This window comes from Bufo gargarizans, chromosome 2 (assembly GCF_014858855.1).
Source record: "Bufo gargarizans isolate SCDJY-AF-19 chromosome 2, ASM1485885v1, whole genome shotgun sequence".
NCBI classification, from domain to species: Eukaryota; Metazoa; Chordata; class Amphibia; order Anura; family Bufonidae; genus Bufo; species Bufo gargarizans.
The window spans coordinates 693,911,902-694,042,788 of record NC_058081.1 but is presented as its reverse complement, the minus strand read 5'-3'; the positions used below and the strand labels follow the sequence as shown (position 1 = coordinate 694,042,788).

The 130,887-nt window shown below is 45.5% G+C and overlaps 3 protein-coding genes across 6 annotated transcripts; 1 reads left to right on the top strand and 2 right to left on the bottom strand.

The window, feature by feature from the left end:
* Nucleotides 1-20,307: 20,307 nt before the first annotated feature.
* Nucleotides 20,308-40,521, bottom strand: TMEM25 (transmembrane protein 25). Of its 2 annotated transcripts, none has more exons than XM_044278545.1 (9): nucleotides 40,400-40,521; nucleotides 33,693-33,776; nucleotides 31,918-32,151; nucleotides 30,530-30,775; nucleotides 30,322-30,450; nucleotides 29,242-29,269; nucleotides 25,587-25,687; nucleotides 25,382-25,450; nucleotides 20,308-20,980 (listed from the first exon to the last, which is right to left on the bottom strand). In XM_044278545.1, the coding sequence occupies exons 2-9, from the start codon at nucleotides 33,739-33,741 to the stop codon at nucleotides 20,907-20,909; spliced, it is 930 nt and encodes a 309-aa protein (XP_044134480.1). In that variant the 5' UTR covers nucleotides 33,742-33,776; nucleotides 40,400-40,521; the 3' UTR covers nucleotides 20,308-20,906. The 2 variants fall into 2 exon arrangements, with proteins under 2 accessions (XP_044134480.1, XP_044134481.1); XM_044278546.1 differs by lacking the exon at nucleotides 40,400-40,521 and adding an exon at nucleotides 39,289-39,412.
* A 6,205-nt stretch (nucleotides 40,522-46,726) lies between these two features.
* On the bottom strand, nucleotides 46,727-104,037 carry LOC122927007 (tetratricopeptide repeat protein 36-like). 2 transcript variants are annotated; one of them, XM_044278543.1, is made up of 7 exons: nucleotides 103,917-104,037; nucleotides 88,422-88,511; nucleotides 84,786-84,985; nucleotides 84,412-84,623; nucleotides 75,793-76,025; nucleotides 48,345-48,533; nucleotides 46,727-47,507 (listed from the first exon to the last, which is right to left on the bottom strand). In XM_044278543.1, the coding sequence occupies exons 1-7, from the start codon at nucleotides 104,035-104,037 to the stop codon at nucleotides 47,242-47,244; spliced, it is 1,311 nt and encodes a 436-aa protein (XP_044134478.1). In that variant the 3' UTR covers nucleotides 46,727-47,241. The 2 variants fall into 2 exon arrangements, with proteins under 2 accessions (XP_044134478.1, XP_044134479.1); XM_044278544.1 differs by lacking the exons at nucleotides 75,793-76,025; nucleotides 84,412-84,623; nucleotides 84,786-84,985; nucleotides 88,422-88,511; nucleotides 103,917-104,037 and adding an exon at nucleotides 52,956-53,120.
* Nucleotides 104,038-105,242: 1,205 nt separating this feature from the next.
* HMBS (hydroxymethylbilane synthase) lies at nucleotides 105,243-126,358 on the top strand. Of its 2 annotated transcripts, none has more exons than XM_044278542.1 (14): nucleotides 105,243-105,389; nucleotides 110,468-110,509; nucleotides 112,102-112,174; nucleotides 113,968-114,017; nucleotides 114,838-114,893; nucleotides 115,492-115,569; nucleotides 117,935-118,012; nucleotides 120,164-120,239; nucleotides 120,855-120,968; nucleotides 121,104-121,142; nucleotides 121,253-121,372; nucleotides 123,926-123,979; nucleotides 124,055-124,141; nucleotides 125,646-126,358. In XM_044278542.1, the coding sequence occupies exons 1-14, from the start codon at nucleotides 105,387-105,389 to the stop codon at nucleotides 125,817-125,819; spliced, it is 1,044 nt and encodes a 347-aa protein (XP_044134477.1). In that variant the 5' UTR covers nucleotides 105,243-105,386; the 3' UTR covers nucleotides 125,820-126,358. The 2 variants fall into 2 exon arrangements, with proteins under 2 accessions (XP_044134477.1, XP_044134476.1); XM_044278541.1 differs by lacking the exon at nucleotides 105,243-105,389 and adding an exon at nucleotides 109,450-109,571.
* The last annotated feature ends 4,529 nt before the right edge of the window (nucleotides 126,359-130,887 follow it).

Below are 130,887 nucleotides of genomic sequence, written 5' to 3'. Positions count from 1 at the left end.
CCCAGGTGGACGACAACAACTGTCCACAAAGGTCCAACAGGGATCCGGAGGGTAGCGTTCTGGATCAACTACCAGAGAACGCAGCAACACAGCTCCAGTGGGTCAGAATAGATGTCCAGGCAGGAAGCTCTATATCTGGCAACCAGAGAAGTGTGAGAGGGGAATATAAGGAGGATTGGGAGTGCTGGACAAGGAACAGCTGAGAGAAGGAGCTACGGATCCCTGAGTGAGCCAAAAGGGTTCGCAAAGCAAACCCAGAAAGCTACAATAAGGAAACATCCCTATCTTACATAGAGCGTGCAGCCAACCGCTGCGACCTCCTGACCCCGGGTACAACGGAGTCAGGCGTGGCTCTTGACACCCTCGTGACAGTACCCCCCTCTCTACGAGGGGTCTCCGGACACTCAGGACCAGGTCTCTCAGGATGAGAGGCATGAAAAATCTGAACCAGCCTGTCGGCGTTTACCTCAGACGCAGGAACCCACATTCTTTCCTCGGGACCGTAACCTCTCCAGTGCACCAGATATTGGAGAGAGCGGCGGACCCGACGAGAATTAATAATTTTGGATATCTGAAATTCTAAATTGCCATCCACGACAACAGGAGGGGGTGGCAGCGGTGATGGTTCTAGAGGTGGAACATATTTTTTGAGTAACAACTTATGAAAGACATTATGGATTTTAAAAGTCTGAGGCAACTCCAGGCGAAAAGCCACGGGGTTGATGATGGCTACAATCTTGTACGGACCAATAAACCTAGGACCCAGTTTCCAAGAGGGAACCTTCAATTTGATATTCCTAGTAGATAACCACACATAGTCATTCACTCCTAGGTCCGGACCTGGCGACCGTCTCTTATCGGCCATGCATTTGTATTTACCTCCCATATTTTTCAAGTTAGCTTGCACCTTCTGCCATACCGATGAAAGAGATGACGAAAACCGTTCCTCTTCGGGAACCCCAGAAGACCCCCCCTCTTTGAAAGTACAAAATTGGGGATGAAAACCATATGCACCAAGAAATGGTGACTTGCCAGTGGATTCCTGACGGCGATTATTTATGGCAAACTCAGCTAAGGGTAAATATGACGACCACAACTCTTGGTTTTCAGACACAAAACATCTTAGATATGTCTCCAGGTTTTGGTTGGTACGCTCAGTCTGTCCATTCGACTGAGGATGGAAAGCTGAGGAAAAGGACAAGTGAACCCCCAAACGGGAACAAAAAGCTTTCCAAAATTTAGAAATAAACTGGGTACCCCGATCCGAAACAACATCGGAGGGGACCCCGTGAAGCTTCACGATTTCACTGACGAATACCTGAGCAAGAGTCTTAGCATTAGGTAGTGCGGGTAACGCAATGAAGTGTACCATTTTGCTAAACCTGTCCACTACTACCAAAATAACTGTTTTACCTGCAGACAAAGGTAAGTCAGTGATAAAATCCATTGACAGATGTGTCCACGGTCTATTGGGAATGACGAGTGGTAATAGAGACCCTGCAGGACGTGTATGTGAAACTTTTGCGCGCGCACAGGTAGAACAAGAAGACACAAAATCCAATACATCCTGACGCAACCTTGGCCACCAAAAACGACGAGACAATAGCTCCAAGGTTGCTTTACCACCCGGGTGCCCAGCAAGTGCCGAATTATGATGTTCCTTTAATAATTCGAGACGTAGGTTCAACGGTACAAACAATTTCTCTGAGGGGCAAGAGACCGGGGCGTCCCCCTGGGCCTCTAACACCTTCCCCTCCAAAGCAGAGTGTACCGCAGAGACAACCAATCCTCTTTGAAGAATGGGCACCGGATCACTCACATTACCCCCTCCAGGGAAACAACGAGATAGTGCATCAGCCTTGGTATTCTTTGCCCCAGGACGATAGGTAATCACAAAGTTAAACCTGGTAAAAAATAGAGACCACCTAGCCTGTCTAGGGGTGAGACGCTTAGCTGATTCGAGGTACAGCAGATTTTTGTGGTCCGTAAACACAGTGACGGGGTGGACTGCCCCCTCTAAGAAGTGACGCCACTCCTCAAACGCAAGTTTAATAGCTAACAGTTGCCTATTGCCAATATCGTAGTTCTGTTCTGCTGCAGATAGTTTTTTAGAAAAGAAAGCACAAGGACGCCATTTGCCAGGAGACGGACCCTGAGACAGCACAGCCCCCACTCCCACCTCTGATGCATCGACTTCAACAATAAAAGGCTGAGAGACATCAGGTTGTACTAGTACAGGTGCTGAGGTAAACCTCTCTTTTAGAGAGGAAAAAGCAACTTTAGCGGCGTCAGACCATTTAGAAAAATCAGTCCCCTTCCTAGTCATGTCAGTAAGGGGTTTTACGATCACCGAATAATTTTTAATGAATTTCCTATAGAAATTTGCGAAGCCCAAGAACCGTTGTAATGCTTTGAGGTTCTCAGGAAGATCCCAATCTAAAATTGCCTGGACCTTCCTAGGATCCATACGGAAACCTGACGCAGATAAATAATAACCTAGGAATTGTATCTCCTGAACGGCAAAAACACATTTTTCAATTTTAGCATATAATTCATTCGTCCGTAGGACCTGCAGTACTTGTCTGACATGCTCCTCATGTGTTTTCAGATCAGACGAATAAATTAAGATATCATCTAGGTATATTACCACAAACCTGCCGATTAGATGACTAAAAATGTCATTAACAAAATGTTGGAAGACGGCAGGAGCATTGGTCAGGCCGAAAGGCATAACTAGATTTTCATAATGCCCCTCAGGGGTGTTAAAAGCTGTTTTCCACTCATCCCCCTCCTTAATATGAATCAGATTGTAGGCCCCCCTAAGATCGAGTTTGGAGAACCACCTAGCACCCGCAATCTGGTTAAACAGGTCAGGAATGAGAGGAAGAGGGTATGGGTCTCGGATGGTTATCCGATTTAATTCACGAAAATCTAGGCAAGGACGCAGGCCCCCATCTTTCTTTTTAGCGAAGAAAAACCCTGCAGCCACGGGTGAAGAAGAGGGTCTGATGTGTCCCTTAGCCAAGCTCTCGGAGATATAATCTTTCATGGCTTGTCTCTCTGGACCTGAAAGATTATATAACCTGGTCTTGGGTAATTTTGCGCCAGGAATAAAGTTAACCGGGCAATCATAAGGACGATGAGGTGGTAACTTCTGACAACCCTTTTCAGAAAAAACGTCCTCAAAGTCCGAAACAAAAGTAGGTAGGGAAGCTATGGAGGCGACTAAGCAATTGCTATTTAAGCAATTTTCTCTGCACGGCTCACTCCACTCCGATATCTCCCTGGCCTGCCAATCCACCACTGGATTGTGCGCTACCAACCAGGGAAGGCCCAGCACTACCGGAGTGGGAAGCCCCTCCAGAACATAACCTGAAAGCATCTCGTTATGGTGGTCCCCTACCCGAAGGTGTAAGTAATGAACAATGTGGGTGAGGTTTCTCTGAGACAGAGGAGCAGAATCTATAGCAAATATGGGAATAGGTCTCTGTAGTGTACAGAGAGACAAACCCATAGTGCAGGCAAAATGGGCATCTATCAAATTTACCCCTGCTCCACTGTCTAGAAAGAAAGAAATACCGTATTTTTCGCCGTATAAGACGCACTTTTTCTTCCCCCAAAATGGGGGGAAAATGCCCCTGCGTCTTATACGGCGAATGCAGTCAGTTTTACATCGCTGGCAGCGATGTAAAGCGAGCGGGGACTCTGGGAGGGACTGGGAGGAGGAGCTGGGGCCGGCAAGAGCGGCGGGGCGGTGCAGTCACTGTACTAAAGGCCCGCCCCGCCGCTCCGGTGTACTAATAAAATATGTCATATTCAATTAATGGTTATTAAATATGCCCCTTTATGCCTAATAGTACCTTAAATCCTAAGTGCATCCGTACAATGCAGGCCGGGCGGGCGGCAGCGTAACTCCCTGATGTCACGTGCCTGCGCCGCCTACTTTATGAATGAAGCAGGCGGCGCAGGCAAGTGACGTCAGTGAGTGACGCGCCGCGCCGGCTGCCCGGCCTGCCGGCATTGTACTGAAGCGCTTAGGATTTAAGGTACTATTAGGAATAAAGATGCATATTTAATAACCATTAATTAAATCAGACATATTATATTAGTATACTGGAGCGGCGGGGGATCTGTGGATGGCACAGTTATGGGCTGGGAGGGTCTGTGGATGACACATGTATAACAGTGCCATCCACAGATCCCCCCCTGTAACAGTGCCAGCCACAGATCCCCCCATAACAGTGTCTGTCATCCACAGTTCCCCCATAACAGTGTCCGTCATCCACAGTTGCCCCCATAACAGTGTCCGTCATCCACAGATCCCCCCATAACAGTGTCCGTCATCCACAGATCCTCCCATAACAGTGTCCGTCATCCACAGATCCCCCCATAACAGTGTTCGTCATCCACAGATCCCCCCCATAACAGTGTCCGTCATCCACAGATCCCCCCATAACAGTGTCCGTCATCCACAGATCCCCCCATAACAGTGTCAGTCATCCACAGATCCCCCCATAACAGTGTCCGTCATCCACAGATCCCCCCATAACAGTGTCCGTCATCCACAGATCCCCAGTAATAGTGCCATCCACAGACCACCTAGTTCCAAACCCACAGCACACCTTTTGGTTAAAAATATTTTTTTTCTTATTTTCCTCCCCAAAAACCTAGGTGCGTCTTATACGCCGGTGCGTCTTATACGGCGAAAAATACGGTAGTCTCTGTCTTATCACCAAAAACAATAACCGCTGGCAACACAAATTGTGATGTACTGGAGCGGCGGGGGATCTGTGGATGGCACAGTTATGGGCTGGGAGGGTCTGTGGATGACACATGTATAACAGTGCCATCCACAGATCCCCCCCTGTAACAGTGCCAGCCACAGATCCCCCCATAACAGTGTCTGTCATCCACAGATCCCCCCATAACAGTGTCCGTCATCCACAGATCCCCCCATAACAGTGTCCGTCATCCACAGATCCTCCCATAACAGTGTCCGTCATCCACAGATCCCCCCATAACAGTGTTCGTCATCCACAGATCCCCCCCATAACAGTGTCCGTCATCCACAGATCCCCCCATAACAGTGTCCGTCATCCACAGATCCCCCCATAACAGTGTCAGTCATCCACAGATCCCCCCATAACAGTGTCCGTCATCCACAGATCCCCCCATAACAGTGTCCGTCATCCACAGATCCCCAGTAATAGTGCCATCCACAGACCACCTAGTTCCAAACCCACAGCACACCTTTTGGTTAAAAATATTTTTTTTCTTATTTTCCTCCCCAAAAACCTAGGTGCGTCTTATACGCCGGTGCGTCTTATACGGCGAAAAATACGGTAGTCTCTGTCTTATCACCAAAAACAATAACCGCTGGCAACACAAATTGTGATGTACGTATGGAGGAAACGTATACCCCCCGGCTGACATCCTCCACACAGCCTGGGGTTAGTAGTTTTCCGAAGTTTTTTTTGTTTCTGAGGAAAGAAGGACAGACATTAATGTAATGACCGGCAACACGCACAGGGAGGAAAAAGGGAAAGCCCTGCCCAAGGGAGAGGGAAAGGTGGTGACCCCTAACTCTCCTTGCGGCTGGCACCTGACTGCCCTGACGTCCCTAGACGGGTTCCTCACCCGTGCGGCGATCACGTGCCTAAACCCTGGCTTTCCCTGAAATGAACCCTAGATAATGAACGGGCCGGTGGGATCGCTAGTCCTCACCACTGACACTAAGAGGGAAACACCAGGGAGAGGACAGACAAACACAGACAAACACAAACACCCAGGTGGACGACAACAACTGTCCACAAAGGTCCAACAAGGATCCGGAGGGTAGCGTTCTGGATCAACTACCAGAGAACGCAGCAACACAGCTCCAGTGGGTCAGAATAGATGTCCAGGCAGGAAGCTCTATATCTGGCAACCAGAGAAGTGTGAGAGGGGAATATAAGGAGGATTGGGAGTGCTGGACAAGGAACAGCTGAGAGAAGGAGCTACGGATCCCTGAGTGAGCCAAAAGGGTTCGCAAAGCAAACCCAGAAAGCTACAATAAGGAAACATCCCTATCTTACATAGAGCGCGCAGCCAACCGCTGCGACCTCCTGACCCCGGGTACAACGGAGTCAGGCGTGGCTCTTGACACCCTCGTGACAGTAAGCAACCGCAAGACTCTTCCTTGCAGCAGAAGCTTATCATTTTTTCCCCCAGGAATTTAAATATTGGGGACCTATCCTCAGGATTGGTGGGGGCCTCACTTCCAGCACCCCCTGTCCATCAACTGTGTGAAGACCAGCACCCGGATGAGCACTGTGGGCTCTTCATCGTATACCAAGCACAGCGCCGTACATTGTATAGCGGCTGTGCTTTTTATTGCCGCTCCATTCTATTCACCTGAATGGGACTGAGCTGCCCAACGGCCATGTGCCCGATGGATGTGGTGTGAGAGGCCGAGGAAGAGGCTGCATTGCTTGCCTGAGCACCGTGGCCCCTTCTAACAGATGTTCGCAGAGGGTTTTGAGAGTCGGACACAGCAATCAGATATTGAAGGTCTATCCTGAGAATATATCGACAAGATTTAAACTGCCTCTGTCAGCAAGATCAACCCTATTAAATCAGAGGGTCCCAGCACCCCCACCGATCAAAACGTTTGATATGTCTCTGTGACTCGCAGATTATCTACATCTGATCGTGGGGGTCAGTGCTCACCGAGCGCCTCTTCATGGTATACCAAACACAGTGCTGTACATTGCATAGCGCCCGTGCTGTACATTGCAGCTTAGTCTTGTCCACAGGCCATGTGACCGATGGACATTACGTCACAGGCCAAGGAAGGGGCCACATCGCTCAACCACCTACTCTCTCAACCTCCACCTTTCCCTCCCAAGCACCTCCATCGGTTTAAAACGTCTAGCAAGGCAGTGTGGCCAGCAACATTATCGGAGGCACCGTTCAATCACACTTGCCGACTTGTGGTGCACAAACAGCACCTTCAAGACTTTCTGGGACTGGACATACCCCTGTTTCAAGACTTTCCCAGGTTGGCCCTGTGCCTTTTGTGATGCATCAGGTTCCTGTAATGACACAGCCTCCCAGCGCCACATGGTGATCATGGAGGACTGAATGGGAGATGAGCTCTTCTGGGAGGCCTGACATATACCCTAGGAACAACTCTCAGCATATACACCAAATGTATCCATATGTATCCACATTTCCCTGGCAGAGGCACTGTATACCATTTTTTTTTTTTTTTGCAGTATATCATAATGTAGTATTCTACACAGTTTCTTAAAAAGATGTACAATAAAAAAACACATCAGGCGGATTATTTTGTTTACAATCCGTAAACCAATGTATACCGATGCAGTGCGATAGGTCACAGCGTTCTATTGGAGGCTCTAAATATAAGACGCTGATGTCAGGAGTGTACGGTGACGTGTACTACATATGGGAGAGGTTCTTATAAGGATGCATATAGGGAAGAACAGTTCTAACAGGAGTCTATGACCCCTACAGTACACGTTATTCTCACTAGATTGCCATATATTCCGTTTTTGCATTGAATTCTACATTTCACAAGGTCTTGCGTCTTTCATGCAGCCCCCTGAGCTCTTGCACATCAGCACCACAAGCTTGTACTGTCATTAGAAGCTTTTCATTGACCCCTTAGCTTTCTCCCTAATGTTTTACTATTGTACTTCTTTTTATATAATTGTATTTTTTATTGAAATACAATTACATTACAAGTCTATTTCAACTGTATGCACAATTGTACAAATCAAAGTGAACAGGCCGAGAATACAAAGTATTCGGTAAAAGAACATGTAATATAACATCAGAGGATATGTGCAATGCAAATCAGATGAAAGTCAGTAAAGGCTATGTGAAAATCCAACTGTCGTACTCAGTTATTTGAAAAGAAAATAAATTAAAAGGAAGAAACAGTTAGACGGTATCCTACCATTAAAAGGACATTCCTGATGAAGTAGCTATATAAATCTATTATAAGGGCGGATATGATCCACACTGAATCCTATCTGAGCGTCACTACAGGGGAAAAAAATGACATAGACAATACAAAGACACATCAGGAGGGGGTTACATAACATCTCAGTGTTACCTATTAGTTGTTCCAAACATCCCAAATGGCATGACTACTTTATTCTGAAACATAGCCATCGTATATTCCAGGGTCTGGACCTCTGACACCTTAGAATATAGGTTGGAGATTTTAGGGGGGGGGGTCAGATCGCTTACCGAAGCACGCAATAAGGCAACAGGCTGCAGTCAGTACTTGTATTAACAGTTTAAGTGAGTGTTTCCTTATCTGTGTTGGGGTTGTATTAAGTAGGAAGGATATAGGTTCAGGAGGTATGCTGCAACCAAAAATATCACTCAAAAGAGCGCTGACTCTGGACCAAAAGGTGCGTATCAAGGGGCAGTCCCAGAAAATGTGGTGCAGCGTTCCTCTAGTTGTCCCACATCTCCAACAAACCTCCGTGACTGCAGGATTCAATCTATGGAGAAGATCAGGAGTATGATACCAGTACATTAAGATCTTATACTGGTTCTCTTGACGGAGAACTGACAGTGAAGACTTTGCTGCTCTTCTCCATATAAGTCGCCACAGCGCGTCTGGTAAAGATCTCCCCAAGTATTCCTCCCATCGGGCCATATAAAAGTGTCTTTGAATTTGTTCCGGGGAGGGGGTAATCAGAATGGAGTAGATCTCAGATATTAACCCCTGCATATGTACCCCTCTTCTACAAAGACTTTCAAATGTCGTTGGGAGAGAGACATTGGACCCTGAGAAGATAGGTTGGGCAAAGTGTCTGATCTGAACAGAGAAATAATTGGTCGAAGAGGGAAGGCTATATTTGCTCTGATCAGATGAGAATGGTAGTAGGTCCCTAGTGAATGGGTCTACGATGTCTGCATAGTGAAAAACACCACGTTGAAACTATAGTCTCGTTGCTGAAGAGGTGAGACTCGCTGGGAGTAGTGGATGATATAGAAAAGAAGTCATGGAAGAGTGGTGGTAGATCAGAGGGAATCTATTACTACAGGTCCTCCATATGGATTTAGTGCAGGCCATGGGTCCCAAAAGTTCCCTTGATGATGACGCACTGTAGGGGCTAGACCATCGCAAAGAATTAGGGTGTATGGGAGCCAGTCAGAGTCTCTCTATCTGCCTCCAGATGGAATAAGGTTGCAGAGATGCCCAAGCTGTAATGCAACGTAACTGGGCTGCCCAGTAATACTTGATCAGGTCGGGTACTCCCAGACCACTACTATTGTACTTTTAATAGCAAGCAATTTTTCCAAGGCCGCCCCTCGCCCTTATCATTAAATTTGTTATATAGACTCACTAAGCTTGGGTCTACTGGAGGGGTACCGTTATCCAGGGGCAGCACAGACACAGGAGTACCACATCTCTAAAATGGACTGCTAGCTTGGGGGACCAAGTACACTATCTACAGTGCATTTGGAAAGTCTTTAGACCCTTTCACATTTTGTTAGGTTGTGTAAAAATATTTGCTAATTTATTTAAAAAGGTATAATTAAGATTTTACATGGACATAAGTATTCAGACCCGTTGCTATGACACTTGAAATTCAGCTCCCGTTTCTCTTGATCATCTTTAAGATGTTGATGCAGGGACAAAAAAAATTCTGCTACACTGAAAGTTCCCAAGACCACATTGGCCTCCATAATTCTTGTATGAAAGACGTTTGGAAGAACCAGGACTCGTTCTAGAGCTGGCCGCCCCACCAAACTAAGTAAAGGAGAAGGGCCTTGGTAGGAGAGGTGACCAAGAACCCAATGGTCACCTGTGTGCAGATGGGAGAAACTTCAGGAAGGTCAACCATAACTGCAGCATTCAACCAATCTGGGCTTTATGGCAGAGTGGACAGAAAGAAGCCTCTCCTCAGTAAAAGACCCGGAAAGCCACCGGAGTTTGCAAAAAAGCACCTACAGGACTCCCAGACTGTGAGAAACAAGATTCTCTGGTCTGATTAAATCAAGATTGAACTTTTTGGCCTCAATTCTTAGTATCATGTCTGGAGGCAACCAGGCACTGCTCATCATCTGCCCAATACCATCCCTACAGTGAAGCATGGTGGTGGCAGCATCATGCTGTTGGGGTGTTTTTCACCACAGGAGACTGATCAGGGTTGAGGGGAAGCTGAATGGTGCAAAGTACAGAGATATTCCTAATAGAAATCTGATCCAGAGTGCTCTGGACCTCAGACTGGGCCAAAGCTTCGCCTTCCAACAAGACCCTAAGCACACCGCCAAGACAACACAGAAGCGGCTTAGGGACAATTCTGTGAATGTCCTTGAGTGTCCCAGCCAGAGCCCTGACTTGAACCTGAAAATAGCTGTCCACCAACGGTCTCCATCCAACCTGACAGAGTCTGAGGATCTGCAGAGAAGAATTCGGCAGAAAATCCCCAAATCCAGGTAAGCAAACCTTGTGTCCTCATACCCAAGAAGACTGGAGGCTGTAATCACCCCCAAAGTGATTTTAAGTCATGAGTATAAACGGTGTGAATACTTATGTAATGCAAGATTTTAGTTTTTCCTTTTCAATATATTAACAAAGATTTTCTACACTCTGTTCTCACTTTCTCATTATGGTATATTGAGTGCTGAATGATGGGGAAAAACATGGAATTCTTTTGTTTTATTTTAGCGCAAGTCCACAACATACCAAAATGTGAAGAAATTGAAAGGGTCTGAAACTTTCCAAATGCACTATATATACACGCACCTAAAGAATTATTAGGGACACCTGTTCTATTTCTCAATAATGCGATTATCTAGTCAACCAATCACATGGCAGTTGCTTCAATGCATGTAGGGTTGTGGTCCTGGTCAAGACAATCTCCTGAACTCCAAACCGAATGTCAGAATGGGAAAGAAAGGTAATTTAGGCAATTTTGAGCGTGGCATGGTTGTTGGTGCCAGACGGGCCGGTCTGAGTATTTCACAATCTGCTCAGTTACTGGGATTTTCACGCACAACCATTTCTAGGGTTTACAAAGAATGGTGTGAAAAGGGAAAAACATCCAGTATGCGGCAGTCCTGTGGGCGAAAATGCCTTGTTGATGCTAGAGGTCAGAGGAGAATGGGCCGACTGATTCAAGCTGATAGAAGAGCAACGTTGACTGAAATAACCACTCGTTACAACCGAGGTATGCAGCAAAGCATTTGTGAAGCCACAACACGCACAACCTTGAGGCGGATGGGCTACAACAGCAGAAGACCCCACCGGGTACCACTCATCTCCACTACAAATAGGAAAAAGAGGCTACAATTTGCACAAGCTCACCAAAATTGGACTGTTGAAGACTGGAAAAATGTTGCCTCGATTTCTGTTGAGACATTCAAATGGTAGAGTCCGAATTTGGCGTAAACAGAATGAGAACATGTATCCATCATGCCTTGTTACCACTGTGCAGGCTGGTGGTGGTGTAATGGTGTGGGGGATGTTTCCTGGGCACACTTTAGGCCCCTTAGTGCCAATTGGCCATCGTTTAAATGCCACGAGCTACCTGAGCATTGTTTCTGACCATGTCCATCCCTTCATGACCACCATGTACCCATCCTCTGATGGCTACTTCCAGCAGGATAATGCACCATGTCACAAAGCTCGAATCATTTCAAATTGGTTTCTTGAACATGACAATGAGTTCACTGTACTAAAATGGCCCCCACAGTCACCAGATCTCAACCCAATAGAGCATCTTTGGGATGTGGTGGAACAGGAGCTTTGTGCCCTGGATGTGCATCCCTCAAATCTCCATCAACTGCAAGATGCTATCCTATCAATATGGGCCAACATTTCTAAAGAATGCTATCAGCACCTTGTTGAATCAATGCCACGTAGAATTAAGGCAGTTCTGAAGGCAAAAGGGGGTCCAACACCGTATTAGTATGGTGTTCCTAATAATTCTTTAGGTGAGTGTATATATACACACCAATCAGCCATTACATTTAACCACTGATAGGTGAAGTGAATAACATTGATTATCTTGACGATGGCACCTGTCGGTGTGAGATATATCAGGCAGCACGTGATCGGTTAGTTCTTCAAGCTGATGTATTAGAAACAAGAAAAATGGGCAAGCTTGAGGGGGCATTCACATATTGTTGTTTTTCTTGTTTTGTTTTTAAATGCTTTTTAAAATATGCTTAAAGGGCATCTGTCAGCAGTTTTGTACCTATGACAGCGGCTGACCTGTTACATGTGCGCTTGGCAGCTGAAGGCATCTGTGTTGGTCCCATGTTCATATGTGCCCGAGGAACATTGCTGAGGAACATGATGTTTTAATATGTGCAAATGAGCCTCTAGGAGCAATGGGGGCGTTACCATTACACCTAGAGGCTCTGCTCTCTCTGCAACTGCTGCGCCCTGTGCACTTTGACAGGGTCGTGCGTTATGATGTTCTCACTGCATGGCCCCATCGATCGAAGTGCAGGGGGCACAGCAGTTGCAGAGAGAGCAGAGCCTCTAGGTGTAACGGTAACGCCCCTGTTGCTCCTAGAGGCTCAGTTGCATTTAACAAAACATCATATTTCTCAGCGATGCGGGCACATATGAACCTGGGACCAACACAGATGCCTTCAGCTGCCAAGTGCACATGTAACAGGTCAGCCGGTGTCATCGGTACAAAACTGCTGACAGATGTCATTTATCCATCATTTAAAAACACAAAAATAAAAGAAAACTGGAGAAAAAACTCAAAATCGTATGAACGAACCTTTATGCTTGCCCATTTTTCTTTCTTCCTTGCTTTCTTGCTGATAGATGTCTTTTTAAAAATGCCTTAAATTTGCCTTCTATTGATTTTAATGGGAGTCAGTGCTGTTTGTTTTCATTTTTTTTTTAACCCCTTAAGGACATAGGACGTACCGGTACGCCCTATTTCCCGAGTCCTTAAGGACCGAGGACGTACCGGTACGTCCTGACTTAAAATCGGAATTCCGGCGCCGCGGGGGTTAATCGGAACGGGACGCCGGCTGAAATCATTCAGCCGGCATCCCGTAACAACGCAGGGGGGGTCATTTGACCCCCCCCGTATCGGCAATCGCAGAAAACCGCAGGTCAATTCAGACCTGCGGTTTTCTGCGTTTCCGGTCCATTCGGGTGTCCTGTGACCCGATGAACCGGAAAAAGACTGCGATCGGTGGCGTAATTATACACCACCAATCGCAGTCCGAGGATTTGGAGAGGCGGTGCTGGCCCTGGTGCTGAACGCTGCTGTCCAGGGTGCTGATTGGTGCAGGGGAGAGAGGCACGAGATTCAAACTTCCTGCGCTCCTCTCTCCCCTCCTCTTCCTGTCCAGCACCCTGACCGTGCAGCATCGTCCAGCACCAGCTCCTGTGTCCCCCTAATCTGCATCCATCACCCTCCTGCACCCATCGCCACCCAGGTAGGTTAGGGTCAGTGAGGGAGAGGCACCGTTAGGCAGGGAAAGAAGGGAAAAGTACGTTAGGAAAAAAAAAAAAAAGTACTTTTATTCCAAACTTCCATCTAACCCTAACCCAGACCCCCCCCCCCCCCTGCCGCTGCCCTGCCCCCTGTTTTTTTTGTTCAGTAACCCACTGGTGAATTTGATGGTGGAGCAGATGAATCTGTACGCCCAACAGTTCGTCGCTCAAAACCCAGGCTCAGTTTTGGCTAGACCCGGTGGCTGGACGCCGGTCAGTGCAGCCGAAATGAGGACATTTTGGGGCCTCGTGCTGCATATGGGTCTAGTCCAAAAACCCAGTGTCAGGCAATACTGGAGTAGGGACGTCCTGTACCAGACCCCACTGTACAGTATGGTCATGACACGTCCCCGGTTTCAGGCCACCCGGAAATGTCTGCATTATTCCGATAATGCAGCATGTCCACCCGAGGTGATCCTGCCTATGACCGGCTGTATAAGATACGGCCGGTCATCGATCACTTTGGGGCCACATTTCAGCAGGCCTACGTACCTGGAAGGGAGGTCGCGGTTGATGAGTCTCTCGTTGCGTTCAAGGGGAGACTCAGTTTCCGCCAATATATTCTCACAAAGCGGGCGAGGTATGGCGTGAAGCTATACAAAATTTGTGAGAGTACCTCAGGGTACACTTACAAATTTTGTGTGTACGAGGGGCGAGATTCCCGTATTCAACCCCCAGAATGTCCCCCCACTCTGGGTGTTAGCGGCAAACTCGTGTGGGACCTTATGTACCCACTGCTGGATAACGGTTACCACTTGTACGTGGATAACTTTTATACCAGCATTCCCTTGTTCAGGTCCCTTGCCGCCAGATCCACGTTCGCTTGTGGGACCGTGCGGAAAAATCAACGCGGCCTCCCTGCCCACCCCCTCCAGGTACCTATCCCCAGGGGTTAGACCCGTGCCCTTACCACTGGAAACCTGTTGCTGGTCAGGTATAAGGACAAGAGGGATGTCCTTATGCTGTCCACAATTCATGGTAACGGCATCACCCCTGTCCCTGTGCGAGGTACCGCGGCAACGGTCCTCAAGCCCGATTGTATCGTCGACTACAATCGGTATATGGGAGGAGTTTATCTCTCTGATCAAGTCCTCACGCCATATAACGCCATGCGCAAAACCCGGGCATGGTACAAAAAAGTTGCGGTCTACTTGGTACAGGTTGCCATGTACAACTCTTTTGTACTATCCCGAAGCGCTGGCAGCACAGGGACATTCCTCCAGTTCTATGAGGCAGTCCTCAAGGCCCTGATCTTTTCGAACCGGGAAAGAGCAGGCCGGAGTACCTCGGGAACTGGAGGCGCCCGGATCGTCCCTGGCCAACACTTTCCAGGTGTGGTCCCCCATACTGGAAAGAAGGGACGAACCCAAAAAAAGTGCAGAGTGTGTCACAAGAGGGGGATACGGAAGGAGACCACCACTCAATGTGACACGTGCCCCGATCATCCGGGCCTCTGCATTATCGATTGCTTCAGGGAGTATCACACTTCCATGGAGTACTAAATTTTTATAATCCCCAACAGTCCCCTAGAGAACATAAAACACTATGGCTCTCAGCCTTTGGACACTCGAAAACAATTTTTCTTTCCCCCAAAAATATTAGTTTTAGTGCAGGCATCCTCAAACTGCGGCCCTCCAGATGTTGTAAAACTATAACTCCCAGCATGCCCAGACAACCTACAGCCATCAGCAGGACATGGTGGGAATTGTAGTTTTACAACATCTGGAGGGCCGCAGTTTTAGGATGCCTGCTTAGTGTCTCCAAAGTCTGAGAGCCATACATATTGGGCATCGTCGCGTGCGTAAAAGTCGTCGCTATAAAAATTACTTTTGACCAAACGCCTCGGATGAACGGTGTTAAAAATATAAAATAAAAACTGTGCCAAAACACCCATTTTTGGGCAAAATTTCAATTTGAATCCATTTTGCCGGTAATAAAGCAAGGGTGAACAGCCAAACAAAACTAAATATTTATTGCCCCGATTCTGTAGTTTGCAGAAACACCCCATATGTGCTCGTAAATGGCTATATAGCCGCACGGCAGGGCATAGAACGAAGGGAACTTCATACGGTTTCTGGAAGGCAGATTTTGATGGACAGTTTTTTTTTGACACCATGTCCCATTAGAAGCCCCCCTGATGTAGCCTAGACTAGAAACTCCAAAAAAGTGACCCGATCTAAGAAACTACACCCCTCAAGGTATTCAAAAGTTACTTTACAAACTATGTTAACCCTTTAGGTGTTCCACAAAACTAAATAGCGAATGTAGAAACAATTTTAGAATTTAATTTTTTTGTTACATTGCCTCAAAAAAGAGTAATATAGAGCAACCAAAAATCAAATTTACCCCAAAAATAGTCCCAAAACAACAACCACCTTATCCCGTAGTTTCCTAGATGGGGTCACTTTTATGGAGTTTCTACTCTAGGGGTGCATCAGGGGGGCTTGAAAGGGTACATGGTGTAAATAAACCAGTCCAGCAAAATCTGCCTTCCAAAAACCATATGACGTTCCCCTTCTTCTATGTCCTGCCGTTTAGCCAAATAGTAGTTTACGACCACATATGGGGTGTTTCTGCAAACTGAATCAGGGCAACCCATTTTGAGTTTTGTTTGGCTGTTAACCCATTTTTTCCAGTAATAAAGTAAGGGTTAAAATTGAAAATTTTCCAAAAAATAGAAATTTCAAAATTGTTTCGCCATCTGCCATTAACTCTTGTGGAACACCTAAAGGGTTAACAAACTTTATAAACCCAGTTTTGAATACCTTGCGGGGTGTACTTTCTTAGATGGAGTCACTTTTTTGAAATTTCTATTCTAGGGGTGCAACAGGGGGCTTCAAATGGGACATGGTATAAACAAAACCAGTCCTGCAAAATCTGCCTTCCAAAACCCATATGGTGTTCCCCTCCTTCTATGTGCTACAGTTCGGCCAAACAGTAGTTTACGACCACATATGGGGTGTTTTTGCAAACTACAGAATCAGGGCAACCCATTTTGAGTGTTGTTTGGCAGTTAACCCTTGTTTTACTCCTGGAAAAAATTGATTATATTGGAAAATTTTCAAAAAAATAGAAATTTCAAATTGTTTCTCCATCTGCCATTAACTCTTGTGGAAGACCTAAAGGGTTAATAAAGTTTGAAAAAACTGTTTTGAATACCTTGAGGGGTGTAGTTTCTAGAATGGGGTCATTTTGGGAGGTTTCTATTATCTAAGCCTCACAATATGACTTCAAACCTGAACTGGTCCATAAAAAGTGGGATTTTGAAGATTTCTGAAAAATTTTAAAATTTGCTTCTAAACTTCTAAGCCTTGTAACATCCCCAAAAAATAAAATATCATTCCCAAAATGCTACAAACATGAAGTAGACATATGGGGAATGTAAAGTCATCACAATTTTTGGGGGTATTACTATGTATTACAGAAGTAGAGAAACTGAAAATTTGAAATTTGCTAATTTTTCAAAATTTTGGGTAAAATTTTTTTGACCCAATTTTAGCAGTGTCATGAAGTACAATATGTGACGAAAAAACAATCTCAGAACGGCCTGGGTAAGTCAAAGCGTTTTAAAGTTATGAGCACTTAAAGTGACACTGGTCAGATTTGCAAAAAATGGCCTGGTCCTTAAGGTGAAAATGAGCCTGTTCCTTAAGGGGTTAAAGAGCCCTGACTTTTTTCCATTGAGATGAAAAAAATGGCGTCATGCTGTATCTTCAGGTAGAGTCAGCACAGAAAAATCCTATTCGATCAACAGGATACAGAACAGTTGTCAGAATCAAAATCGGCTCCGAAAAACACTTGTAATATAAAAATCGGCCTCCAAAATCAGCAGATTCCGCTTCAGCTCCAGGCAGCCCCACTGATCAGCCGCCAGTACTAGAAACCATACAGTGAGCAGGAGACTCCATCTACGGTGTAGTTTCCGCTGCCGACGTACTGCAGCTCAACTGCAGTCCCCCTACCCGGCCACTATAGGTGGCAGGAGATCGGTGAGACTGGAAACACGTGGTTTTATCTGACATGTTTTTTGTTTGGATCAAATGACGTCTGTGTTGTTTCTGGTGCTTGCCTCGCCTTCTTTCCCCAGGTGTGGCTGTTAGGGTCATTTAACCTTCTCTATTTATTGTTTCTCCCACCATGCTATACGGTTTATAGCCTCAGTTTGAGTTGTGGATAGCTGGTGTGTGGATCTCAGCTGAGTTTCTGGTGCTGCCATAGCCACTTGAAGTTAAGTGTTTTCTTTCCCTTTTGTATTTTGTTTGGGTTATTTTGTGTGTTGCATTTCCCTGTCATTTGTATTAAGGCCTGAGGGAGACTCCTGTTCGTCCTTCCTTTTGGTGGAACAGGTTGTCTCAGTCCTGACATTAGTACCAGGGTTCTATAGGGTGAGTTAGAACATTAGGTATTCCTGTGTGTGAACTCACCTTCCTTTGGGGTCTGTTCATACTGGTAGTTAGTCAGGACTTTGATTAGGGTTTTACTAGAAGGTGTCCATCTCCTTTCCCTAATTTCCAGGTCTTATTCCCTCAACTCTTTCCCTCCTATGTTCACTGTGGTGTTTCCCTCCCACACCCGAACGTGACACTGGTGCTTCTAGCTCTGTGCACTGTATAGTTTCCAGCCGTGGCAGCTGATCGGTGAGGGTGTCAGTTGTTGGACACTCATCTACAGTGAGGAACAGGAGTATTTGAACACCCTGCGATTTTGAAAGTTCTCCCACTTAGAAATCATGGAGGGGTCTGAAATTCACATTGTAGGTGCATTCCCACTCTGAGAGACAGAATAAAAAAATTATAATTTGGAAATCACATTGTATGAGTTTTAAAGAATTTATTTGTTTTGCACTGCTGAACATAAGTATTTGAACACCTGAGAAAATCAGTGTTAATATTTGGTACAGAAGACTTTGTTTGCAATTACAGAGGTCAAACGTTTCCTGTAGTTCTTGACCAGGTTTGCACACACTGCAGCAGGGATTTTGGCCCACTCCTCCACACAGATCTCCTCTAGATCTGTCAGGTTTCGGGCTGTCGCTGTGCAACATGGAGTTTCAGCTCCCTCCAAAGATGTTCTATTGGATTTAGGTCTGGAGACTGGCTAGGCCACTCCAGAACCTTGATATGCTTCTTACGGAGCCACTCCCTGGTTATCCTGGCTGTGTGCTTCGGGTCGTTGTCATGTTGGAAGACCCAGCCACGACCCATCTTCAATGCTCTGACTGAGGGAAGGAGGTTGTTGCTCAAAATCTCACAATAAATGGCCCCTTTCATCCTCTCCTTAATACAGTGCAGTCGTCCTTCGCAGAAAAGCACCCCCAAAGCATGATGTTACCACCCCCATGCTTCACAGTAGGGATGGTGTTTTTGGGATGCAACTCATCCTTCTTTTTCCTCCAAACACGACAAGTGAAGTTTAGACCAAAAAGTTCTACTTCAGTCTCATCTGACCACATGACTTTCTTCCATGCCTCCTCTGGATCATCCAGATGGTCATTGGCAAACTTCAGACTGGCCTGGACATGTGATGACTTGAGCAGGGGAACCTTCCGTGGAATGCATGATTTGAAACCATGACTGCGTAGTGTTCTACAGTGACCTTTGAAACTGTGGTCCCAGCTCTCTTCATGTCATTGACCAAGTCCCCCTTGTAGTTCTGGGCTGATTCCTGACCTTTCTTATCATCAGTGATACCCCACGAGGTGAGATCTTGCATGGAGCCCCAGAACGAGGGAGCCTGACAGTCGTCTTTGGCCTTTTCCATTTTCTAACAATTGCTCCAACAGTTGATCTATTTTTACCAAGCTGCTGGGCAATTGCCCCGTAGCCCTTTCCAGCCTTGTTGAGGTCCACAATTTTGTCTCTGGTGTCTTTTGACAGCTCTTTGGTCTTGCCCATTGTAGTAGTTGGCGTCTGACTGACTGTGGGGTGGACAGGTGTCTTTAAAGAGATCGGACAGGTGCTACCAAGTTAGATTAATGAGTGGAGTAGAGGTGGACTTTTTAAAGGCACAGTAACTGTTCTTTGAGAGGCAGAATTCTTGCTGTTTCTCAGGTGTTCAGATACTTATGTTCAGCAGTGCAAGACAAATACATTATTTAGAAAATCATACAATGTGATTTCCTGAATTTTTTTATTTTTTATTCTGTCTCTTAGAGTGAGAATGCACCTACAATGTAAATTTCAGACCCTCCATGATTTCTTAGTGGGAAAACTTGCAAAATCGCAGGGTGTTCAAATACTTCTGTTCCTCACTGTATCTGATGTGATCACCTATCCTGAGAATAGGCCATCAATATCCAATAACTGGAAACCCCTGTAATGCATGTGGAGACTGAAGGCTAGCCTATCTGGTCCAATCCCACAGAAGAGGTACTGTAGTGCAAATTACTGAGAACGTTACTACTATGATGGATAGGTGTCAGATCACACAGGACATCACAGCTTGCTGTAGCAACGGGCAAGTCAGAGTGCTGACCCCTGTCCATCACTAATAGTGCCTACAATGGGCACGCGAGCACCAGAACTGAACTACCGAACAGTAGAAGAAGGCGGCCTGGTCTGAGGAATCATGTTTTCCCTCATGTAGATGGGCGGGTACACATATGTCACTTACCTGGGCAAGAGATGCACTATGGGAAGAAGACAATCTGGGAAATGTTCTTCTGCTGGAACATCTTGGGTCCTGACCTTCATGTAGATGTGACATGTAGCACCTACCTAAACTTTGTACAGACAAGTGCCCCCTTCATGGCAATTAGAGGTTCTGCTGCTTACATCTTACTACCAAAAACTGCAGGACACTATCACAGGTTTTGTGGACTCCATACCTAGACAGGTCAGAGCTTTTTTAACAGAAAAGAAGAACCTACACAATATTGAGCCTTCATGTTATGGCTGATCAGTGTATGTGTGATGCACTGCCAACTGTGTACTTCAAATGGATCTATCAAAAAACCTATGAAGGTACATGCGATCGGCAAATCTGCTTTCTTTTCTTTTTTTTGTAAAGGGAAGAGAACATTTTTGTCTTCTTGTTCTTCAGATGACTGGTGTCCTTTTCCGAACTTCTGTAGCCCATGTTTTACAATGCAGTCAAAAAGGGCTATCCAGATATAAACCTGCCAAGGTATGACAAATGGCATATGTCTGCGCCAAAGAAATCTACGGATTCTATACAGTATACTGTACGTCCCAATGTGTTGAGCCCAAGCCACTTGAACCAGTAATACAGCCATCATCTGATATATAGTAAGCCTTTCATACATTGCTATGGGCAAGGTTGACTGGAGCACACCGGGCACTGGTATAGGAAGTGCATATTTAGCGTGGATTTAGGCTGAATGGTTGATGCGATGTATCATCCACTGATCGGCCAAATTTCTCATGTAGGAAAGTCATGTTATATCAGATCACAGCCAGATCTCCTCACTGCTTACACTTGATGCTTTATAGATATAGCCCACTAGTGGAAATCGATCAAACCCTGCAGAATGGAGAGAGAGCAGTGTGTTAGAGAAAATTCAGCTTATTATAATGGCTTAAAGAGCACCTGTCAGCAGGATTGACCCAAATAAGCCAGGCATACTACCTGATAGGGATGATCCTGTTGATTAAAATGATTCCTCTCTTGTGTAAATCAGTTGTTGCGTTCTCAACAAAAAAAAAATACTTTTATACTGTACATATTTAGGGCATCAGTGCACAGAGGGGTGGGGCCTGGCCTCTCAATGATCCTCAGCATTCCCGTGCTGACCACGCCCCTCAGTGCACTGGAGCCCTCAATTACTTATAGAATAAAAGTCTTTTTCTCAAGAATGCTGCAACCAATTTTCACAAGATAGGTATTATTTTAATCAGCAGGGTGACCCCTACTAGGCAGTGTGCCTTGTTTAATGGAGTTGATTCTGCTGGTAGCTGCCCTTTAAGAGTTTTTTTTTCTGGATTTGAATGAAGATTTAATGGGCTTGGACCCTTGTCCACATACTCCATAACCCACTTAAGATTGGACAATCTCTTTAATCACCGTATTATACAAATGTATCAAACTTTCTAATATACAGTACTTTATGTTTGATATCAATGAATGGAAACATTCCTGTTTACATCCAGAGGCTGAGAACTAATTGCTGCAATTGTGTCCACTATACTCAATTCAAATTTCATTTAGCCTGGTGCTTGGAGAACACAGCAGTAAAGTCCTCAAATGGCCTGGTAGCAGTAACGAATGGTATTGAAAATGTAGTAGTGGGAACAGTAGCTCCTGGGCCCCAATGCAAAATCAGGCACCCACCTTCCATGTGCCAACTATAATACAGTTTTATTCTCCCTTTCTTTTCTTAGGGACCATAATAATACTAGTGTCCTCTAGTGTGACAGAGGGGACTGTTTTGCCCTTTCACCAGGGCGTTAGCATGATTACAACCTTTGCATTCCCTAAAGTAGGGGTCAGAAACCTCTGGCACTCAATCTGTTGCGAAACTGCAACCCCAGCATGCTTCATTAATTTGTATGTTTTGAGAATAGCCAAGCAAGTGTGCATGCTAGGAGCTGTAGTTTCGCAACAACTGGAGTGCCGGAGACCTCCTACACAGGTCTCAGGTGCCGCAGTCACATGATCGCAACGGCGCCACCCATAAGCAGAGTAGGCCACCGCGTAGAGCGCACTCTGCCTGGGGGCGTCGGCAGGAGTATGAATCCCAAGCAGTAGCTCTCTGCTGCCGCCTGCGCCCCACCCCGCCCCCTTACTTGTTGATCCATCTGACATCATCTCCTTCACTTCACTCCTTCTGTTCCTGTACTTGCTGGCCAGATGCGCTGCGACACACAGCTACGAGACCCTGGTGTATTTAAATCTCATTTAGACTGCCTTTCAGAAAAGTTTGTCCTGGGATTCGAACTCACGACCTCTACACATCAGAGGCAAGGCACATGAAAGCTGTCTAGCTAGTTACTTAAAAAAAAAAATATATATAAGACTTCTACTGATACCTAGTGTACAGATACCTAGTGTACAACCATACACATGACAGCTGCCCCAACACACCCAGCTCTGCTACATCCATACACAGTGGGCAAAGTTACCTACAGTAGAAGTCTTATTTATTTATTTTTTAAGTAACTAACTAGACAGCTTTCATAGCTGTGAGGGTAAATGCCTTGCCTTTGATGTTTTGAGGTTATGAGTTTGAATCCCAAAACAAACTTTTCTAAAAGTGTTTTTTTTTTTTTTTTTTTAAATACCGGACTGTTACTTTACTGCCACGGGGGAGGGGGGCTATTGGCACCATGATACTGGCACATGGAGGGGAGAGGAGAGAGGCACTTGATACTGGCACATTAGGGGACAGGGGGAGAGGATGGCACTATGATATTAGCACATGGAGGGGCAAGAAATGGACATGAATCATGAGGGGCAGAAATGTGAAATGATGGGGGGGGGGGCAAGAAATGGACATGAATCATGAGGGGCAGAAAATGGACATGAATCATGAGGGGCAGAAATGTGAAATGATGGGGGGGAGGGGGGCAAAATGTAAATTCGCTTGTGTTGACAAAAATCCTTGACTTCGGGCGCACAATCCCGCGAGACCAGTTACCTCCAGAGGTGGGTCTCGCGGGATCAGGCGCCGAAGAGACATGATCTTGGCAAGAGCCAAGGCAATGTGGACCTGCCACAGCAAGGAGCAGAACCTGGTGAGCACCCCTGGCAACTGCACTCTGACAACCTGCACTAGGGTATCAGAGGCTGCAGGACAGTGACTGGCAGCAGGGTGGCACACACTTGTGTACAGGGGTCAGGGCACACCTGCTGCTTGACTAGGGGCCATAGATTCTGACTGGCACAGGGTGCCCAGCAGTGGCACATGGAGCCTAATAGGTGGCACAGACTGTCTAAAGGGCTATGAATGGTACAGGGTGCAGGACAGTGCCAGACTGGCAGAGGGCACAAGGCATACTGTTTTATGTTGCCCTGGTGGCACAGGATTTCAGACAGTGGCTGAATGGCGCCTGGCAGTGAATAGGTGGCACTGCTCATGTTTGGTGTGCCAAACCTGCTGAACAGCGCAGAGTGATTGGCATCACTGGGATGGTACTAGGTGGCAGACAATGGCTGGATATTATATATACATGACCATAGTCAGACTGGCACAGGGTACGCGACCATAGTCAGACTGGCACAGGGTACGCGACCATAGTCAGACTGGCACAGGGTACACAACCATAGTTAAATGTTACATGCAATAGGTGGCTGAAAAAGGGGCGGGTAAAGGGGTGGAGTCAAGGGGGCGGCAAAATTAGCTTTTGCCTAGGGTGGCAAAAATCCTTGCACCAGCCCTGCCTGGGCACTTTTAGTGGTGGACAAGCGTCAGAATGGGCTCTCTGACCGTTCTGAAGCTACACAGCAAGCTACAATGTCCTTTCTATCACAACCAGTACATTTTTCAGTAATTTGCTCTACACTAAATCTTCTGTGGGATCAGACCAGATGGACTAGCTATCACCCACCACCACAAATCAAATCCTTGGGCACCTATCACTCAGTCACCAGTTGTCATTTCTTGGACCACTTTTGGTGGGTAGTAACACCACATACTGTGAAAACCCCACAAGACCTGCAGTTTTGTAGACTCTCTTCCCCAAGTCATCTAGTCATCATTAGTGATGAGCGGGAGGAGCCATATTCGATTTTGCGATATTTCGCGAATATTCAAATGAATATTCGTGTTATATTCGTCGAAATCGAATATTCGTAATTATTCCAATTATCGCAAATAATATGCGATTCAATTAATCGCGTATTGCGATTTTTTCTTTTGATAGTATAAGGCAACGTTCCTATGCTAATTGACTATGGCTAGGCTAATATGTGTATTTCACGAAATTTTGTGATATTGCTCTAACTTCGTCTTTTAGAATATTACGAATATTCTAAAAGACGCAGTTAGAGCAATATTAAGAATATACGTAAAAAGTTGAAATCGCAATGCGATTAATATAACTCGAAGTAATCGCATGGCGATTTCAACTTAGCACTGCTATATTCCATATTAGGCTAGAATTAACGAATATGGAATATAGCAGTGCTAAGCTGAAATCGCAATCCGATTAATTCAAGTTATAATAATCAAATTGCGATTTCAACTTTTTACGTATATTCTTAATATTGCTCTAACTTCGTCTTTTAGAATATTCGTAATATTCTAAAAGACGAAGTTAGAGCAATATTACGAAATTTCGTAAAATACCCATATAGATTGTAATTTAGCTAATATGGAATATAGCAGTGTTAAGTTGAAATCGCAATTCGATTATTATAACTTGAATTAATCAAATTGCGATTTCAACGTAATTCTCAAATCCGACAGTACATTCTAGTATATGGAGACGTTCCCATGGTGATGGGGACGCTCCATGAGCACGGAAGTCGGCAGAAGCGGCAACGGGCACTGACTGGAGCAGCTAGGAAGCCAGGAATCCAAAGGACAGGTAAGAACAACTTTAGGGAAGTGGGAAAGAAAAAAATATAACAATAAAAAAATAAAAAATAAATGAATATTCGATTTCGCGAATATATAGAACGATATTCTAAATATTCGCAAAATCTCGAAATTGCGATATTCAAGAAAAAAATTCGCAATTCGAATATTCGCGCTCAACACTAGTCATCATGATGTAGCCGTTGTCTAAGTTGCTCAGATCCTTACACTTGCCCATATTTCCTTCTTCCAACACATCACCTTCAAGAACTGACTGTTCACCCGCTGCCTAATATATCGCACCCCTTGAGGAGCCATTGTCACTAGATGTTAATGTTATGGCTGATCAATGTATTGAAGTTGAAGTTTGTAGATATTACGTATATACGGTAATCATTATTACTTACATGACTCAGTCGTTGTCCCACTGGGCGCGGACACGTCCTCCTGTGTGGCACATGTAGAATTTTCTGACCCTGTGGCACACGGTATATTATATATAGGAGAACAGACAAAAAAACAAAACACTTTCAGCGGTTTAAAGAAACAACTTTGATGGAATATGTACAACGAATCTGTATCATTTAAACAACCCCAGAAAGGGGTACTTACCTTTTCTCTGAGGTCGGAGATCATTGAGTTGCAGGTTGGATGGCAAGGACATGTGCTCCCGGGGCAGACAGCTGTTATTGAGCTTCATGTTATTGGAAACGCTGTAATACAGGTAAAGACGCATGAAAATCCAAAACTATAGTAATAAAAACTAGAATTTGTCTACACTTTCTAAGAATAAATCCATCAGCATTTGTATCAGTTTCCAATGGATTACTAGGAAAAGGTGGCGGCCATAGAAATCACAGTGGTGCATTTTATTATATTTTTTTCTGTCTGTAGGTAAAAACTAAATTAAAGGGGTTATCCCACGAAAAGTATTATTAGGACATTTCATATGAAGAATTATGACAATAGACATACAGTACAATAATAACATTATTCTTTCTTTTTTAAATGTACATTACATTTTCCTCTCTGGTAGCGCCCCCTACTGTTCATACTGTTCATACTGGTCCACCTTCTCCTGTATTCAGTGGTGGACTAGACATGCTCAGTAGCTTCCCTGCTCCCTCCCCTCGGTGCCAGCGTAGTGATCTCATAGTGAAGCGGGGCAAGCCGCCCAGACACCTTACATTATACTATATACCAGGGATGCTCAACCTGCGGCCCACCAGCTGTTGTAAAATTACAACTTCCACCATGCCCTGCTATAGGCTGATAGCTGTAGGCTGTCCGGGCATCCTGGGAGTTGTAGTTTTGCAACAGCTGGAGGGCCACAGGTTGGGCATCTCTACTACATACTATAGCTATATCTCACTCTAGACAGTGGAGAAGGAAATTGTGGGGGTGTTACATGCTATATGTGTCTCTGGGGCTGTATGTGAGGGGCTATTTTCTATGTAAGGACCGATTGCAATGCACTTCTAGGAGATGCAGGTATTTGATGGTCACATGGGACAAGCTGCTGCGCACCCACAGAAAGGGAAGAGACTAGAGCCCCAGAGAGGTGAGTAAAGAGACTAAACAGAGTGAAAATTACACTGGAGAACAGCAGTTTTTTTTATTGCTATACTGTCACGGAAGGTGTACAGAAACTAGAAGACACAAAATGAAGATCCGACTGACTGGATCCAAAACTAAGGAACCAGAGGGTAAGCCCTGTAACAGACCTGGCTCTCTCCCTTACTGCTCAGCCTATGCAAAAATCTCTATGGTAGATGATCGCATATCCTCGTTCCAAGACTGTATGACACCTGAACACCCTATAATAGTGAGGGGACACGACCACCGGCTCCCTACACTTAATATGGAGGGAGTCAGGGTCGCCTAGGATCCAGCAAACAGGAAAACACAAATGAATGAACAAACTTATCTGTAGAAGAATCAGTAGTAGCATCCAGCATGCACACACTCCAGGAAGTTGTATAAACCACAAAGTGATGCAGTATGGGAAGGGACTTAAAGGGATGCAATCAGTGCAACTACATGACAGCTGAGAGAGGCTAACGAGATGAGAAAACGAAAGCAAAACAAAAGGAACCTCAAGCAGGAGGTTCTGAAGAACGCCTGTCAGAGCTTCTCAGATGTCTGGTGGTGACATATACTTAATAATGGGGCACATTACTCTATTAATTTGTGGGATAACCCCTGATTCCTCTGCAAGTTATGATATACATTGGTATCCATTTTTTTTTTTTATCGATGCCAATAAATATATTAACAGGCAGGTGACTATACAAGCTATTGCTGCTATTACTGCAGTTGAATTCCAGTTTTCATTTTTCCCCCCGAATATGAAAATGGTTGATATGAGCAGCAACAATGTTATGCACAAGTCTCATTATGTAAGGTGCTTTGCAAGACTTGGGTGCATGTCTAATACATATACTTACTCTTTACACCTTGATGTTAATAAATGGGGTATCTGTATTGACCTTGGCTAAATTGGCAAATGTGTTTGGATTGATTGGGGAAGTGACTCCGAGAGGTACAGCGGTGGAGTGGATCCTAATAGATAGCCTTGGGAAAACTGTGCATGTAATATAAAGAGACTGAGCTTATTCTGAAAATGCCTGACTGTGTCGTCTGCCTAAATTACCTCAGTAAAGTACAGTGGACTTATTATCCCTAAATCTGACCTTATCATTACCGTGCACCGTCATCCTGCTCAGTTGCAGAGTCTCTCCTCCCCAGTATCCCGAGGAAGCCCTGCCTTGTGCTCCAAAAACCCACCAACACCAAGGGCACCCCACCTACCACCAGGCAGGAGACCCCAAACCCAGGTGTGTCACCAGGGGAAGAAAAGGTGCAACCCTCCCATCACTGCATGGCTGAGGAAGCGCCAGAGTGAGGTCCGCCATCGTGACTACTACTCCTATCCTATCCTCTCCACCACTCCTATCTTTCATCCTCCTGGGCTTGCTGCATATCAACCTTGGGCGCTTCAGCCCACATGTCCAATAAATAAACTACTTGGCCATCTTTGGATAAGTCCTAGGATAGTTCTGCTACAAAATATTCCCTCTACGTGAGCTTATCTGTGGTCTCAGAGGTTGAATTGGATTCCTGTAAAGAACCTATTTTGTTAGTAGGTGCATTCAGACACCTCCATCTCCAGGTCATGCAACAGTCCAAATCTACTATGGGATGGATTGGAAATCTCAGAAGTCTGGTTGGTTCATGACATCTTGAGGCCATAGTGTCTGCTACATGTTTCCATGCTAGGCCTGGACCACTCGGCATCTTGCCCCAGGTGGCACCTTTGACACATGTATCTACAGCATTCACACTGCTGTTGGTCACTTGGCGTTGGTGAGAGGTGAGAAAATTTAAGGAAGGCAGCGAGCAGCAGAAGACTGTGCAAATAAGCAAGGGACCTAGCAGCCCCGTTAGCAGCAGGCAGGTCTGTGGTACCAATATTGTGAAGGTGGAACAATACCATGGTGGTACACTAAGGAGTTACTATTACTATGTGGGTCATAGAAGGCGGGGGGCACTATTACTGTGACCCAGTCTACCGGATCAGTGCTTTGTTTATTTGCACAGTAGCCCACCTACTGTAAAAACTGACTAGGACTTATCTGACTACAGCTGTTTGTTGACCATGCCAACTTATGATGACCCCACCTGCTGCCAATCGGGATCCACCTATAACATGAAGCCATTTTTTAAACATTTTTTTCAAGGGCCACTTTAAATTCCCAATCCACCCATAAAGGTTAGGTAATAAGCTACTTTCACACTGGTGTTTGGATCTGCAAAAACGCTTCCGTTACATTAATACAACCGCATGCATCCGTCATGAACGTATCCGATTGTATTATGTCTTCTATAGCAATGACAAATCCGTCATGAACACCATTGAAAGTCAATGGGGGACGGATACGCTTTCTATTGTGTCAGAGAAAACGGATCCGTCCCCATTGACTTACATTGTGTGCCAGGACGGATCAGTCTTGCTCCGCGGACAGAAAAACACTGCAAGCAGCCTCCAGAGCGGAATGGAGACTGATCGGAGACAAACTGATGCATTCTGAGCGGATCCTTTTCCATTCAGAATGCATTAGGGTAAAACTGATCCGTTTTGGACCGCTTGTGAGAGCCCTGAATGGATCTCACAAACGGAAACCAAAATGCCAGTGTGAAAGTAGCCATAGACGCTCACAGAACCAGCAAAGAGAGTATAGCTAGACAATATAAGCTAGTTTCTCACCTTAGTGTTAGTTGGTTTCCCACATCATCTAAAAAAGAAAGATCATTTGTAAGTTTTTTAAGTTGCGCGTTCTGATTCCCACCACATTTTATTTACCTAAAGCGGTTATCCCATGGTAAATGTAAATAATTAAAAACAGACATCATGTAGAGCATGACAACCTATTTCTAACAAAGCTAGAACCAGCCCTGTACCTCACATGGATCCAGAGATCTCCACATTAATTGCTGCAATTGATTTATCGCTTTAATTGGTGGCTTAGGGGGTATGTCTTTTCTGCTACATCTCTCCCCCATCAAAGTTCAGGGGGCATGTCTTTTCTGCTGCAGCTCTCTATCACAGCTCAGGGGGCGTGTCATTTCTGCTGCAGCTCTCTATCACAGCTCAGGGGGCGTGTCTTTTCTGCTGCAGCTCTCTATCACAGCTCAGGGGGCGTGTCTTTTCTGCTGCAGCTCTCTATCACAGCTCAGGGGGCGTGTCATTTCTGCTGCAGCTCTCTATCACAGCTCAGGGGGCGCGTTCTTCCCTATAACTGTCACAGCTTCTAACAGTAGATACAGCTGGTGGCAGCTGAAGATGAAACTGAGCATGTGCGACCACCTCAGTGAGGCGGACAGAGAAAGAAGGAAATGAACAAATAGCAAGTGGCACTATACAGATACATTTTGGATGCAATTAAAAAAGTATTCTGGTTTGAAAAATGTTGAATATTTTTCATAGGACAATTCCTTTAAGGCCCCCAAACATATTAGGCGACTGTTGGCCATTTTTGGTGGGACCGGATGACAATCTAATGTGTATGGGGAGCTCCCGACTCAACAGATGCAACAGGATCTGGTGCATTGAATTTCGACACCTGATCCTTTCGTTCTCCAGAGAGATTTGCCACCATTAGCAGCAACTTTCCCTTTTTTTCCCCTATACATGCTCTGCAAACCAAGAGTGCATGTGTGTGTGTGTGTGTGTGTGTGTGTGTGTATGGGGGGGGGGGGGAGGATAGCTGTCACCTGAACGACAGCTAATCAAGGTCTATGGCCACCTCTAGACCTTTCCCATAGGGTGATCTCTTATCCTACTCACATTTGCTTCTCTTCTTTTTCAGCACAAGGCAACAGACGAGGACATTAACCAGAAGAATCCCAGCAATCAGTGCAGAACCGGTCACAATCAGGAGCAGCAGCGGGATCTCTACCCTGATAGACAGGAGATCTATGATGAAGAAAGAATGGAATAATTGGTCGAAGGAAAGACCACAGTAATAAGTATCTCTAGATGTGTGACTACAAACCCCATGTAGATCCTGCAACAGATGTCTGACTGATTCCACTTTCCTTGGTGCTGACTTTTACCCTCAGGCTACCATTGACATCTATACTGCGGGTGTCCAACAGGAGAAAACGAGAAGAATTGCTGAAGAATCGTCCATCTTGATCTCGAAGGGCAAAGCCGGAGGGAGGCTGACTTTGGATCACCAGCAGAAGTATGAGGGATAATCCAGAGAGATGGTGTCTACTAACTGGAGAGTCGGGTGGGACTGGCGGGTAAGAAATGTTAACTTGTTTATCATTTGTACCATATAGATAGATATTACTTGTCCCATCATGCACTGCATGAACTTACATGTTCTTCTTTAAGTGTGTTTCCAGGACTTAGCTATTGAAGACCCCTTCCTTTAAGCAGTCTGCAGTCCTGAGGACCCCTCCATTTAAGCAGTCCTGAGGACCCCTTCCTTTAAGCAGTCCACAGTCCTGAGGACCCTTTCCGTTAAGCAGTCCGCAGTCCTGAGGCACCCCCCTTCTTTTAAGCAGTCTGCAGTCCTGAGGACCCCTTCTGTTAGGCAGTCTGCAGTCCTGAGGCACCCCCTCCCTTTAAGCAGTCCACAGTCCTAAGGACCCCTTCCTTTAAGCAGTCCACAGTCCTGAGGACCCTTTCCGTTAAGCAGTCCGCACTCCTGAGGCACCCCCCTTCCTTTAAGCAGTCTGCAGTCCTGAGGACCCTTTCCGTTAAGCAGTCCGCACTCCTGAGGCACCCCCCTTCCTTTAAGCAGTCTGCAGTCCTGAGGACCCTTTCCGTTAAGCAGTCCGCACTCCTGAGGCACCCCCCTTCCTTTAAGCAGTCTGCAGTCCTGAGGACCCCTTCTGTTAAGCAGTCTACAGTCCTGAGGCACGCCCTCCCTTTAAGCAGTCCACAGTCCTGAGGACCCTTTCCATTAAGCAGTTCACAGTCCTGAGGACCCCTTCCGTTAAGCAGTCCACAGTCCTGAGGACCCCTTCCCTTAAAAATCTATGGTACCTGCAAAGGCTACTTTAGGACTTCTTTAAGGACTTAGATACTGAGGACCTATCCTCAGGATTACTCATCAATATCAGATTGATGGGGGTCCTACACCCGGCACCCCCACCTCATCAGCTGTTTGAGGTTACCACTTGTGATGGTCTTCTTGAGTAGTGTGCATGCCGGGGTACTGTAGCTCAACTCCCATTTACTGCTATAGTACACCGGCTCCAAGAGCTGCACAGTGGATGGTACCTTCAGTCCACTGTATAGTTTTCAGTGCCGGTGGCAGCCTGAAACAGCTGACCGGAGGGGATGTCAGACCTGCACCGATCTGATATTGATGGGCCATCAATATCTAAGTCTCGGAAAATCCCTTTAAAAATACACCCTGGTACTCACAATGGATGCTTAGCAGCTCTTCATCTTTGCCTCTGGTATCATTACAGTGTTCTCCAACCACCTCCGCAAGGGACAGACTGCTGCTACTCCCGGGGGCTACCGGTAGCATAAATGGGGGCTCTCTGCCAAGCCCTGCCTCCTGCTTTACACCATTCAAGTACCACATGAGGGAAGAGCCACTGGCATCACAGGAGACGCCATGAACTTCATCCTTTAAAATTGGCTTCCCAAGAACTGAAATAAGGACATAGGTGGGAAATATTACTGGAAGACACGGAATATACAGGAAGATGGAGAAGATGTGCATTACACAATGACCACAGTGGCACAGCTTCGAAAAAAATAAAACTATTAAAATGTCAGTATCAGCTTCAAAAAGTAAGCGCAGTGTTTTATTATGTGGCTCATACAGCAATGACCTAATAAAATAATATTCTCATATCCACTGCCGATAATAAACTGCCAAGATGTCGGCAGAACACAGGCGACCAGTGAAGCGACCGTATTTTTGGTCTACATTTTTTGCGGATCAGATGCAGACCCATTCATTTCATTGGGGCCGCAAAAAATGCAGACAGCATAACAAGTAGTGTCCGCATATATATGTAAAAAAAAAGATATAACGTCCTATTCGTGTCCGTTTTGCAAACAAGAATAGGCATTGTTACAATGGGGCCCTTGAACAGAGAGGGATGCACATGAACCGCACCCTTATTTTCAGGATCCTTGATTTCCGGACCTCAAAATGGATACGGTCGTGTTAATGCCCCCTTAAAGGGGAACCTAAAAAATGTCATTTAATTGTATAAACCTCATCTAGTCTAGTGTACCTGTCTTCACTTCAGTCGCCATATTCCCTGTCATGCCCCACTCTGACGATGTGCGGAGGTCGGCCAGGATAGCAGCACGAGTTTAGTGTTTGTTTTGGTGCCGTGCTGGATCCGCCTCTCATCAGGTGCACTGGGTGGAGTCATTAGTTTAAATGGCCTCCAGCTAAGTGCTCCGAGCGGATTATACTAATCATTGTGGTCTGGGAAGCTTGGAGGGAAGGTTGGCTGTCTGTTCCTGCTCTCGAAGATAAGTGTCATTTCTAGTTTGGTTGTTTGTGTCATCTATCCCATCCAGGTTCTGTGCGAGCAGGCTGCTCCTATCTCCCCACTTCACCATCTCAGGGAATTCAGGGTTTTGTCAGCCCAGGCTGGAGGACACATCACACCTACCTTCAAGGTCTGCATGTGGGCTGAGCAGTGCAGGGAAAGAGGTCAGGGATTAGCTAGGAGGTGACCCTTCCCCTGTCTCTCGTCCAGAGCCTGGTTGGTGCGTTATCTGTTATACTGAGTGCACGGCCGCCGTGACATTCCCGCTGCGCTCCATTGTTTACAACCAGAACTTCCAGGTTGTGGGCGTAGATGAGCTGCAGCCATAACACTCCCCATAGTGCAGTGCACTGTAAGATCAGCCAGAAATGTACACGCCCACTACACCCTTCCCTGAGCCATAGACTCCGCCCACTGCACCCTTCCCTGAGCCATAGACTCCGCCCACTACACCCTCCATCTTTCCCTTGCTGATTCCTCCCACACAACTTCCGATCTCCGGTGTGAGACAGAAAAAGTAGCGACAGCGCATTAGTAAGTTCCAGGGCCTGGACAGGGCAGAAGAAGCACAGGGAAAGGGAAAAATGCATACCTGGATAACCTCTTTAAGGGACAGTCCCTAGAAATTCAGGAATGCAACATGCACCTTCAAACCTCACATCGCCCATGATCACTTACCCCTGTGAGAGAATTGCTGGGTCAGCAGCAGAGAAAGGCTTAGCAACATTTTGCAAGGAAAAACGAATCAAGGATCCTTCATTCCTGTAGAGAAAAAGATATTAAGTATAAGTGATCTTAAAAGATGCAAACAAGAAGAGTGCCAGGGCTAGAACATAGCACCTGTATGCAGAATGGGGGTCCCCCAACCCCTATGCTGCCTGGCGAGGTAGTGACTGCTGCTTCCAGGAGTGGAATTGGGGGGGGGGGCCTGCACATATTTCCTGCCTTCTCACTGTATTAAAGTGTAACTGTTATATATTTTTTTATTTGCTAGTTTATTAGAGCTAGGCATGCATACCTGAGTTAGTCTGTCAATATTTGTCAAAAGATCTGTAATTACCTTATAATAACAGCTTTCATTAATGTCCCTTTCCACTGGTCCCTTAAAAGACCGTTGCTATGGCTCATCTGTCTTCCTTTTAGTATAAACAGAAGACGGAGGGGCGGTCCTCCACACTGCATGCCTTCAGAGTGAGGAGGCGTGTCTCTCAGTAATCCAATCTGATTGGCTGCCAGGAAGCTGCTAGCTACAGCAAGTGTGTATGGGAAGTGAGGGAAAGCAGTTTTGGCCTCAGAGAACTAGCAGAGAAGCCATCTTGAGAAGATCCTCATATTGTAGAGGTTAAAACAGACGTAACTAAGGGAAAAACTCAATGAAAACAGTGGTATGTGAAGAAACAAAAGATTGCTTTATGCATAATGCTGCAGCAGCAGTAAAATATGCTAAAAAAAAAATTGATGAAAACATGACAACTACATAATAGACTCATGTAGGCCTTCTTAGTTTTTAGCTGTCTGCTTTAAAGTGTATTCCATGCCTCCCAACCATCTTGGACAGTCTCTATTTCGGCTGCTGTCCTGCAGCTAATGCATTGGAGTCTATGAGAGAAGCAGTCTCCTGATTGCTTGTTATAGTTCCCTATGGAAACTATAAAAAAGTGAAATAAAAAAATAAATGTTTTTAAAAATATTTAAAAAAAAATGTAAATTCAAATCACCCCCCCCTTTCCCCAAAATAAAAATGCATAAACAATAAAAAAAAATTACATCACTGCATGAGAAAATACCATTACTATTAAACTATAGAAATATTTGTTCCGTAGGGCAAACGGCAAAAAAGAAAAAACGGCAAAAAGGAAAAAGGAAAAAAAGGGAAAAACAAAAGTCCATATGGCCAACTTAACTTGATGTTTTTTTGTCACTTTACCCCCCACCAAAAATTTTATAAAAAGTGATTCAAAGTTCATACTTATCCCAAAATAGTATCAATTAAAACTACAGATTGTCCTGCAAACAAATGAGCCCTCACACAGCTCCATAAACATAACTACAAAAAAGTTTTGAGTGTTTTTTTTTCAGTATTAATACACAAGAAAAACTAAAAATGTTGGTATCCTTGTAATCGTACTGACCCGGAGAATAAAAGTAACAAGTCAGTTTTTACTGCACAGGAAACGGTATAAAAACAAACCCCGTAAAACTGTGGCAGAGCAGTGAATGGAGGGACACAACACCTTTTCCCCTCAGAGAGCACCCTGATCTTTGGGGTCTCCTGCCTGGTGGTGGCTGGGGGGGGGGGGGGGGGTCCTTGATGTTGGGTGAATGGGTGGCAGGGTGCAAGGCCGGAAAACAGTGGGGCTCAGAACGTGGAGACCAATGACTAGGCCGTCTTGATGACAAGAAGGAAAATCTCTCTTTACTAAATAGATAATGGTGGTTGTAGTACAAATACAAGCAATAGAACCAGTTCTCAGGTATTTCACAGAGTAGGCTTTTCCCACAGGTTGTATATAAAAGGTGGCTGTTATAATGGTCCTCCCTGAGTCTCTCTCTTTATAGATACAAGCAACTTTCCCAAACGACCAAAGGAGTGAAATCACTCTCAGTATGTCTCTACAATGCCCATCTTCAGGGTACAGTCATAGATTTGGTGGCCAGTCCGTGTCATTAGTGTAGGAGAAGCAATTATCCCTGACCACAGGCAGTGAAGTCTAAAGCCATGTGCATGCGTTACCAGTACTGTCTTTGTCCTATTATGGCCTTTATGGTCCTCAACCTTTGGCAATAATTCAATGCTTCCTTCTCACAGAGGTTTATGTTTAGCAAAGTTGCTTTTCTGGCAGTTTTCACTTTCAGGAATGGTGTTTTCCTGGATAAAGGCTTCTGTTTTGGCCTTTATCCAGCACACTGGTCCTATGTCTTGTGTGTTCAGGAAAAGACACTCTACTAACTAAACAGGAGAAAAAGGGACCAGGGGAAAATGGGACCAGCCCACTACCCGGCAACTAAAATTAAAGACTGACTGCTAACTATTTCCTACCCATACATAGCCTTTTGGAATACGTAGTATTCATTTTAATAGTAAAATGTAGTAGTAAACATTTTAACAGCTTTTAAAATGAGCCACACTATTTAACCCTTTAGCAGTGAACCAGTGGGTCACTGCACAGTCATAGCAGTCCATCATAAAGAAGATCAGTTTATACAGTAATTGCCAATTTTTATGATACTGGGATAGGGATCATATGGGCAGAACTAGAGGTCGGCCATACAACTTCTAAAGCTGTTGGCCTTAGCCAGTAATTGACTGTGACAGGACCAGAAAGCAGAGACCAGTGGGGAACTGGTAAACATAAGAATTGAGGTGTCAGGGGATCTGTGAGGTGAGTATCCCTTCTTTTATTTTTTTGACCCACTCTGCACCCTTTGCCAATTTTTCCCCTCTGGACAACTCCTTTAATTCAAAAGTAATAAGTGTGTGGACTTTTGAAATTGCAAGCTTCAACTTTGCTTCTCTCCACTCTGATTGCATCATTCTGGAGCAACCTAAGGCTGAATCAAGGGCTCTTTGTGAGGTCCATCATCGAAACATTGACCCCACCAAACCTATGCAAGTAGACAAACTAGGGACAAAACTATGTCTAAGGTCAGGAATTCTCCTTCATCTGACTTTGAAGGGCCCCAGTATATTTTTTTCCGGACCTTCCTATTAGAGCTCCTGTTAGCGATATAGGAGTGAGGTGTCCCATTCCTGTGGAGCTCCCCATTTACGCCAATTGTTTGCCATCGATGGATTAAACCTTTTTGTGCCGCTGTCTAGATTCCATTACCCCACTGAGCAGAAGATGGAGAACCTAATTACATGACCGCCTGATGCAGCTCCTGCTGAAGGTCTCTCTGTGCGTTCACAGCACTGAAGGTCTTCTTAATAGGACTGTTTTTAGAAAATCCATTCTCAAGTAAGCTATCTATCTACCAATTATCTATTTATCTACCCATCATCCATCTATCTGAATTTGTGATGAGCGCCCTGGCCTCCTCACAACTTACCAACCACAGCGCCATCCACTATTAGTGGCTGTACTTGGTATTGCAGTCCAGGCCCTTTCACTTGAATAGGACTGAGCTGTGCCTAGGCAACGAGACCGATAAACAGTGTCACTGGCCTAGGATGAGGTCCAAGCGCTCACAGAGCATTGCTGTCTCATCAATAAGCTGATTGGCAGGGGTGGCAGGAGTCAGACGCCCACTGATCTGATATTGATGACCTATCCTGAGGATAGGCCATCAATATGGAAATCCCGAAAAACCCCTTCAATGGGTGTGGGGCGGATACCACATGGATGGAAATGACTGATGTGAGAGTCAGGCTTAGACACATTTCTGCAACACATCAATAGCTGTCATAGTCATAGTCATTTTTGTGGTTAAGAATAAGTAAGTTTTAATGGGGTTTTTAAGGATGACTATGGTTTCTAACAGATCTGCTGATGTCGTTGTTTACCTCATGAACATCTTCTAAATTTGGACAATTTTCACAATATAAACCAGTCCCTCTGGTTTGTTTCCATCCTGTATGTAGCACTTCCTGTTCCTGCATCCAACCAAACCCATGATGCACTTCTCCCTTCTCTGCCACAGCTCCAGCACAAACAAAACAATAGCTGATCTTAGGGAGACCAGCTACAGAAAACACTGTGGAGCCTCATTTAAGAGTCTCAACACAGCAATCCAAAGTGCAAAGCTCCCTTGGAAACAGTAATATGCAAAATAACTGTGGAGCCCCAGTTATGGGTCTTCAACACAGTGAAAGCCAGATATCCCTCAAAGGAAGGAAAACCGAGCAAAGGGGTGTCTCCATTTTGCTCGGTTTTCCTTCCTTTGAGGGATATCTGGCTTTCACTGTGTTGAAGACCCATAACTGGGGCTCTACAGCTCCAGCACGGCCTCTAACAACACCCAGCTAGTTTATAGCTCCTCCCACTCAGCTAGTTACATAGACACTCCCCTATCACCGCCCCTAACACCCAGCTAGTTTATAGCTCCTCTCACCCAGCTAGTTACATAGACACTCCCCTATCACCGCCCCTAACACCCAGCTAGTTTATAGCTCCTCCCACCCAGTTACATAGACACTCCCCCTATCACCGCCCCTAACACCCAGCTAGTTTATAGCTCCTCCCACCAGCTAGTTACATAGACACTCCCCTATCACTGCTCCTAACAACTCTCAGCTAGTTTATAGCTCCTCCCACACAGCTAGTTACATAGACACTCCCCTATCACTGCCCCTAACACCCAGCTAGTTTATAGCTCCTCCCACACAGCTAGTTACATAGACACTCCCCTATCACTGCCCCTAACAACACCCAGATAGTTTATAACTCCTCCCACCCAGCTAGTTACATAGACACTCCCCTATCACGGCTCCTAACACCCAGCTAGTTTAAAGCTCCTCCCACCAGCTAGTTACATAGACACTCCCCTATCATTGCCCCTCACAACGCCCAGCTAGTTTATAGCTCCTCCCACCCAGCTAGTTACATAGACACTTCCTTATCACCGCCCCTAACCCCCAGCTAGTTTATAGCTCCTCCCACCCAGCTAGATACATAGACTCTCCCCTATCACTGCCCCTAACAATACCCAGCTAGTTTATAGCTCCTCCCACCCAGTTACATAGACACTCTCCTATCACTGCACCTAACAATACCCAGCTAGTTTATAGCTCCTCCCACCTAGTTACATAGACACTCCCCTATCACTGCCCCTAACAACACCCAGCTAGTTTATAGCTCCTCCCACCCAGTTACATAGACACTCCCCTATCACTGCCCCTAACAACACCCAGCTAGTTTATAGCTCCTCCCACTAGCTAGTTACATAGACACTCCCCTATCACTGCCCCTAACAACACCCAGCTAGTTTATAGCTCCTCCCACCCAGCTAGTTACATAGACACTCCTCTATCACTGCCCCGCCCATGGACATAACATCACGGGAAATAGGAAAGAGCTGCATGGACATGGTCATGTGTCATGGGTAAGGAAGGTAGAGAGGAAGGGCACCCCCTTGACTGCCACCCTCAACCCTGTCCCTGCCTACTTGCACCACCCGCCTTAGGTGACAGGGCGCAACTGGGCGACGGTCCCTGACCTACGTAAGTGCAAAGTAGAGAGAATAGAGACAGAGAGGAACCGGACAGCCAAGGCAGAGAGCGGTACACGAGATGTAGGCAAACGGATAGACAGGGAGGTAGACAAGACAAAGGTACCCAGTAATGGGAGAGGCAATGGCGGGTCAACTAGCCGAGGTTGGTCCGGGAGGTCACACGGGAAGAGGCAGGAGACAAATCCGAGAATGAGCCGAGGTCAAATCCGAGAGATAGCGTCAGTACTAAGGGAGCAGGCAGAAGGGAGGTCAGGAAACGATCGAGCTCAAATACCAGAGGTAAAGTAAGATAATAGTATATAATACACAAGCCCAAGAGACGAATTCACAGGGAACCTGTGGCCAGCGTCACATGACCCATCCTGCCTGACAGTAGCCGAGTGCCTAGCTCGGCGCTCAGCCCCACCTGGTTCCTATGGTGACAGGGCACGCCGACCGCTCCTGCGGGAGGAGTGCGGCCGGACGTACCGTGTCCCCTGTCACCATGACAACAGAGACGCCAGGAACTGGAAAGCGCAGCCGGACGCAGCAAGCGTCCGGGCTGCGGTGAGATCGGGGACCGCCAGCAGCGCAGGGGGACAGAAGCCCGCCGCCTGCCTCTCATGACAGTCATGTGACCACAGCCCAGAACGGGAGATAGGAGCAATAACAGTAAAAGAATTACATTACAAATTTACAGCAACCTTCCTAAATGATTATTTAAAGGATGCTGATGGAAACGGAAAACCCCTTTAAGGACAGAACTGAGAATTAAAAGTCCATCCTTTTTGATCTTCACTAAGATCTGTAAGAGTCAGTATGTTATATAAAGGGGCTTTACAGGGATAGTCTATCGTATATAGAGTATATTATATAGTAAAGAAATATGTCCGCCGCCATGATCACCACTTTATCTCCCATATCTCTAGTTCTGATCCCCCCAGTAACATTTAGTTACATATTTGTGAAAGGTAGAATCAGAACTTTATTCCCATGGACTTTTGTCATCTTTATGCTTTTGGTTTAGTGTCCCTTTAAATGTGATAGAATAGCTAAGTGTCTCGGGGGAGCGATCCTTATATTCGGCTATAGGCCCCGCTATGAGTTACACATGAAGACTGCTAGATTTTAAAGGCACAAAATGCAGGTTCTGTCTTGACCTTGTGCATTTCAAGGATTCCCATTAGGTATTCATTATCCGTCCCTTTTTCCTGGACCACTCCGGGTGCACTTACCTGTGTTGTGGTCAGTTCCCTCCTGTGAATATCACAGAGGCATCTCATTCACCGGAGTCCTCACTCATGGGGGGGGGGGATCTGCATCCCATCAGTGCACCTGCAATATCAGCAGCTTCTCCGGCCTGTTCAGCCACTGCAGTATCATTCCAAGTGGCACACCTCCAGCAGACTCAGGGCACTGTCACCGCACGACCAGCAGAGGGCAGAGTTCCCTAAGGATTGCTCTATTAATGGTCTTTTTGCCGAACACACCATGGATGGGAATTTAAAGGGATTGCACGTGTATCACAAAAGCTTTTAAATTAGTAATAAGAAGCAAGAATAACGAAGAAATACTATTCAATTAAATCTATTTCTTGCTCATTTGGTCTCTTCAACAGGACAGCCGCTTTTCTCGCTCTGTATTGCTCTGCCAACTGATGGATTTCTTCCTTGTCCTTTCTCATTACACCAAGACTAAGGGGTTTTCCAGCTTTAGTATAAAAAGAAGTCTTCCGACAGCTGCTTACGGTACAGGCAAGTATGTGTGACTATAAATCCCCTGTGCCAGTCGTGTGTTTTTACGGCACATCATTGCTGCAGAATGCTTGGAGGCTCCGGGGCCGCTGTCAATGGAGCAGCAGGGCGTTTAAGGGCCCCCTCCCTATGAGAGTTATGCCAAATATTATTTATTTTTCATAAAGTAGGAGAATTTTTTTATTTAAAAACAAAAACAACAAAAAACTATAACACTGTACTCACTTCACTTGACTTCTATGTCAGAAAAAGCAGGACAGGCGCAAAAGAGCAGAACAACTGGCGGATAAATAAATCTCCTGTTTCCTCTCATACAGTATATTATAAAACTGTCTGTCTGCAGCCACCACTACAAATTAAAAAAAAGTTCCCATTGAACTCAATGGGAGCTGTATAATCTCTTTGCACTGAGCTCCCTCTAGTGGCAGCTGCAGGCAAAACGCATCAGGTGGCTGTGCTGACAAGTTTCCACTATGGGAAGAAGACAAGCAGTGTGACTTCTGGACAATGTCAGTGGCGGATTACAATAGGGACGTTCGGGTCGGCAGCTCCGGGCCCAGCACCGCTGGGGGGCCCAACGCTGACCCGAACGCCCACATACTGCGGCGGGGCACGGGAGCGCATAGCTCCCTGTCCCGTCGCCGATCACCGGCATTCACCGCATAGGCCTCAGGCCTTGTAGGCCTGAGGCCTATGCGGTAGTGAAATCCCGGCGCAGGCGTGCGTGATGACGTCATCGCGCGCCTGTGCCGGGACGCAGCACTGTGACGCACCTGACTCATCCCGCCCGCCTTCCTCTGCGAGCAAGCGCCTGGCCCTGGACATAGGTGAGTATTTATTTTTTCATTTTTTGTTCATTTTTTATTTTTTTATTTCATTTGCCTACTTGGGGGGGACACAGGAGGACATATTAGGGAAGATAAATCGATTACATAGGAGGGAATGTGGGGGCTGTATGGGGCCAAATTATTATGGGAGGGAATACTATGTGGGGGCAAATTACTAGATGGGGCAGTGTGGGGGCAAATTATTATGAGGGAATACTATGTGGGGGCAAATTACTATGTGGGGGCAAATTATTATGAGAGGGACTACTATGTGGGGGCAAATTACTAGAAGGGGCAGTGTGGGGGAAACTATTGTGTGGGGGCAAATTATTATGGGAGGGACTACTATGTGGGGGCAAATTTCTATCTGGGGGCAGTGTGGGGGAAACTATTGTGTGGGGGTAATTGCTATGTGGGGACTATGTGGGGGAAACTATTGTGTGGGGGCAGTGTGGGGGAAACTATTGTGTGGGGGCAGTGTGGGGGTAATTTCTATGTGTGGACAGTGTGGGGTAATTGCTATGTGGGGGCAAATTACTATGTGGGGGCAGTGTGGGGAAAACTATTGTGTGGGGGCAAATTATTATTAGGGGGAATACTATGTGGGGGCAAATTATTATGAGAGGGACTACTATGTGGGGGCAAATTACTAGATGGGGCAGTGTGGGGGCAAATTACTAGATGGGGCAGTGTGGGGCAAATTATTATGAGGGAATACTATGTGGGGGCAAATTGCTGTGTGGGGGAAAATTATTATGGGAGGGACTACTATGTGGGGGCAAATTTCTATCTGGGGGCAGTGTGGGGGTAATTGCTATGTGGGGACTATTGTGTGGGGGCAGTGTGGGGGAAACTATTGTGTGGGGGCAGTGTGGGGGAAACTATTGTGTGGGGGCAGTGTGGGGGAAACTATTGTGTGGGGGCAGTGTGGGGGAAATTGCCATGTGGAGACAGTGTGGTGTAATTTCTATGTGGGGACAGTGTGGGGTAATTTCTATGTGGGGACAGTGTGGGGTAATTGCTATGTGGGGGCAAATTACTATGTGGGGGCAGTGTGGGGAAAACTATTGTGTGGGGGCAAATTATTATGAGAGGGAATACTATGTGGGGACAAATTACTATGTGGGGGCAAATTATTATGAGAGGGACTACTATGTGGGGGCAAATTACTAGATGGGGCAGTGTGGGGGCAAATTACTAGATGGGGCAGTGTGGGGGCAAATTGCTATGTGGGGGCAGTGTGGGGAAATTGCTATGTGGGGACAAATTACTATATGGGGCGGTGTGGGGGCAAATTACTAGATGGGGCAGTGTGGGGGCAAATTGCTATGTGGGGGCAGTGTGGGGAAATTGCTATGTGGGGACAAATTACTATATGGGGCGGTGTGGGGGCAAATTACTATGTGGGGGAAACTATTGTGTGGGGGAAATTGCAGTGTGGGGACAGTGTGGGGTAATTGCTATGTGGGAAAATTGCTATGTGGGGGCACAATACTATGTGGGGGCAGTGTGGTGGAAATTACTATGTGGGGGCAGTGTGGTGGAAATTACTATGAGGGGGCAGTGTGGAGGAAATTACTATGTGGGGGCAGTGTGGAGGAAATTACTATGTGGGGGCAGTGTGGAGGAAATTACTATGTGGGGGCAGTGTGGAGGAAATTACTATGTGGGGGCAGTGTGGGGCAAATTACTATGTGGGGGCAGTGTGGGGCAAATTACTATGTGGGGGCAGTGTGGGGCAAATTACTATGTGGGGGCAGTGTGGGGCAAATTACTGTGTGGGGGCAAACTACTATATGGGGGCAGTGTGGGGCAAATTACTGTGTGGGGGCAAACTACTATATGGGGCAGTTTGGGGGAAATTACTGTGTGGCGGCAAATTACTATGGGGGATTACTATGTGTGGTGGAAATTACTATATGGGGGTGTTGCTATTGGGGAGGCACTATAGGGGCAATTCTATTATTTCTGGGGACACTATACAGGGATTATTGCCTGGAGCACAATAGGGGGTGGTATTATTACTGGGGGTCTCTAGGGGACATTATAGCTGCTGTGGACACTATAGGAACATTTGGGGTAATTTATCAAACTGGTGTAATGCAGAACTGCCTTAGGCCTCATGCACACGACCGTTGTGTGCATCCGTGGCCGTTGTGCCGTTTACCGTTTTTTTTCGCGGACACATTGACTTTCAATGGGTCCGTGGAAAAATCGGAAAATGCACCGTTTGGCAGCCGCATCCGTGATCCGTGTTTCCTGGCCGTGAAAAAAATATGACCTGTCCTATTTTTTTCACGGCCAACGGTTCACGGACCCATTCAAGTCAATGGGTCCGTGAAAAAACACGGATGCACACAAGATTGTCATCCGTGTCCGTGATCCGTGTCCGTGATCCGTGTCCGTTTTTTCCTATCATTTCAATGGCAAACCTGACTTTGATTTTTTTTTTCATTTTTCATGTCCGTGGATCCTCCAAAAATCAAGGAAGACCCACGGATGAAAAAACGGTCACGGATCACGGACCTACGGACCCCGTTTTTGCGGACCTTAAAAAAAAACGGTCGTGTGCATGAGGCCTTAGTTGCCCATAGCAGCCAATCAGATGCCACCTTTCATATTTGACAGCTCTTTTGGAAATCCAGTTCTACTTTACACCAGTTTGATAAATTACCCCAATTATATCTATCAGGGTCACTATTTTTTCAGCAGTATAGTTCCTGGGGCATTGGGGAGCACAACGGGCACAGTATTGGGGGTGGCAGCAGGATGACACTGTGGGGACACCAGGATGAGGAGGTTGATGGAAAAATTTAGAAATCTAACGTGTCTGTGTTACAAACTGTAGAGACGAGATGTGGCTGAAAGTATTTTCCATGGTGGTCTGGGTCAAATGGAGGAGAAGAGGAAATAGAAGGTCTACATGACAGGAGATGTCACTGGATGTAACAGGTATGTGGTGCTGTATTCTCCTCCATGTCTTTTTTATTACAATTATATGTATTTTAAATTTGACGACCACATTTTTCAGTTTAGGACCCAATTTGGGGTATTTTTTTTTTTGTCTGAAGATGTCATATGGCCTAAGAAGAGACGGTGGCGCTCATGAAGCACCGCAGCCTCTTCATACACAAAAAAAAAACTAAACTAAAATGGAGGGGGGCCCAAGTTGGGTAGACAGCCCCGGGCCTATTATGCACTTAATCCGCCCCTGGACAATGTTCCTGACGTTATGTGGATGTGACACTCACCTAAAGAATTATTAGGAACACCTGTTCTATTTCTCATTAATGCGATTATCTAGTCAACCAATCACATGGCAGTTGCTTCGATGCATGTAGGGTTGTGGTCCTGGTCAAGACAATATCCTGAACTCCAAACTGAATGTCAGAATGGGAAAGAAAGGTGGGCTACAACAGCAGAAGACCCCACCGGGCACCACTCATCTCCACTACAAATAGGAAAAAGAGGCTACAATTTGCACGAGCTCACCAAAATTGGACTGTTGAAGACTGGAAAAATGTTGTCTGGTCTGATGAGTCTCGATTTCTGTTGAGACATTCAAATGGTAGAGTCCGAATTTGGCGTAAACAGAATGAGAACATGTATCCATCATGCCTTGTTACCACTGTGCAGGCTGGTGGTGGTGGTGTAATGGTGTGGGGGATGTTTTCTGGGCACACTTTAGGCCCCTTAGTGCCAATTGGCCATCGTTTAAATGCCACGGGCTACCTGAGCATTGTTTCTGACCATGTCCATCCCTTCATGACCACCATGTACCCATCCTCTGATGGCTACTTCCAGCAGGATAATGCACCATGTCACAAAGCTCGAATCACTTCAAATTGGTTTCTTGAGCATGACAATGAGTTCACTGTACTAAAATGGCCCCCATAGTCACCAGATCTCAACCCAATAGAGCATCTTTGGGATGTGGTGGAACGGGAGCTTCGTGCCCTGGATGTGTATCCCTCAAATCTCCATCAACTGCAAGATGCTATCCTATCAATATGGGCCAACATTTCTAAAGAATGCTATCAGCACCTTGTTGAATCAATGCCACATAGAATTAAGGCAGTTCTGAAGGCAAAAGGGGGTCCAACACTGTATTAGTATGGTGCTCCTAATAATTCTTTAGGTGAGTGTATATACAATGTTTACCTGTAATGATAGGGTTTGTGGACACGACTTCTGAGAACCTCTTTAATCTACGATATAAGTAATGTTTTGGCATGTGCCCTAGGTGCTGGGTTAGGGTATTTATATACATGTTAAAGGGATTCTGTCATAATATTTTAGCCCTATAAGCTAAACATATGCCCATGTCCGTACTAATAACGTAAATCCTAAACTGGCCTTATTAAACCTGCTTGTGGCTCTATTAGCCCAAAAAAAAGGTTTTTATAACCTGTCAATCGCCTACCTAAGGTGCCCAAGGGGACGTCTGTTAATACAGGGTGCCCGGCCGTCTGGTGCCTAGCGCCTCCTTCCCAGTCTTAATCGCTGCCCTCCCTGTATACAGTGCCGCCTTCCTCACCTCAGCGCGGCCTCCGCCAGATCCGGCGCCTGCGCACTAGGCTCAGCCTGATGCGCCGCGGACTCCTGGCAGCGGCTTCGTTGAGCCGGGCGCATGCGCACTTTGCTCAACGAAGCCGCTGCCAGGATCCCGCGGCGCATCAGGCTGAGCCTAGTGCGCAGGCGCCGGATCTGGCAGAGGGCCAGCCTGATCTGGTGGAGGCGGCGCTGAGGTGAGGAAGGCGGCACTGTAGACAGGGAGAGTGGCGATTAAGACTGGGAAGGAGGCGCTAGGCACCAGACGTCCGGGCATCCTGTATTAACGGACGTCCCCTTGGGCACCTTAGGTAAGCGATTGACAGGTTATAAAAACCTTTTTTTTGGGCTAATAGAGCCACAAGCAGGTTTAATAAGGCCAGTTTAGGATTTACGTTATTAGTACGGACATGGGCAATTGTTTAGCTTATAGGGCTAAAATCTCATGACAGAATCCCTTTAAATCTTTGCCCCATGTAAAGGAACGCCTAGCTATGACTCTACAGTAAGTGCTCATTTAAGGGGTATTTCTATCTCGCAAATCGTAGTAAAATTTTTAGATAATGACTTATTTTTGCAGACAAAATGTGTTATATAGCCATGTCCACTAACTAAGGGCGCACGGCTCATGAGGCGCAGTGAGGCAGTGGCCTCAGGAGGACTGCAGGTGGTGAGGCGGCAATTTAGCTTCCAGCCCTGCCGTTCTGCAGACATGTATGTGTTTGGTGTTGTACATAGCAGTTTTCCTATAAATCCATGGTGCACAATAATTCCTACATATACATGTGTGCAGGGGACCTTTGGAGAAGCAGGTCACATGATTGCAGGTCCTAAAAGACTATATATGTAATATATGCAGTTTCTCTGTATAATAGAGCGTGAATATCTGCTTCATTGTAACATCTGCTCCTCTGTGAAGCGAGCCGAATCCCGGTCCTCAGACTGTCAGCACTCCTGCAGGTCTGGCTCCTGCAGCTTCTGCACCATGTCCCTCAGCATGCGGTTACAGAGAGCAGCATAGGGGTTTAGCAGGACTAGCTGCTGCCTGGCAAAGTCACTTCCCAGCTTTGCAGCTCTCTGAAAGTCTTCTCTGGCGGCTTCGTTGTCTCCTTTTAGGCGTAAGATCAGTCCTCTTTGGACTAGAGCCTGACGTCCTGCAATACCCACTCCTTTACTCAGCTCCACTGCACGGTTCAGATCTTGCAGCGCCCCTGGTGGGAAAAGAAAGCACTACATTTAGTATATTCTCTACTTGTTTAGGCCTCATGCACACGACCGTTGTGTGTTTTGGGATCCGCAAAACACAGATGGCGTCCGTGTGCATTCCGCAATTTGCGGAACGCCACGGACAGCCATTGATATAACTGCCTATTCTTGTCCGCAAAACGGACAAGAATAGGACAGGTTATATTTTTTTTACGGAGCAACAGATGCAGACAGCACATGGAGTGCTGTCCGCATCTTTTGCGGCCCCATCAGGATAAAGATTTTAAATGTGTTTTTTAATTTTTTAACCAAAATAATTTTCTTGTGTGTAAAGGTTAGATAAATCATGTTTATATAGTAAGGGTCCATTCACACGTCCGTAGTGTATTGCGGATCCGCAACACACCCGGCCGGCACCCCCATAGAAATGCCTATTCTTGTCCACAATTGCAGACAAGAATAGGACATGCTCTATTTTTTTCCGGTGCCGTGGACCGGAAGATCGGCAGCGCGCTCCGGAAATGCGGATGCGGACAGCACACTGTGTGCTCTCCGCATCCATTCCGTCCCCATAGAGAATGAATGGGTCCGCACCCGTTCCGCACAATTGTGGACCACAATTGTGGACGTGTGAATGGAGCCTAAGTGTATTAGGCTTATATTAATGCATATTAAACATTTACAATTAGTCATGTGGTCTATATGTTAGGGTACTTTCACACTAGCGTTTTTCTTTTCCGGTAGGGGCTCAATACCGTAAAAAAACTGATCAGTTTTGCACCCGCCCGGAAAACTCACTTGTGTGAAAGGGGACTTAAGCTTACAATAGTGTTACTTTTTACCTGTCACATCGCCCTCCAGTCGCAGGGCTTGAGCGCGGTTGTTGTGTGCAGACGGCCGATCCGGAAGAAGCGCAATAGCCTCCGTGAACATCTTTACAGCTGTCTTCACATCTCCAGACTCTGCTGATTTGACACCGCTCAGCTCCAGTTTAAGTGTCTTCTCCAAAAGCTCAGCTGGGAACCTGCTGTCTAAAAAAAAATAATTCAAAGATACATTTTCTAAAGAGTATTTGCCCCTACACAATAATATTTTTTTGATTTAATCAAAAATGATCATCTAAGCCACTTGTCAAGTAGTAAACATTTTAAGCAATTTTGAGACTATAGCTCTTATGTGTATCCATGGTAACAGACTACAAGCCCTGTGTAGTCTGATCTTGCAGGCATACTTCCACTCATTCTGCAGGTTAGCAGGGGGATCAGACTGGTGTTAGCACCGCAGAATTGAATTTATATGTGATACCTGGGATCATCATTAGGGGCGTATGGGAAAAATGGGCGGACGTTGTGCAGTGGAATTTCCATCATGGATTTTTTGAGAAATTTGCGCGAGTTGTCACAAAATCTGCGTGTGGATTTGTCGCAGAATTTGTCGCAGAATTTGCAGCTTTTTTTCCACCCTTTGCAAGTAGAAATTTGCATGCCTCATACACACAACCGTAGGCGATCCGTGCCTGTATTGCGGACCGCAAACTTCTGGTCTGCAATGTATACGGGCACCAGCCATGTGCGCTCCGTATTGAATGGGTATGCAATCCGCCAGATACGGTGTGGAGTGGAGGTACGGAACGGAAGCCCACAGAAGCACTACGGAGCAATTCTGTTCGTGCCTCTGCACCAAAATAATAGTGCATGTCTCTGTGACTCTGCCACTGACTCACAGTCAAAAGAAAATAACTGATATGTGAACAAACGCATTAAAATCAATGGGTAGGTGTGCCATCCGTGGGAGGTGTGGATAGTATACATCACTGGAAAATGGCCTAAATTGTCATGCTGAAAACCTAAAATCCACTGCAGATTTTTGCCGGTGTGTTGGTAAGATTTTATGAAATCTCATCCACTTGTCTGGTACTATACATGTGAACATAAGTTAAAGGGGTTGTCTCACCTGGAACATTGGTGACATATCTCTAGGATATACCATCAATGCTTGATGGGTGCGGTTCCCACCTCTTGAACCTGCACCTATCTCTAGAACGAAGCTCCCAAAGGGAACAATAGCACACTGCGCATGCGTGGCAAGCCGAATGTAGCCAGCCTTTGGCTCAGCTATTTGTGGCAGCGAATGGAGTGGTGGCTGCGCTTGCGCCGTGCGCCCTCCATCCTATGGGACTCCCAAAAATAGCCGAACGCGCTGTTCTGTTCTGTTTCGTAGCGCCCATAGAAAACAATGGAGGGCAACTGCGCATGTGCAAGGCGGTTTCTCAAGCATTGGGCTCTCTGTTCTAGAGATGGGTGCGGGTCTCAGAGGTGGGGCCTGCACCTATCTGATATTGGTGGCATACCAGGTGAGACACTCGCTTTAAGGGGTTCATCAATCTCTGAATAAGTCTATCTGAAGTATTTAGGGTTAGGATAGAAATATTAGTGTGGCATAAAAGTTACAAATATATATGATATATTTCAGGCGTTATTGTTTTTCTTTGTGCTCTACGGATCACATGACACATTTCCCAAATTTCTTGCTTTTGGCAGAATGGGTCAAGCATCTAATGAAACTCCTGGCCAAAATGAATTTGGCAGATGAGAGAGAAGAAAGGATCGGACAGTACATTTTGAATTTTAATATGCCCGATCCTTTGTTCTTAAAGGCTAAGTACACCTTGTAAGTACACCTTCAGGGCATTATTTTATGATTGCATTTTACTCATTTTGGGCTAAAAAAAACACATTTTTTTAAATTGATCTTTATGAAAAATCTTCAGCTGTTTCTGAGATACAGGAGTTAAAAACCAGTCTATTTGCATGCTGTAACTGTCTGTTTTCTTTGAATTCCGTCATCTGACGTCTCATGTTTAGCTCCTATCTCTGATCTCCTGACCTCAAAAACACTCATTTTAGCTCACTTTCTATCAAACTGAAGAGATGGTAAGGCGTGGTGGACCCCAATAGGAAATAAGTCCAGAGAGTCTGCAGTAAACCAGGTGTTTCTTTACTGGAGGGATTCAGGTGCAAAACAATACAGGCGAGGCACTGGGCTGGCTTCTCCAGTCTCCTCCCTGGCAGAAAAAGGGTTTGATGCTGAGGAAAGGCCTGAGCTAGCTGTCCCTCTCTCTCTCAAAAGGCTGGTACCCTGGACAAAGGCTCGAGGTCCACGTTCTGTGGCAGAGTATCCTCGTCTCAGCGCCTTCTTCTGATCACTCAATAGTCTGACAGAGTCTGCTCTTCTAAGCACTGTTCACTTACTGCAAACACTAGGGGCTCTGACTGCTCTCCTTATATACAGTTTCTGGCTGAACTAGAACCTTCTAGTGGGAGGAGTGGAGTGGAGTGGAGAAGCTCAGCACAAACAAATACAATGTTACAACTCCCGTCTGTCATAAACTTACATTAGAATGTCAATGATAGTCAATGGCTATGACAGAGCAGTTTTTCCAGACAAAAACAAGTTTTCAGACATAACAACAGAGCTAAAAGCAAAACATGCATAAGGTCAGTCTGTCTGATTTTGGTGGTAAACAAGCCTGGCTTTTTCCCTCCAAAACATGCTCTTCTTCAAACTTTATGGTAGCTGTGGAAAATTACCAGTCCCAAAAGTCTGAGTGTGTTTAATAGCTCCATATATTCCCCATGTAATAACAATTCTGGAAGATATATTTTTATGGCTCTACGTTGTGCCGTTCCTCTATTATTTCTACTAGAAGTTATGACGGAATTGCTAGCAGTCTGCAGTAAGGGTACAGAGGGGAGGTAACAAGTTGGGGGGGGGGGTGTCCCGGCACAGACTCACTCTATCCAATCAGTGCTGCCATTTTCACACTGTGCTTGTAAACCCCTCCCCCCCCAACTGGTTACCTCCCCTCTGTACCCTTACTGCAGACTGCTAGCAATTATTCATAACTTCTAATAGAAATAATAGAGGAATGGGACATCATACAGACATAAGAATAGATGCTCCAGTATTGTTAGTATGTGGGGAATGCATGAAGCAATTACAACAGACATGTCAGGAGAGGTGACAGGTCCTCTTTAAACAGTATAAGTAATTGCAAGTTAACCCTTTAAAGTGAAATAAAGACGTTTATAACTGCATGGGGAAATAGGCAAATCCCAGAAAACAGACACTGATGTAAAGGGCGTGCAGCAAATCTAGAGACTGAGAAGGAAAAGAAGGTAATGTATGATCCTGTGCACCCATGTAATTGTATAATACCGCCTAACCCTCAGGCTTCAACAGATGTTTTAATCTGGAAGGGCAAGCTCCACAAGGCAAATAATGGGAAGATAACCCCTGCACTCTGAGCAATGAGTAACCATGTGTTTGCTCAGAATACATCGCCATATTGTTACCACATCCTTCTTCACATCTCGCCAATAGTCATTGGTCTCCTGAGATATCTAGTATACTTGTAGTATCTATGAAATAACAATGCTTGAGCATCTTTACTGTTCCTCTCTTATTCCTCCATAAATTGACAACTGGGTGTTACCAGTTGGGTTGAAGTGGGAGGGTGTCCTTACATAGTCTGATACTTTGACAAGGAGAATGGTGATAGTCAATTGTGGAATTATTCATACATTTCTAGTAGGAATAACAGAGGAAAGGATCCACACAGATGTATAAGAAAATAATTATTTCCTTTATAATACTGGCAGCACTGATTGGATATTGTCAGGGACATTGTCCCTCAACTAGTAACACCCGGCTGGTCCTTCATTGCAGACTGAAATAAACGTATAGTAGGAATAATAGAGGAATTGTTCAATACTAAAGTTATATGGAATTTTTTATATATTTTTTTGATTACTTATATAGCGCTGACATATTCTACATCGCTTTGCAGACATCATTATTGCTGGCTGGCTGCATTGGAGCTCACAATCTAAGGTCCCTATCAGTATGTCTGTGAAGTGTGGGAGGAAACTCACACAAACACGGGGAGAACATGCAAACTCCATGCAGATGTTATCTTTGGTCGGATTCAAACACAGGACCCCAGCGCTGCAAGGCACCAGCTTCACACAAACTGGTTATTATAAATATTATAATGTCATTACATGGGGAATGTAAGTAATTACTAAAACAGACATGTCAGGAGAGGGGACGGGTCTTCTTTAAATGGGGACAGTGCTGCAGTAGCACTCACAGCCAATACTCCACAGTGCATGGAGCTGTGCTGTACCAGTACCTATTCTGCTGCCCATTCAGCTGACGCCAACTGATCGAATATTAAGTACCCTAAGTGTTTTTTAAGGCGAGGGACACACCTAGAACTTACAGCAAAGTGCTGCAAATTTTATTTTGCCAGTTGTAAAAATATATGTTCAGCTGCGTCTAAATCCAATGTTGTCCGACCTGCCGATGGACTGCAGCTGCTGCAGCAAGACTACTCCACTGAGAAGACATCCCTGCATACAAGCCATGAGATATAACATAACAGGACTCACCCTGATCCTCCTCCTCTTCTATGTCATTGTCCTTGTCCCCAGAAATGTCCCCGAATGGAGCACTCGGATTGAATATGGCGTGCAGGACGGCGGAGTCGTTTGGGGTACACATTGTCGTCCTGTGGTAAGAGTAACACTGCCGGCTGCGAGGAGAGGACTGATGGTGACCCGTCACCCTGTTATCTCTCAGAAGTTATGGGAGTCACCGCAGCACCCAATCATGGAGAGGGGTGGAGGTGGCTTTCCTCCAGATGCTGCTCACATCTGTTACCAGTAAAGACATTATGGAAGCAGACGCCGCCTGATCCAGCACTTCTTCACATGCATGACTCAGGAGAAGAACCCGGCACCGCACAACTTCTAGAATTTTTATTTTATTTCTTTTAGCATTTTTTTCATTAAAATTGTAGCAAGTATTAGGGTAAATGCACACAATCCGCACTGAAATGCGCAGGTGTTTGCAGGGAAATCCGTGCGGTCAATCGGCATCAATTGGTACGGATTTGCATGCGGATTTTACTCTCCCCTATTAAGTGAATACAGAAAATACGGTCAGGAAAAATAAAATAAATTGACATGCACTGGATTTTTAAATCTGCACTGTCAAAATCCGCATGGAAAAAATCTGCATCATGTGCATGAGAATTTCAAATTCTCATAGAATACAATGTACATGACCTACGGTGCGGATTTTCCGTACGCAATCCTGATCATGTGCATTTAGCGTTAAAGGGCATCTGTCAGCAGTTTTGTACCTATGACACTGGCTGACCTGTTACATGTGCGCTTGGCAGCTGAAGGCATCTGTGTTGGTCCCATGGTCATATGTGCCCGCATTGCTGAGAAAAATGATGTTTTATTATATGCAAATAAGCCTCTAGGAGCAACGGGGGCGTTACCGTTACACCTAGAGGCCCAGCTGTCTCTGCAACTGCTGTACCCTTTGCACTTTGACAGGACCAGGCAGTGTAAACGCCATGTACCTGGTCCTGTCAATCAAAGTGCAGATGACGCAGCAGTTAGAGAGATCAGAGCCTCTAGGTGTAACGGCAACGCCCCCATTGCTCCTAGAGGCTCATTTGCATACATTAGAACATCATTTTTCTCTGGCCGGAGACACAATCACTCAAGATGTCGGGGGTGGCTCCCCTGGGGTTTGGGACTATGAGTGAACCTTCAGTATGTATTCTCGGGTGTCTGTGTCTCATGCACTGATCGTCCGGGTTGCGCGGATCTTCCAGGAGTGACAAGACACTTTACATCTGCTGCTGAATTGTTTTGCTTTTCAGTTGCTGGGGCCTTATTCACATTTCCGTTTTTCACTGACATATGCTATCCGCATTTACTTTCAGTGTGTAGTTTTATACTGATTGTCGGTTAGTGAAAAAAATCAGAGACATGCACTACTCTGGGCCATTGCATCTGTACTTGCTTGCGGATGCAATGCGTTTTTCACTGAAGCCCCATTCACTTCTATGGCGCCAGAGCTACGTGAAAAACGCAGAATATAGAACATGCTGCGTTTTTTACGCATCGCAGAACTGATGCGTGAAAACAACGCTCATGTGCACATACACATTGAAATGAATGGGTCAGGATTCAGTGCGGGTGCTATGCGTTCACGTCACGCATTGCACCAGCGCGGAAAACTCGCTCGAGTGAAAGGCGCCTAAAGCTTTTTTTTGTTTCTTTTAAGTTATTATGCACATAACCGCAAGTATTTTGCTTTCCGCAAAATGTGGATCAGCAAAATACGGATGACGTCCATGTGCCATACGCTTTTTTTTTGCGGTCCCATTGACATTAATGACCCATGGTCTGCATTTTGAGGCCAAGAATAGGACATGTTCTATCTTTTGTGAAATGGATGATCCACGTGCTTTCCTTATGTCCGTTCAACGAAAAGATAGAATATGTGCGCATTGCGGACCACGCACCCATTGAAGTTACTGGGTCTGCTAAAAAAAGGAGGGCACACGGACACCCTTAGGATACTTGCACACAAATGCAGGTGAACACACATAAGAGCCGCAAGAATTTCTGTGCATTTCTGCACCTTATCTGTACCAAAATCTGCCATTTCTAACAGCGGCTTTTGGTGCGGTTTTGATACGGATTTGCCGGAGATCTCATTCTTCATTGGAAAAGGGTGAAATCCGCAGCTAAAATCACAAAGATAATGAATTTGGAAATCCAACAGAAAAAAAATCTGCAAAATGTGCATACACTTTGCTGGTACTGTACTAGACTGCGGTTTTTCCGCACTGGAGTCCGTGTATTCCGCACTCGTGTGCAGGTGGCCTTATACTGATGTTACTTTTTCTCAGGCAATGCTGATGACATCACTCTTCATTGCTGCACTTGTCGTTGTTCACATGGTTCCATACTCAACAACTTTAAACCTTTAATTATGAATAAATAAAGACAAACTACAAATATGGATAAAAATGGCCCCGGTCTTTATTAAAATTTAACCATAAATATTAACAATTCCATTAATCATTAATCCATTAAAATTCCCACATATATTAACTTAAGTCCATTAATGAAATACTCAGAGTCCACCCAGTAAGGCCTCTTGCACACAAATATTTATTTTTCCGTTTACGTTCCATTTTTGCGTTCTCTATACGGTCCGTATACGGAACCATTCATTTCAATGGGTCCGCAAAAAAACCCCATTATGTACTCTGTATGCATTCCGTTTCTGTATTTCTGTTTTGTTCAAAGATAGAACATGTCCTATTATCGTCCACATAACGGACAAGGATAGGACTGTTCTATCAGGGGCCGGCTGTTCCGTTCTGCAAAAAACGGAAAACACACGGACGTCATCCGTATTTTTTGCGGACCGCAAAATACTGAAAAAGCCATACGGTTGTGTGCAAGAGGCCCAAGGCTGAGCGACTAACCCCCACCGCCTGCTTTTTTTTTTAAAAGAACGCAACTAAAACCCAGGGAGGGCGGGTGGGACACGTTCTTCTCTCTATTTTCAGCCGATGACAGCGCTCCAAAGGGTGAGTGCCCACTATAAACACTCAAGATTCCCGCCGAAACTTGCCCTTGGCCAATCCACACTTCAGTTAAAAATAGCCCTTTGCCCAGCAACTGGCCAGCAACACCTTAGCCAATCACCTCTCGGTCCTGTTGCCGGCTAACATTCAGAATTACCTGAGGAGAAATAAAAAGGGGGGGGGGGAAATCGGGGAGAAAGGAGCCACAAACAATACCGTGTCTCAATGACACCATGAGGGGCAAATGCCCAAATTATTGGCCCTGCCCCTGTCATTCTGCCTTATACTGCATTCTTGACTGTTATTTCTTAAGGTTACATAATTTCAAAATGTTAACAAAAACATACCCCTCAGGACCCCTCAAAATGAACAGCAGGTCGGGCATGCGCACTGCCGCTCCATTCATGTCTATGGTAGCTCCTGAAATAGCGGCTGCTTGAGGGCGCAGAGAAGGGGGCCAGGGCGGAAATTTTTATTTATTTATTTAATTATTATATATATATATTTTTTTTAAATACATAACTTGCGGACTTGCCCCGCCGGGTCCAGCCTGCAGGTGTGCCATGCGGCCCCCGGCTCTCACAGAGCGGCACGCAGGCTCAGCAGCAGCAGAGCATCAGCAACACAGACAGTCACAGGGGTCAGGGGGGTGTGACTGCTGAGTGGCGCTACGGCGGCGGGTGGCAGGCAGCAGCAACTGGTGTAGACTGGGGAGTGGAGGTCTGGAGACTGGAGGCGGAGCTGTTGGTGGTGAGTAACTGTGTGTGAGTGAGTCTGTGAGACATCAGACAGTGACACTCACACAGCCAGGCCCAGACCAGACCGTCCGGACTGCCGTAGGTGGCACAGACAGGAAGGTAGGTCAAGGTGATCTCATTGAGGGCAGGCTACATTAATTGGGGTGGGTTCAGGGTGAGGTGGGCGACATTACAATGTGACATTGCTGTAGAAATATTAATAGTTTTAATCAGCTCGCATCAAAGTTTGTGTAAGGAAAAAGGTAAATCCCTATTCCCTTAGCCGCAGTCAGAGACAGACCTCTAGAAGCTCATCAAGAGAATGCCAAGAGTGTGCAAAGCAGTAATCAAAGCAAAAGGTGGCTACTTTGAAGAACCTAGAATAGGACATATTTTCAGTTGTTTCACACTTTTTTGTTATGTATATAATTCCACATGTGTTAATTCATAGTTTTGATGCCATAGTCATGAAAATAAAGAAAACTCTTTGAATGAGAAGGTGTGTCCAAACTTTTGGTCTGTACTGTATGTATCCAAGCCCATGAGAAGGTTTTCATACTGACTGTTTTACCACTGGTCCCGATTCAGCCAAAGTACCCTCTGCTAGAGCGCTCTTTGGCTAAATCAGACACAGGGAGACAGATGACAATCTATAAAAACACACACACACACACATCCTAAAATAAAATGTCTGCATAATAAAATTTCCACAACAGACATGAATGGAGGGGGGACAACAAGACATTTGGACAAATGTCTAAGTAGTCTGTGCGGCTCGCAGGGAGAAATGGATGTGGAATGGGGGGGAAAGGGGTAAATGGACATGGATGGAGGGGGGAGAAATGTGACCACACGGATGGAGGGGGAGAAATGTGACCACATGGATGGAGGGGGGAGAAATGTGACCACACGGATGGAGGGGGGAGAAATGTGACCACACGGATGGAGGGGAGAGAAATGTGACCACACGGATGGAGGGGAGAGAAATGTGACCACACGGATGGAGGGGAGAGAAATGTGACCACACGGATGGAGGGGAGAGAAATGTGACCACACGGATGGAGGGGAGAGAAATGTGACCACACGGATGGAGGGGAGAGAAATGTGACCACACGGATGGAGGGGAGAGAAATGTGACCACACGGATGGAGGGGAGAGAAATGTGACCACACGGATGGAGGGGAGAGAAATGTGACCACACGGATGGAGGGGAGAGAAATGTGACCACACGGATGGAGGGGAGAGAAATGTGACCACACGGATGGAGGGAGAGAAATGTGACCCACACGGATGGGGGGGGAGAGAAATGTGACCACACGGATGGAGGGGGGGGGGGGGAAATGTGACCACATTGATGGGGGGGGGGGAGAAATGTGACAACATGGATGGAGGGGAAAAAATGTGAGGGCTGATGTGACATAGGTGATTTGACATTGATGGGGTGAAATGTGCCATGGAGGCCTCAAGGGGGAGAAATGTGACATGGGGGGATGATGGCTGACATGGGGGTCTGATCTGAGGTCTGATTAACATTGGGGGTCTGATTTTTGGTCTGACCTGAGGTGTAATGGAAAACATTTTTTTCTTATTATCCTCCTCTTATAGGGCGAAAAATACGGTCCTCAAACCAGCAGTTGTTTGAAGCAGAGCGAAGATACCAGGACCACACAGAGGAGAAGCCAGTGGGACCAGGGCCAGGTAAGCTGCGGTGGGGAGGAGGGGGGGGGGACCAAAATGTAGCTTCGCTTGTGTTGGCAAAAATCCTTGCACCGGCCCTGTGTGGGCCTGAAGCGCAGGCCTCTCTACGTTCCTGCCCACATCCTGACTGTGTGTTGCACAACTTCTCTTTTTATGCATTTTCACCTTAGGGCCCTGACTCTGCCTGTGTTCAGGGCACTTCATGTGAGCAGGCAGCAGCCCCCAATATCTACTCTCCAGGACTACGTTTGACACCTTAGCCCCTTCCCCCCCCCCCCCCGCCGAACATTTCCCCCCGCTAATACATACATGTCTGCTATAGGTAACAAGACATGGAGGCTCCCGTGTGGCAAAAAAAAATGCACCATGGTTGCAACATGTGAACACAGCCTTAGATACAAAGCTTATCCCCTTCTTTAGAGTTCTTAGTCAATGGTCTCACTGTGAGGAGAGGTGTACAAATCTCATCCTCCTCTGTTCCTTGCTGCTGCGTTCTGGCCGCGGTCTTCCGGTCCGCATCTTGTAAACTTCCAAACGGACAAGGTCATGTGCACCACTGTAATAAGTACAAGACGGTGCAGGGGTCTGATAAAAAGTCTGTGAAGCTGGACAACCCCTTTAATGGGATCTTCCAGGATTTTTATGTTGATTGCCTATCCTCAGGACACTGATCAACGGGGGAGGGGAGGTCCAACACCCCACACCTCTGCTGACCAGAGAAAGAAAATACGTTTGTGTGCATGAGCCCTAAGGCTACATTTGCAAGACCGTATGCAATAATGAGGGGAGAGGAGCATGCGCACAGAGCGCTCGCTCCTCACTGCACGAGAGTGGCTATATAGAAGTCTATGGGCCGGTCTCAATTCCATCCTCGGCAGCGAGGAGAGCGTGCTATACTTGCACTTCTCTCCCCTTGTTTTAGGGATCGTGGGGGTCTCAGGGGTCTGAGAGCTCAGACCCCCACTGATGTAAACTTTTAATGGGTCCCTATGACATATCAAACGTTCTGTGATAACTTAGTGAATGTGCCAGGGGCATAGCTAAAGGCCCATGGGTCCTGGTGCAAGAGTTCAGCTTGGGGCCCCCCTTTTTCCACAGTGCTTTGTGACCAGGGTCCGAGAAGCACATGGGCTTTGTGCTGCCCGAGACAAAAACTGAAACAGCACAGAGGTGTAACTTGACCAGCATGGACTGGTGTCTTATGTGGCACAAGGGTCTTGGGTCCCATCAGGCTCCGGGGCCCTCTGTGCCCCCTATAGCTACGCCCCTGGAATGTGCCCCAAAGTCTAGGCACAATCACACCAGCAAATGTGGGCCTCATGGAGCTGAGGAATACATGTCAATCTGCCCCCATCACGCTACATGATCAGGATTTTCCTGTAGAAGAATATTGCAAAAAGAAAAGAAAAAGAAAAAAAAAAAAAAAAGTACATGAGATAATTATTTTAATGTGATAAACACACAACATGTGAGAGAACACAATCAGGAATATTTTATATTCAATCTTTACATTATTATTATAGTGTCAGCGGACAACTCCATATTTTCTGGAAAAGGTACAGACAGGAACGTCACATCCCAAACATCAATTCCATCAGTGCTAGACAAAAAAGGAAAAATAAAAGTTAATAAAAAATTGGTCAATGATGCTTCTGTTTAAAGGGTTTGTCCAGGATTAGAAAAACACGGCTACTTCCTTCCAAAAACTGCACCACATCTTTCTTCGGGTTCCGATTTGCATTGCAGCTTCACCCTAATCACTTAAATGGAACAGAGCTGCAATACCAGGCACACCCCATGGAGGGGTGTGGTGATGTTTTTAGAAGAAACTAGACCATTTTTCGTAATCCTAGACAATCCCTTTAACTGGTGGAACATTCAGCAATTCCCTATATAACATTTGATCGTCAAATGTAGTCAAATCAGGAATATATTTATTTTGTCTATATAATTAAATAGAAAAAAAAAAAAAAAAAAAAAAAAAAGATTTTAGCTGTCAAGCAATGCCAGATCCAGCGACACTAGCATATGTGCATGCTGGGAGCTGTAGTGCTGAAGGTTGATGGTGTATTAGATGGTTGGCCAGAACTGCCCAAATCGGCAGTTTTGTCTTACATTAGCATAAGACAGGGGCGTTGCTAGAGTCTCAAAAGATCCGGGGCCCAAACCCCAATGAATATGGCCCAGTTCTCCAAGTCGTCCCCCCTTCCCCCCACACACATTTTGCTGTACTTGCTATACAGCAGCACATACCTCTCACATCCAGGGCCTCCCAGGTGACGTCTCCTCGGATGTAGATCTTCTCTGTCATTATCTTCCCCATTCAGTCAGTACTACTTCTCTCAGCCGCCTCGTCTCTGCAGAGTGTGACACACAGACATATTAGCTTCCTCACATTTCTATCATCATCCCCCCAACCTGGAGTCCCCAGTGTTATCCTGCTGCTTGCTGTGCCCCCCAATACCCCCAGATACTATCCTGAAGAAAAATTAGTGCCCCCATAGTAATACTGCCCCCAACCGTGACAATGCTCCCCAAGAGTGCCCCCATTAGTAGAAGAGCCCTCCAGTATTAATCCCCTCACAGAGCCCCCCAGTACAAATAAGGCCCCCTATTGTTCCCCCAGTGGTAATAAAGCTCTCTACAGACCCCTCAGAGTAATAAGGCCCCCCATAGTGCTCTTAGTAGAAATAAGGCGGATCTTTAAATCCCTGCCATAGAGCCCCCAGTAGTAATAAGAACGCCTATAATGTCACCTGGATTTGCAGTGCCCCCTGTTATATTCCCGTCTCCACCATACAGTCCCTTGTAAATAACATCACACCATCTCTCCTGCCCCCTCTAAAATACAGTCCTATGTAAATAACATCACTCCCCTCACTTCACCCCCGCCAACATACAGTCTCATGTAAATAACATCACACCATCTTGTCCAGCCCACTCCAAAATACAGTCCCATGTAAACATCACCTCCTCCCCAGCCGCCTTCAACATACAGTCCCAAGTAAATAATATCAGCCCCTCCCCAGACGCCTCCAACATGCATTCCCATGTAAACATCAACCCCTCAACATTCAGTCCCATGTAAATATCATCCCTCCCCACAGCAACCTTCAACATACAGTTCCACGTAAACAACATCGCCCCCTGTAACATTCAGTCCCATGTAAATATCAATCCCTCCCTCAGACCCCTGTAACATTCAGTCCCATGTAAACATCACTCCCTCCCACAGCCGCCAACATACAGTCCCATGCAAATAACAATCCCCTACCACAGCCACCTTCAACATACAGTCCCATGTAAATAACATCACCCTGCCCCAGCCCCCTCCAACATACAGTCCTATGTAAATAACATAACCCCTCCCCAGCCACCTCCAACACACAGTTTCATGTAACTAACTTCCCTCCCTTCAGCACGAACATACAGTCCCAGTTAAATAAAGACAACTCAGCATTGCTCTGCCTCTCCCTTCACTTACCTCTCTCCATGTAGCAGACATCACCTCAGCTTCTTCCCCTCTTCACTGCCACCCTCTCTTGCACTGGTCACATGATGGTGACATCATCGCAGGTCTTTCTCAACCACTGACCGTTTTACTGGTCACATGACCTGTGATGTCACCACAGGTCCTACAGCTCTTCCACCACATTAGATTCAATTGTATTGCCGTCCTGTGGATGGCAATACAGTTGTATCTAGCAGGCAGGCCATTCAGGGCCTGGGACAAAACATCAGGGGCCCAGGCCCTGAATGTTTTAACCAAGCAACGCCCCTGGCCTAAGGTTTATGGAGACAGTTATGTATTGCTTTATTCTGTAGATCACTTTTTACTGCAGCATTTTATTATTTTCCAATACCCCACTTTGTAGTTCTGGGGGGGAAAAAAGCTTTTAAAAAAATAAATAAAATAAATCTCTGTTATACATTATATACGTTTCTACTTTGATTTCTGTGTTGAAAAATGTACGTGTGCAATATCCCAGATAGGGTACTTGCAACTGTTTACGATATATTTGCAACGGGTGCCTTCCCCCTAGGGCCGTCTATGTAAGGTGACCCAGATATAGGAATGCCAAGTGGTATAGTGTGGCCTAAAATGTCCATTTATATGTGTCACGGTGCTCCTACCTGGATACGGCTGGGCCCCAGGCTTTAGCTCCTAAGCAATAAATAGGGGAAAGAATTGAGGAATTTGAAAGAAAGATTGAGTCCAGACCTTGTATGTAGTTGAACAGAAGTTTTACTTGAATAAACGTTCATCAGAAACAGTCTTCAAGCTTTGTCTTGGTCCCAGCAGACTTTAGCATTAAAAGTGGCAGGCAAACTCGTCTCTGCTACATCTGTGTCTATCTGATCCTGCTGTAATGACAGGCTGGCTGTATGACTTCTTCTGTATGCTGCAATACTTTTTGTAGTTTGGTCTGTCTCTAGATTAGGCCAGGGAACTTTCCTCCTGGCTCCCGAGGCTTCAAGCCATGGCCTCCCTGGCTAGCAGAGCAGAGGGTGCTCTGGCTGGCTTGAGCATGTCCAGCAGAGATGTTCCCTTACTTCCTTCCCCTAGCAGGGGGTAAGCTAGACCGACTAGAACTGGTCTCCACCCTTCCTGCTCCATTCTACCTAACTGTAGCTCTGCCGTGTTTGCTGTCACCTGCTGGTGAACCAGGCACATTACATGGGAACATGACAGTTACAAACATTAGAAATGCACAGTGTATAGAACCTGAACAAAATACACTTGATGACGTTTTGTTATATCATTAGAGATCGTAGCAGGGTGCAGAAGTGGTAATGCCACTCTGGGGTGTTACATTCCCCCTTACTTAAAACCAAGCTGTCCTCGGCTTGTGCTTAGGATGTGCTCCAAGGGTACCAAGGAAAAGTGCTGCATGAGAATATAGACTATTACACACATAGCAAAAGCTACCTCTAGGTTCCTGCCCATATGAGTAGGGTGTCTATTCACAGTTTCCCTCTCGGTAATAACCAGTGAACCAACAAGACTGCACAAAGCTCAAATACTCCATGACGTGGCCACAGTCATATATGGAGCCTGGGGGTGCCATGTACTGTAATCCCTCCACGATGCTATGAGATGCCCACAAATAGAGGGGTGGTTTCATCCTGTATTTCCTTCCAAGGTCTATAAATAGCTTTTTGCACGCTCACCTTGATGACTAAACAGGTAGCTTAAAATTTTTCCTTAAGGCGGTGCACAAGGCCTTAGGACAAAGACTAGGAAGAGGAGCTGGTTCTCTCCCATACCTCCATGAGGGCTACTCCCTCTAAACACACATTTCAGCAGCGGGGTTACCCTTGATGGTGTTCGATCTGCTTGTTACTTACCACTTGGTCCCCCTTGTGTAGAAAAATTACAAACACAATGCCTAGGCTTTCTAAGCTAACACAAGGTAAAATAAGAACCATTCGTATTAACGTCCTCAGAGGCAGTCCATATGGGCAATAATTTAAGCAGCGCCAGCACACGGCATAACCGGGCAAGTGCCGGGGCCGACTGTTCCTTAGGGGGCCCACTCGTTTCCGCGCTGGTCCCTTTAAACATTTACTGCTGCTGCCATCTCACAGGATCTCCAGGCCTGGGAGCCAGATCGGAGGAGGACCGTGGATGGATCACAGCAGGGGCGCAGCTGCAGAAGACAGCGCACAGCATAGCAGCCGAGCTGGAAGAAAGCAGGAGTTTAGACAGGTGTGAACAGTAACATGGTGGCCGCTGGGCTTATCACATCAGGAGGGTTCGGTGCCATAGAGAGCTGCCAGTGTCTTAGGGTGTGGTGGTATTAATGATATGGCCAGTGCGATGTGTGTGACAAAGCACAAATCTCCCTCAGCATCTAGCACACGACAGGCACAATTCATAGCTTCACCTCCTCCATCACAGCCTGTCACCATTAGCACAGATATGGCCAGCGTCCAGGTCAAATCATCCCCAAAAGTTCTTCATCCTTCCAGTCATGTGAACCCCACTCAGCATGGACACGGAGCCCCATAATCCACAGCAGGGTTCACTGGTGCTTATAGGAAAGGAAGCAGAGGAGGAGATGTCAGTGGAGTGGAGCCTTCAGTCAGCCTGAGGAGAGCTGCTCCTTCCCCTCATCCATGGCTTCACCTGGTTCTGAGGAGAGCAGCCACTTTCCTAAATGCCCTAGAGAAACAGTCCTCAGTCCCCTCACAGCCTTTGTTTTTGGTGCCGAGTTTGTCTTCCATCCCTTTGATCCACAGATGATTAAGTGGGTAGGACAGGCTCAGGGGAGGAGGCCTGCACGCCATGCACAATTGTCAGCATAGCCGTGACGGATAAGCCTACTCCCTCAATGAGGCTTCACACATTTCCCAAAATGCCACACTGGATAAAACTAAATTGTAAGGCTACATGCACACATCGGTAAAAAACGGACATGAGGGACTTTTTTTTAACGGCCATCACACGTTCGTTTTAAGACCAATGGTAGTCTATGAGGTTATTCACACTGCAATTTTTTTTGACAGACAGTGAATAACAGACGTCACAAAATAGAACAGGTTCTATCTTGTCCGGTTTTCACTGACCGACAGCCCCCGTAGATTTGAAGGCGTTTTTAGCGTCCATTTGTCAGAAAGGCATCAGTGAAAAATTGTCCATTAAAAACGGTCATGTGCCTGTAGCCTTACGGTACTTTCACCCTAGCGGCAAGGCTGTTCCGGTGGGTGAATAGCATGTCAGATCCATGCTGCCGCTAATGCACACGTGCCCCCGGACTACCGCTCCAGCCCCATATAGTAAGGGCAGGCCGGAGTTCCGGCAGCAGCACGGCAAACATGCCGAGAGGTGGCCGGAATAAAACTACGCATCCTACGCCAGGCAGCCCTCTAATGTATTTTTTAAGACTAAGTCATGCAACACAATGTAGTTGCACCAATTACATGAAAACCGTTCACCATTTCATAAATTTGGTGCACCCACACAATGCAAAAACAGACTTCGAAGTGACATAAAAACAATCTCAAGTGATAAATGACCCCTCAAAAAGAAATATGTGGCAACACCCTGGGGCGTAGTTACCAAGACTGGCTTTTTACACTGGTCTTAAGTTTCCCCCTGTGCTGCCATAGTAGATGGCTAATTTAGAACAAGGCGTGTGCTTAGTCATAAATTGGGCGCATCTATGACAGTATATGCACATGCCGAATAAATCGGTTTTAAACTATCCAAAATAGAGTCCCGCCGCATTTATCAGTTTGGATCAATGTTACCAGCTGGACTAAACGCAGAGTTGGAGCTCTCACATGCAATCTCTAACATGAGTTTCTTTTATACAAGAGGCTCTGAAGGATTAAAGTGAATATATACTGCAAAAAACGCATATATACACAAAAAAAAGGATGCACAAGAAAACGCATAGGAATTTTCATCCACTAAGGAAATCTGGTGATCCACAGATTGGTGATGATCTTTGCAATAAAAGGCGGAGGCAAACAGGTAGTGCAGTACCACTGATGAAGTGAAGAAGAGTTCCCGAAACGCGTCTGGGCTGGATCGCACACTTGAGAAGAAGCACCTCCGCAACGACAAGCATGGCCATGCTGAATAATTGAACATATGAATGTTTAAATGATCATAACTGACATCCAAAAATCGAGATAGATATTTTCTCTTTTATTGCGCCAGACGAAAGTCACGTGGGCCAGGTAAAGCCGGAACATCGCTTCAATTCCAGCGAGAATCCGGGTAAGTTGGCTTGAGGAGTGCTTGTACACGTGTCAACTTTATGCTATCGTAGTTTAATAAAAAAAATGTATCGTCAAGACCAAATGTAGAGTGCTCACCCAACACTTTGGTTATTCTCGGTTTTAAAGGGACTCTGTCACCACTTTCTAACCCCCACTTTTAAAACTATAGTTCTGTCCATGGAGCCCCTGTGATTTCAATGGTGTTGTTATATGCGAAATCCGCAGGCTCGTTTTGATAAAAAAAAACTTTTATCTAACCTGTCACTCATGAGGATAAGGTGCCCAGGGCGTTTCTCCTGGTCTGAACATGCCGCCCGCCGCCGTTGGTGCCCAGCTCCTCCTCTGCCTTGAATTAGCGCCGCCTGAATGTGAAGAAATACGCCTCCGGCTCTCCCTCAGTCCCCCCTCCTTCTTCTCTAAGATCCCGCGCGTGCAGCAGTGTTCGCGTTATCGGGAGGTTGAGCGAAGTGCGCATGCGCATGCGCACTTCGTTCAATGAGGCTGAATCGAAAAGTCCGCACGGGCGCATCAGGCACAGGCCTGTGCGCACGCGCAAAATTTTAGAAAAGGAGGGGGGACTGAGGGAGAGCCGGAGGCGTATTTCTTCACATTCAGGCGGCGCTGAAAGGATCAGAGGAGGAGCTGGGCACCAACAACGGCGGCATGTTCAGACCAGGAGAAACGCCCTGGGCACCTTATCCTCATGAGTGACAGGTTAGATAAAAGTTTTTTTTTTATCAAAACGAGCCTGCAGATTTCGCATATAATAACACCATTGAAATCACAGGGGCTCCATGGACAGAACTATAGTTTTAAAAGTGGGGGTTAGAAAGTGGTGACAGAGTCCCTTTAAACTATAATTTGTAGTTCCAGGCATAACATTTGTAAAATTTGCGCAGGCTGGAGTTCTACAAAAAAAAGTCATAAATCCCTTAGGGTCCAATCACACGTCAGCATAAATGGGTCCGCTTACGTTCTGCAAAATGCCACAAGGGGGCCCACTGAGGTTTGATAGCCCACATGAACCTAGAGTTGGCCCTGAACGCAAGGTCACCATCTACCTAACAGTAAAAAATTCATTCAAGTCCATTTTAAAGTGCATACTTGGTCACATTGCAGTACCTATAAAAGAATACATACAATAGGCATCATACTTAAACGTTGCTGAAACCCAAAAGATTAGTGCAAACACAGTGCAAATATATGAGGCAATAGCGTAGTGCAATAAATTCACATTAGAGTCCTCTCTTCAGTGCTGGCGGATGAAATGCACCAAACTGGAACCTCTAGTGCAAAAAGTCCTTTGTAAGCCATGGGAAACAACGTCATTATTGGTAATCCACATAAGGCACAATGTCATTTGTAATCCACATGGGGTAGTAATATAAAATATAAAGTAGCAGCGATGGTAATTAGAACCCTTTTAAGCAAAGGGGCTCCCAATTAACCTGAGAAGTGTGTGGGGTGGGGGGGTGGGGGGGGGAAATGTTGCCACAGACGTGCGCAACTGGGAAGCATCTTCCTGTAACTGGGGGAGTCCTAACGAGCATAGCCATCTAGGGGAGGACAAAACGGGGCAACAAGACACACAAAACAGACAACACGTCCTCATCCGTCAAGTCCAGTACATGAAGTGGCTCCCACTAGTCCATGGTTCTTCTTTCTTTCAGCAGGCTGGTTGAGAAGCTCCTTAGAGGAAGGACCTGACGTCGTCTTCGCTGCTGAAGCTCATGAGAGGGTGCTCCTGCCTCCTGTAAGCCATACTTGATGCTGTGGTGGAGCTCCACTGACCTCTAGTGGCTGATCTGGGTATTGACCGTGTGGTCACATTCATCTGCTCCTGCTCTATGGGCCTTGGGACAAAAGATACAGCTCTTTTGTGAGAAGCACTACTCCAGGGAGACTGCAGGGTCCTAGGGTACCAGAAGAACTGCAAACTAAAGCTATACAGACTATGCTGCAGGTGAGGGGGTAACAGTTAAGACACCCATCACCACAGTTTAGGACAGGCACTTGCAAAAGCCTACATTTAACAAGTGGACACCTATAGCCATAAGTGCCAGTCTATTGCTATTAGAGAAGGAAAATCAGAGATAGAGCGATCAAGATAGATATTTTCTCTTTTATTGCGCCAGACGAAAGTCACGTGGGCCAGGTAAAGCCGGAACATCGCTTCAATTCCAGCGAGAATCCAGGTAAGTTGGCTTGAGGAGTGCTTGTACACGTGCCAACTTTATGCTATCGTAGTTTAATAAAAAAAATGTATCATCAAGACCAAATGTAGAGTGCTCACCCAACACTTTGGTTATTCTCGGTTTTAAAACTATAATTTGTAGTTCCAGGCATAACATTTGTAAAATTTGCCCAGGCTGGAGTTCTACAAAAAAAAAAAAAAAGGTCATAAATCCCTTAGGGTCCAATCACACGTCAGCATAAATGGGTCCGCTTACATTCTGCAAAATGCCACAAGGGGAGACAGTATGACTAGTCTAGTGTGCCATTATCTGCAATCTTGCCTGCCAACATAACTCATCATATAGGGCTAGAGACATTGCACATTGTACAGACGACAGATGGATGTGCTGTAACGCATCCTTTCAGTAGTAACATATGTTATTTTTTTATGGCATACTGTCCCTAAGAGTCCTGTCTCCTGCCATCCTCCTTGCCTAGGGAGCAAACAGCAGGCTTGGTGACATGCTGGTCTCCCTGTGGAATGCCAGATGGGCTTACCGGCTGTAGCCCAAACAAATAAAACTGCAGGTATGTCTGCGCCTCTTTACAGACACTAAGCTAAAACTGCCTTAGCTTAGCCCCTGTAGGAAGAGTATAGCTACTGGGAGAACTATTTTTGCTTAGTGTCTGTCTACTAGTGGCAGCAGCTCAAGGGGTGCACCTAGCCTTACTGCTGCCGGAGGCAAAAACTGAAAACGCCCGGCTCAGGTAGCGCAATAATGATGACACCGGCCTCTGACAGGAACTAGAACTAAAGCCTATTAGAGGAAACGGTGGGCCTGGGAGACATTACTCCCATGCCCCATTGCAGCATTCAACTGTATTGCTGTCCTGACTACAGCAATGCAGTGGAATATGTAGAGATGAGCATTTCCACAATGAAAGTGCTCATTGCCCATGGCCTTTTTTGCTGCCCCCCCCCCCCCTCTTGCCCCTACCTGGTATTTTTGGATCTCTTATGTTGTTTGTAGATATTCCCAATATTATGGATTTTCGTGCTAAGAAATCTGATTGGCTTTCACCACAAGTAACAGGGATCTTCAAGGACGATGCTGCAACGAATTTGGGTTCAACACAACCCGCTGTCCTTGAGACACAAAAGAGGTTGAAAAATGTATACAAAACCATGGTGGAACAAGGCAGCACTTAAACAATATTTGATCAAGGAAATGACTGAGAGGCCTGCGGGTACAGGTATATCCTTCCTTTCCACTAGATGAAGATCTACTTAAACAAAGATGGGAAGATGCGTTTAGATTGTGTTCGCGCACTTTTAATCGAATTACTCATAGCATATGAGAAGAAGCACCTTGAGAAAATTAAAAAAATCAATTGGTCAGTTACAAAATAAGTTGTGTGAGGTGGCAGATCCTGAGGGTTGTGCACAATTCGAATAGGAGCTAAATACTGAACACTCTAAATGGGACAAGGAGATCCAGGAAATAAAAGAAAGGACATTTCAGAGAGATATCCATTATTATCAACAAAATAGGATCTACAAAATGGCAACACCGGATAGGATCTTCAAAATGGTAACACCGACATAAGACATACAGGTCAGGGGCCAGTTCAATAATCTCCTCTAACAGCAATGCGTCACAACAGCCACAGGACCCACGGATGGATGGATATCCATTATCACAAGCACGTACACCTATGAAGAGAAAATATAACCACTCTGGAAACAGAGAACTTAAGGTAATAAATTTATCAAAACTTAAATTAACCAAGGCTCAGCTAGAGGTTTCATCTCTGGGGCAGTCTTTCAGTCCGGTATTGGCCTAGGACAACTTTTTAGCCATTAAAAGATACCTTTTTGTTTGCTAGAAAATAGATTTTTTTAAAACATTTTTCTAAAACCGTGACTGATGATATATTTTCAGCCCCAGAGGAGCTGGAAGCACTCAGGACGCTAGAATCTCTATTGGCCGAACAAGAGGTAGGTGCCTCTAAATTTCCATCATTTATTCGGGGCCGGTCGTCCACATTCCCACCCCTGTCTCTGAGTCCACCTATTTAGATGTTTGTTAGAATGGTGGTGGCGGAACTGTACAAGCTTCCCGGCGGACGAAAGTATGACAATCTAACGAGAGATCAGAGATATGCGTTGAAATAACTACGAGAGATGAAGGAGGTGCTTTTTAAGCCGGCGGACAAGGGTGGGAATGTGGTCGTATGGCCAATTGACATGTATGAGTCCGAGGCCTCCCGCCAACTTCGTGATGAGGAAGGTTACCAATGACTTCCCGATAATCCCACCATCAATTTCAAAACCCAATTGGACCTCATTTTTAAGGGAGCTGTGGCATCAGGAATCATCACTAAGAGTGTTTATGAAGGGCTCGTAGTCAAACATCCGGTAATTCCTACTTTATACATGTTGCCCAAAGTGCACAAATCCCTATCACGACCAAAGGGCAGGCGCATTGTCTCAGGTCGTGGGGGGGCTTTGTGAACCAGTGTGTCGCTTTTTGGATTATTATTTGAAACCCTGTGTTGAATGTTTACGGGACTCCACAGATGTACTTAAACAACTTGAGGACATAAAAGATGGAGAGGAACATGATCTTGGTGTCCTGTGACGTTGAATCCCTGTACACATGTATCAGTCACGATTTGGGTTTGAGAGGGTCGCGTTTTTTTTTTTGTTTTTTTTATTACAGATGAGTAACTCAACATCTGAATTGGTAGACCTCTTTCTGGAACTGCTGTATTTTGTTCTTACGGATAATTATTTCCTTTTTAAAGACCACAATTATTTACAGTTACGAGGGGTGGCAATGGGTGCGACATGCGCACCCTCGTATGCAAACCTTTTCTTGGGTACTGGGAACGTGAGTTTGTTCAGGTTGCCATGGATGAGGCTCAGGGCCAAGTGTTGTCATGGATGCGTTTTATTGACGACATTTTATTCGTCTGGCAGGGATCACAGAATGCTCTTGACTTGTTTCTTAAGGGTATAAAACATCAATGATTGGAATATATCTAACGGATCTCCTGGCACCCCGACCGGGTACCTCCGTTGATAGATGCTCCTAGTGCTTCCCGAGGCCTCCAAGCACTCCACTCGACACTGATACCACCACAGGAACCAGGAACAGCTCTTACAAGAGCTAGGAGTAATAGCCAGGGGAGTATACACGTATAGCAATCCCCACACACATGAGTCGAGGCTCTATGTTGAATGTAAAATAGGAACTCTTTAATGGGTTATTTTTAAGCCTTTTATGCAGGTCTCCTAGCAAGGGACACTCCCCCTGGGGCCCTTGTAGAAGACTGTGACTGTTTATATTTTAGCCAATCACATGCATTTACAGTATTGAAACCTTCCCAGCAATTGTACACAAAACCCTTCTTCCCTCTGTCTGTAACGCAATCAACAAAATACAACGAGCATTGTCTTTGACGCAATCAACAAAATACAATTACCAAAACACATTGGTAATTGTATCACAGGCAGAGCCCAAACATAATGGGCTAACTTAATCACTCAGACAGAAAACACACATTTTTCCCAAAACACAGAAAACACCTCAAAACCCCACATATCCCCATAATTGCTGTGAACAACATATCCCAAAAAATCACCCAGATCCGAGCAGGGGTTCCCGAATTCCATAGAAGTCACATTTGGCCGACCGCAAGCATGGCATTCCTGCCCAAAACAGTTCCACAGATTTAAGCTGTGCGGCCGGTCTGTCTTCTCCTTCAAAGTTAGTATATGTGCCATAATCCTGAGGCAAGAGGCTGGCAAACAGGCACCTCCAAAACGCAGTGGCGAGGTTATTTTCGCCACAATATCTCTGACCCAAACAGTGTCCCTAAAACAAATGGATTTTTTGGATAGCAGGATTAATGTGTCTGAGGATTGTCAGTTGCAGACATCTGTGCATCGTAAGGAAACTGCCATTAACAGCCTACTTCATGCCTCTTTACATCCTAGGCACCAAAAGGCATCCATACCTACTGGACAATTTTTACGGGCAAAATGGATCTGTACCTCCATGGGCGATTTTGAGAGAGAATCTGATATTTTAAAACAGTTCCAACAAAGGGGATATTAACATGAAGATATTTAGTGGGGATACCAACGTGCAAAGAATACAAAACGGGAAACATTACTTACTCCCAGACACAGATGGCTCTTCATCTTCCCAAGTGGTTCGAATGATCACCAATTATAATACACAGTGGCACAGTAGGAGACAGATCTTCACTAAATTCTGGCCTATCCCGAGATCGGATTCAGATCTAGAACGGGTACTTCCATTGTTTCCAGCCTTTGTAGCTAAACGCAGCAAAAATCTAAATGATCTATTAGTGCGAAGTCACTATGTGCCACCCAAGTCACGCTTCCTTTTTAATTCTCGTGGCCCGAAATGGGGCTCGACTCAATGTGGTCATTGCTGTGCGTGCAAAGTCATGATGAAAACTGACAATTTTTGTGACTCAACGGGTCAACAAGTCTACAACTCTATTAATTGCAGCACATCTGGAGTTATCTATTACGCCACGTGCCCTTGTGGGCTTATATACGTGGGTATGACCACACGAGAGTTACGCATTCGTATTCAGGAACATCAGAAAGATATACGTGCAGCTTCCAAGATTGAAAAATCATGAGAGGCATAAGATTGCGAAGTTGAAACCGATAGAAAGACACTTTAGACAGAAACCTAGAAATCGCTGGCATGAATTGAAGTTTCGAGGTATCGACAAGGTTTTGCTCGGCTCTCGAGGAGGCGATTTGTTTAGACGCCTGGAACAAGTGGAAAGTAAGTGGATTGGCAAATTGAAAACGCAGATGCCCTTAATGACAAGATTCCTTTTGAGTCCTCTCTGTAATCCTTGTTTTTTTATTATGTTCGTAAATATTATGGTTTTAACTTTGGGGTGGTGCTGGATGTGTGTAGGAGTGTTGACATTCGGACTAATATATGTTTTTATTTTGCAGGTCTCCATGTTGTCAGTCTCTAGGGAGGGTGTGATGTAGACCATCTATTCCCCCGGATGCTGGGTGCATTCAGATAGTATCTTTGAATGGCTTGGGCACAAGGATTATCCATTTATAGGCCAAAACTGTGACAAGGTCTTTACTGAAACTAGGGGCACTATGTGTACTATATACCATGTTGCACATATGAAAAAAATATTTTTAATTTTTTCATTTATTTTGTTTGTATTCTTGTTGTGGTGTCTTCTGTAGCGACTAAAAAATATCAACTTTTTTTATATATTTCTAGATATTTACACTTTATTCATTAATTGCTTTAAAAAAAACACTTTTTTTATCTATAGCTTATTTTGTCACATCACTCATTAATCACAACAGGCACATTTACGGTCACATTCACTTTATTTTTTCATTTTTAAATTTTATTTTTACACCACACACACACACTTCACATTCTTCAAAAAATGTTATCCTCTTTCACTCATTTACACAATTTTCACCAACATTATTTCGTTTTGCTGTGTAAACACAATTTATTTATTTATTTCACTTAGTCACACTGGTATATCTTAGTTGTTTAGGTAATTTTCACACTTAGCACAAGGACATTAATATCTAGGTAGAATATATTACCCCTATTCAAGGTACTACACATACCGACACATTGACATTGCCAGCCTTGTTGTTTGTATGGCACTGTATGTACCGATACAGCATGACTATTGCCAGCCTTGTTGCCCTGATTAAATATGGCGTTTGTGGGTGCGCTTGGACTCCAGCGCATGCGTCAGGGTTGTGACGCCGCTCCGGGCTCAGCAAGGACGGGCGTCGTGCGTACTCTCGTGCGATTCCCCTCCTCCAGACCTCGGGGTTGACGTGCACTCCCTGTTCATAGGGCGGGAGATCCACGCGCCATATAGTGAACGGCACCAGTTCGTTTACCACTTACAGGGGAGGCATGGCTTTAAATTAACTCTTAACCTACCGGCGTCTTAGAAGACACCCTGAACGTATTTCTCTCCATTCAGAATGCATGGGGATAATCCTGATCAGGATTTTTCCAGCATAGAGCCCCGACGACGGAACTCTATGCCGGAAAAGAGCAACGCAAGTGTGAAAGAGCCCTAAGGTGTATATGTGTCAAATCTGTGATTAGTCAGGCACTGACTTGTGACGACCGTCTCCGCCCTACATATACTCAGCATCACCACCAGTTCCATTAACCCTTGAGGAAGCAGTACACGTTACGCATGTCGGGGTGTGGACTGGTGGTGCATCTCTGTGGTGGGAATCTCTCCTCGGGTCAGTATACATCATTCACGATTATGACTTGCTCACATGCCATTTAGGAACTTAATCTGGTTACGTATCCTCTGCTTATTGCTGTGATTCATTCACATACCATGTATTCAGTTTGGTGAATCCTCTTTGGCTGGTATATATAGCATTTTATGGGATTTAATTATATGTTATCTATGCAATTAGCTTTGGCAATTATTAATTTGTTCACCGTTGTGATTTATCTTCTTATTACTCATGTATATAGCCTGGTCTTCTATCAGTCACTAAATTTGACTGCAGATGCACCACCAGTCACTTATGTTTTATTTCTGATTTTAAATTGTTGTGTATTGTCAATCATGTGAATAGATATTATGAAATAATATACTAATAAAATGTTTTTTTTGATACGCGTATGGTGCTGATATTTCTTTACATAAAAGGCTCGTATATCTTTGTAGGTTGTATAGTTGATTCATATACAGTACGCGTCGTTTAATGCATTATTCCTTTTGGGAAAATATTTTTGGTTCTCTATTTGCTTAGTGTCTGTCTACTAGTGGCAGCAGCTCAGGGGTGCACCTAGCCTTACTGCTGCCGGAGGCAAAAACTGAAACGCCCGGCTCAGGCAGCGCGATAATGATGACACCGGCCTCTGACAGGAACTAGAACTAAAGCCTATAAGAGGAAACGGTGGGCCGGGGAGACGTCACTCCTATGCCCCATTGCAGCATTCAACTGTATTGCTGTCCCGACTACACCGCAATGTAGTGGAATATGTAGAGACAGGGCCGGTGCTACCATAAGGCAGACCAAGCGGCTGCCTTAGGGCGCACCCTGGGGGAGGGCGGAAAAATGTAGCTTCGCTTGTGTTGGCAAAAATCCTTGCACCGGCCCTGTGTAGAGATGAGCGTTTAAACTTTCCACAATGAAAGTGCTCATTGCCCATGGCAGTTTTGCTGCCCCCCTCTTGCCCCTACCTGGTGCAGCCTGAGGCGATCGCCTCACCTGGCCTCATTGGTGGTGCACCCCTGCAGCAGCTATACCCATCGACTTGCCTGCGTCCTGCCAATGATGCAGATGAGAAAAAACATTTTGGGCGATCCTGTAAAGGAGACCTCCGGTGTAGAGTATTCTCCGAAGCTTTGTTTCCCAGAATTGCAGTGCCGTCATAAATGTCAGATTACCTGGTTTGTTCATGCTCCTGCGCAACACGTGCAGCAGCTCATCTGACAGGGAATGCATTTCCGCTCGGAACTTCCTTCTTCCTTGTCGGGTTAGCTTCCACAAACAGGAACGCCGGTGTCCATCGGCACAGACCCACCCCGCGCTCTTCTCAAAACTGCTGCTAAAGCAGAGGTTGTGACGGACGGTGTTCTTCCAGCCATCTGGAGCCACCCGGAAGAATGGGAAATGCTCTCTAACGTGGGAAGAACAAGGGACATTACTGCATGGAACAACCAGAAAGATTTAGATGACGTTTTGGATATATATTAGTTTGCCAAGGATAAAGCTGGCCATACACTTAAAGGGGTTCTCCCATAAATAATGTAAACAGCTAGGGATATTGCATTACAATATGAGATGGTGATATGGTTTGAACAGTGCACACATAGAAAGTAACGGATTGATGTTGATCGCTGATAACCCAACCCAAAATCTCGAAGTTGGGGGCTCCAGTTATCAATTTTTTAAAAACTGCCACAAGCAGGATATGCAACAGGAATAAACAGTGGTGGAACGTACCCACCGTAGCATGTTCATGGTTCTAAACCAGCTCATTACCACGGGGAGAGTTATCAGAGTATCCTACAGACATGGATTTAGGAGTTTTCAAAAAGGTCTCAAATTGCACCAATTTTTTAATTTTTTAAGAGATGGCCCACATGTAGGGATGACTGAACCTAAACTTTACAGGTTCGGGTGGTGTAGGATTTCCGTTATAACGTAATTCGTAGACTGAATGCAAAACGGAAGCCGTTAAGAGGCATTCCGTTTTGATCCGTCATAATAGAAGTCTATGGGCAAGCAGAACGGATCCGCCTGGTTTCCGTTATACAGGACTTTGTTTTCAGTCCTGCATAACAGAAACTGGGTGGATCCGTTCTGCTTGCCCATAGACTTCTTTTTTTTTTTTTAAATCAGATCATTTTTTATTGAACATTTTACAATGTAGCTACACGTTTTATCATATTACGTACAAGGATGACATAGAGACATGCTGTCCATACGGCTAATAACGAAAAGGACGCCAAGCTATGTGCAGTAAACAGATTACAATCCAACCCCCCCACCCCTCCCATCCCACCCCACCCAACCTGCAAGATTCAAAAGGCACATTGTTAAACACCTCTATTCAGACGTCGAAACGACAGCCATGGATCCCACAATTTTTCAAATTTCGCTGGGCATCCACGCTTCTGGTATACCATCCGTTCATAACTCAGCATCATGTCAACCGCACTTAAGAATTCGCCTAGCGTTGGCGGCGCTGTCTGTATCCAATGTAGGGCGATTAATTTCCTAGCAACATACAACACTCTACCTATAGCTATTTTATGCACCTGACCGGTGGCCAATTCAGAGACATATCCCAACACACACACTTTCGGGTCAGAGGGTATTCGTACTTTGTAAACGTCCTGTGTCGTCTGACGTACCAACTCCCAGTATCTCCCTAACCTTTCGCACGTCCACATCATATGCAACAAATCTGCAGACACCACAGAGCATCTTGGACATTCATCCGTGGGTCTAAACCCTATACGGAACAAAAAAAACGGTGTTTTGTAGACTCTATGGACAATAAACAGCTGCGAGAGTTTACGCCCTTCACTCAAGGAAGAGAGAGGTATCGCCTCCAGTATGTCAGACCACTGGTTGTCAGTTAATTCGCCAACATCTTTTTCCCATTTACTTTTAGCCGCAAGCGGATGTGACATTAGAAACTTATCAAGCAACATCTTGTATATACAGGAAATCATACCTCTCCTCGCCCCCCTGGACAGAATCAGGTGCAATGCAGCATCTCTCCCCGCCACCATAGTTGTACCTTTAAATGTGGAGTTGTAAGCGTGTCTCACCTGAAGGTACTTATAAAAGTGAGTTCTAGGCAGTTCATACTTCTCCTGAAATCTGGCAAATGACATGAACTTCTTTTCCTCTAAAAGATGTCCCAACCTCAGAATACCCTTCCCTTTCCATGCCCCAAACTCAGACAGGGAGAGGAATTCCGGCAGCACGGGATTATCCCACAGTGGAGTGTATTCCGTATTGCCGAAAACCCCCCTCAGGAGCTTGACCCTATTCCACACGGATTGCATCAAATGTCCCAAATCACCCATCGGACCACTCCTTCCAGCCCCCTTAGTCTCAAGGATTAGCAGTAGGTCACTAGAGGACAAGCAATACTTAAACAACTGACACGACATCTCACTCGACTCCAGTTCCAGCCACCCCTTAAAATGTTGGCATTGTGCCGCCAGGAAGTACACCCAGGGGTTTGGCACTGCAAGGCCCCCTTCCGTTTTAGGATATTGCAACGTTTCCAGCTTAATTCTCGGTTGCCCCTTCCGCCATATGAGCTCCCTGAAAGTAGCATTGATTGGAGCAAATTTGGACTTTGACAGCCAGACCGGGGAATTATGTAGAACATAGAGTAGCTGGGGCATCAACACCATTTTAATGAGATTTGCTCTTCCCGCCACTGACAGATATAATTTACACCATGCCTTAGTTTTATTACGAAATTTAACAACCAGCGGGTCAAAATTAAGGCGCCCAAAGTCTCGTATTCTCGGGGATATATGGATACCCAAGTACTTAAAGGTCGCTACACATGGAATACTTCTGTCTCGCACTGTCTGTGATTGCACTTGCCCGTCAAGCAGCATAATCGCCGACTTACTCCAGTTAATAGTCAGACCCGACAGATCCCTGAAGCAATCAATGATTTTCATAGCCGCTTCCAACGATGGACCAGTATCCCCCAGAAAAAGCAAAGTGTCGTCTGCATACATCGCCACTTTATTATCAACTGTCCCATATTGGAACCCCCGAATGTCCGTTGATTTCCGAATCGCTGCGGCCAATGGCTCAATCGCAACTGCAAATAGCAGAGGCGACAACGGGCACCCCTGTCTAGTACCCCGGCCCAGGCAGAACTTGGGGGACACCCCTCCATTCGCCCTGATACATGCTTTGGGTTTAGAATATAGCACCCGGACCCAGGATATATATTCATCTCCAAATCCCATATACGCCATAACTCTCCACAAGAATCGCCACTCAATGCTGTCAAAGGCCTTGGCCGCATCTAAAGAAAGGATAGCTCTATCTCCAACATTATCAGCTGGAAGTTGAATACTGGCAAACACTCTTCTAATATTAATTGACGTTGACTTCTGAGGCATGAAGCCAGTCTGGTCAGAGTGTATGATAGACAAAATCACTTTAGACAGACGCATGGCCAAGACCTTTGCAAGCAACTTAACATCAGCGGAGAGCAACGATATCGGTCTATATGAGTCAGGGAGAGAGTGATCCTTGTCTGGCTTAGGAATGACTACTATTACCGCCTCCTGCATGGACGGAGGCAACTCCCCCCTCTCCTTGGAATAATTTAATACCTTCAGAAGTTCCGGGAGCAGCACTTCCGAAAAGGACTTATAAACTTCCGCCGGAAGCCCATCTAAACCTGGAGCCTTGTCGTTGGCCATAGCAGCTAATGCCGCCTTCAATTCTTCCAACTCAATCGGCTCCTCTAATCGCATACTGTCTTCCCTGGAAAGCTTAGGGAGATTTAATGTGGCTAAAAAGGTGTCAATATCCTCATCCGAGCATGTCACCCTAGAAGTATACAGAGAGGAGTAAAAATTATTCAGTATATTCAAAATGTTATCCGTATCACGCCTGAGGACGCCGCCAGCATCTAACAGGCCAGATATACATTGTGACCCTTGCTGCGCTTTTGCGATAACCGAGAGCATATGGCCTACACTCTCACCCTCAGTAAAAAATTGCTGCTTGTAAAACAGTCGTTTCCTCTCTGCTACCTCCAAAAGGTGACACCTCAACTCCTCCTGCCTAGCCTTCAAGGTATTGCTTGTCATGATAGAAGGATTTAACACAAAAGCTTCCTCCGCTATCCTCATATTATCCTGCTTCTGCCGATCAAGCTCTCTAGATTTAGATTTAATCCGACTGACTGTTTTAATAAAGGATCCTCTGAGGAAGGCCTTCATTGCATCCCAGACGACTGACGGAGACGCAGTCCCTTCATTTATACAAAAATATTCCCTAAGGGATTGAAGCATATCAGTCGGCTCACCCATCAGTTTTAACCAAAAGGCATTCAATCGCCAGCATCTAACCCCCGGCCTGGCTGTCACAGAGATGTCGAGGGCGATGCTAAATAAGGAGTGGTCAGATAGGGTCCTAGCAAGATATTCTGAGTTCTGTACAAACGGGAACATATGCGCATTTACCAGACCCAGATCTATACGCGACAGGGAGCCATAAGTCGAGGAGCAACACGAGTATTTCCTGTCCAGGGGGTGGGTCTCTCTCCATACATCCATCAGACCTAGTTCCCTCAGTATTCTTGCAAACAAGGTTTCACCCGCACAACTACCACTAGGTGTGATCTGGCATCTATCGAGCGAACTGTCAAGTACATTATTAAAATCTCCCACTATCAACATTGGAAGTTCAGAGAATTCTGCCATAAACTCCATAAGTTTCCTTAAAGGCACTGAGGAAAATGGTGGGGGTATATAGATTGTCGCTAGCACCATTCTTATCCCTTGAACCACACAATGCATTCCTATAAACCTTCCCTCTTCATCCACACATTCCCTGAGACATTCAAATATGATATTCTTATGGACTAGGATACTAACCCCTCTGGAATGCGAGGAGAAGACGGAATGCACAGAATAACCCAGCCACGGCTTTTGCATGACATGTATAGATTGTTTGGTCACATGCGTTTCTTGCAAGCATATTATTGCCGGCTGATATCTAGATAGGTACCGGAACAGACCGTGTCTCTTCGTAGCATCCGCCATTCCCCTCACATTCCAGCTAAGTATTCTCGTAACAGGTCCCATAAGAATGCATACATATATAAAAGTACATTTGAGATCCACACCTTTCCACCTCCCAACCGCTGCGGGAAAAAACACTGTTAATCATCAGATTACAGACTCCCCTCTCCTCCCTACTTTCCCCAACAGAATATACAAGGACTGTACGTTTCAGCATTTTAGAATTGCCAACAATAGCACCTTTGACAGTATTAACCCCCGCTAACCCCTTCCCCCCTCCCTCCCCCCACCCAACTAACCCTCCCCAGACAGTAAACATATGCAGCATAATTAGATTCAGTAATGAACTCGGGGCCAACATTGTGAACCTGGCCCAACAGCGCCTGAAGCAGCACAGCATCCAGCACGATACCGTACACAGGCACATTAGAAGGTGGGGAGCAACCTCGGGCGTATGCTCTACCCACAAGATGTCTCCAGCAACCGGCTAAAGACAAAAGAAAATGTCCACAACGGTGGGTGGACAGTCCCTGGGACTTCAAAACTTCAATCAGGAGCAGGAATGTCCAACAGTCTCAGGTGTCTGTTGATGGAATCCTAAGGCGACGCTCATTTTGATCCAGCCACTTGACCGCAGCATCCGAGTCCTCAAAGAACACCGCGGATCCAAACGCCACCACCCTGAGCCTGGCCGGGAACATCATGGAGTACTGTACTTGCAAATCTCTCAGCCTCCGTTTAATCTCCACAAAGCGAGCTCTCTTTTTCTGTACATCCGACGAATAGTCAGGGAACAGGGACACCTGAACTCCATTAATTTTTAAATCAGGATGAGACCTTGCAGCCCTCAGTATAGTGTCCCTGTCTCGATAGTGCAGGATTTTAGCCAGTATTGGACGTGGCGGACGTCCTGGCGGCAAAGGCCTGGTGGGGACCCTATGCGCTCGTTCAACAGCGTAAAGTGCAGAGAGTCCTCTATCGCGGAATTTTTCCGCGAGCCATTTCTCAATAAAATCAGTGGCCTCTGGGCCCTCAGACTTCTCAGGAATGCCCACCAGCCTTATATTATTGCGTCGAGAACGGTTTTCGAGGTCGTCGGTTTTAGCGTAGAGCGCCGCTATATCCTTTGACGCAGCCCGGCTCTCTCTCTGTAGGGTAACAGCCCCATCTTCCAGATCCGAGACCCTCCTCTCCACTTCTGAGGTGCGTTCAGCCACCTTATGCAGGTCATGACGGATAATGGACATGTCCGCTTTTAGACTTCCAATATTAATATTCATATTCTGGAGGGTGGCGTTACAGCTAGCAATAGCTGCCATCACATCTTTCAGGGTGGGCTCAGGGGCATTGATTACTGGCAGACACTTTCCAGTGCTGCACAAGCTAGCACTCGCCCCCTCCTCATGCTGAACTGGGGACTGCTGATCATCTTTACAGGGGCTATCTTGCTCCCCTGAGCCTTCCTCCACTTGTGACAGGGTGCCCTCTCCTTCTCCCCACACAGGGCTGGGGAACTGGTGTGGCTTGTGAGCGAAGCGCTCCAGCCGCGCTGCCGCTCCCTGACTCACCGCCGCCCCCAGGTCAGGCCACTCTTCCTCCTCAGCGCCATCTTGGGATCGTGCCTCTCTGTCCTGCCGGCTCGGCGTTTTGCCTCTCTTTGCAGGCATGCTGATATTTCTCCGCACCGGACCGCTTCCTGGCTATGTCCCCTGCTCCTCTGGATGTGTGGAGGGTATATCGCCACCGTCGTGGGTATTTTAGTCAGGATTCTTGCCGGAGCTAGTGCGGCGTGCGTCCTACTCCATGCGCCGCTAGGCTCCGCCCTGCCCATAGACTTCTATTATGACGGATCAAAACGGAATGCCTCTTAAAGGCTTCCGTTTTGCATTCAGTCTACGAATTACGTTATAACGGAAATCCTACACCACCCGAACCTGTAAAGTTCGGGTTCGCTCATCCCTACCCACATGATATGATAACATTGGTTCTAGTCACTAGGTATGTTTGGCACTTCTCTTCCGTACACCATCTCATGACTAGCAGCACCAGAAGATGGTATAAATCCTTAATACATTTGGTCCATTTTTGGACTCCTCTTATCCATGACACTTTTCTATGCCTGGTTTAGGCGTAGAAAATGGTCTAAATATAAAGACATCAAGGAAGCTGTCTTACATTTAGAAGCGGCGGTGGATCCGTCGAAGTTATGGAGAGGTCGGCGCCTCTTCATAACTCAGGCCGATCCTCCGCCAGCCATGGAGCCTTCATAAGACCGGCGTCTAAAACGTCAGTCTTAATAAATGAGCCCCTATGTTTTAGCACCTGCCGCTAGTTTCCTATGGTCCACGTGGCTGCTGTAAAGCAAGTCTCTGAATGCTGTTAACAGCAGATCAGGTAAGATGGCCGCCGCCCCATAATCATGTTCAGCAAATAGAACAAAAAAAATAAAGTCTACAATCAACAATCTACAGGGTGGGCCATTTATATGGATACACCTTAATAAAATGGTTGGCGATATTAACTTCCTGTTTGTGGCACATTAGTATATGTGAGGGGGGAAACTTTTCAAGATGGGTGGTGACCATGGTGGCCAATTTTGAATCCAACTTTAGTTTTTTCAATAGGAAGAGGGTCATGTGACTCAAACTTATTGGGAATTTCACAAGAAAAACAATGGTGTGCTTGGTTTTAATGTAACTTTATTATTTGATGAGTTATTTACAAGTTTCTGACCACTTATAAAATGTGTTCAATGTGCTGCCCATTGTGTTGGATTGGCAATGCAACCCTCTTCTCCCACTCCTCACACACTGATGATGTGTTTCCCTCTTTATGCACTGAAGCTGGCATGTTCCCGGAGTTTTTCCAGCAAGATGGTGCACCACCACATTATGGGTGTTAGGTCTGAGCATTCCTAAATGGACAGTTTCCTGGAAATTGGATTGGTCGTCGTGGGCCAGTTGAATGGCCCACAAGGTCTCCCGATCTGACCCCCTTAGACTTATCTTTGGGGTCATCTGAAGGAAATTGTCTATGCTGTGAAGATACGAGATGTGCAGCACCTGAAACTACGGATACTGGAAGCCTGTGCTAGCATTTCTCCTGCGGTGTTGCTATCAGTGTGTGAAGAGTGGGAGAAGAGGGTTGCATTGACAATCCAACACAATGGGCAGCACATTGAACACATTTTATAAGTGGTCAGAAACTTGTAAATAACTCAAAGAATAAAGTTACATTAAAACCAAGCACACCATTGTTTTTCTTGTGAAATTCCCAATAAGTTTGATGTGTCACATGACCCTCGTCCTATTGAAAAAAACAAAAGTTGGATTCAAAATGTCCAACTTCAAAATGGCCGCCATGGTCACCACCTATCTTGAAAAGTTTCCCCCCTCACATATACTAATGTGCCACAAACAGGAAGTTAATATCACCAACCATTCCCATTTTATTAAGGTGTATCCATATAAATGGCCCACCCTGTATAAGCTACAGGAACCCCTGAAATCCCAAGCAATAGCGTGCATGTTGGTCCACAACTCCATTATTTCTCCATCCAGAGCGTGGACTCAGGGGCCCCATATAATAAATATAGGAGATACAATCCCCATCATTCGGAAAGGATTAGTTGAATTTTCAATGTTGTTACCCAGGTATAATATAAAAGTATTGCACACCTTCTGTATAAAACCTGCAGTAGAAGCTGCAACTCACACAAATGAAAAAGTCGATTTTTTCCAGAATTTCACACAATTTTACCTGACAAAACTGTAGATTTGTTGTACGTTTAGGCTGCCGTCCTCGCTGTTGCGTAGAGCCAGCGATATCAAATTGCAATAATTGATAGGGGGACGAGGCCAGGTTTCATACGCAGTTTTTTGTATTTGACCCTTGCTGTACTTGACTTGGGTGCTCATTCTCCGGAGGCGAGCGGATGGGCTGGGGATATAGCAGTGGTCATCTTCTGTACACTGGGAAAAGAAATGGAGATGTTACAGCTACAGGCAGGATAAGACCCAAAAACTTCAAGGGGCTTTCCAGTCTTAGCATTGATGACCTCATCCTGAGGAAGGTCTTCTTGATTGGTACAAGAACACCTTATAAATAAAAGGCAACGGCATAAGCTATTTTACCAGTTCACTGCTGGATGTTAGAGCGTCATCATCCGAATCGTCCATGGTTGTACGGTCAACACTAGGCCGCGTCTTGACATTTGGGTTGAAGGATTTACAGGACGGGGTTATGCGAGGCACAGGAGGTGAAGACACCTCAGGGCATGGGATTACAACATTCGGGTCTACAACCAGCCATAGGGAAGGATGAAAAGTGCTTTCTAGAAGGGAAAAAGCAAGAGAGTGCAAAACATATTGTTACATTAAATACTGCAAAGGTGTCAGGAATAAAGTGGTGTACAAATTACATATTGTATCTTCATGTTTTTGTGGCATGGTTAATTTTAGTGGATTTTTCCCTTTAATTCCTTGTAATGTAGTTGGTTATTGGTACCAGGCTGCGTTCCTAAGGTCTGAACAAACTGCACACTGAAGACCTTTAGAATGGACTAGGAAGCTAGAAAATATCTGAGCATGTAACAAAGAGGTTAGCTGAAATGATGACATTGATCGGGTAAGACGCCTTGTGACTACCACTTCTTTGTATCATATGTGCATTGGACAGATGCCACGTTGGGAACTGGTCGATGGGGAGCTTGCCCATTTGTTCACAGAATAAGTGACTGTTACTTACTTTTCTCTGTACGTATGTTATCTTTTATGTATTTTATCATAGTATAGTAAGCTTTTTATGCACCTAAGCTGTGCCAAGCCCATTCTATTCCCGGATCTCAGAATTCACGGTAAAACAGTATTACATATTAATAAAAACATTGAAAATGGAACAAGTGCATTCTATATAAAAAGGGAAAGTATTACCTGTATTCAGTTTAATAGCTAAATGGGTTTTCCGGGAAATTGGTGGGATCTTATTTTCGGCATCCGGCTGACCAGCTGTTTGAGGAAGCCACAGCGATCTTGGCCTCCTCGCAGCTTACCAAGCATAGCATTGTCCAGCGATACTGGCTGTGCTTAGTATCGCAGCTCAGCCCCATTCACTTCAATGTGACCGAGCTGTGCCTAGGGCATGTGAGCGTGAATGTGAGCCCTAAGCGCCATATGCTCTGAATAGCTGATTGGCAGGGGGTGTCCTGAGGAAAATAAATAGGCGATACATGAATGGGGGAGGCATTCTCTGTGTAAGTGTGTATACAGAGATAGCCGTCAGTTACTGAAAGCTGTACACAGGGAGGGGGGGGGGGGGTGTCATCAGTGATTGATAGTATTCTCTGTGTAAGGCTACATGCACACGAACATTGTTTGTTTCCATGTCCGTTCCGTTTATTTTGCAGATAGGATGCGGACCTATTCATTTCAATGGGTCCGCAAAAAAATGCAGACAGCACACTGTGCTGTCCGCATCAATATATTTGTTCTGTAGCCCCGCCAAAAAAATAAAAATAAATAAAAATAAAAAAAAAGACAGATGGCATACGGATGTCATCTTTTTTTGCAGATCTGCAATTTGCGGACCCCAAACACATATGGTCGTGTGCATGTAGCCTAAGTGTGTATACAGAGATAACTGTCAGTCACTGATAACTCCTCCCCTGTGTACAGCTATCAATTGATAGGATTCTCTGTGTAAGTGTGTATACAGAGATAGCTTAGGCCTCTTTCACACTTGCGTTGTCCGGATCCTGTGTGTACTCCATTTGCCGGAATTACAAGCCGGATCCGGAAAAACGCAAGTGAACTGAAAGCATTTGAAGACAGATCAGTCTTCAAAATGCCTTCAGTTTTACTATGGCAGCCAGGACGCTATTAAAGAATGACGTCAGAGCGCCCCATGCACATAGATGACGTGCCATGCGATCAAGTCATCCATGCGCCCCGGGAGCCGCACGGACGGTAAGTATACTGCTCCCCACTACACTTTACCATGGCTGCCAGGACTTTAGCGTCCCGGCAGCCATGGTAACCATTCAGAAAAAGCTAAACGTCGGATCCAGCAATGCGCCGAAACGACGTTTAGCTTAAGGCCGGATCCGGATTAATGCGTTTCAATGGGCATTAATTCCGGATCCGGCCTTGCGGCAAGTCTTCGGGATTTTTGGCCGGAGCAAAAAGCGCAGCATGCTGCAGTATTATCTCCGGCCAAAAAACGTATCGGTCCTGAACTGATTTCTCTCCATTCAGAATGCATTAGGATAAAACTGATCAGGATTCTTCCCGCATAGAGCCCCGACGACGGAACTCTATGCCAGAAGAAAAGAACGCAGGTGTGAAAGAGCCCTAAGATCACTAATAACACCTCCCCTGTGAGTAATGAAAAATCAGAAATAGAAGATATTTATATACAGTGATACCTCGGTTCACGAACGCTTCTGTTCACGAACAGAAAAGTTCATAAAAATATGCTCCGGTTCACGAACTCCGCCTCGGTTCACGAACAGGAGCCGCGGCCATTTTATTGCTATTTCCAGGCTGTCACATGGTCGTGACTTCCTGTAGGAAGACCGTGGAGAGAAGAAGAGACACAGATAGAAGTACTGTGAGTACTCTGCAAACATTTTAAGTGATTTTTTATTTTTGGTGTGCTTTTTAGCACATACAGTACTGTACTTACTGTATTGTACAGTTCCCCCTGATGTCATTATGGAGGGGGACTCTCCCTCCAAACAATAACTGCCTCCCACCTGCCTTCCTCCATGCCAGAAGTCATCTCAAGCAAGGTTAGTGTCCTCTCTTTATACATTACTATACTGTACTAATGTGCATTGTAATTTGTTTCATATTTTTGTGCTTCAAAATCCCCCCAAAAAAGGTCAGCACGGATTAACCGGATTTACATTGAACCCTATGGGAAAATGTGCCTCGGTTCGTGACCAATTCGGTTCGCGACCAGAGTCAGTTCACGAATTAAATTCGTGAACCGAGGTATCACTGTAAATAAAAAGTTTTACTGACTCTTTCCCACAGAACTACTGTATATATGAATCTGCTCAGCTTAGGCCATTTTCACACTTTAGGCAGTGTGATCCGGCAAGCAGTTCAGTCATCCAAACTGCTTGCCGGATCCGCTGATCTGGAGGTGACTGAAAGCATTTGGGAAACGCATCCGGATGTGGATCCGTCTCTCCGCTTGTCATGCGGACAGACGGATCAGTCTTGTATCTTTTTTCACATTTCTACCGGTCTGCGCATGGACGGCTCCGGCATTCCAGTATTTTGAATGCCGGATCCAGCACTAATACATTCCTATGGGGAAAAATGCCAGATCATTCAGGCAAGTCTTCAGTTTTTTTTCTCCGGAGATAAAACCGTAGCATGCTACGGTTTTCTCATTTGCCTGATCAGTCAAAATGACTGAACTGAAGACGTCCTGAACGGATTACTCTCCATTCAGAATGCATGGGGATAAACCTGATCAGTTTTTTTACGGTATAGAGCCCCTGTGACGGAACTCAATGCCGGAAAAGAAAAACGCCAGTATGAAAATACTCTTATTTAACATGCTGCCTGCAGATTTCAATGCATTTCGCGTTCACAGGTCCTTTTTTAGAGCATTTTACAATAACTACTTTTTTTGTGGTACGATATGCAAAAGTAAACAAAGCAGCGAACTGATGGATTTCTGTGGAGCCACATTTCTATGTGCATAGCTTTCACAAATCCCACTGTACTACACACTATGGATACAGTGGTTTTGCTCACCCTGTGGAGATCCTTCCTCTGATCTGCCCGGTGACGTCTCCATGCTAGCTTGTCTTTTTAAAGAGTAGCGGTCCACCTTCTCTTCAGCACCTTACCAGGATATAAATAGAAAATCAAGTTAATACTGACAAGTCTTTCATTTATATTTTCCTCTTTTAGAGGCGCTCCACAGCAAATAAACAGGGGGAATAAATAAGGGATTTGAAGAAATAACTTGAGTCCACACCTTGAGATGAAGTTCAATGGCAGCTTTACTTGAATAAACATTTCTTCAAACTGTTTCAGGCTTTGTCTTGGTTCCAGCAGGCTTTAGCATTAAACTGGCAGGCAAACTCAACTCTGCTATAGCTCTGTTTCTCTCTGACTCTGTTGTACCGACAGGCTGGCTGTATAACTCAGCTTCTTCTGTATGCTGCACTTCTATGTAGTCTGACTCTAGGTTATGCCAGGGAACTCCTCCAGGCTCCTGAGACTTTAAGCTTTGGCCTCCACGGCCAGCAGAGCTTAAGATGCTCTGCTGGCAGCCCCCTTCCGGAGGGGAGCATGGGAGCGTCTAACGTAGGACGCTAGGCTCCGCCCGCCCCCCCGCTCCCCGCTGCCCTGCCGGCCCGCTCGTCTGCTGCGGCGTGCGTGCGCTGCTCCTGCCTGCTCTGCCGTGGGCCGCTTGCGGTGAAGTTTGACGGAGGACGCTATGCCTGCTACTGAGGACCGCTGCTACTGAGGACCGCTGCCGGCTGAAGATGTGGAGGACACAGACATTGGGGTGGTGAGAGCCCTTGAACAGAGGAGAGCTGGAGCGTTGCTATCGCTTAGTGTGATGTGGGCTGGTGTGTGAACGCTGATTGTGGCATGGTATCCTTAGGAGCCGAAAATGAGCCTGGACTCCGAGTGGCGGTCTCCCTGGAGATTTGCTGACCGTTGAGCTACACAGCTGTGGGTACACCTGTTAGTGTGAGCTGTGGGTAGTGGAGAAAAAAAAAAAAAAAAAAAAAAAAACACGGCTTATCTCACAGGGCAGAAGCCTCATTACTCCTGGGCCATCAGCGTATACGTTGTGTAGGAGGGGGCTTGGAGAGCTGAAATTGGAGGTGCTGTGACATTCTGCACTATCTGATGAATTGATAATAATATATTCCTTGTGGAAACCGAAGCAAGTGAGAGAGGATGGAAAAGTAGGAATAAGGAATGAAGATGCGTGGTTGGCGATGGTACATTTCACTTAATATGATTGTGATTCAGCAGAACTGCCTTTATACTAAGCTATCGGTTCCGGTCACAAGCCTCCTTGGAATGGCTTTTGGGGTTTAATTCCTCCTAACCACCTCCTATGTTCTGGACTAACCAAGGACTAATTCTTTGTACGCTAACCCTCTCCTACACCTGTTGTGTTATCGCAGTGTTGTGGATTTGTGCTCTTCCTTTTTTTTTTCCCCTGTCTTGACTAATATCAAGAAAACGGCTCTGGACAGATCTTATTTTAATACCTGTGGATTGCATGATATTATTGAACTTTCCCTGACTAACCAGGATGAATTCGGACCGTCGGATACTGCTGCATGGGATGCAATGTTTAAAACAATTGGACTTCTGACAACTGTTACAGCCGGTTAGCTGGAAATTTTGTGTGTGTTTTCTTTTTTTTTTTTTTTTCCCTCTCTTTTTTTTTTTTTTCTTCTTTCCCCTTTCTTTCTTTCCCTCTCTTCCCCCCTTCTCCCCCTTCGTTTATCCTCCAGTTATCGACGCATTTCTTACAGGTGCCAGTAGTAGGAGGTCAGGGACAGGACTAGAGATTGGGCCGAAACAACAGGGTTTAAGTAAATTTTTGGCACCAAGTTCTCCAGGTTCTAGCCCCTTACAGAAGCAAAACAATACAGTGCTAGACTCAAGTTTTGACACATGAAAACGGATCTCCGGGTGCGGTAAGCGACCATCGGGGGTAAACACAGAAATAGTGCAAAATATGTCCATCATTTTTGTATCTGTCTCGAGGATGGAAAAATTAATGGGGAATATGGTCGTACAGATCGGGGCAGTGCAAACGGATGTCAGTGTAATAAGGGATGAGATGGAGAAAATAAGGCAGCGATTGCACGAGATGGAAAAAAGGATTCCCGCCCTGGAGGTTTCGGTTTGTGATTTAGAGAAACAGGTCCTATCCTTAAAACAGACGAATATTAAGATGGAACAAAAACTGATAAATCAAGAGGATAGGGCAAGGAGAACGAACATAAGATGTGTCGGGATCCCAGAGCAGGCAGAAGGGGATAATTGTATCGAATTCATGGAGAAATGGATAAGGGACAATTCTAGAGAGGGTATTCTTTCCCCTTTGTTTGCCATTGAGAGAGCACATAGGGTCCCCACAAAAAAAGGGCCACCAGGGGGATATCCTAGACACATGCTGATTAAATTCCTACTGGCCAAGGACCGGGATAGAGTAGTGTCGGATGCCCGTACTTCCGAAAAGTATCGGATGCACGGTGAAAAGATAAGACTCTTCCCGGATTACTCAGCCGATACGAATGCTCGTAGGAAAGAGTATATAAGTGTCAAAGAGAGATTAAGGGAGACAGGATTGAAGTATAGTTTACTCTTTCCGGCAAAATTAAGGGTCGAATACAAAGGAAAGTCAGAATTTTTTCAGACACCATCGGAAGCTAAGGAATGGGCGGACGGGTTGGGTCTTTGAGGGTAAGGTGCGGGGGGGGGGGAATAAGGAGCAATATGCATAATAACGGAGTCGCCCCAACCGCCTAAGTGTGGTCGGGAGGGCTATCTAAGGGGGGGGGGGGGGGGGGGGGAGTGGGAGGGGAGGGAAAGAGAGGACGGTGGAGAGGGATATAAAAAAAAAATTTAAATTTTTTTTTTCTCTCTATCCCCCTGCTAGATGGTCAGGATTCTTTCATTGAATGTGAGAGGTATGAGAGATAGAGTAAAGAGATACGCTATCTTGGAGTGGGCGAAGGGGTTCTTGCCGGCTGTCGTGTGCCTCCAAGAGACACACTTGGATAAAGATTCGTTAAGGTGGCTAGAGAAAAGATGGATAGTTTCTGGGTACCACTCGGTACATACCACCTTTTCTAGAGGGGTCTCAATCTTGGTACATCGCGGGATTAGATTTGAGTGTGTTTCATGCGAGGCGGACAGCTGCGGCAGGTACCTCTTTTTGCAGTGCAATATAGAAGGGATTAAAATAGTAATTGCAAACATATATATTCCACCACATATAAGCCAGATGTTTTGTATGAACTACATAGATTTATGTTGAACAGACAAGAATGTATAATGGTAGCGATAGGAGATTTTAATGCGGTAATGGACCCACTAAAGGATAGGCTCTCTAGCAGAGGGGGAAGAATACAGAATGTGGATTTGTTCAAACTGGTGATAAAGCAATACTTTCATTGGATGCCCAAAAGGCTTTTGATTGTATCGAATGGGAGTATTTATGGGCAGTTTTGAAAAGGCTTGGTATAAGCAGTTGGATTTATAAAATGGATTCAGCTAATATATTCCAACCCAAGGGCTAGAGTGATGGTGGACGGGAGTTTGTCCCTGCCTCTTGCCCTTTATCGGGGCACCAGGCAGGGATGCCCTCTTTCCCCATTATTATTTGCTATAGCAATTGAGCCTCTTGCAAATATAATAAGAGATGATAGGGAGATAAAAGGTTTTCAATATTCGGGAGGAGATGAAAAACTATTAATGTATGCCGACGATATTCTATTATTTATGCATAACACAGGGGATCAGTTTAGTAGAGTATTAGATAAAATAGATAAGTTTTTGTTTTTTTTCTGGATTAAATATTAATTGGGCGAAATCTCACATGATGGTATTGGGGGAGGGGCAGCTAGGGAGAGACTTAAGAGTTCAAGTACTTGAGAAACACGAGAGTTTCAAATATTTGGGTATACAATTTTCTGGTAATATAGAGGATTATGAAAAATTAAATGTACTCCCGGTAATAAAAGAACTCAGAACTAAAATACATATCTGGAAAAGACTACCACTCTATATTCAAGGTCGGGTAAATTTAATAAAAATGATCTTTCTACCAAAGGTACTGTATGTGTTACAAAACGCCCCAATAAGACTCCCGCAGAAGACATTTAAGTTATTGGACCGCCTAATGGGGGAATTTATATGGAAGGGCTCTACCCCTAGGATAAAAAAGGAAGTGCTCCAGCTCCCAGTGAGAGAGGGTGGGTTGGCGGTTCCTAACTGGTTTATGTATTATTTGATAACACAATATAGTCAGATAAGAGATAGTTTGAATAGTTTAGTGGGGAGACACATTAAGTAAAATGGGTTGGGGAGGGGAACTAAATCATTTAGAGATAATGGAATCGGGTACATTGGACAAAAATAATATAGGAAATGTTATTATGAACACAATGGAGCACATTTGGGGGCAGATTAAAAAACTACTTGGGATAAAAGGTTTTCTTCAATATACACCCATTTGGAAAAATTTAAAAGAGCTACAAACACTTAGGAGGTACATTGATTGGGAAAAAAAGGGGATAAAATACTTCTCTCAAGTAATCGAAGATGACAAACTGAAGGATTTTAACACACTGGTTAGGGAGTTTGGGATTCCTCAAAAGGATATCTATAAATACTTCCAGCTTAGGAACGCGTTAAGGATAGGTGTAAATTTGGACAAATACAGAAAGGAACAATCAGATCTAATAGATAAATTTACTGAGAGTGGAGAAAAAAGTGGTATAGCAAAAAAAAAAAAAAGATATAGGATATTGATGGAAGGAAAGAGAACGGACTATAATATTGGCTCAAAAAAAATGGGAAGAAGAACTTCAACCTTTTTTTTCTGATGAGAAATGGCAAGATGCTCTTAGAAACTATCCAATGGTGTCAGATAGGGGTTCACATAAAATATCACAGTTCTTTATAGTACATAGATTACATCGTTCTCCCAAGATCTTAAAGAGAATGGGGGTCAGAATGCTGGACAATTGCCCAAAATGTGGGGAAGGGGGGGACAGACTTAATACACTGTTTTTGGAGATGTCCCAGACTTTTTAGATATTGGAAGGAGATCCTAGAGATTGTTGCGATATTCCTGGAGGTTCAGGTGACTGAAGATCCAGTAGTATGTATATTGGGAGCAATAGAACATCTGAAATTAAAGAAGGAGGTTCGAGTGGTTCTGAGTAAAGTACTATTTCAGGCTAGACTTCTTATACTTAGGAAATGGATAAAAGAAGACCCTCCCACAGTGGGACAGTGGCGAGCAGCAGTAGAAAATCTTATTAAAATCCACCGGGTTTCGGGGTGCCACACTAAAAATCCAACGGGACTCGATGAGGTTTGGAACAAATGGCCATACTAGGTAGAGTTGTGTTTTTTTTTTTTCTCCTTCTCTTCCGTTCTCTCTCCCTCCTTCTCCCTCCCCTGGGGTGGGGGGTGGGTGGTTGGGTGATACTTCATGATATTTTTTTTTTATATAGTAGTAATATGGAATATGTTCTATTATGCTATGTTATTGATCTGATGAAAGATTTTATGTCTTAAAAAATAAAGGTTATATAAAAAGATGCTCTGCTGGCGTGGGCACGTCCAGCAGATATGTGCTCCTGCACACCCTTCCCCTTGCAGGGGTAAACTGCAACTAACTAGAACTGGTCCCCACCCTTCCTGCAGGAAGTAGGACTAGCCCACTTCTCTCCAGAGACTTACCATTCCATTCTACCCAATTACAGCTCTGCCGTGTTTGCTGCCACCTGCTGGTGAACCAGGTGCATTACATTTGAACAGTTACATAACATTAGAAATGCACAGTGTGGAGGACCTGGAATAAATACAGTACATAAGATGACATTATGTTAGTCCATTTAGGACAGTAGCAGGGTGTAGAAGTGGTAACACCACTCTGGGGTGTTACACATACATAGCGTCCATTTCATTTACTCCAAAACACAGCATGGTCCAGGTGTGGCTTCCCCCCCCCCCCCCCTTTATTTTTCCTTAGTGGATGCCCCATTTCATGGTTACAGTCCTAGGTTGGACCCTGTACACATTTGAAAGCCAAAATTGTGGCATGCCCCATCAGATTACATATTGCAGAGGTAATCAGCATTGAATACATCCAAATAGGCAGGTCCGGTGGGCACACGGTACTATCTGGAGAACTGCTAAAAAAAGCCTCACAAAATTGTTCTGCTGCATGTGTGAAAGAAGCCCTAGGGTCAGTTCACACTGAGTGTCTTGGTGCTCATTTTAGAGCATTTACGCCTCAGAATCCGCTCCAAAAAGGCATAAAAACAGTCTCCCATCCATTTCAATGGAAAGCAGCACTTTGCTTTTTTTTTCACGTGGAAGCATGCCCTATGTTGGCGCTGAAGCGCCCATTGAAATTTATGGGAAGCGTAAAAAAACAGCTCCATGAAAGTCCATGTGTTGTGTGTGTGTTTTCCGCGCAGATCTGCGCCACAAACCTCGAGTTGAAAATGTAGCTTTGTATTCAAGTGAACAGCAATTGGTTAAAAATAAAAAAAATATATATCATAAACATGAAAAACCGCGTGTGGATTGCATGTTGATTTTTTTTTTTTTTTTTAAGCGTGTTTTTCTAAATCATTTCATGTGAACTGGCCCTTAAGCTGTTTTCACACCAGCGCTATTATTTCTGTTTGTCTGCTCCGTTATGGGAGCAGAAGAACGAAAATACCGGAAGGGCGCGGCACATAACTGACAGGAACAGAACCCAACAGGGAACCTAATGGGATTTGTTTCATTTCTTTTCAGGAGATAGGTCTCGCTGTTCGCCAACTCTGTGATGGACTCCCCGAATGGAGCCTCCGATGAAGATGTGCGTGTAGCCTTGAGCATCAGTTTGTCACGGACATCAGTTTTTTTGAGCATCAGTTGCAATCGGTTCCGTCAGACATTAGGTACTTTTGACAGGTGAAAAACCCGATACGAACAGATGCCCAAAATAATGGAACAGCCACACTGATCTCATCCGTGCACTGTCTGCTTTTTTTTTGCGTCCCCACAGAAAATCAATGGGTCAGCGTTCAATCCGCAAAAAATGCACAGACAGTTACAAAAAAGATACGGTCGTGTGAATGCACCCCAAGATGGATCAGTTATTTTTTTTTATTCTTCTGATCAGAAGAACCGAAAGCTAAACGCAGAATAAAATGTGCCATTAGTGTATTGTAAGCCGTTTCTATAGATTTTGGCGTAGAACACTCAAAGAAACGTACAAAAGGAATAAAACTGTGTGAACATGCCCTTAGTGCTTTGATACATAGCATTTTGAGGCCAAAGCTTAGGAGTGGCTTCAAGGAAAGAGAAGCCGGATCTTTTCTCTTTTCATTTCCCTGGGTTTAAAAAGTCGTAACTTAAGACCCCTTTCACACTAGCGAGTTCTCCATGCAGGTGCGATGCGTAGTACGCATAGTACCCGCACTGAATCCTGACCTTCATTTCTGTACATGGGTCATTCCTGTACATCACTTGTTCTATATTCTGTGTTTCACGCAGCCCCGGCCCCAAAAATGTGAATGGGGCTTCAGTGAAAAACGAATTGCATCCGGCTGTTACTCGGTTATAACCCGGATACAATGCATTTTTCACTGATGGTTGCTAGGAGACATTGTTTGTAAACCTTCAGTTTTTTTTTTCCATGAGCGTGAAAAACGCATCAAAACTGAATGCGGAAAAATTGGAACACTGAATGCAATTGCAGACAAAACTGACTGAACGTATCCTGAAGCATCCCGATCAAATCCGTCACGCTCATGTGAAAGGGGCCTAAAACAACCTAAAATAAAAAGGCATAGCCTTGCACTTGGGCCAACGCTACACGGCGACATTTATTGTAACGATAGTCTATGGTCGCCCTGCAACATGCTGGTCACGCAACACGTCGCAATGTATTTGTACCCCTTTTGTCGCATGTAGCCCTAGCTTTATTCTCACCTGTTTCTTACACTCGGTGGTCGGTCCAGCACGATGCACTATAGTGTAGTGAAAAGACTCAGCAGGTCGTTTATCATTGTGGGTTGCACCTCTTGTCACAGACTACACGGATTGTGTCAGGATGCATTTAGTGAAACTCGCAAGATTTCAAAAAGTTCAGTCAGTTTTGTCTGCGATTGCGTTCAGTGTTTCAGCTTTTCCGCGCGGGTGCAATCAGTTTTGATGCATTTTTCACATGCGTGAAAAAAAAATTAAAATTAAAAATATTTTAAATACACTGAAGATTTACAAGCAACATCTCCTAGCACCCATCAGTGAAAAAAGAAAGAATTACATCCGGGTGCAATACATTTTTCACTGAATCCCCATTCACTTCTATGGGGCCAGGTCTACGTGAAAAATTCAGAATATAGAACATGCTGTGATTCTCACGCAACGCAGAACTGATGCGTGAAAAAATAAAAATAAAGTGCACAGACCTATTGAAATGAATTGGTCGGGATTCAGTGCAGGTGCTAGGCGTTCACTTCACGTTAGTCAATATTACTGTTGTGTTTGCGTCTATTTTTTGTGCGTTTCCAGGGGAGATTGATTTTGGGGCTGCGGTTTATTTGGTGTGCGAGTTAGAATGATATATGTACTTAGGCCTTTTTTCAGCTGTTTTAGTCGCAAATTAGCATTTTCCTCGGTTGGTCTAAAAAAAATATTGTGCAACTTTTTTTTGTTTAGAAAAAGGGTCAACTCCCCATAAATATCAAAATAAATGTAAAAAAAATAAATAAAAAATTATAAAAATTGTGGTAGGAATTCCCCGTGCCGTTGTGGAGGCTAAGGGAAAATCCAATTACCGGTAAGAGTAATTTTCATCTTTTCACCACGCCTCCACAACGGCACTTACTGGAGGAATAACAAAGAATCCACTCGGGGGGGGGGGGGGCCACAGCAGATAAAACTTTTCTGCCAAAAAGGATAGGTCTCTATTGGATAGCACATCAAGTTTATAATGTTTGTAAAAAGTAGAAGGGGACGCCCAAGAGGCAGCCATAGCGCACGTAGAATGGGCCTTTAGTCCTGACATGGGGGGGGGTGTCATCTCTTTTCCAATGTAACAGATATACAGGACTTAATACGTGTTATGGAAGCCTTGCTAGCTGCTCTACCCCAGTTAGTGCCCAGGTACTGGTCCAATAACAGATTTGGTCGTTCTGAAGTCCTTTGTAATATCCAGATATTAAAAAACACATCTTCTCACATCAAGGTTACTGAATCTTTATTCTCTCTTCAGAAGAAGCCTGAGGACAGAATGAAGGAAGAGAAATTTGTCTTAGAATTTTATTTATTTTTTTATCTTCCAGGATTGTAAAGGTATGGGGGCCGAATTGAAAAAGCCTGAATCTCCCCGACTCTTCTAGCGGTCTTAATTGCTAGTAAAAATACAGTTTTGAAAAGGTCAACAGTCTCATAGATCAATCTCAAATGGGTTCAAAGGGGTCAAACTAGATTTAAATCCCAAGTTGGGATGGAGGATCTGACCCTGGAGTAGAAGATTCGGAAGGGGACGGCTGCAGTAATTCTCCCCCACTAGAGACTTGAGTATCGGAAACAATGTCCTTTTGGGCCAGTATGGGGCTATTAATATTAAATTGGGATTTTTCTTCTACCACTTTTGTCAGGACTTTCGGTATTAGAGAAAAGAGTGGGAAGGCATCCACTTGCAGCAGTCTGTAAGAAAGGGAATAAAACTTGCTGACTTTCTTGTTTTTCCTTGAAGCAAACAAGTCGATTAAAAGGTGTCCCCCATCTTACTGAGATCTGGTCGAATACTGTCTGGTTTAAGCTCCATTCTCCTTGTCTCAGTTTTTCCTCTGCTCAAGAAGTCCACTAAAGGATTTTCTTTCCCCTTTATATGGACAGTCAGAGATTTTAGGTTTGCTTCGGCCCAAACAAAAATAAAAAATTCTGCCACTGCAGAGAGGAGACTACTTCTTGTCCCCTCCTGTTTGTTCACGTAAGCAATAGTGGTAGAGTTGTCGGAAAATATCTTCACATGATTCTGGACCAGGTATGGAGCAAAATATTTTTGCGCTTGCCAGACTGCCTGAAGCTCTCGCATGTTGATAGATGGCCGGATAAGGCTCTTTTGCCATAGTCCCTGACGTGTCCTGCCGTTCAGGTGAGCTTCCCAGCCTTGGCTGCTTGCATCCATCGTGACTACTATTTTCTCCGACTGCCGCCATTCCACACCTCTGGAAAGGTTCTCTTTGAGCCACCAGGTAGAGTGCTTTACATGGAAAGGAACCTCCAGCCTCTTGTTTAAAGATATTTGTCTTCGATCCCAGGACCGTAACAGGAAGGACTGAAGCGCCCTGGAGTGAGCCTGGGCCCATTTCACCGATGATATTGTGGAAGTCATTACTCCCAGAATAATTATGATCTCTTTTATAGATGTCTTGCGTAATCTTTGCAACCTTGCTATTCTTTGGACCAGGTCTTCCTTTTTTTCCTCCGGAAGAAAGGAGGACATTAGATGAGAATCTAGGAGTACCCCTAGAAATACTTTATGATAATCTGGAACTAGGTCTGACTTTTTCACATTGATGATCCAACCTAAAATGTGACAAGGTTTTGACTACAGTCTGTAACGGCAAGAGAAGGGATTCTGTTGTCGGGGCTGTTATTAACAAGTCGTCCAGGTATGGAATCAAGACTCTGATAGAGGAAGCTTGAAATTTCTGCCATAATCTTTGTAAATACCCTTGGGGCAGAGGATAGGCCAAAGGGAAGAACCTGGAATTGATCAATTCTCCCCCGAATCCAGAATGCCATTCTAAAAAAATTCTGGTAATGTTGATGGATTGGAACATGGTAAAAAGCATCGGAGAGATCCATTGTTGCCATTACCCAGTCTTTGGATATTAGGTTGATTGTGGACCTGACTCTTTCCATTTTGAACTTCTTGTATGTTATAAATTTGTTTAGATTCTTCAGATTTATTATGAATCTGAATGACTGGCCTGGTTTCTTCCAGAAACTTGGACTATTGTTTTTTTTCTGAAGTAGAAGCACAATCTGTGATTCTAGAGCTTCTTGTGTTGCTTTTTTAAACCTTGAATTTTCCAGGTATCTGTCTGGGGGAATACTTGATAGCTCCAGCCTGTATCCTAGTACCCAAGGTGATGCATGAATCTGCACCCAGGCTTGGTTGAATTCTTTTAATCTCCACCCAACTGAACTTCTGGCGTCATTGTGTGGTACTTGGTAGGGAGGACTTAGCCGAGAAGAGGAATCCTCTATTCTTGTTTTTCGATGATTGCCATGATGATCCCCAATTTTTCTTTTTCTGATCAAACACAGGACGTCTTCGGGCACGAAAATTATGTCTTTGATGGAAGAATCTTGATTCGGTAGGGAAGCCCTTTTTCCTATCGGAGGCCTTCTCTAGGATATCGTCTAGTGTCTTCCCAAATAAACGATCCCCTTCACAAGGGATAGCACAAGGTCTATTTTTTTTATGCCACATCTCCATTCCATGATCTTAACCAAATCGCCCTACGGGAGTGGTCTGATACAGCTGCGGTTTTTGCTGATAATTTCACGACATCTGCGGAAGCGTCAGCCAGGAAGTTGGAAACTTGATTCAGGATCAGGATGGAGGCTAGAATGTCCTCTCTTGGAGTGCCCCACTGAATATACTCTTCCAATGGAGTCGGCCATAGTTCTTGCTGTATAAGTAGCAGATATTCCTGGATGTAATCAAGTCATAGAAGATTCCCAGGACTTCTTAAGTAGGGATTTGCACTTCTTGTCCATAGGATCCTTAAGGACTCCCAAGTCTTCGAAGGGTAATGCAGATTTTGTTTTTCGAAATTTTAGCCACTGGCGCATCTACTCTTGGGGCTTTATCCCAAGAGCTGGAGTCTTCTTCAGCAAAGGGACACGTCCTCTTGAACATTCTTGATGCTGCTCTTTTCTTGATCTTTCCATTTGTTCAAGATTAAATTTCTAATGTTAGAGTGAACTGGGAAGACTCGCTTCTTTTTCTCCCCTAGTCCTATGAACATTTGATCTTGGACAGTCAAAGGTTCTTTTAAATCATCCAAATTTATTGTTGCCCTGATGTTTTTAAGTAAGCTTTCAGTCTCCTCAATAGAACATAAGGGGCGACCTGAGGAGTTCTCAAATCCACTAGACTCCGTATATGAAGAAGCCTCTTGTTCATCCAGCTCGGAAATCTGTTCCTCAGTAACAGAAGGAACTGCTCTAGAGGTGGATGGCTAGTCTTGCATCGATAGCTGCTCCAATCTTTTCCTTAATTAAGGATCTCAGGGCATCTACATAGAGGGAGATTCCTTGGATATCACTCTATTTATACATCTTTGGCAAAGAGATTTTTTAGTGGTCGAGGATGTCTTTTTGCACATTTGACAGTTTTTCTTCTGTGACGGTTCTCCAGATGATCTTAGACTCTCCCTCCCCTAAAAATAAAATGAGGGTGGAGAGTCAGAATTTGGGTATTAAGGAAAAAAAACTTTAAATAGTAGATCCGTCACCCAGAAGATAAGACAGAACACCCTGTGCACATATAGGGTCAAATTAACAATATGAATTTTCTCAGGGAGGAGGCTTACCGGGCATCAGTGGTCTTTTTTGCTGAATCAATTTCTCCAGGGGCAGACATAGTGGTGCGAATGGAAACGCCACTGTTTCTTTCCTGTAGCACGCTGACATGCTTTTGAATTTGCCGCCTGAAGACTTCCAGGTAGGGGTGATGTCACTTCTTGCACGCCACAACGGTGGAACGCAGCACGCCACAGCCAGAAGTAGGATCGGAGCACTCCTGGCCCGGGAACACCCCCAGCCACCGAATGCCCAACACATGGCCTTCTCCTCTAGTGGGGAGCCCGGGGCAGCCAGCACACGCCGGACTAACGCCATAGGGGAGGAGCAGTACACCCATGCTCTTGGATCCTTCCCCCTGCAGGAGCCCTCCGGAAAACTCTGGGATAACTTACCAAAGGCCCTGCGCACCGTTGATCTCCACCTGCCACTTGAGGGACAGGAAAACAACTGGTGAAGGTAAAGGGAGGGGGATTTTATATGTCGATCTTTGTTATTTTCCTGTCCCTGAAGAGGCGGGTACCCTCCAGGAAGTGTCGTTGTGGAGGCATGGGGAAAAACCCTTTAAGGGCTCATGCGCACTAATGTATTTTCTTTCAGTGTCTATTCCTTTCAATGGGTCTGCATTTCGTTTCCGTATGTCTTGTGGGGTTTTGCTCTGGTAGACAGGCTAGCGGATGCAGTATAGAGGCAATCACAAAGTCTTTAACTTAAACAGTTCGGTGTTTATTCACACATAAGGAAACACAAAAATGACCGTTCAGTCTTTGTGTTTGTTCACACCATGCAGTGTCCATATAACAAAATCTTCACCTGGTTAGCAGTCTTTCCCCCAGCCATCCACAGCAGGCTTTAGGTGCCCGTTTTTCAGCATGCGGCTTTCAAGCCTTTAGCACGGCACCAATTCACAGAACCCAAAACAGACTCCACAGCTTCCCTGTCAGATGGGGGATCATCCACACCCAGCTGAGACTGCTGGCTGGGTTTTATATAGGCCAATAAAGACCCGGCCTGGAGCGTGGGGAGAAGCCACCCACCCAGCAATTTGGCTACTCCCAGTAAGAGCCGGCCCGGATGGGCTTTATAGCCATGCTAACAACAGTGTCAGTCAGCACTAGCTGCCGCTGACACTTAAAACTACTGGCTCTTACCTCACCGAGGCCAGGAACCTCAGTGACATACCTTCCATCAATGACGACTCCTTGCGCCTTCCTACAGTCCATATTTCCGTTCCACAAAAAAATAAAAAAACATGTCCTATTATTGTCCGCATTACGGACAAGAATAGTACTGTTGTATTAGGTGCCAGCTGTTCCATTCCGCAAAATACGGAATGCACACAGACGTCATCTGTATTTTTTTTGCGGACGGCAAAATACATACGGTCGTATGCATGTGGCCTAAAACTGATAAATAAAACACACCATGACCAATTCATCACCTGTCCTGCGCCTCACACACACACACACACACGTGGATAAAGAACGCCAGGGTAATTTATTAACTGTGTTATGTCCGTTTTTGGTATTAAAAAGTTGCAAGACCCCGTTTTGTGACTTTTTAATGCCCTTGCAACACAATCTTGTCTCATGCAGGATTTTTACTTGTGAGAGCCAGGGGTGTGGTGGGCGTCAGGCCATTGTCCCCAGCAAATCTGCTGACATTTACGCCTGGAAATAGCTGTAAAAAAAGTCAGGGGCTGGCGTAGTTTTCACTCCAGGCACACAGACTGCCGGTTGTGCGCCGAATTTATGACCAGGCCTGAGCAATAGGGATTTTTCTCTGGCAGCACAGGGGCTATCAAAAGGCGTAAAAAGCCGTTTTTTGATAAATGACCCCCAATGGATGCATGAACTTGAATGCAGGTACCCACTGGAAATCACAGGAGGTGGATTTGCCATGGTTTCATGTGAATCTCGGCAGAGAATACCTTTTAGGCCTCATTTACAGGAACGATATGGATTTTGTCAGGATCTGTTCAGGAAAAAAATAACTGATGGATTTGCACCCAAGTTGCACAGCGTTTGCGTTTTTTCCATCCAGATTGCATGTGTTTTTCACACAAAGGAAGAAAAACAGAAGAATAACAATCTACGTCAACCATCAGTGAAAAACACGTAGTATCCGTAAGGGCTCATGCACATGGCTATTGCCCGGCCGTGCCTGTATTGCGGGCCGCAATATACGGGCACCGGCCGCGTGCACCCCGCATACCCCCTTAATGGATCCGCAATACGGAAGTTCGGTGCGGAACGTGGGCACGGAACCCCAAGAAAGCACTACGGAGTGCTTCCGTGGGGTTTCTGTCCGTGCCTTCGCACCGCAAAAAAGTAGTGCATGCACTACTTTTTTGAGGTGCGGACCCCATTCAAGTGAACGGGTCCGCAATCCATATGCGGCGGCCCTACTGTCGGTGCCCGTGCGTTGCAGGCCCGGCCAGCACACATTCATGTGCATGAGCCCTTATTCACACAAGCCCCATTTACTTCTATGGAGCCAGGGCTGCGTAAAAACGTACAATATAGAACACACTGCGATTTTTCCTAAACGCAGAGATGGTGCATGGAAAACTTCGCTCATGTGCACAAACCCATAGAAATGAATGTGTCAGGATTCAGTCCGGATGCCATGTGTTCGCTACACACATTGCATCTGGAGGGAAAACTGGCTTGTGTGAAAGAGGCCTTAGATGCATCTACAGGAGACTTCCGCTTCATCCGTACAGGCACCGCGTTGCGAAACTGCAGTGACTTGTAACTACACCACGATTGGTTTTTCATGTGGTTTGGGCCGCATGGTCAGACATTGCCTGTAAATACACCTCTCGTGAACCAAAACCACTTTGTAGCTTGAACATCACAAACATGGTGGCAAGAGGACGTCTCTACACAGGACAAGCCCGATCCACACGGCTCTCGGTCTCACCAAAAAAGTACTGGTCAATAGTGGTGCACTGCTTCATCTCCTCCGCCATGTCCCAGTCCTCCAGCGCAGTGGATAAGTGGAGCGTCTTGCATCTTGTTCTGTCTGAGAAGCGCAGATACATTTTTGCAGGATCACTCGGCCCTCAGCTGTGTGCACTCATCAGGTGTTTTGGAGGCTGCTCTACGAGCCACTCACATTTAAAGGGTCAGTGTCACTCCCCATAGATCATCATCCAGACTGTGCATGGTTTACAGGTGAATGAGTTTTTCTCCAATGTGGTTTTGATGAACGCACCCTGAAATGCCCTATAAAACGGCATCTGTCAGCAGACTTGTCTCTATAACACCGGCTGACCTGTTACACGTGCACTTGGCAGCTGAAGGCATCTGTGTAGGTCCCATGTTCATATGTGCCCGCATCGCTGAGAAAAATGATGTTTTATATATGCAAATTAGCCTCTAGGAGCAACGGGGGCGTTACCATTACACCTAGAGGCTCTGCTCTCTCTGTAACTGCCACAACTGGCAGAGTCAGGTAGGGTGGCCAGACGTCCGGTTTTCTGGCTCCCTGTCCTCCATCAGGCACAGGGCCTGGACGGACGCAGGGATGTCCTCCCTTTCAGCAGCTCATGCACACAGTCGTTCCCGTATTGTGGCCCACAAACTTGAATGGGTCTGAATTTGTCTGTGGAATCCGCATGGATGTTGCCTGTGCATTGGGGAGAACGGCTGACCGACGGCCGTGTGCACGAGGCCTTAGACAGCACCATGTTACCTGCCTTCTCTCACCTCCAGTCAGCCCTGGTGCCGGCGGACTGAGGGGGAGAGACACGCTCCCGGCCCCACTACACCTCACCATCTAACAGGTCTATTTTTTTTTCCCTTCCCCACCAACTGGGACGTGGCTTGCGGACCTGGGGGCTACAACGTGCGACTTTTTCTTTACGCCAAAAACTAGTGAAGGCTTCTTATTAAATGACCCCCCATAGAGGGTGAGGCCAGTTCTTCTGATGCAGTTTTTTTTTTTTTTACCAGATCTCAAATACTATGTGTGAACATGTGCAATACACTAAGAGGGGGTATTTACATGGGACTTATTTCTTCACCGTGTGTTGTAAACACCGCATGAAAAAGAAAACGCTTCCGGTTTTTACCATTTGGATCTGTGTTTTCAGTACTGTCTATTCTAATTCAGAATCTATTAGGACCTAAGGTCTAATTCACACAGATCCCTTAACGGAAAACTTTATTAACAAAAAAACTGAATAAAGATTTGTTTAAAAAAAAAACAACAACATTTGACACCATAAAGCGGAAGTGACGTCACCGGCGCCCTCTGCACGCTCTGGCAGGTGACGGTTTGCTCGTGTGTCCTGCGGTCCCGGCTTTGGATTATGCCGGAGTGTTGGTCGGTCCTGCACTCTGTTAGACCGGAACACCGCGGGGTTTAGCGGCCGCAGGAGGAGACGTCATGGTGAGTTCTGTGTCAGGTCGGCGGCAGGAGTTTGTAGCGTCCTTGTGATTGGTTATGGTCCTGGGGGGCGTTACTTGATGAGCGCTGTGTGTGAACTGGTGGCCGCGTTTTTTTTTTTTTTAATAGCGGTACAGTCGTTACATTTTGTCAGCTCAGTTGCAGAGTCCTATACAGTTATTGTACCTATCTAATAATCACTTATTAAAGGGGTGCTCCAGCCATTAAGGTGACTACGCAGAGGACAACCACTGTGGCCCCAGGTTTTCTACATGGAAGGACCCCAGTTTTTTGTCTCTCCATATATCCAGGATATATATGGTGACCTGATGATTGCGCTACGTCATGTGACTGCGAGGACGCCAAAAATCCAGGCCTGGCGGGCGGCCACACGCAGCTTTGCCACCATTGACCAGTGTGGGCCGGGTGTGAATGTGACTCGCTTGCGACTTGTCTGTCGTTTTGTTTCCATTGGATCCGCCAGGTGCCGCAGTCATGTGACCGCTCTGTCGCAACTAGTACTTACCTCTAGGCTGACCGCCTGCTAGTGAACAGGAGGGTCGCTGGCGGGGTGGTAGACTGATTGTGGTGCTGGTGCCAAGCCACCCAGTGCCCTCTTCTCGCCATGTCCCCGACCTCCGCTGTCCATTTGGCTACATGTCTGCCCTAGCGCTGCGTTTAAAGGGGATGTCCTATTACAAACACTTATCCTCAGGATAGGCGGGGGTCTGGAGGGTGGCCGTCCGACTACTGGCGCCCACGTGAATCATTAGAATAGAGCAGTGGTCACGCATGGGTAGGCGAGCGCTTGTACTGTCTCCGGTGGAGCCGCAGTGCACATGCGTGATGCTACCTCATTTAAATGAGGGAACCCGGGGCCCCCGTTCTCCCCTCTTATCACCTGTCATGTGGATGGGGGATAAGAGTTTCTGATGGGACCCCCCCCCCCCCTTTTTAGGATCTGGCTACACTACGACATTTCATGTAATGATTTGAAAACGCGCTGTGATACGAGAGTCAAAAAAATCCATCAAAGATGGATTTTTCTGCGACTGTCACAACGTGTTGCGTTGTGACATGACGTATAGGAATGAATAGGTCCATGTACGATCCTCAAAAAAAGAGGATGCGCAACTTATGGTCGTGTGCATGAGGCTACAGACTGACCGCCATAATATGAACCTCACTCCCTTCTCTAAGACTCTTCCCCTGCTGCAGCAGTTCTCTGGAATGCGCTTTCCCGGATAATCAGATTAATTCCCAACATCCACAGTTTTCAGCGTCTTCCGGCAGATTTATCACATGTCCCCGCACGCCTTAAACTCGGAGGTCGCACAATTTTATTTTTTTTTTCCCCCCAAGCAGAGTAAAAATACTCCTCTTAGCATTTTTAACCAAAGAGGAGACTGATTACTCAGATACCAATTATGTGTAGTTTTATTTTTTTTATTTTTATTTTTCGCTGTATTCCAAGAGCCATGACTTCATTTTTGTCGTTTTATGCTTGTATGAGATGTAGTTTTAATTGCCACTTTTTAGGATACATGGGACTTAAAGGGGTTTTCTGGTAAGTAAGGGGTACTTTTACACTAGCGTTATTCTTTTCCAGCATCGAGTTCCGTCCTAGGGGCTCAATACCGGAAAATAACTGATCAGTTTTATCCCCATGAGTTCTGAATGGAGAGAAATCCGTTCAGGATGCATCAGGACGTCTTCAGTTCAGTCATTTTGACTGATCAGGACGGAGAAAATACGGCAGCATGTTGCGGTCTTATCTCTGGCCAAAAAGACTGAACACTTGCCGGCATTAATTTACATTGAAATGGCGGGATTGTTCTTGCAAAACGGATCCGGCTTTCCGGTCTGTGCATGCGCAGACTGAAAAAATGCAAATCAGTTTGCATACGTTTTGCTGGAATCCTCTGCCGCAAGTTTGAAAGTACCCTAAAGTTATCCCCTATCCACAGGATAGGGGGTGGCTATAAGACGGGTGGGGGTCCTACAGCTGGGACTTCCACCAATCAAGAGAACTGGAGCCCTGTACCCCCTGCAGCCCCCCTGGCCGCACATGCGTGTTGCTGCTCCATTCATTTCTATGGAAATTCAAGAGATTACTTAGTACAGCGCTCCAATGTCTCCAGAATTCCCATAGAAATGAACGGAGCAGCAACAGGCATGTGCGGCCAGGAGGGCGTTCCGTTATCCATTCCGTCATGGACTTGTGTTATGGTCCGTGGTAACGGAATCCATAACTAAATTCAGTTAATACCACAACACGAACCGAAAACTAATTTCAAAATATGAAATTCGCACATCCCTAATCCATACTCCATATTTGTATGTTTTTTTTTTATTATTTTTTTAAAAAAAAAAAATTTAATTTATTTTATTCTGTAAAAGCGGTAAAAAAAACAACAACAATTTTTATGGAAATAAAATCCTATATTGATAAACTATCCTCAGGATAGATGGGGGTCCGACTCTGCACCTCCACGATCAGCTATATGAAGAGAACACAGCGCTCATGTGAGTGCTGCGTTCTCTTCACGGTTTACCTGCTCACCGTCCACGTCGCAGTGGTAAACTGTGTAATTTAAGCTCCTCCATTCCCTTCAATGGGAAGGAGACGTTACACTCTACCTATTGAAGTGAATGGGACGGGGGACCTGTAACTACACCTGCTCGTCGCTGCGATGTGGACGGTGAAGAACATGGCGCTCACTCATAATCAATATGAAATCAGTGGGGGTCCAACTCCCAGCACCCTCGCCGGTTTAATATTGATTACCTATCCTGGATAGGCAATCAATCAATCTAAAAATCCTAGAGAACCCTTTTATTACATTTTAGTCGCCCTCGATGACATCACTTTTATAATGCACCTTGTATAATGATGCATCAAGGCTACTTTCACACTAGCGGCAGGCTGCTTCGGCGGCTATGACATGTCGTAGTTTTATTCCGGCCGCCTCTCGGCATGTTTCCTCACACAGCTGATCGGCGGGGATACCGGATGTCGGACCCCCGCTCATCTGATATCCTGAGGATAGGTAATAGTAAAAGCCCGGGTGGAGTAGTCACATACTATATAGTGGGGGGTAGGGTATGCCATGGCTTTATGATCAGTCTCTGACCGATCCTGGAAATAAAGGGGCCACAGATAATTGTACTAAAGTGTTAGGGCCCCTTACACACGACAGTGTCTGTATTTCAGTTTGCAAACCACGGATCTGCAAAATACGGATACCTTCCATGTGCGTCCGCGTTGCTCTCATTCCCATCGCTAGAAATGACTATTCTCGTCCAATATACGCACCAGAATAAGACACGTTCTATCTTTTGTGGAACGGACATCTTTGTATGGCACGTGCAAAAATGAATGACTGCATGGACCCTGAAATCTCCAATGTGTGGACAGAGAACAGCGCCGGACGCCGGCCTTCATACTAGCCTCTCCGCTTCTTGTCAGAACAGACTTTCCATTGTTCTGTGTTTCTCTAGAATTATGGTACGAGAAAAGGCTTCCTGTGTGCGATACATTGTTCCCTGCGCATTGAATTATGTTCGCGGTTTTCTGTAAGCCCCATTCACATGAATGAAAGCCGCAGGAATTTCTGCAACAAACCTGCATCCATTGCGGCCGCACTGTGATCAGACTTGATAGGCGAAGCCCCGAATGTGAAGATGTCGCCATCCTACACAACACACGGGCCGTCTTCATGAAATCCGCTGCCACCGGCCGTCGCGTCGGGCTTCTCCAAAATTGTCAGGCCTAATGAATGAAGCTTAGAAATGGTGAGGCTCTGCTGTAATCTGCACGCTGCTCTTTAGAAGTCTGGTGGGAACCGATGAGCATCCATTTTTTTGCAGCTCAGCACGGACAGGGGAGTCGCCCGTCTGTGCCCAGATAAGCCAGCCCGCCGCGTACGTTTTTAGCTTTGGTTAGGAGAATTTGAAGTCCGGCCTGAGCGCCGCTGATAACATGCTTCCAGGTTTGGAGTATCCAGCAGGGTGGGGTCCCAGCATTACTATCTCTCCCACCCCCTGACTCTTTATTTTATCAGCGCGCCCACATTGTGGCTCTCAGATCCTACTAACCGTCACTGTAATAAGGTCCGCAGCGTAGAGGAGACGCACGAGGAGCTACGGGAACCAGCTGGTGAAATGGAGAATAGGAATCCACAGGTAAGGTGGAGAGTCGCCGCCATCGCGCCTTTACTGCAGTGTCCCAGTGCCTAAGTCTGGGTTCTGACGTCTCGTATTGTGCGTGTGGCCCATACATTGTCTTCTAAAATGCACTGAAACCTGCCTCTCACCTAGATCAGGGGTCGGCAACCTTCAGCACCCCAGCTGTTGTTAAACTACAATTCCCAGCATGCTCTATTCATTTCTATGGGTGTTCTAAGAAGAACAGATCAAGTATGCATGCTGGGAGTTATAGTTTCACAACACCTGGAGTGCCGGAGGTTGCCTACCCCTGACCTAGGAGATTCTTACCCACAAAATTGCTGAAAACACAGTAGTTTGGGGTAAAGTGTGGATACTTTCTGGTGTTATTTGCAATCTGTATATCTGTCCATACACATTAGATAGCTGTTGGCTGAAGGCTCATTAAACGGACTGCTGTCTGTCCAGCACACGCTGGGCACAGCTGAGCATGCATGTGTTCTGAATGGAAAGAGGGTAAACGGCTGCCAGACCAAAATGATTGGGCATGCTGAAATCCGCCAACCTTCTTTCCAGCCCGATATCTATCATCAGGTCCAATTCACAGAGGAGGTGGAGGCCCATCCAGCCAAAATTGGCAGACATTAATGTGTACGGCCAGGTTTCCAGCCTGTATGGTTCAGCAACCTTTTGTCCCTCCAGCTCTTTTGAAACTACAATGCCCAGCGTGCGCTATACGCTTATGATGGGAGTTCAGAGAGCAGTCAAGCAGCTGCTGTGCGTGCTGGGAGTTGTTGTTCCACAACAGGAGGTTGCTGACCCCTGGTCTAGAAGAATCTTCCGTCCTTGATACATGGACTGTATTGATGATTGTTGGAGTCACATCTACAGTTTTGGTTTTTTTTTTTCTCCAGGAACGACGAAATGTCATACGAGTTGGTACAAGGAAAAGCCAGGTGAGCCCGACCGTGCCTGCACAGATGGAATTACAGCCCTTCTCCACGTCTGCCCATTTTTCATACCATTTTAAAGCCTGCTCGTTCCAGAAAACTTCTGAGAAGTCTGGGTGCGGAGACCCACCAGTCAGTAAACCGAAGGGACGGAGGTGCTCCGCTCTGCCCCCTTAGATCAGAGCAAGTCATGACACATGAACCCGTGGGGAGGGGGTTAAATACGTTAGACAGTTTTCCGGGATGCAAAAATCGCAGATGTTGGCGCTGTGTGCTGTTTTTCTCCAAATTTTTTTAACTTTTTGCCATTTTATGCCACCCTCACCACTTTTGAAAAAAAGTGTAAAAAGTGGGCATGGTCTGACGTGTTAATTAGTTTAATGCCTTACTGGGACTTAAAATGGTCTCAAAATCGCTGCAGTGGAGGGAGGCGTAGACAGGTGTGTGTTTTTTTTTTTTTTGTTTTTTTTTTCCATGTTGCTATATTTAAAAATAATCCTGCAAAAAGGCATCTCCTAATGAAAGAGAACTGTCTCACTAGCGCCACCTTGTGGAAGTGGCTCCCTATGAGTCCAAATCTGCCTTGGGACATGAGACTGAAACACGCCAAGCCAGATATCCTTCTGTAGACGCCTGTTTTTGGTGGGTGCTTGCCCCTCATCACTCTGGAGTAGGAGTCTTAAAGGCTGGGTACAATGCCTTGGATTCATTCGGAGATATTGTTGACACTCCATGGGGAACAATATGCAAAGAATAAGTCGCTGTACACGGCTGGTCTCTTTAAGGAGAGTGAATACAATGCTTAAAGGGAACCTGGCACCAGGATTTTGTGTATAGAGCTGAGGACATGGGTTGCTAGATGGCCGCTAGCACATCCGCAATACTCAGTCCCCATAGCTCTGTGTGCTTTTATTGTGTATAAAAAACGATTTGATACATATGCAAATTAACCTGACATGATTCCTGTCCCTGACTCATCTCACATACAGGACTCATCTCAGGTTAATTTGCATATGTATCAAATAGTTTTTTTTACACAATAAAAGTACACAGAGCTATGGGGACTGGGTATTGCGGATGTGCTAGCGGCCATCTAGCAACCCATGTCCTCAGCTCTATGCGCAAAATCCCGGTGACAGGTTCCCTTTAAGGTAAAAATCCTAAAATCCTGCCGTTTTCACTTTGGCCACTGGGCCTAATGTGTGTTCTCTACCGGTAACAGGCAGGGTTACAATATCTGATATGGAGGCCCCTCTGCTCCATCGTGTCTAAGCTCAGGAAGCCTTGATGATGTTTTAGGCCTAGTGGCCAGTGTGAAAACTGCAGGATTGTAGGATAATTTTCTTTTCAATCTATAGGTATATGGGAAATAAAAAAAAATAAACACCAAATATTCTAAATATCTTTACATTTGGTGCATCTCTAACCAGCATGTAGTCAAAGCAAACTAACATCCGAATCTCCCATTGTGTATGAGACACCCCAAGGGGAGTTGTGCAGAGCAGGACCTCCTTCATACCCGGGCGTCTGGCGGAGGTACATGTATGCTACCAGTGGTTGTGTTTGCCCTGCATAAAATATCCGCTCTCTTTACCCAGCTGGCACGTATCCAGACGGACAGCGTTGTGGAAATGCTGAAAAACAAGTTCCCTGATGCTCGCTTTGACATTGGTAAGTAGGTACAAAAGCTTGAAGAGTAACTAAACTTTTATAATTTTTTTATATGTTGTCCCTAATCCCCCCTAAATCAGGGGTCGGCAACCTCTGGCACTCCAGCTGTTGTGAAACTACAACTCCCAGCATGCATACTTGCTCTGCTCTTCTCAGAACTCCCATAGAAATGAATTGAGCATGCTGGGAATTGTAGTTTCACAACGAAGGTTGCTGATCCCTGATATATTGATTTTCTATCTTTACTATACTTTTACATCCCTAAAGTGCACCATTCCCTGTGTGCTTAAGTCAGAAGAAGACCGTGGGCAGGGGTGGATTGCCCATAGACCATACAGGAAACTTCCCTGATGTTTTTGGCGATATATTTTGTGCTGCTGGGGCAGTATTTTGTGATGGACTGTGGTATTTGGCTGTGTTGGGGTGGTATAATGCGCCACAATTTGGTATCAGCTATACCCCTCTTGTGGAAGCAGAGATAATCAATTTTAGCCTAGTGTCCTAGTTTTTATTTCTTCCTGTTACCCTACACTCGAGGTGAGTGACCAGCGGGTCAGGGTCACCAAGCCTGCTGCTCGTTCTCTGCCTCAGTGGTTCATCTGAGAAGGATCCGTGTTTGGTCTGAGTGTCTGCTCTTTGCCCTCCACGGGTCATCCGTATTCCACGGACACTGCTAGACTGAAAATTAGTTTCCAGAACATCTACCGATAGTCCGTGAAAATCGCTGAGTGAAAATGGATGCCACCCGTGTTGGGTCAGTGGTGGTCATAGACCCATAGACTTCAGTGGACGTATTTAGTCTGCCTCCGTGTTTTTTTTCAGTGACCCACGATCAGTGGAAAACCACTGTAAATAAACACGTTAGTCAGTGGGTACATGACCTGTCTGTGGAGAAAAAGGACAGCACACGTCAATGATTTGCTGATGTGTGAAAGAAGCCTAGTTCTTCTTTCCCATGAGGAGGCACCGCAGGGAACGCGAACTTACCCTACCATTTTCAATCACACGGAATCAGCGGAAAGACATACAATCTTTTCATCTATGGACTGTTCTTCTGCGGGTGAGACTGCATGGTGGAACTAGACACATGCCCAAAGTACACCTACGTGTGGCGAATGGTCACTATGCTGGTAAAATTAGGTGGGGTCCTGTGGTTAAATGTTGACATTTCCTTTGCCACAGTTCGTTACTTAGGGGGTTAAGTAACAAGAACTGTGGCAAAGGAAATGTCGTCTTTCTATTTCATTTGATTTAATTTTCTTCTTTAGAAAGAGTAAAGGAAAGGCCCTGAGTCCTTTACATTTACGTATATCGCATCTGCTCCGTACATTAGCCAATTGTAGATTTAACGTGGCTCCGTGGTTGAGCAAAGCTTTAACCCTTGTAATTCTTATCCTGCGCTGTGCTCCAGCAGGAGGAGATGTACAAATGCAGTTTTTCATGCGGGCAGATGTGTGAGTACAGGGAGAGCGACCTAAAAAAAGTGACCCTTCCAGGATGGGTGCATCAGGACTATGAAAATACAAATTTAGTTTTTTGGTAGGGGAAAGGTCTTAGTGCAAAGGGCGAGCAAGTACAATGGTTAGATTTATCTAATACAGGGATCAGCAACCTCCAGCTGTTGTGAAACTACAACTCCCAGCATGCACACTGCCTTAGATGTTTTCAGAACTCCCATAGAAGTCAATGGAGCATGCTGGGAGTTGTATTTTTTGCCGGAAGTTCCTGACCCCTGATCTTATAAAATAAAGTTCCTTTTGCTTATTCCTTCTTTCTCTATATTATTTTTCCAGTTGCCATGTCGACAACAGGAGACAAGATTTTAGATACGGCTTTATCTAAGGTAAGTGCACCCACTTACCAGGGACCTGTCAGTAGGCCAACTGGTGTTTGTGGGGTAGGCATTAAATAGTGAGTTGTCTAGTATTGCTTCTTGGCTCCATTGAAGTGACTGGGTGGAGATTCTGCAGTTACCAGCTCCCTCCACTACACAACGGACGGAGCGGTGTAGTTGCGGAGCTTCACCTAAACAGCTGAGTGTGGCGGGTGCACGTTCTGATATTGATGACCTATTCTGAAGATAGGACATCAGTACCAAACTAGTGGACAGCCCGTTTAAGCTTTTCCTAGTCCCCCATTGATTTGATTAATATAAATTATGAAATTCCCTGTATGCAAAGAGGAGAGGGTTGGAGGTCCAGTTAAACAATGTGCGCTTAAAGCGGTTCTTCGGGAATTATTTCAAATGGCCGCAAGCAACCTGTCCTCGAATGTGTTTAGGACTGATTGCCTCCACTTTCAGAGCTGCCTAGGGGTTGAGGGGACGGGACCTGACTTCACTGCTCTACAATAGATGGTAATGATGTGATCCTGCCTATGACATACCATCATGGCTGAGCAGCCTGACAGGAACGCTGACTAATGTGTAGTATATGCAACTGCCAGAGTGTACGGTGTAGTGAGCCCCCTGCTCACATTCTAGGACAGGTTGCTGGCAGCCATTTTAAGCCATTCCCAGAGAATCCCTTTTTTCATTAAACACCACCAATGTGGTTCCTGCGGTGACCAGGTCTACCTGGCAGTATGTACACTTCTATGTAAGTCGGCAGCTTCTTCGATGATCACGTTAAATAGGTAATTACTTTTTATTTATTTTCCCCCAGATAGGCGAAAAGAGTCTATTTACAAAGGAGCTGGAGAACGCGCTGGAGAGAAACGAGTAAGTATCTGAGGGATGGTATTTGTCAGTATTGATGATTAGGGGACTCTTCACTCGTCTGTCTTCTGTTCCTTTACTGACCGGATGAGTGCAGCACCCTGTGCTCTTAAGACCCCTTTAGAATGGTCTAACATCGGCCCGATAATCGCTAACAAGCGTTCGTAAGAGTGCTAGTTAGCGATTATCTGTTGGTGTACAGGTGCCTCCAATTACCCAATAAAAAAGCAGAACACTTATTTACCTGGTAATATGATCGTTTGTGCCAGCAGCAGATTGTGCCGTCTAATCACGCTCTGCTGCCAGCAAATAATGATTCTGTATGGGGAGGAGATTGCTGCATGTAATAGCAGTGGTTTCCTTGCCGGCAATCACCTGCTCGTCAGTGAAGGAACGCTTCCTCCCCGACAATCGCCTGCCAAATTGTTCAGTGTAAAGAGGCCTATATACCCAGGGGGAAGAGAGCCTGGAATTTGATGGATACTAATAGCATCCAGTACAGAATGGATTAGTCGGATGCATTATGGATCCTTAGAGAGCAGAAGCCATGATGTTGGTGTGAGCGGAGGCTAATTTCATGTTTCTTCCCTCTCGTTCTTAGGGTTGATCTTGTTGTTCATTCACTAAAGGATTTGCCAACTACTCTACCTCCTGGGTTCACGGTTGGAGCTGTGTGCAAGTGAGTGTTTTTCCTTTATTTTTATTTTTTTTCAGCTTCTTTCACATTCAGAAGGTTTTACTTATTTTTTTATAAAAAAAAAAAAAAAAAAAAAAAAAAGAGAGGGGCAGGGATGTTCTCAGCATTTCCTTAGGGAATCCTTCACTTGGCCATACACGGGACGCTAGGTTCACATTGGCGTTATGCTAATGCTGACTGTTTTTGTCCGTCGGAAAGCTGATAACTGGTCGGATCCCAGTATGGTCAATGGGGATCCGGCGGTGCTCAGCTATGTACAGCAATGCTGATAGCCAAATGCTTGGCCAGCAACTATTCTTCCCAAACTCCAAACACGGGCTGAGCATGCATATGTTCTTAGTAACCAGAGGAAGGGGAGCAAGCCAGTGCCAGACACAGCTGCTGCCAGCTTATCTCCGTTGAGAACAAGTCAAGACTCCACAATTCATACAGTAGGATAGATTTTTTTTTATTTTTACCAGATTCCTATATACAAAGTATACAGGGTACTGAGATAGGGAACTTAGTGGTGTCGGATCATGCTCCCATCAATATGTCTCTCTCCTTACAGTGCCTCCCACATAAGGTCTGGTCGTGGAGGTTAAACACCACACTTCTGGAATCACAAAACCACATAGATGCATTAGGTGACAAATTAGAGAATTACTTCAGATATAATGCCACTCCTGAAACTTCTACCCCAATACTCTGGGAAGCCCACAAAGCCTATATAAGGGGGGAGTTGATAGCTTTGGGTTCATACGTTAAAAAGAAATCAACAAAAGAACTATTGTCTTTACTCTCTCAGATACAAACACAAGAAAAATTACATAAACTAACACACTCTGAAGTCCACAAAGAGGCCCTGACAATTTTAAGACGTAAGGTTAAAGACCTTCTCAACATTAAAGAAGCCAAGTCCCTTTTACGCCAAGGGAAACAAAATGATGGCCCACTTAATTAAAAAGAGGAGGGAGAAAACTTTTATCTCATCAATTAAGCGCGACTCCTCCTTGAGTCACTTCCACTCCCCTTATAGCCAAATCTTTTCAGATGTTTTACTCTAATCTATACAATCTCTCTGTGCCAAACACTGATTTAGATCCACCAGGGAAAACCAATATGAGCCTCATTGAAGAATTTCTATCCTCAATTAATGCCCCCTCTCTTTCAGATGAAGAACGGCAGACGCTCCTTAAACCCTTTTCCATACCTGAGGCGGATAAGGTCCTTGGCTCTATCCCCATAGGGAAGAGCCCGGGTCCTGACTGCCTCCCCATTATTTATTACAAGAAATTCAAAGAGCGGTTACTTCCCCACTTCACTAATTTATGCAATTCACTGTTAGAAGGTGCATCTTTGGCTCCCCAGGCCTTAAGGGCACATATAACTATCTTACACAAAGATGGAAAGGACCCTGAGGAATGCGGGAGCTACAGGCCTATCTCGTTACTAAATTGCGACTTAAAATGGTGGTCTAAATTACTAGCGTACAGGATTTCCCCTTTACTTAATAAACTTATTGACCCTGAACAAGTAGGGTTTGTCCCAGGAAGGGAAGGGAAACACAATATCTGGAGGTTGATCCACTTAATTCACAACGAGAACAAGTCAAGACACACCCATATAGGTTATATCAGGGGTAGGCAACCTTCGGTACTCCAGCTTTTGTGAAACTACAACTCCCAGCATACATTCTGGCTCTGCTCTTATAAACTCATAGAAATGAATGGAGCATGCTGGGAATTGTAGTTTCATAACAGCTGCAGTGCCAAAGGTTGCTGACCTCTGTGTTAGATGGTTGACTGGTCTTGCCTAAATTGGCGGGCTTTAAAGACATTCTTCTAAAGTGTGTGTGTGTGTGTGTGTGTGTGTTTTTATTTTTTATTATAAGGGGGGTGGTTTATCTGGTAGAAAAGTACAAATTCCACTCTGGTTTCAAAATGCAGAAATATATTATTCTACTGTCACCAGAAAATTCACCATTAATCCAGGCACTGTCTCTTAGGTCCTAGCTTAGCTGAACGTGATGACACCTTTCACTTGGCGATCTGTACAATAAGTACTTCTAATCCATATGTAAATGAGCAGTTAAGTGCACTGAGGGCGGACCCAAGCCCCTCTGTGCACTCTTGCTCCTCCTTCCTGTGCCTACCCCACCCTCTCCTTGATTGACGGGGCCAGGTTTCTGCAGTGTCTAAATGCATAACTTGTTACAAATTTCATTGAAATTTAGAAAAGTTTTTAGAAATTTTAACTTGTTACAAATTTTGTATATTTTGGATCCCTAGAGTGGGACGTTTGCCATGCAGACTCCACAGCCCTGAGTGGTTGCCTGCTGCTTATACTGTCCTTTTCTTTTCTTCAGGCGCGAGAGTCCTCACGATGCAGTTGTTTTTCACCCTAAAAATGCAGGAAATACACTGGAGACATTGCCTCAAAACAGGTGAGAGCGGCAGGGAGCAACTTACTGTCACCTCCCAGCCGGACAGATGCCATTTGTACTTGGGTACCAGTAGAAATAACATCTGCACCCGTAGCAGATATTTCGGCACCTTGGCTGCCTGATTCCTGGGATGCGACCAGCCGGGGGGGCGATATTGTGCTCCGTTATCACTACAGTCGCTGCAGCAATGGGTCAAAGCAAAAGTACCGTCTAAGTTCTTGTTCAAGCCCCAAACCACAAAATGTAATTGACTGGGAGCGGTGACATGAATTATTCATTGCAGGAGTGACTCCTTTCTGCCATAAATAGGACAAGAATTTCTTGTTTTACTCATGACCTTGTATTAATAGGACGGCAGCCATTTTATTTCTCCTGATTGCTCCCCAGACAAAACGAGCCATTATAACTAATGAAAGGTATTTGGGAATATTTTAATCTTTTTTTTTTTTTTTTTTTTTTTTTTTTTTTTTTTTTTTTTTTTTTAGATTTTCTTACTGATTATGTATCTTCAAGGGGCTGGGCTGGGCTGCAATACCAAGCACAGCCACTATACAATGTATGGCGCTGTTCTTTGTGAGCTGCAAGAATGCAGTGGGACTCGCAGGAGCATCGGTGCCTTCTTAAAACAGCTGGTTGCTGGTGGTCCCGGGTGTCCGGCCCTCACCGATCAGATACTGAAGACCTATCCTGGAGAAAGGTCACGAGTAGAGATGAGCGAAGCAACTTCGGATGCTTTGCGAATAACTTGCTTCGGCTCATCAGAGTCCATACATTCTAATACTGTACAGAGACTAATCTCCGAAGCTGCTTTGGTTGTAGCATCATCAGCTCGCTTTGCTCATCTCTAGTCATGAGTAAAAAAAAAAAAATCCTTGAAATCCCTTTTAAGTATTTTCATTTTCTTAATTCCTGGAGAACCCCTCCTTAAGACAGACTTTATGTAGGTATAGAGTAGGGATCGACCGATATTGATTTTTTAGGGCCGATACCGATAATTTGTGAACTTTCAGGCCGATAGCCGATAATTTATACCGATATTCTGGGAATGTTCATTTTTGAAAAAAAAAATAAAAATTCCCACAAATCTGCTGAAAATTAATGTTTATTGTTAATGTGTATTTTTTTTTTTGTAAATCTTTCTTTTTCATTTATATTTAATATTTTGGTGTTTTTATTATTTTTTTTGTAACTTTTTTTTTTTTAAACTAACTTTTAGCCCCCTTAGGGACTAGAACCCTTGTCCTATTCACCCTGATAGAGATCTATCAGGGTGAATAGGAGCTCACACTGTCCCTGCTGCTGTGTGCTCTGTGCACACAGCAGCATAGAGCTTATCATGGCAGCCAGGGCTTCAATAGCGTCCTGGCTGCCATGGTAACCGATCGGAGCCCCAGCATTACACTGCTGGGGCTCCGATCGGAGGAGCAAGGGAGAGTGAATCCTGTGGGGGGCGCACTGCGACTGGGGTGGGGGGGCCCTATGCGCCACCACTGCTTAATACTGGGGGGGAGGGGGGGCGCACTGCGCCACCAATGCTTAATACTGGGGGGGGGGGGGGGGGCGCACTGCGCCACCAATGTCTGATACTGGGGGGCTTGGGGGGGCGCACTGCGCCACCAATGAACCTTAATCTCACATTTATTCATATACAGGAGGCGGGAGCTGGCTGCAGGATCACATAGCCGGCTCCCGACCTCTATGAGCAGTAGCTGCGATCCGCGGCACCTGAGGAGTTAACTACCGCAGATCGCAGCTACAGCTCATAGAGGCCGGGAGCCGGCTATGTGATCCTGCAGCTCCCGCCTCCTGTATATGAATGAATGATAGATTAATCTTCATTGGTGGAGCAGTGGCCATAGCTCCTCCCCTCCTCCTGTCCCCTGTCCTTACATTGGCTGCAGCAGCAGCAGCAGCACAGGGGGAGGAGACACTGCTCCTTCTCCCCTGTGCTGCTAAGGGGAACACGGAGAGCGCTGTCAGCAGCGCGATCTGTGTTCCCCATACACTATCGGAATATCGGCAAAATAGATGCCGAAACCGATAGCGTTCAAAATCCTGAATATCGGCCGATAATATCGGTAAATCCGATAATCGGTCGATCCCTAGTATAGAGTATATTATAAGTAATTACCTCAAATTGTTTTTTTATAGCACAATTGGGACAAGTTCTCTTCGTAGAGCAGCTCAGCTGAAGAAACGATACCCTCATTTACAGTTTAAAGATATTGTATCCTTTCCGCATCTCACCAAAATGTGGTACAGTATATGGTCTGTTCTATTGCTTTTTAAATGTGCACATTGTCTGGAATATCATGTGCAGGTTAGAAAATGTATTCCAGGCACAATGATTCAAACGGAACAGAGTGCATTCTGGTGCACTCCGTTCAGTTCAGTTTTGTCCCCATTGACAATGAATGGGGACAAAACGAAAGTGTTTTTTCCCCAGTATTCAGATTCTCTGCCGGATCTCAATACTGGAAAAGAAAAAAAACGCAAGTGTGAACATAGCCTTTCCCATGCATGCACAGCTGATCTCTTTAAGGAGAGCTAGTACTCTGCCTAAGCCATTTTCCAACCACATATCCAGATGGAAAATCTGCAGTGTGCGCACATACCCTTTATAGTCATTTATTGGCTTTCCGATTTTTGCTGCTAGTTGGAGTAAAGAGAAAGGGGCGTATGGCCCTTCAGCCAGGAGGAATAGAAAGGTCTCAGAAACAGTGTCTGACATTATTCTATTCATGGTTAGTCACAGTCATATATCGTTACTGAAATGGAAGAATAACGTAGAGAATTTTTATGATTGCACTTAAGTTGTGGCGTCTTTAATATACGCATTCAGCGGGGGAACCTAAACACTCGCCTGAAGAAGCTGGATGAGCAGAATGATTTCAGCGCCATTATTTTGGCGGCTGCCGGCCTGCGTCGCATGGGCTGGGACAACAGAATCGATCAGGTAAGTAGAGGATTCGGCTCCTTCAGGGTAATACATTGCCAGCCTCTATGAGAAGCCGTATATTACAGATGGCAACATTTAATGTAAGAAGTTTATATGTAATTGTTGGGTCGTTCTGTTCTTCTCCTCCCCCAGATCCTGTTACCGGAGCAGTGTCTGTATGCAGTGGGTCAGGTATGCAGTTAAAGTATAAACCTGACTATTGTGTCCTATTTTCACATGATGGATTACATTTTAATTTGCAGAATTTATTGACTTCTGATAATTGTCATCCTTTTTTCTAGGGTGCACTCGCTGTAGAGGTTAGAGCCAAAGATCAGGACATTTTGAACATGGTTAGTGCCTTGCAGGACCCACCGACCGTGCTGCGCTGCATAGCAGAAAGAGCTTTCATGAGAAGACTGGTATGTATGCAGACGAATTGCAATAATCACAGCAGGGGGCAAGAGATACAGTCTGTATTATCCTCTGATATGTCATCGGTGGGTGAGAAAAGATCACACTGGTGAAGTCTGTGACCTCAGACCATCACTAATTTCCAGAGTAAAAAGACTCTATAAGGGCTCTTTCACACCTGCGTTCTTTTCTTCCGGCATAGAGTTCCATCGTCGGGGCTCTATGCCAGAAGAATCCTGATCAGTTTTATCCTAATGCATTCTGAATGGAGTGAAATCCGTTCAGGATGCATCAGGATGTCTTCAGTTCCGGAGCGGAACGTCTTTTGGCCGGAGAAAATACCGCAGCATGCTGCGCTTTTTGCTCCGGTTAAAAATCCTGAACACTTGCAGCAAGGCCGGATCCGGAATTAATGCCCATTGAAAGGCATTGATCCGGATCCGGCCTTAAGCTAAACGTCGTTTCGGCGCATTGCCGGATCCGACATTTAGCTTTTTTAGAGTGGTTACCATGGCTGCTGGGACGCTAAAGTCCTGGCAGCCATGGTAAAGTGTAGCGGGGAGCAGCATACTTGCCGTCCGTGCGGCTCCCAGGGCGCTCCAGAGTGACGTCAGGTTGCCCCAGGCGCATGGATGATGTGATCGCATGGCACGTCATCCATGCGAATGGGGCGCTCTGACGTCACTCTGGAGCGCCCCGGGAGCCGCACGGACTGTAAGTATACCGCTTCCCCGCTCCTACTATGGCAACCAGGACTTTAATAGCGTCCTGGGTGCCATAGTAACACTGAAAGCATTTTGAAGACGGATCTGTCTTCAAATGCTTTCAGTACACTTGCGTTTTTCCTGATCCGGCGTGTAATTCCGGCAAGTGGAGTACACGCCGAATCCGGACAACGCAAGTGTGAAAGAGGCCTAAAAAGATCTCAAATATTTCAATAAATAGTACAGGTGACTATAAGATACTTTATAATATATATTCCATAGATTTTTACAGGCAGCATGTATGAGCCTTCAGTGACTGCTAATTTAGGCGGGAACAAGTATAGTTTTCCGATTTTAAAATATACACTACTGAAAAATGGAAACCTCAATGAGATTGACAAAGTGTAAACTGGTAGTGTTGCTTGGTCAGTGGTCACACAAAGTGGTGCCCCCTTTATTTTGGGTTCTGCAATGGGGTATGTATTGAGAAAGGGTCACATTGATACTGGGTGGCATCTCCCCTTGCTGAGATACAGGCGGCCACTCTGGCATGGTAGAGGTCATACAGATACTGGACATCCTACTGTGGGATGTCATTATAAGCTCTTTTAACTTACACCTAAAGTTCAGCCATGGTGGTTGTTGGCTGCTGTACATGGGAGATCTGTCGCCCCATCCATTCCCAGTCATTCTTGATGGGGAAGAGATCTGGGGATTGAGCTGGCCAGGGGAGCTGCTGGACACCCTGAAGAGCCACACACTTGGTTTTGGTCCCGTGGCCAACTCTATCTCCAGATCTCTCCTGCATAGAGCAGGTCTGGGACTGGATGAGGTGAAGGATTTCCCATGTACAGTAGCCAATAACCACATTGGTTGAACTACACGTCCAAGCTGAGAGAGCTTGTGCTGACCTGTTTAGGGAGGTTATCCAGCATCTGTATAACTGTCACCATGTCAGAGTGGCCGCCTGTATCACAGCAAGGGGAGATGCCACCCAATATTAATGTGATCCTTCCTCAACATATACCCTGCTGCAGAACCCAAAATAAAGGGGGCTCCACCTTGGTTGCGTGATCATTGACCAAGCACCACTAGCAGATTATACTGTCGGTCTCTGCAAGTTGTTCAGATTTTATTTAATTTTTTTCATTTTCTAGTAGTATATTACAAAGTTTCTTATTTTCCCCTGTACTATTGCTTTATGCAAAGTTTGTTAAAAGATTGGTTATTTAATGCAACTCTCCAGTCCAAACCTCTAAAATTTGACTCTACATGACAGATGTATGGTTACCCTCTGTTCTGGTCCCCAATCAGATGGCCACCGTGGTCTCATGCAGAGTGCTGTAGGCATGTCTAAGATCTGCTCCCCCTCCCTCCCACCATTTGCCCTCCGATGGCCCAGTGCCTGTGATGTAACTGTCTATCCAAGGACACTGTGTATAGGGGATTCTTTTAGACTTTTCCATGGGGCTCAGCATGGGGAAAGCATGAGACAGTGGTGGCCATTTTGAAAGGTAGCCAGCATAAGAGAAATGGGGGACACCAGGCATGTTGCGGTGCATAGTCTATTTAAGGTTTTGGACTGGATGTTAAATGTATGGTATATCCTTAGAAGTTACTGCAATAACTAATGTTTCATTATATTTCATATAAGTCGCATACAAAAACTGCCTATTTCATTAACTGGAAACAACCTGAAATGCGCTAGCAATGTATTTTATTTCACGTATGCTGTTATCCCTGGAAATCTCAGCGTCCATTCCTCCAGGTGTAACAATCTTGTGTTTGGGTACCAGATGGGGTTCCCTCATTAGTATTTTCAGCTAGAGCCTCTGGTTGTGCTTTGTTTTTTTTTAGGAGGGAGGCTGCAGTGTGCCTGTGGCAGTGAGCACGTCGATCGAGGATTCTCATGTAAGTCTCGGTTTCTAACTTTCTTCTAATTGTACTTGCACTGAGGTTCTCATACTGTACCGCTTCATCCTCTAGCTGTATCTTACCGGAGCAGTGTACAGCCTCGATGGATCAGACTGCCTGAAGGAGACCATGCAGAGAAGGGTCGTCTTCCCAGACAAGGTGAGGCGACAGGCCGGCTCTGGTCACATTGTGTGACTGTGGCGGGAGACGTGACACTAACCAAAACGTGTCTCTTCACTACATTTTAGCCTCCTAATGTAACAGGGCTTCCTGGGATCTAACATTGCGCTTCAGACTGGAGTATTCACGGTTAATAAGTGTAGTTTTATTCTAGAACATAAAGCCACCAATAGCCAACACAGCAGCTTCTAGCCTTGTGCTCAGCGACTGCATAGGATACGTTCCCTATATAAAAAAAGTAGCAAAATTTTAAAGTATCTTAGTTGCCTTTTTGTGTTTTTTAAAATAAATAAGTTTGAACAACCAAACTACTAAAATAAAAATGGTAAAAATAAAGCTCAATGAAAAGATGCAAAAAAATATTAAATATTTAAAGGGTTTCTCCAGGAATAATAAACTGTTAAGTGATGCCCGCAGTCTGCTTCCGCCATTGAAAGATTCTAACTTGGCTGCTCCCCGCCCCCCTTCTGGTCCCACCTGTTCATCTTCCTGTCTGCAGCTTGTTTACTTCCTCCCTGGTGTGGGGGGGCGTGCTCTGCTGCAGCCAGCCACTGGCTTCAGCGGTGACATGTCCACAAGAGAGACATCGCCACTAAAGCCAGTCATTGGCAGAACAGTTGACCATGCCCATACCACGGAGAAAGTAAGCAAGCTGCAGATCGGAAGATAGACAAATGGGGGTCAGTGCCCAATACCAAAGCAGCGGGGAGCAGTTAAGTAGGAATCTTTCAATAATGGAGGCAGGCTGCGGGCATCACTTAAAGCAGAGGTATTCCCTGACAACCCCTTTTAAATATCCAAATTGGAAAAGTTAGGGATTTCGAAGCCCCATGTACTAAAAAACTTGAATGTCTGGCCACCAAGGGGGTAAATGGCCCGGTCTTGAAGGGATTAATGCTGGCTGGCATGTCGCTTGTAGTGCCCATGCACATGAGCATTATTTATTTTCGGTCTACAGATTGCAGATCTGCAAAACTTGGATGTCGGCTGTGTGCATTCCGCATTTTGCAGAACGGCCAGCCCCTAATAGAACAGTCCTATTCTTGTCTGTAATGTGGATAATAGGACTTTTTTTTTATTTTGCGGAATGGAGATGTGGACATGGAACGCACTTTTTTTTTTTGTTTTTTTGTTCCCCGGCCTCGACATGAATGGTGCTGCAAAAAAAATGCACGAGACACAAAATACTGTGTGCATGAGCCCTTATTAGTTTACTTTCCATGTTCTTGTGGAACCATTCATTTCAATGAGTCCACTCTGTGTGCATTCCATGTCCGTTCTGCAAAAACCAGAAGATGTCCGCATTATGGACAAGGATAGGGCTGTTCTCTTGGGGGCCAGCTGTTCTGTTCCACAAAATACAGAATGCACACAGACGTCATCCGTATTTTTTGCAGACTACAAAATACAAACTGTCGTATGCCTTATGATGGATTTGTTGCTGAATACTTGTTCATACTGAACACTTCTGTTTCCAATCTAGGAGGTTGATGGACCAAATGATGACAGTCAGCATGTAGGAATTACAGCACTTGGTGTACCACGTAAAGCCTTGGAGTCTGCAGAACATTTAGGAACAGAACTGGCAGATCTTCTGCTGAGCAAAGGGGCAAAGGAGATCCTGACTGTGGCGAGACAGCTAAATGATGCCAGATAATACCCAGCGCAGACCACTCTGATTCCACATTGACCATGTCCATTCACTTCTCCTATTCCTCAGACGTCACTGTTTTGAGAACTTGTGATCGGCCAGGGTTCTCCAGACAGTGCAGCCTGCACGATAGGAAAAGTAGAACGAAGCCCAGTCATTCGGATTTGGTCTTGTAGAATGAACCCGGCAAACAGAATGTAGTAACTTGTAAAACGCGTGAATGAGATTTACTAGTATTTTACAATGTGCTGCTACGATGCGTAATTGTTAGTGATAATGCACCAAGTGTCCTTCTGGCCGTGACCATGTATTAGGATATTCTGTACAGCAGCTGCTACACCAGGAAAAAAGCTTATGTAATAGGCTGCAGGTTGTCCAGGATTATCTTCCATCCATGGAGTCAAACTGTTCAATAAATGATGCAGAATGATGAAATACTGCATGGTTGGCAGTGCCCAGTGATGTGCAAAAGGTTTCTGCGAAATGCATGTTGTATATATGTATCTGGCCTTGCTTCAGAATCCTAGTAAAATTCTTGCCCCATTTCTGTGCTTTTCTGCTTATTTAAGTATTGTCTTAGGCAGGACCTGCGGCCCTCCAGCTGTTGCAAAACTACAACTCCCAGCATTCTTGGACAGCCTACAGCTATCAACCTACAGTTGGGCATTGTGGGAGTTGTAGTTTTAAAACAGCTGGAGGGCTGCAGGTTGAGCATCCCCGGTCTTAAGTAAATCTGGTGGTTGGCCTAGGCTACACTGCGACTTTTTGTAGCACGATTAATTTTAACTATTGAAAGGCAGCTGCAGTCCACAAGATTGCATTCATTTGGACTACAGCTGTAGTTAAAATCAGTCGCGCTACAAAAAGTTGCAGTGTAGCCCAGGCTTTATTGTTTGCGACTATTGCCCATGCACACTGGGCTCATCCGAGCATGCTCGAGAGGGAAGTAAGCCGCTGCCAGATCTCTCGGACGGTGGCTTATCGCCCTACAGAACAAAATTATCAGGTACGTTGAGATTTGGCATGTCCGCCGGACCCATCTTTCACCTGACGTCTGCTGTAGGAAGATTGACCATTGTGTAGTGAAGAAAAATGTATTCAGGTCAACATAGAACTTTGAATCTTGTGAACACGCTTTATTTTTGCCATATAGCTGAGACATATCAATCCTGTTCAAATTTTTTTTATATATTTTTTTTTTTTCCCCAGTACTGTCTTTTTTGGGGGAGGGTGTGAACAAAGTCGAGATAATTTTAGCAGCACGGTGGCTCAGCGTTCAGTGCAGGGGTCTTAAGGTGAAGTCTGACCAGGGACAACATCTGCATGGAGTTTGTATGTTCTCCCTGGACATTCTGGTTTGCTCTTACACCCCAAAGAAACACTGGTAGGGAATTTAGATCGTCAGCTCCACTGGGGACAATGATTGATAATGTCTAAAGTGCGGCAGAATATGTTGGCGATTTATATAAGCAAGTAAAATAAATTAAAAAATTATCCTTCTGTCTTAAGGTGGCCATTAGTGTTGAGTGAAGCGAGCTTCAGATGCTTCAAAGAAAGTCGCTTCGTTCAAAACTTCAGAATACTATTGTACGAAGATCCGTCTCCATACGGTATTAGAATGTATGGGCTCCGATGAGCCGAAGTGCGTTATTTGCAAAGTCGCGTGTGACTTTGTTTAATAACTTCAGTAGTTGATTTTTAAAGTGGAAAACCACTTTAAAACTTAACCGAAATCGGCTTCGGTTCCGAGGTATTTGCAGAATACGGTGACTTGCTTCTGGAAGCTCGTGCGGTCCACGTTTGCACTTCCGGTTTTCTGGATGTTGGAAAGACCATTTAAAAACACAGAATTCTCAGAGCAGCAGGATTAGCGAACTGCAGGATGTTTCTATGAATCCTCCATTTACAACAATTCTGGAAGATAGTCGTCATAATCCGTACAGATCCTGCCTTTTCTACTGAAAGGGTCTTCTTAATTTCATAGATCCCAAGAAATAGTTCTTCCTTTTCTCGCTCATATCATTGGGGGACACATGGCCGTCGGTATAGCTGCTTGCTGCCACTAGGAGGCGACACTAGGCTGAAAAGTGTTAGCTCCTCCCCAGCAGGCTATACCCCCTCCAGCCTGGAGAGAGCATGTCTGTAGGAGGCAGACCTTCCTGCTTAATGCAGGGCGCCTTACTTTTTTATTTTTCCCTTTTAGGTTTTGGGAAACTGTCTCATAGCCCCTCTGTCTACCCAGGGAGCGCGGCTGGTGACGGTTTCCCTCACCGCCTAACCTCTCCCAAGAAGAACCAGGGCAGCCTCGCTCCCCTACGTCCCGCCAGCCAAGGGGTCACCTGAATCCAGCGAGACCCCCTGCCATTCCAGTCTCCTGCCACTTCAGGTGCCAGCTGCTGAAGAGGTGATCCTGCTGGTAATCTGAGGAGCGGTGAAGAGAAGAGCATGAAGATGGGGTGAGTAGTCCGTATTGGGTGAGTATTCTCGGCACCATTCCCCCCACCCCCACTATGGTTTTGGGCTTCTGCGAGTCCATGTCTGGGGGGGGAGCAAATACAGGGCCTGGGCCCCCTATCCATTTGCACCCCGGCCTGCGGGGTGGGCTCCCGCGGCTGGTAACTGCAAGCAGGCGCCTTCCACACTCCATTTCGGGTCCCCCCGGTCGGCTGTGCGCCGCACTTTATTCGGCCCGCGGCCGGTATGCACACCTGGGCGCCTGCGAGCGACACTCTGGGTTCCTCCGTTCCCCAGCCGGATGAACGGACATCCTAGTTGGTCTGGCACGGCAAAATTTAGGCCCCAGCTTCATTTCGGGCCTACCTGTTTTTTCAATCCGGCCCGCTCTGTTTAATTTCCGGCCTGCGGGGTGGGCACACGCGGGCAGATTCGTGTCCAGGTCCCACTGTGCTCCAGCCGACTGGCAGTGCTTCCCGGTCGGCCATGCGCCAAAACTTTAGGCCCTGGCTTTGCGGCCCACTAGGCTGCAATTTTCATTCCCAGGTATGGGGGGGAGGGGGGCGGGTTCATCTCTCTGGAGCCCGCCAGGACCCCGCTGAGCTCTGCCCCTGTTCCTCAAAGCAGTTTTAACCCTTCCTGGCCAGCCACCTCTTTGAGGCTGGCACCAGATTATCTGGGGTTTCTATCTGCAGGCAATGTGCCTTTAATATTGAAGAATTCAACCTCTTCCTGCCTCTTGTCCACTTGAGGCTGGGGCATCACTGTTTCATTAATAAAAATAAAAATGTGCGCCCATACAGGTCCTGCCCCCCTCAGCCCACCACATCACCGCTGGACCACCCTATCCGGACAGTGGAGGATCTCTTACAGTTTCCCAATCCACCCTCCTGGGTTGTTTGCTTGATAAATCACGGCCTGCGCAATCCGTTGGGTGGACCTTTTAGAAGTTCCTATTCCATCCCCTGGGTAGTTTGGCTGATAAATCCCCACCGGTGTAGCCTGCAACTGCCATGGGCAAGATTCTGAGGGGTAAAACTGCGCACAAGCAGGCCAGAGCAGGACATATTCCTCCTCGGTCACCTCCACACCCTTACCCTTCCTCCCTAGGGTCACGCTCAGACACACCCTCCTTCCCTGGAGCAGTTCGGTCCAAGAGAGATCAGCGATTCGGACTCTGACATGAATCCGGTGCAATCTTCCAAGATTGCGTCCACGGTAGCCAGCAGTACTTTTCGTATGCATTCCCCCCTTCCTTAGGTGAAGTATTTGCTCTATTACTGGATACAGTACTTAACTTATGCATTACCTCCTTCCATATGTGGAGTAACTACACTAGCACTGGTCTCAGTGGCAGCCATAGGCGTTCCCCCTTCCGTTGGTGGCGGAATTGCATTTCCACTGGTTTCAGTGTTTACTGTATGCATTACCCTCTTACTTAGGTGGAGTAATTGCACTCCCACCACGTACAGGTCTCGCCATATGCATTACCCCCTTCCATAAACGGCGTAATTTCTCCACCATTGGATTCAGTTCCTCCCGGGGGCATTACCCCCTTCCATAGGTGATGTACTTGCACTACCTCGGGATACAGTACTTGCTGTATGCGTTACCTCCCTTAATAGGTGGAGTAATTGCACTACCACTGAGTGTTGTGCTTGCCGTAGGCATTACCCCCTTCCATAGGTGGGGTAATTACACTACCGTTGGATACGGTTCTGACTGTCTCGCTACCCCCTTCCTTAACCACTTCAGCCCCGCTAGCTAAAACCCCCTTCATGACCAGACCACTTTTTACACTTCTGCACTACACTACTTTCACCGTTTATCGCTCGGTCATGCAACTTACCACCCAAATGAATTTTACCTCCTTTTCTTCTCACTAATGGAGCTTTCATTTGGTGGTATTTCATTGCTGCTGACATTTTTACTTTTTTTGTTATTAATCGAAATTTAACGATTTTTTTGCAAAAAAATGACTTTTCACTTTCAGCTGTAAAATTTTGCAAAAAAAACGACATCCATATATACATTTTTCACTAAATTTATTGTTCTACATGTCTTTGATAAAAAAAAAATGTTTGGGCAAAAAAAAAATGGTTTGGGTAAAAGTTATAGCGTTTACAAACTATGGTACAAAAATGTGAATTTCCGCTTTTTGAAGCAGCTCTGACTTTCTGAGCACCTGTCATGTTTCCTGAGGTTCTACAATGCCCAGACAGTAGAAAAACCCCACAAATGACCCCATTTCGGAAAGTAGACACCCTAAGGTATTCGCTGATGGGCATAGTGAGTTCATAGAACTTTTTATTTTTTGTCACAAGTTAGCGGAAAATGATGATTTTATTTAAATATTTTATTTTTTTCTTACAAAGTCTCATATTCCACTAACTTGCGACAAAAAATAAAAAATTCTAGGAACTCGCCATGCCCCTCACGGAATACCTTGGGGTGTCTTCTTTCCAAAATGGGGTCACTTGTGGCGTAGTTATACTGCCCTGGCAATTTAGGGGCCCAAATGTGTGAGAAGAACTTTGCAATCAAAATGTGTAAAAAATGGCCTGCGAAATCCGAAAGGTGCACTTTGGAATATGTGCCCCTTTGCCCACCTTGGCTGCAA

What these genes read in the sequence shown, in the direction of transcription:
- TMEM25 (XM_044278545.1), bottom strand. Translation starts at nt 33,741, where the DNA reads ATGTTGCTAAGCCTTTCTCTGCTGCTGACCCAGCAATTCTCTCACAGG. An exon ending in TGTTGCAGGATCTACATGGG is followed by an intron (nt 30,451 to 30,529) that starts GTTTGTAGTCAC and finishes TCTTCATCATAG; the next exon opens with ATCTCCTGTCTATCAGGGTA. An exon ending in TCTCCGACCTCAGAGAAAAG is followed by an intron (nt 25,451 to 25,586) that starts GTAAGTACCCCT and finishes CGTGTGCCACAG; the next exon opens with GGTCAGAAAATTCTACATGT.
- LOC122927007 (XM_044278543.1), bottom strand. Translation starts at nt 104,037, where the DNA reads ATGTATCTGCGCTTCTCAGACAGAACAAGATGCAAGACGCTCCACTTA. An exon ending in TATTGACCAGTACTTTTTTG is followed by an intron (nt 88,512 to 103,916) that starts GTGAGACCGAGA and finishes TATCCTGGTAAG; the next exon opens with GTGCTGAAGAGAAGGTGGAC. An exon ending in CAAATCTACAGTTTTGTCAG is followed by an intron (nt 76,026 to 84,411) that starts GTAAAATTGTGT and finishes TTCCCACGTTAG; the next exon opens with AGAGCATTTCCCATTCTTCC.
- HMBS (XM_044278541.1), top strand. Translation starts at nt 109,551, where the DNA reads ATGGAGAATAGGAATCCACAG. An exon ending in TAGATACGGCTTTATCTAAG is followed by an intron (nt 114,018 to 114,837) that starts GTAAGTGCACCC and finishes ATTTTCCCCCAG; the next exon opens with ATAGGCGAAAAGAGTCTATT. An exon ending in GAGACATTGCCTCAAAACAG is followed by an intron (nt 118,013 to 120,163) that starts GTGAGAGCGGCA and finishes GTTTTTTTATAG; the next exon opens with CACAATTGGGACAAGTTCTC.